The sequence below is a fragment of the Ictidomys tridecemlineatus genome, chromosome 6, assembly GCF_052094955.1.
Source record: "Ictidomys tridecemlineatus isolate mIctTri1 chromosome 6, mIctTri1.hap1, whole genome shotgun sequence".
NCBI lineage: Eukaryota > Metazoa > Chordata > Mammalia > Rodentia > Sciuridae > Ictidomys > Ictidomys tridecemlineatus.
This window is the reverse complement of record NC_135482.1, coordinates 191522674-191642981: the sequence shown is the minus strand read 5'-3', so window position 1 is coordinate 191642981 and position 120308 is coordinate 191522674. Positions and strand designations below refer to the sequence as shown.

General features: G+C 37.4%; 1 protein-coding gene, 1 long non-coding RNA gene and 1 pseudogene across 6 annotated transcripts; 1 reads left to right on the top strand and 2 right to left on the bottom strand.

Annotated features, from left to right (window-relative positions):
• Positions 1 to 5047: 5047 nt before the first annotated feature.
• On the bottom strand, positions 5048 to 72796 carry Tpp2 (tripeptidyl peptidase 2). Of its 5 annotated transcripts, XM_005317006.5 has the most exons (30): positions 72516 to 72795; positions 65516 to 65644; positions 57641 to 57736; positions 55523 to 55627; positions 54089 to 54213; positions 50922 to 51085; positions 48311 to 48465; positions 47571 to 47647; positions 45513 to 45640; positions 44983 to 45082; positions 41795 to 41943; positions 39870 to 39985; positions 38918 to 39086; positions 37838 to 37995; positions 36890 to 36966; positions 34702 to 34808; positions 32584 to 32738; positions 31416 to 31532; positions 31081 to 31181; positions 29456 to 29552; positions 28379 to 28516; positions 26898 to 27142; positions 26575 to 26653; positions 24767 to 24805; positions 19913 to 20064; positions 16206 to 16302; positions 15016 to 15146; positions 9855 to 10062; positions 7762 to 7881; positions 5048 to 6010 (listed from the first exon to the last, which is right to left on the bottom strand). In XM_005317006.5, the coding sequence occupies exons 1-30, from the start codon at positions 72678 to 72680 to the stop codon at positions 5921 to 5923; spliced, it is 3789 nt and encodes a 1262-aa protein (XP_005317063.2). In that variant the 5' UTR covers positions 72681 to 72795; the 3' UTR covers positions 5048 to 5920. The 5 variants fall into 5 exon arrangements, with proteins under 5 accessions (XP_005317063.2, XP_005317064.2, XP_040137639.2 ...); XM_005317007.4 differs by lacking the exon at positions 24767 to 24805; XM_040281705.2 differs by lacking the exons at positions 5048 to 6010; positions 7762 to 7881 and having other exon boundaries at positions 9940 to 10062; positions 15005 to 15146; positions 72516 to 72796.
• On the top strand, positions 72774 to 91901 carry LOC144365212 (uncharacterized). Its single transcript, XR_013423513.1, has 2 exons — positions 72774 to 83703; positions 87409 to 91901. It is a non-coding gene; the product is annotated as an uncharacterized LOC144365212 (long non-coding RNA).
• LOC101957768 (ribonuclease P protein subunit p38-like) lies at positions 84300 to 87286 on the bottom strand (annotated as a pseudogene).
• Positions 91902 to 120308: the final 28407 nt, after the last annotated feature.

The following is a 120308-nucleotide window of genomic DNA, read 5'->3' as shown; positions in this document are numbered from 1 at the left end:
TTTGTACAAATCCCCTCCCTTTGTGTCTATTACCTGTGACAATTTCAAGGTAAACTTCTTGATTGTCTTGTTTCTTTGTAACTTTATGATCAAAGTTCTTAAATATTAGGAAAGAATGGAATTTTCAGTCTGATAAAAGCTATAGAAAAATTTTTAAAAATAACATACTTAAGAAATTGAGCTTATCCTTTGAGATAGGGAAGAATTTAAAACTCTCAGCTACCACTGTTTCTTTCTAACTTTACACTGGAGATTTTAGCTAATGTGGTAAAAGAAAGAAAATTAACAAAACAGAAGAACTAAAAACTGCACTATTCACAGATGATGATGACTGTGCTGTGCCAGGCTAGCAAACTTTCTGTAAAGGGCCAGATCATACATATTTTAGACTGAGCAGGCTACTCACTGTTTCTGGAGACTGTTCCTGGCTTTTGGGCGTTTACAATCATTTATTAAAAGGTTAAGAACTATTCTTGGCCTGTGAAAACAGGCTGTGAGTTCGATCTGGCCTGCAGGTCATAGTTTGCTGACTCCTGGAACTGTAGGCAATCTACAGTGGAATTACTGGAATTTGAGTTTAGCAAGCCTGTCAAATGTCAACAGGCAAATCTCAACATCACTTATAAATTCTAGCCACAAACAGAAAACAAAATTTCAATAAAGACACAACTTATAATGCAATGTCAAATACATAGAAATAAATATATACCCAAAATATATGAGAACACAATTTATAGCAATGTTTTAAAAGCTTAATGATATCTAATGAAGAAACAAACCAAGTTTGTAATTGGCAAACATTTCAAAGCTGTCAATTTTTTTTCCAAATTTATCAACATGTTATGCAGTCATTACCAAAATCCCAATATGCATGCTTGTTTGCACAGCTGATTCTAATTAAAATGAAAAGGTCAAAAGGAGTAGACACACTCCTGAGGAAGAACCTGGAAGATTTACTTTGAGGTCAAGAACTATTCTAAAGATGTGATGATTGAGAAAGCAGTCAGTATTGGTTGCTAAGACTACTACATGTTTATTTCTAAAAGAACTTTAAAGACACTTATAATTTTTTTTTTAAATTTAAGGGTAAAATACATATTCTACATATAATTTCAAATATTTGCCTGTGTTCTCCTTGATTGATGTTGTCAATTAAGAACATGAGTCTCCAAGGAATACCATGGTGATATTTTAAAATATTCCTTAATTTCTGCAGATAGATTAAAATTTCTTCTCTTTCAAAATAACTAGTATTAAATCAACTAATATCAAGAGCTCTCTGATAAAAATCTCATTTGCAAGATTTTAAAATTAATACTTAAAATAATGAGAGAAAAAATTTTTTATATTCTTTGTTTTTTAAATTTTATTTTATTTTTTTAAATACACAACAGCAGAATGCATTACAATTCTTATTACACATATAGAGCACAATTTTTCATCTTTTTATATAAAGTATGTTCATGTCAATTCATGTCTTTATACATGTACTTTTTTTGCATTACAAATCTTATTACACATATATACCATGATTTTTCATATCTCTGTATATAAAGTATGTTGATAACCAATTCGTGTCTTCATACATGTACTTTGGATAATGATGTCCATCAACGTTCCACCATCCTTGCTAATCCCCTGCCCTCTCCCTTTCCCTCCCACCCCTCTTCCCTATCTAGAATTCACCTATTCCTCCCGTGCTCCCCCTCCCTACCCCACTATGAATCAGCCTCCCTTATATCAGAGAAAACATTCTGCATTTGTTTTTTGGGGATTGGCTAACTTCACTTAGAATTATCTTCTCCAATGCCTCCCATTAACCTGCAAATGCCATGATTTTATTTTGTATTTCCTATTTCCACCAAGTAGATAAACAAAGTTAATTCTTGGCTGAGGCAATAGCCTTAATTTCCTTCTCTCAAAAGGGAAGAAAAATGCCTTTTGCAATGATCTCTCCTAGAATATAGAAATCATAAGATCAGGCCCCCAAAGCAAATGAACAGTTGTAGGAAAAGACAGATGTCTTCACAGCTGGACAATGTTTGGCAAGCAGGGTTTGCTCACCTAGATTCCTGATGATCCACCCAGTGGCTGCTGCCGCTGTCCAATGAGCGAGGGTGGGAAAGGTTAAGTCAATCTGGACATCATTTGTTCATGTGAGTTTCAGTAACCAAGTCAGTTAATATTAACATAGGCATGTTGGTAAACGGAAAACAGAGTTCAGACGTTGACCCACGTGTGTGGTCAACTGATTTTGACAAAGGTGCCAAGATAATTTAATTGGAAAGTATAGATTTTAAAACCAGTGGTATTAGAATGATCATAAACACACACAACACTCCTGAACCTTCTTTCACTGCATACACAAAAATTAAATTGAAAGAGATCATAAACCTCAATTCAAGAGCTACAGCTATGCCAACTGTAAAACTTCCAGAAGGAATCAAGGTAAATCTTCATTACCTTGGGTTAACCAAAGATTATCCTAGCTGTGATACCAGAAATACAAATCATAAATGAAAAAAATTGTGATCTTAACCTTATCAAAATTAAAAATCTTTACTCTTCAAAAGACACCACTAAGAAACACACTGGGCTGGATGCAGTGGTACACACCTGTAGGCTGAGGCAGGAGGACTGCAAGTTCAAGGTCAGCCTTAGTAACAGTGAGGCCTAAAGAAACTTAGTGAGACCCTGTCTCAAAAGATAAAAAGGGCTGGGATGTGGCTCAGGAGCATAGTGCCCTTGAGTTCAATTCCTAGTACCAAAGGGGGAAAAAAACCAACATTGGGCAAAAATGTTTATGAAGCATTTCTGGAAAAGGGGTTGTATCCAAAACATACAAAAAACTCCCATAACTCAATAATGGGACAATCCAACTGAAAAAATAAGGGTTGTGGTGGTGGACTAGAACAGAAACTCCACCAAAGAAGATACACAAATGTCTATTATTTGTAATAGAAATGCAAATTAAATCCACAATGAGATACTAGAACTCAACCAAACACTAGAATGACTCAAGAAGCTGAAAAATATCAAGTATCTGTGAGAGTGTGTAAAACTTTCACATTTGAAAGTGGGGATGCAAGGTGGCATAGCCACTTTGGAAAACAGTTTGCTGGTTTCTTCCAATGTTTGAAAGGAAATATACCATTCAACAGCAGTTTTTTTTCTAGATGTGGGTAAACAAAATGTGTTTACATCGTACAATGCAGAACTACTCAGCAACATAAATAACCCTATAGCTGGTGTTCTGCAGAAAAGACAAAGCTCCCCAACACCTCTTGATCCACTGTCCCTGGGGACCAGAGTGCATGTGCAGAGACCTGCCTACAGATGCCCAGGTGTCCTTCCTATTAGAACGACACACCTTCCTTTCCTGGAGTTCCTAGGAAGGGATGCGTCTGCTTCCTTTGTCAATTTAGTGTCCTTTACTACCGATGTTGGTTTTCTGTCTTGTTTTATTATGTTCAGACTCATGGTTCTGAGCTCATTTATTTCCTACTCTTGAAGAAACCCCCTCCCTGCAAGTTGTTTTTGGATGGGCTAGTGGTGAAAGGGTCCCTCTTATCGATCTCACTACACTCAGGCTTCTTGGATCCTAGAGGTGAAGAAGATACATATATTCCTAATGCTGTTGGGCTGTGAGTGCAGAGAATGAAAACTACACAAGACTGTTAATTCAGATTAAATAATTTTTGAGCCGGAGCTCACACACCAAATCCAACACTGTAGTTTCCTGGTCAGGCGTAGCTTGTCATTGCCTGAGCCAGGTTAGACAGCAAGGCTAGCACTTTCAGCAATGCACCCTGGACTTCTTGGGGTGGGATAAAGTGAGAAAGAGGTGTCTTGAGATTTGTGGTGTCCCAGAGGAGGATCATGCTGGACTGTTCTGGGGTAAAGATGCAGGTAATATTAGGACTGAGAAATCACATGACAGCAAAATCACCAGTAATGATCGGGAGCTGCTTATCAGTGGAAATGGGTCACGGAACTAGTATTGAGCACACACTCTGTAATGTTTCTTTAAAAAGTTATCTTCACCCACCTCTTTGTTTTTAGTGGGTATGGGCAAACGCTGGCTACTCTGACCAGAAGCAGACTGAAAAGCACCATCTTACCTCTTGCAGGCTTTCTTACATTATTCTTAATCTAATCACATAGAAAGAAACAGGAATGATTTTTGCTGACATGTTCTTCTAGAGCTCACTCAGGTTCTACTGTCCCCAAGGCAGCACAGTAAGATCTGGACAGAACCCAGCAGCTGCCCCTGGCTGTAACATTTGTGAAGGAATGTGCAGTCCAATAAAACCCTCATTACAAAAACAGGAGGCCCCAGGGCCATGACCAACTGATGTAGGAACCTGCCCGAGGTGGTCAAAGAACAGGTTCTGAAAAGTGTTAATCAGTCAGTTGGCAGTGTGAGCTTGAGAAGTAGTCACCGTACTCTTTCCAGATTTTCATTCTCTTACAGGACTCAACCTACACTATATGGGGATTTCAATGTGTGCAGATGAAAGTACTTGTCAAACCATGAGAGAACATGTCCAAGTGGCAGTTCACAAAGGAACTTTTGACTGTGGACACTGTGTGCAAAAATGTTTTTTGTGTATATTTGTGTTTTCTTATAAAGGCTCTAATGCTTTCATCAGATAAAAAGCAGTTCTGAGTGACTTAGACTAGATTAGTTGGTAGGTCTTTTACAACAGTAAAATTCTATAGGAACAAGATGAAAAAAACCACACATACACACAAACAATTTGCTATTCAATGAGTGATTACAGATGTTTTAATATTATCTGTTTCTGTCTATTTCATGGAGGCAGGATAAAAGAAGCAAGAATAGTAACCAGGAAAAAAAAAAGAAAATAAAAAGCTGAACATACACAAAAGCCATTCACACAATAAGAACTGGAAATATATTCAAATAATTGCAAGCCTATAAGAAATGGTATAAAATAAATTAGTTGTTTATTTTTTGTCTGTAGATTTAATATATATTATTTGTTTTAACCCCCAATTTGATTTATGAAAAATTAAGACCAACTTTAGGAAGCTTCAATATTCACTTTTATTATTTATTAAAAAAAATTAAGGTATCAGAGTGCATATGGTGTACTGTGATTCTGGTTTTGCACATTTATTCATGTGTTTTACATTATTTCAACTTTAATAAACATACCACGTGTGTATCTTTACAATACCTGATAAAGAGTCAGCTGTCTGGCACTTATACACGCATTATTAATTCATTCTGATACTGTGTACTTCAAGGATGTAAAAAATGACTTGCCTATCATAACCACAAGTTGAAAATTTATTGAAACAGTTATGTTCTAGCAAATGCTACACATTTGTGAAGGTTTTATTTTTTCCCCTTAATTGAATGTAAACATTTGCAAAAAAAAAAAAAAAAAAAAAACCCAAAACAAAACAAAACAAAAACCTGGAAATGAGGTTTCGTTAATTTTTAGTCCAATAAATAATTTTAGCTACGCTCAATGTAGCTTTTTTTAAGGCCTTTATACAATTGAAAAAAATTAAAGTTGAGCGTGTTAAAACCCTGTTCATTTATAAAATAAAAAATAGAATTTTACAGGTTTGCGTTAAAAGTTGCTGTTCTGAACCTATCATGCATGTAAGAAGCTGTGACCCAAATCAAAGTGCTCGGGGTTGGCAGCAAGGTTTATCCTCTCCTGCCAGCCATCTGAGGCATTAAGAAAACACCATGATGTCAGAGTCTACATTTACATGTATTAAGCCACACGCCAGTGAATTCTCTGATAAATACACATTGTTTTAATGATCAGTATTGATAGTGGATGAAAACATGCATTAGACTAAAAATGCCACAAATTTGTTCTTATATCCATTCACTATAAAACTTTCCTTTTTAAAATTTAAAGTCTTGGTTCTTATTTTAGAATACACAATAATCAGGAGGATACATGATGGGGAGCCAGTTTTCAGTAAAAGATGCACAATGGGTCCATCCAAGTAACTTCATCAGCTACAATAAAACACAATTAATATATTACTAAGAGATGACAGATTTCCAAGCTCAATATTTAGGGTGAATTATCCATCAACTATTTAGTAACAGTAAAATAACAGCAGACAGAATCTTCCTTCTTTCCATCAACCAACCCTAAGTCCACCACCCATTGACCTTCTTTCTTCCCTAGTACCCAGCTTTCTTATCAATCAACCAACTTTCCACCAACCGGCCCTCCCTCCCACGTGACCATGACTGCTACAACCTTCCTTCTTTCCTCTTATCAACCTTGCCATAGTCCCTTCTGTCCAGCCTAACTTCCTTACCTTGCTACTATCACCCTAACCTCCTTTCACTCATTTGTTCTGGGTGCCTGCTGTTAGGTAGGACACTGTTCTAGGCACCGAGAAGATAGCTAACTAAACCAACTCTCCACCTTCAGGAAACAGGATCCATCAGGAAAAACTAATAAGCAAGTGTGAAGTTATTGATCTGGTATACAATGAAAACAAATGATACACCACAGGGTACAACGGGGAAGCTGGATGGGCAAGTATGGATCTCTGAGGAGGTGGCGTGTAAGATGAACTTTCCATACAGACACTACAGGCAGTGTTCAGGGCCTTCAGTGGGAAGGGTGTGGTTGTTTGCAGCCACTGTGGAGAGTTTGGTGTGGCAGAAACAGTGAAGAGGAAGTGTGGTGTGGCCGTGGTTGGAGAAAGGTAGACAAGAACCCATGGGCTACAGGGAGGGGTTGGATTTATTCTAATGAAGACATCTTTCTGGCTGTTGGGTGCAGAACAGACAGTAGTGGGGCAGAGTCGAGGGGAGACACATTAGGAAATAATGCCCAATGTCAATCTCTGGAAGCGCCACTGGCTTTCACATTTGTATAATATAGCTCACAAGTTATATTCTATGATGAAAACCACACTAGACATAATAACAACCAGCTCCAGAAAAAGCTCTCTTACCCAAGTAGAACCTACTTTAAACTGTATTACAATTTGGACTCACTGGCTAATGCACGCTTGTATACAGAAAAAGTTCCAAGGGTAAACATAATCTACAGCTCACTGTGTCAAACAATTCTGTAGAAACCTACTGATCCATTTTACATCCAAATTTAGCTTTATATACAAATATAAGTGCCCTACACTAGATCCTGAGCTGCATCTGGCGCCACCAAAACTCCCTGCTGTCATATATCATTCAGGCATAAAACAATTATGCATTCAAAGACAATTGCAGGAATAATTTCTGCAAAATTCCGTAAGTTTTTTATATTAACTTGTATAGAAAGCTCAACTATAGAATTTCTCTTATACAACGTGATACATGGTAAAATAATTAACAAAAGTGGCCTAGGATCTCAAGTGAAGAAAATCAAATACAAGCTCTGAGTTCAATCATTTTAGGACTGTGGTATTAAAAGAAAGTTAAAGGAGTCAAAAGTTTAGTTAAAAGAAAGTTTTCTTCATAAAGGAAAACTCTGTCTTCTAATTATATAAAATAATGCATTTTTTTCTTGTTGAAAAGATCTGGAGCTAATACAAGTTTTTCCCCCGGCCCCACAGAAGTGAAGAATGTTTTTAAAATTTAAATAGTTTACTGAGGTCTCTTATACACATTACATTAATTAAAGTAATAACTGGTCATGATAACATCAGTATTGCTATGTCACTGCCATAAGCCCTTTAAAAGTCTCTCGTCACTGTGCAATACTGAAGTGACACTTAAAAAAAGACAATTTTAACATCACTTACTTGAATACAATTTTTCCAGTTTTCTTTTGTTGGTTTTTCTTCCACAAGTTTAGTTGCAAATTTAAGGCCTCTCCCATACATTTTATTTACTAATGCATGCTTGTATGCAAATGTCAAAACCTATGACATAGAACAAGATAAAGGTTATCTATGAAATGGTTACATTTTAAAGCATGTAACTTTAATAATAGAAGAATTAAGGCTTTAACAGAAGTGTAAGTAAAATGAATGTGTTACATCAAACACATTTTAAAAAACTTTAAAAAACAAATAGTGTCTTTGAAAGGACTGAGTAATTCCACAGATGAGGTAATTTATTTTGGGGAAGAAAAACAGTAATATGAGAGGTCACTAGCTGTTGAAATCTACTTTAAAATACCTCTTCATGTAAAAGAAACCAGAGTTAACACAAATAATTGCAAAAACAAAAATTAGGGCAGGTATACAAAAAAAATGTAGAGACTCACTATAAATCACTAAAATTGTAAATGAGGACAAGTTCAAAAAAGTTATCAAATTATACACACAGGTCCCTTTTGTACAAGTTTTGTACCTTTAATTATTACATTTGTCAAATCTACTTGTAATAATTTATTTACATTTTGGACTCCATTTTAGAATGTAGAGAAATGTCCTCAAAGAAAGGACTCCTGTCACACTGATTTGTATTCTGGAGCCAAGCAAGTGTTCAACAACCGAGCCGCAAATGTAGTGAACAGACTAGCCAAGGAGTGCATAGGCAGCATTATCCCTAAGGGTCTTATTGTTAGGTCCACCAAGTGTTCACAGGCTCTGCTACATTCCCTAACAGACAGGGCCCAGGTTCTTGTCCATTTTAGCTTCCAGCTGTCTTGGCACACAGCAGAACTTCAATGACTGTTAATAACAATAGGAAAATTGTTGGGGACCTTCCATCTACTTAATACCATTCATAACACCCTAGGGTAGGTACTGTCCCTGTCCTCATTCAATAGATAAAAAAGCGAGGTATCAAAATTAGTAATTTGCCTAAATTCACAAACTAAAAAATGGTAGAGAGGCAGAAGTCTAACTCCAGGGATGGAGTTTAAGATCTAAATTCCTAACTTCTGTGCAATTTTGACTCCTTTAGTTTCCTGAATGAGACTGAGTACCCTTCTATAAATCTGTTCTGTACTGTGGAAGGAAATCCGAAGCGTATAGAAAGAATTTTTTCCTACTTTCAGGGTTCTTTGGTGCAAGTTACCATAGTTAACTCTGAGATCAAGCTGCTGACAACTAAAATAAAGAGATGGTCTGTGCTGGGTGAGGAAAATTCTGCTGCTTTACTTTGTGCCTTCATCGCTACAGCAAGGAAGACTGACAGAAACTTATAGTTGTATAATCTCTTCTCTCCCCTCTCTGCAGTACTGGGGTGCTCTACCTCTGTGCAACATCCCCAGTCCTTTTGATTTTTTTGAGATAGAGTCTTGCTAAATTGCTGAGGCTGGCCTCAAACTTTGGTTCCTCCTGCCTCAACCTCTTGAGTAGCTGGGATTAAAGGAGTGTATTGCATCTGGCTTAGTAATAATAGTATAATTCCGACAATAATCTCTATTGTCGGAATTATAGCAGAGAGCTGAAGGGGACTGAAAACATTTTAATAAATAAAATCTAAAAAAGTTCATCAATGTTACATGTTTTCAAAAAAGGGTTCAGAACAGAGTAGCTTCCAATTAAAATAATTATTTAGAAGTTAGGGGGTTTTGAGGAAAATAATATCTAAGCAATCAGTATAACCGCCCCTCAATACACACATGAGCGCATCAACAGGTGAGGAGGCCTGAAGATGTTTCTAGAAGACTTCTCGGATTTACCTTCATACATAACTGGTTTAACTAAAAGACTATTACATGTATTTTCAAATTGCTTTGAGGATCATCATGGTTAAACAGACCCTCTGTAGACGTACAGTAATGGTAAATGTTTTCAAAACAGGCATGACAAACATGAGGCACAGGGTCATGGAGTCCTCCTGAGAGCCGAGCTGAGAGCTTCCTTTCATTCTTCCCTTCCTTTTTTGGCAGCAGTGAGGCTGAAGAGAGTTTGTGTTAAAACAAGGAGCAGAAGGTTACCTTATTGTCAAAAAGGTCAGTCCATTTTGTAGTTTCCCAAAATGTCTCTGACAGAGACTCCAAAGCACACTCTCCTTCGTCTTCCTTTCCTTCTGCGTCACCAGCCGCTGCCCCATCGTGAGCCTGCGTGTGAAGAAGGTGGTCCGCCAGGGCACATCCTTTCCTACAAAGGGCATCTACCAGGGTGGACTTCTGTTTGTCCATATCACTGAATAGTAATTAAAAAAATATTTCACAGATTAGCAAAATTTGTTATCATGACCACATTACCTAAAATTAAATTGCATGCAGTCTTTTACCTAAGATTTACAATGCAGAAATATTTTAGACTCACATATGTACATATTTGTATTTTACATCAAATATGATTCCTTATATCAATAAACATTAAATGAGCCATTGTCACACACAGAGATTAAGTGAATCAGGAAGTTGTGCTTGGTCAAAACAGAATGCCATGAGCAACAGAGCTGAAAGGGCAATCAGCTCATAACTGATTCTCAGCTACAGAACCCTAGGCCAATTCTCTGTAGTCTCCAGATTTCTTACAAAAAGCCTTTTTTCTTTTCTTCTTTTTTTTTTTTTTTTGTGGTAAGAGGCAAGCACTCTACCAACTGAGCTATATCCTGAGTCTTCTAGATTTCTTACAAATAGCCATTATTATATCTTCACTTGTGGATATGGACAGGAAGACAGGTTCTTCTAGGCATAAATTTTTATGTACAAATAGAGCAAACATAATGTTTACTCTGAATATGCCAGTAACCATCCTAGCATTTAACATATTAATTCATTTAATTCAATTCTGTGAGTAAGATATTCATTATCCCCATTTTGTGAAGGAGAAAACTGAAACCCTAAGAGATTGGGAATTTACCCACAGACCTGTAGTGAGGAAGTGGCCAATGTGGAATTCAGGCTAGCAGTCTGCCTCTGCAACATGCGCTCAGTCCCTAGAGTGAACTGCTTTGCTCTGGTGCAGGAACAGTATGCACAGGTGCCTGGGACATACTGACACTCAACAACTATCAAGTCAAACAGGTACCACCTTCCTTCAAGGAAAAGCAAATCTCTAGAATGCTTGCTGATTTCTGGCATTCTGTCTGACTCATGTCAGATACAAATGAAGACCATGAGGACTGAGAGTGCTGGGCAAATGTCCAGGAGGCATGAAGCTGTGGATGCCCTAGAAGTAAGACTGCTCTAAAGGAACCAGGGTGAAGCGTGTGACACGTGGAAACACCGGGACTAATCAATAAGAATTAGTAGGAAAGGCAATTCCAAGCCCAACAGCTCGGGGGCTCCGGGGCTCATCCATTAACCTTGCACACCGAGTCCTGTTAATTCAAGAGGCAACATGGTAGGGCATGGGAAGACTAAGTACCATGAAAACGTTGCTGCTAAAACATTGCCCAAGATAGGTGCATTCTGGGGTCCAAAGTCCATCTGGTTCTGTGAGGTCTTACCTAAGAAGCCATTACAATTTTAACGCAGTTGCACAGTAGATAAAATTTGTCTATAAGATGCTTAACAGTTCAGCACTAAGGGTTTCAGAGCTTTAAAGAACCACATTCACTCACTTTTTGTGGAAACATGTCTGAAAGCTGCTTGGTCACTCTGGACTTAAGAACAACAGGATTTATGAGTTGACTTTGGTGGCATCTACACGGCTTCTCATTTACTGAGTGACCCTCTTTCTCCCACCTTTCAGATGCCCTCTCTGCAGTCTTTCATTTATGTTTTATGACAACCTGGGAGTCAGGCACAACAATTAGTTCCCTTTGTGAGAAGAAGGGGCACTGAGGAACAGAGCTGGATGGCATGGCGGGCTTCGTCACTCTCACCGTGACTGGCCCCTCCTGACTGCTCAGAAAAGGGCTGGAAGGATGCAGAAGGCAAGCTGGGGGCAACCTGGGTGCTCTGAACTAGCCAAACCTGGAATAAGTCACCTGCAAGGTGCCTTTCTATTTCAGTATCCTCTGACTCAGTCGTCTAATTTCCACACATCTGGAATATTCTATTCCTATACTCTTGTCCCTTAGTAACAAATTGCTCAGACAGAATGCTCCTATTAATTCCTGGGGCTTTCCCCACTCAGGAAAGGCAGCTTTCTCTTCTGTACCTTAAAATGCTGATTATATTTCATCTTTACATTCTATCTGGAAGTTTCATCTGCTGTATTAGATTATAAGTTTTCTTAAAGTAATGTACCTTGTTCATTTTTTAAGTTCTCCCCAGTGAAGTCTTACATACAGTATTTGCTCAATAAACATCTTTTGAATCAGATTTAGTTAAGTATCCATGAACTGGTCTCACTACATTTTGGAAGCAACTTAAGTAAATCCTAAATTTAACTTTAATGATTAAGTAAGTGGTTTAAATGTAACTAAAAGTTGGTATCAGATGGCATACAAAAAGCCAGTATCATTTTGAGGATTGTAAAATGGCCATTATATTATTTTTCATGAGTGACTGAAATGAAAACAATTTTGCATGAAAATGAGAAATCAATGATTAATAAGTCTGCTGCTACCTAATAGGTAATACCCCAAAGGAAAAAATAACCATTTCCTGATAGCATCTCCTCGAAAGCAACTTATCTTAAACACCGCCCCTTCAAGTTTTCAAATAAAAGTATTCTACTCTAAGTCAACCTGTTCAGAGTCCAAAGAAAGGTCCCAGGAAATGGACAAACTGATTCAATGTTGTCAGAATCTTAAAGCCAGCTTAATTCAGCATTTTAGTAAATTTTGGCTGTCAAAGTTTATTTCAAAGCCCTGACAAGTATGCTGTTTAACAGCAAGCACTCTGTGATTATCACTATATCCGTCAACAGTTGTCAAGAGTTCAGGGTTCAGCACTCTCCAAAGGGCAGAAGCTGAAGAAAACACTTGAGATGAAAACAGTGGGGAAGAATACATTTCTGGCTCACTGTAACTTGGAACTGAGTTTCCTCCATGGATAAAATTTAAAAAACACAGGCAAAATATCAGGAGAGAAAAATGGACCTTAATATTTACTGAAATATCAATATGAGCCAGAGGTGTTGTTTCACATACACTTGAATGTGGGGAAATCATATTATTTTCACAAAGTAACTGATGCTAGATAGCAGGCGTAGGAGACAGCTGACATCAGGGGCCATGATGAGGTTGATCGGGGAAGATGCAGAATGGGCCTTGACCCCTGGGGTTCTGGGAAGGCAGGTGTAACGTGATCAAGGCAGACTCCTGCAGTGGGGTGGAACACTGACTGGTGTGAAGCAAGGAGAACTGCAGTGTAGGCCGGTCGTGCACAGCCAGGGGCCATGCGGGCACAGGAGCCAGTGCTGAGGCCAGGCTAGGTCCTGCCGTGCCTGAGTGCAGCTTGCAGGGAAGGGAGGACAGGGTGCAGTGCCGGGCTGGAAGATCAGCCCTGGGGAAGGGAGTCTCATCCTGGAGGCAGAAAGGAAGGTGGCGAGGGTAGGTGCAGCAGGGAGTGGAAAAGGAGCCACGTGCGTGCCACAAGACAGGGCAGGTACGTGTGGAGAAATGAAAGGCACGACGGGTCGCAAACGCTGGCTTTCCCACTTCCAGAATGGCTCCTTGGCCAGGTCCTCTTAACCTCCCTGAGCACCACTTTCTCCCCTATGAGACTGGGATGAAAATGTCCTACTTCACAGGTTGTTTGGAAGACTCACTACAAATGAGGTAATACATTTCAAAGCCCCAAACAGTCCAGTACATGTTGGCACTTGAAAAACAGTTAATTATTGAAATAATTAATAATATTTACAAAAGGGCAAGTTTATAAAAATTTCTTATTTGGAAAATATGAGAGGGCAGTAACAATGGCCAAATGGCCAGTGTTTTTTTTAATAAATTTTATTCCACTTGAAAATTACTGCTTATGAGACATGATTCATAAGATCTTATAATGTCAATATGAACAAGGTGGCAAGAATTCAAGCAATTTCTAATTCCAAATACTTTAGAAAAAAGTACTGAATAAAGCAAATTAAATTTTTAAGGAAAATCATTTAAGGTAGCTGAAGCAATTTAGGTTATTACTTATAATAACTAAAGGAATGAGGATATTTTTACCCTTGCAAGTTAATGACACCCAATGTTGAAAATAAATCAGTGACAGGAAAACCAGATGCAGGTGAACTACAATGTGATAGAATTCACAGAAGGGTGGGCCAGGCATGGTGGTACATGCCTGTAATCCCAGTGACTCAGGAGGCTGAGGCCGGAGGATTACAAGTTGCAGGCCAGCGTCAGCAACCGAGAAAGACCCTGTCTCAGAAAAGGGACAAGGATGAAGGTCAGCGGCAGAGCACTTGCAAAGTTCTGGGCTCAATCCTTAGCACCACCAAAAAAAAAAAAAAAAAGAAGAAAGTTCACAGAAGGGTATAAGAGACCAAACACAGAACATAGCCTGGTTCAGACCACTGGACCATCACACCTCTCACATACACACCTGGGTGGAAAGAACTACACCAACCACCAGTAAACCCAGTTAAGCTCCAATATCTGCATACAGCCTTAGGTCTTACAAAGACTAAACTATAAACTCCCCCCCCCCCCCCACCATTCTCCCAGGTAAAGAGAGCTACAGAAAACTAAGGTTGCTAAATAACAGGTTTAACCTAATTTTTAAGATAATTTGTTCTATGAGGCATTACAAACTACAATTTACATTTTTCCTTACTTTTTTTTTTTTTTGGTGGTGCTGGGGATTGAACCCAGGCCTTGTGACTGTGAGGCAAGCACTCTAGTAACTGAGCTATGTCCCCAGACCCCTAAAATTTACACTTTTAATGCTAAGGGTCAATAAATCATTTAAAAATTAATTTCTAGGTGCTATGCTTTGGTCCTCTCAATTTGTCCAGGTCACATAAACCCCCAAGGGGAGAGACTACTTGGTCACAGCTACTCAAACCACTCCACCCTGACATACTTAATGGTACAGAAAGCAAAATGCTTTTCTGGCTGAGTCTTAAAAGGACTGAAGAAAATTATTACAACATTTCTAAGGAGGGAGTATCCAAGTATTGATAACCTTGATTATAGGCAAAACCAGACATCAGAAAATAATATCCTCAATAACATTAGTCCCTAATTTTTATACAAATAACTAAGAAATGAGATGCAAGAAAGATTATTTACTGGTTAGGTACTTTTTTATAGTAGCCGCATCAGGCCTGGGGTCAGTCTTCATTGCAATATAAACTGCTAGTGCCGTCTGATCTATATGAGAAATTACAGCATTTGCAGCTTCAACAATTTCATTAAGTCTCTTCATTCGTTCCTGGGGAGAAAAAAAAAAAGAAAATGAAAACTGGGTATATTGCTCAGTACAATAAAGCATTTGATTTTTGTTGTCTCGACCATGAGAGCCGTGTCTGCAGTGAGATCATCTAAATCTACATGCAGCCCAGAGGCTCTGTCCTATTTCCTGATGAAGACTCTGGTAGTTGCCAACATCTCTGGAAAACTTGAGTGCAGACATAAATATACCTAACTTACACTTCCTGCTATAGATCAACAGTGAGAGTAAACCATACATGAAGTTTGTAAAAAAAAATTTTTTTTTGGTTTGTCTTTTTACAAAGGACACCTATTTTCTGCATGTCATAAGATTTCAGAGATGTGATTGGCTATGTTGTTCCACACATGAAAGCAGAAGTAAAAAAAAAATAAAGAAGAAAAGCACTATCTGATGAAATAAACTGTTTTCTAATCAATCATAAAATAGATGAGAGTAACAAGATTATTATAATCATAGCGTCCAACTGTGATCACCAGAGTGCTCAGCAGTTGGCTTTTCGCCTACTCAAGTCTTTTAAGAGCTCTCTTTTAAACACACTCTAGGTGACCTGCCACCTTTCCTGATTTCTAACTGATTATGACCAGCAATTCCCTCCTGCCATGGTCCACCTTACAACTGTCTGGAACTGTGGCTAATCCTTACGAATGAGAATCACTAATGAAGTTAACACGAAGCAGGAACTTTTGCACCACACGTGTTCAGATTTCTATCTGGCCAGGAACTTGCCCCTTGGGTTAAGGTCACAAGTCAACCCATAGGCTATCTTCTCTACTACCCCTTCTCACTTACCACAAGACTACTAGGTCACACCACATACACACTACATTCTACCCAGCATTGCTGCCAGTCAACTCCCAGCAGGCTAGGTCCTATAACCACTTTAATGAAAACAGAGTAACGGGACACTTGATTTGAGTAAATATGTTTTAGTTGGCAAGAACAGACTACAAAGATAAGGATTAACCTTTATTTGAAGTACAAAACTTATCTAATATTACAGACAAAATAAGATTTATTAAAAAAAAGAAAATGTCCAACCTTTTCAGCATCCAATTGATGAAGCCGTGCAACATACAGGGGAAGGTAAGAAGGATAGGTTTCTTTCAATTCATTATAAATGTCACTAGAATCCAGCCTATGGAGGTAAGAGAGAGAAACATTCACTATTTTCTTCTAAAAAGAACATTTATCTTCTGTATTTTTTTTGGGGGGGGGTAGCAGGGATTCAACTCAGGGGTACTTGACCACTGACCCACATCCCCAGCCCTATTTTGTATTTTATTTAGAGACAGGGTCTCAATGAGTTGCTTAGTGCCTTGCCATTGCAGAGGCTGGCTATGAACTTGCAATCCTCCTGCCTCAGCCTCCCAAGCCACTGGGATTATAGGTGTGCAGCACCATGCCTAGTTTATCATCTCTATTGTTTAACATTGTTTGAAAGTTCCAGTCAAAAAAGACATCAATTTGAAACACAGATGTCATTGACAAAGATGGTCACTATTTGCAGGTACAAATGCTTACCTAGAATACCAAGAACAGTAAACTGAAAGTTATTTCATATAAGAGTTCTTTTAGTTGTTCAGATGAAAATAAACACCAACAGCTTTCTTACATACCAGCTATAAACAGATTTGTTAAAAATGAGGAAAACCACATGCCTATTAAAAAGGAGAAAACAGCACATTCACAAAATAGCAAGAAAGATTAAAGGTCTAGAAATGCCTAAGATCTATATGAAGAAAATTCTAGACTTTTCCAAAAATTCTAAAGTATCAAATAAAGAGACATAAAGCAATGTTTTCCTGTGGTTTTGATGTGCCTTTCCCTGAGGACTAAGGACGGTGACCATCTTTTCATGTGCTTATTGGCTTTTTATAATCTTCATTATAGAAATGTCTGTTGAGACTCTGACTATTTATAAAACTGGGCCATCTTGGAGAGGATTATGCTCAGTGGCAGAGCACTTGCCTCACACATGTGAGGCACTGGGTTCAATCCTTAGCACCACATAAACTGAATAAAAGTATTGTGTCCATCTAGAACTGAAAAAAAAAAAAAAAAAAACAAAAACCCCAAACTGGGCCATCCAACTCAGGATTACCGACTTGTAATTTTTTATATATTCTGATAGAAGCTCCTCAGAGATTAAAAAAAAATTATATATATTTAAAATCATATATATATTTATATATATATATTAACTCGCTCTTCTCACTGTCCTGATGCTATGCCTTCAGACAAAAATGTTTTTAAAAATCCATGATGTTTCTTTCTTTTTTTTTTTTTAAGAGAGTGAGAGAGGAGAGAGAGAGAGAGAGAGAATTTTTAATATTTATTTTTTAGTTCTCGGCGGACACAACATCTTTGTTGGTCTGTGGTGCTGAGGATCAAACCCGGGCTGCACGCATGCCAGGCGAGCGTGCTACCGCCTGAGCCACATCCCCAGCCCATTCCACGATGTTTCTAAGATTTACCATGATGTCTTCATTCAGAAACTTCAGTTCTTTGTCACATTTTTAAGTAAATTTGTGTAGAAGGTCCACCTTAATTCTTTGTCTGCAGAGCTATCTAACTGACCCTGTACCTTTGTTAAAACATCAGTTCTTCCTCACTGAACGGTTTTGACATTGGTACCCTTGTCAAAATACAAGTGGCAGGAAAATGACATATTTTTCTGCATGACAATCCTACTTTTGGAGCTGGGCACTCTTGGTGGAGGGAGGGGGGGAGGGAGCCTGGCGTTTCCTTGGCTTCCTGGCCAGATGTGGTATCACAGCGCCCTGAGCACTGGGGTCCAGTGTTCTCATCACACTTCCCAACTAGGATGAGGTAACAAGACTATACAGAGAGCCAAACTGTGAACACCAGAATGCTCAGCAGTTGGCTTTTCTCTTATTCAAGTCTTTCATAGCAGAAGGGAATCCCTACTTCTAGAATGCATTCTGCTAGAACCTAGCCTCAGCAACAGGTGGCTGGAAAGACATGAGAAATGATGTCCTGGTTCCTCCTGAAAACAAAGTGCTCCCTCTCATGGGAGCTGGGTGAGAGGGAGCCTGTGGCCACACTGGCACCAGTTTGAAGTTAAATTTCTGTTTCACTGAATTGAGAGTGAAGAGTGAGCAGCGGTCTTTGCTGGAACACCACAGACTTTCACTTTTCTTACCATTTTTGAAGATATTTCTGAGCATGTTTCTTCACGTGCTGTGCACCCTTAGGATAATTTTTAGAGTGTTGTTCTTTAAAAAAAATAATTTTTCACTAGTTTTACTGGGGAGCAGAATTATTGGGGTTCTCAGGCTATCATCACTATACAAGTCAATCTCTGCAATTTCACTTTTGAGAAATTTACGTTGTACTCATCCTCCAATAAGTCAGAGTAAGACTTTGACTCCTGGTTGAGATACAATCTAGCTTTAAATGGGAAGGTATATTTGCATGTGGACCCACACATAACAGTTCGATCCTTGGGAATTATTTTTACATTATAAAGACTTCTGTTCCCTCCAAGACTTCATAACTGCAAGCATGCATATATAATCAGCTAAAGGGACTCCCACAGAAAACCAGTGATGAAAGAAACACTGCATACAAGTGGAAAAAGAAACTCATTCAACTACATAGAATAAAATATTGTGGAAAAAGTAAGCCTAGGGGCTGGGGTTGTGGCTCAGTGGTAGAGCGCTCGCCTAGCACATGCGAGGCTGAGTTTGATTCTCAGCACCACATAAAAATAAAAATAAAATAAAGGCACTGTGTCCAACTACAACTAAAAAAAGAAAAAAGAAAGAAAAAGTAAGTCAAAACTCAAAGTTGTTGTAAAATCTGTGACAAATACAGAAAAATATTAATTTCTTTTATATTAAATTTAAACTGACAAGAAAAATCTAATGTCCCAATAAAAGACTGGGCAAAGAACATATTTATAATTGATAGAAGCTATACAAATAACAAATAACTTGCAAAAAGCTCAATTTTAGTGACTAAAGAAGTGTAATTACATAATTTAAGACAGCAATAATGGCCTCTTTTTGGCATCCTGTAGTAGTAGTGTACATACATATATATATATATACACATACACACAGATGAAATAGAAATTATATTTGCACTAGAAGGCAATTTAGCAAAACAGATCAATATGACTTAAAAATTAATGTCTATGACTAAAAAATTACACTATGCTACCTGATGGAAGTTAAAGAAATCTTTATAAAAATGGTCAGCATAGTGAAGAGTTTTACATACATATATGCTAAATGTTTAAATAGATTACACTGTATCCATAGGACCATCAACTATACAGTAATTAAAAATGGTTCTTTAATGGGCTACTAAATCACACAGGAAATGCTCATACCCCCCCACCCCCAATAACCGGAAAGCTAGGACACGTTATCATTCACACTGCTAAATGTAAAAATATAGAGAAAAATAATAAAAGGACAATGATTATCTTTGTATGGTTGGAAAAAATTTTCTTTCTTTTCCTTTGTATACCTATCCACCAATAAAATTATCTTCAAGAGCAAATTAAAGTGATTGAAATATTTTTTTGTCACAAAAGATTATTATAAAAATGAATATATGTGTGTGTGTATATATATATATATGAAACATTTAGAAGAAATTGTAATCCTACTATCCATTATTAGCAGTTTTGGATAGAATGTGGATATCTACACAATATTGTAGTTGGGAAAACAAAACTAAATATCTGGAGGAATAAAACCCACTCAAAAACTTACTTTGTCATCCACTGAATTTTTAGATCCCGTAATGCTTCAGTAAACTCTTCTTTTAAATCTTTCTCTTTTTCTGAATCTTTTTCTTTGTCTTTGCTGCCATTCTTAGTCTTTGTTGGTGGGGGTATTAGGTAGTAATGAACAGGAATTACATCCTATGAATGTAGAGAGAGAATTTTAGATTAATATGCTTAATTTTTTGTACCATAAAATCATCTTCAATAACTGAATATCATGTAATATATATATCATGTTGTGTCTGAATTGCACTACCTTATATTCCAGATTCTAAGGGTCATAATACATCAAAAGTGTCCACCTGTAATCACAATACCCCCCCAACTTTAAAGTACTAATACTTTTAATAGTACCTTTAAAAATAAAGGAGATAAGAACAAACTTTTATCCAGTTGAGTGTATTTGGTATTTTTAGCTTTATAACTTATATTTGACAGAGTAATGAGTTTGTTGACCTTTCACATTTTAAATTTAAGCAGGAGAGGGAATAAGTTCAAGATATAAAGAGATAAGATCCTCATTTCTAAGTAAATCTACTCCTTTGTTTAACCAACAGGACTTGGTGAGCTCCTTCCATGTGTCAGACAATGCTCTAACATGTGAAAAAAAGTGCAGACAAGGCCCTTTCCTGTCCTTACAGACACACATTCTAACTGTCGAAGTGAGAAATACATGTACAAGAAAGTAAGTGATTTCTGATAGTTTGAAGTCACTAACAATAAAAGAACTCAGAGTGATGGTTAGGTGAGGTGAGGGAACCAGTGTAGACAGAATGGCAATGGAAACCTAAATGGATCTAAAGTGAGCACATGAATGAGTATAAATAAACCTAAATAATCTAACTGAAGAGAGAATGAGACATACCCAATTCAGTAATTAGGTTTTGAAGGCAGAAGGTTTAGCAGCAGATACAGTAAACAGGATTTGATGAAATATAGTTAAACAAATAGATGTTAAGTACTTCGCAGAGCCTAGCGCAATAGTTTTATGCAAAATAGTTGATTTAAGACACAACTAAAGAATTCTGCTTTTAAATGACTTGATCCTATGTGGATTAAATTTTTTCGTTTTTTTTTTAATACCTCCCCATAATATTTGGAGAATGGATCACAGAAGGCAAAAGAAGAGGCAGGGAAACAAACCTAGGAATTGTGACATGGCGTTAGAATGAAGGACAGGCTGTGGAAATAGAAGAAAATGAACAGAGAAATTGTTTGAAGGAATCACCAACAGTGCTTGCTGACATTGCTGAAAACTACGGGGATGAGTAAGACCACCAGGACAGGAGATGGGGAAAGAGAAGCCCAGGGCTTGTCCCAAAGCATTCTACTATCTAGAGGTGCTGTGATTGAGAAAGCAAGCAAAAGCAATCTGGGGTCAGGGACACCTTGAGGAAAAACCACCATGAAGACAGGAGCAACCAAGTGATGGCAGAGCTGGGGTGGTGCCCGACAGGGAAGAAGGTGAGCTGACACCTGGCAGCAAGGAGCCTGTGGCCACCTTGGGAAGAGCCATGCAGTGGGATAAAGGCCAAGGAAGGAAGAGAATAGGGAGGGAGCAAGTCTATACATGTTCTGAGAAATTTTACTCTGTAGAGAACATAGAAATGGAGCATAAAAACATTTGTTTCATAGCAGGAAGGCTTTTCTTATGAAAAGTAATGCACTGTGTGGCAAATGAAATCACATATTACCACACTAGGTTTGTTTTGGTTATCTTTAAATCATTATTTATAAAGTTAGTTTCTCAAATGCTATCTTCATGTTCATATTAAAAATAATGTTGAATTAAAGCATGTGTTCCATTTAGTTAAGTTTCTAAAAGCAGAAAAAATTATGTTATCAAAAAGACTTTTACTGCCGTCATTATAGTATTTAAGAAAAAAAATTCACATACATTGAGACAAAGATAGCAGTACAAGGCCCTATTCCTCCAAACAGAGTTTTTCAGTGTATATACTATATAAATATGTTCACTTTAACAAAGTTCTCAGTGGAATTCAATTTTGGGTATAAAATGCTATAACAGTAAATCTGAAGAATACTGCTGTAATTTTAATAGTGTTTCAACACAAAACAATAACTATTATCTCATAATTCATTTATAGCACAGAAAACCACTTTGACATGAGATTCTGAACACATCTACAGCCATTTGGGACCCCTGTGCTTCTGAGGCCAGGGATAGGGCCTGAATAAGGGCTTTATCTGAAGTGTGAAACTGGAAAAAACAAACAAACAAAAAGCTATTGCTTAGCTTTTTTAGGACCTTGCCATAGTTCTTGAGGTTGACTCTCCTGAGTGGGTGTGGCCTTGGGCAAAGCCTAGGTAAAGTGTTGCTAATAGTCTACCACCAAGTACCTACTGAAACACTGCCTTGGCACTGTCTGCTACACAGACACCAGGCATCCAGGAATTAAAGACAGAAGAGGCTTCCAGTCTTCACTTCCTGTTAAGGCAGTTCGCTTTATCGTCCAGTATGTTAGAGTGAGAATGCTGCTTGCCAGGCAGCCCCCACTCATTCTAACAGTTTCCCAGATTAGGAAGAACTGTGACATCTCTGGATAGGAAAACCATGTAGTATTTATTGTAAGGCAATTTCTACTCTGGAACTCAGAGGTAAGGAATTTTCTATTATTGTTTTAATACTGAAGAAGGAAAATAGAACTAATTAAAAGTGAGAAATCCACTAAAATAATTTATAATAAAAAATTAACAAAGACCTATAAAAAGCAGAAAGAAATTCCATATTAGAAAGCTTAATCTATTAGGAAAAATATAAAAGAAAAGTTTATAATGAATTATCTTAAGCAAAAAGCAAGCCTTTATAATCAGTACCATTATAAATGCTAGTAGAATTCTATAAAATACTTCAGAACAAGAATTTATTATCAAAATTATAAGTCTGATAGTTTTAATTCATTTATTATCAAAAGAAAATGAGGCTGCCTTTCATTTGTGATATCAAAATCGTTTTATTCTTTTTTTATAATAAGTATCTTTTCAACTTGCTTCTCAAGGCTCAATGTAAGGTCAATTTAATAGAAATAGTTTTGTACCTTAAATCTTGATTTGGATTTAAAAAGACAGCCAAGAAGCATCATCAGAGCAGAAAAGCTCTGAAGAGTATTCCATAGTAGAACATTTAATGGTAAATAATAATTTTTTTATTCCACTTATGCACAAAGGATTTCAGTAGTGTTCAAACTGACACAAAGTCAAACTCACCTGTCAAACTACTCTTTTAGCAGCATAACATTGCCATTTATATTCTGATTCAAAAATGCAAATTCTCTAGTTCTTAAATTATTATCAACTGTAAATTCAAAAATTCAAAGCTTTATACAAACTAAAATAACTAAAGATTAATGCTATATATGATCTTTTAAAAGTAACTAAATTCTTTCACATTGTATATCCATACACAATTTTCTTTGTAATGTGCCTACACTGCTTATTTTAAAGTTAGAGCCTACACTTGCACTGAAGACAGGAAGGAACAGGCAGAAGTCACTATAGTGCCCAAGTTCCACATACGAAGCCTTACTAGCCATCTAGCAATGACAATCTGATTCATTCAACTCTTTCCTACCTTGCACATCTTAACACAAACAAAACCCACCAGAATGCCTCCAAAGTCAACCAAAATATATAAGAGGAAAGAAAGAAAAAACAAACAAACAAAAACCTAATTGGGCATGACCTTGATGATATGCATCTTCTATCTTCAATGACTCCTAGAATACTTTCTCCCCATTCTTGAAAGCAATGACTTTCAAACTATCTTCATGACAAACCAAAGATGCAAACATCAATATATAAAATGAAATACAGTTTTTACATGCTGCCTTCATTACTTCAAATAAATTTACCTGACCCCCAAATGGGTCAAAATGTCCACTTCAGACATATTGGTCTTTATTCTTCTATCTGGGAAGATAATTTCTGGGGTGTACTGTGTTTGAACAAAGCATTTATTGTTGTACAACAGTATGAACATTTTAATAAAGGAATTTTACCTATTATAAAATGGTGATCCCCAGTTCCATAGCACTAGAAATTAAGAAACATAGTTATCTTTTGTCTATGTTTTAAAACACTACTGACTCTCCACTGCAGTTACTTCCTGCTGAAGCAAAAGCTAAATGGTGCCAGTGGAGCTTCACTAAATGTGAATCCCTTTAAATTTTCTTTGTTGAGTTACATTTGGCTCTAGCTGTTAACAGGTTCCCTTATGTGCTATGGGGAAGTCAAGCAGACCACTGGAAGGCAAAATCTGTTCATATTTAGTATATGCTTTAATTTTTTTGTCAGCAGTTCTTATTTCTGGTCCTGTGATCTCCATTGATGTCTTTTGTCTCTATCCTTCCAGAACAGGATAGATTCAAGAGCCAGGAATAAACTTCACTTCAGAAAGCTGGAATATTTTATTAATCATATCAATCCAGTTTAAAAGTGATTTTAATTTTGTATATAAGTGCTTTGGCGTCTATGGCTAAATTTTTAGGATGATCTCTTTATAAGATTTTAGATAAACAAAATTCCAAATTTTATTACTTGATATCATATCTGTGGCAATAAATGAATAACAATTAAAATTTTTTGATACACAGGAACAATAGGAGTCTTCCAGCAATTTACAATTGGAAAAAGCCTTTAGAAAAGCAGTATGTCAACACTGCTTGTAGGTACAGTGAAGAGCGCTGTACTGCAGAATGTAAAGAAAGGAAACTAAGGGTGAGATTTAAAAAAAAAAAAAGATTTATAATAGTGACAGAAAGTTTAACTAATATGTAAATAAGGTTTTAAGACATTGTTTTTAAGAACTGACAATCAGTACCTTTTTAAATTTTCCTTGTCGTTTGGCTGCAGACTGCCCCTGGGAGTTAGAACGACATTCTGTAAGAAAACATGCACAATCTACACAGGATGGAGACACCACCTCTGTCTAATTTTCTTCTGACTTGCATTCCACCTGCATGTGTCTGTGATCCAAATGGCATGCTTTCATACAAAGCAACATTGCCACTTCAAATATAAGTATGCTACTCTAAGAACAAATGTTTTTCAGCTTTTTATCTAAAGTATTTAGTGACCAAAGTTCATTGCTTAAGATTAAACACAAATTCAGCTGACAGTCTGCAGGGTCTGATTCTAAAGGGTGTCATCATAATAATGTAAGCCTATGCATTCTAATAAAAAGCATCATTCAGGGTTATCATGAAAGTCAAACAGAAGTAAAACAAACAGTTACTTCCCATCTGCCAAAAACATCAGGAAAGCAAAACTACTGAAGAAAGATTCAATAAATAATGCAATGGAAATTATAATGCACTAAACAGCTTAGGTTACTGCTCTAAGAAAGTCTACCTTACTGACTACAGTTAACTAACCATGGTTCATGCCACCCGGCTGTAATTTCACAATTGCTTCTGAAACTGCAGTCAGGAAGTACTAACAATTTATGATATTTCAATTCTTTCCTGTTATGCTTGTCACACAAAGTGGACTCTTCACAAGAGTCATCTGTCATCTGGGTGAAAAGTTCAGAGCTGCAGCCTCATATCTGAAGCAGCTATGCTTCCAAGGAAATGAAATCTACAAAAAAGACTATAAGGATTTCTTAAATGCCAATATCAACTACTGACTTACTTCAAATTATACTAAAGGATAACTTAGAAATGAGACCCAAGAAACATTGGGACAAACAATTTTTCTAAGTACAAAATTCCTAAATTATGCTTCAATGGCAGTGAATAAATGACCTTGTTTCAACAGTGGCAAAAAATAAATTAGACTTTAAGATGTATAAAATTTCATTTTGATAACATTAATAAATCCCAGCATCAAGTGGTAGACTTACTTAGCTTTGTAAGAATTAATGCTAAGCTGTAAGAATGCAAAGCTGTTAAGAATGATAACTTTAATGAATATTGAGCTAAAATGACTCTATGACAAAAGGTGACGGATGTAACTACCATTCTCATAGTGAATTTGTAATGAAAACACAGATGGAAAAAACTGACAAATACCTATAAAGTTGTAATATTTGTTTCTAAACTATGACAACCAGAAACAGGTTTCTAAGAGAAAGCATAATTTTGAGACAATAAAAGGCAATGCTAAAAGACATTTATTTGCCTACATTAATTATGTAAGATTTCAATAAGAGAAAGGTTTGCTCAAGTGTGAAAAATGTTGTTCATTTGTAATAAATGTTCTAATTGGCTTTTAGAAGCAACCCAAGACAATGTGATTTACTCTAATTTCTATAATATTAGTGAAAATTCTACAGCATGCTTCAATTTTAAAGATTTCATTTATTTAAGCCAAGTTTGATTTGAATCTACAGGTTTCATAAGAAACTCAAGTACATCTGCCACTGAGGCAGGATGGATTCAGGGCCACAGCACACAGGCTTGTGGAAAAGACTAAATATTTAGAAAATATGACACATTTTAAAAGACAGGCAAATATTAATCCTGGTTCACTAGTTACTTGAGGAAAAATACTTTAAAACTGCTTCCCCTCTACCCACTGCCCATGGATATTTTCTTTTATCCAAACTGAAATGTGGAATTAATTCCCATCTTTAGAGAAATGGAAATTTTGAAACAGATAGTTTCAGTGTAAATAACTAATACTTACAGCTTTTTTGCCAAGTTCAGTCTTTGACAATGTTAGTGATCCTGCAAGGTAGCATCCAGGTCCCGCCCCTTTAGGTATTCTAATGGGAGAATTAAAGAGGGAAAAAAGCAACAAAGAACAAAGTTTCACAAAGATAATTAGGGGAAAAAACATCAAAACAAATCTGTGCTGAAAAAATTCCCCATAGCTAAGATTTCAAAGAAATAAATTCAGTTTAAAGTGACAACGTTCTATAAAAATTTAGCCTAATACAATGAACTCAAATTGGAAAGACCACAGTTCAGGTGTTCACAGACCACAGTATCAGCAAAGTCATCACTTACTTGTCATCAGGTAAGGAAGTAACAAAGAATGGTTGGTTATATTTGGGTGGTAATGTCAAGTTGCTTGATTTCTTCTTTCCTAGAAGTGCAAGGCTATGATTTTCATGAATATCTAAGCTCAAGGTATTAGATAACCTATGAGAAACAATAAATGGAAGGTCTTTAAGACGCTCCAGGTCACTGATTTGTTCATGACGAATCTGTAGTCGAATTGTATAATCTCCTTTCTCCAATTTCAAAGAATACTAAAAAAGAAAAACAAAACTAAACTAAACATTTGGGAAAAGTTAAATTTAATCAAGTAAAAAGAAATGACAATAAGAGGATAAGAGAGGGACACACAAGTGAACAAGATACATGCACAAACTAAGTGCCTCATGTGCCAATGAGCAGACAGATCAGGACACTGAGCTGCCGCCCCTGGTCACACAGGTAGTGAAGCACAGGAAGTTTTCAGGTCAGACTCCTAGGCCCTTACTCTTCCCACAACAGAATAGTGCCATATTCTTGGCTAAACCGGTGTCCATTCTAGACTGATAAAAGTAATGATTTTTCTCTCTCTCTCTTTTTTTTTTTTTAGTTCATAGGTCCTCAAAGACACATACAAACTACAAAAAAAAAAAAAAAGAAGTGCTGTATAATATCTAAAACAAATACACATGGTGCATTGCCTACATATGACTTCTGGTAATGTTTACACTGTAACTCAAATGTCACACCCCTTTACAGCAAACAAGAAAGAGGAAGCCAGCAGAGATCAAGGAATACACAGTGATAATGTTCATGGAGAATGGATGTTGTATTTTGCATCTGCACTTTCTTCTGAGAAGATCTGAAAAGTAACCAAAGTAATGGCACTGCAGTGATTCAGTCTGCACCAAGATGAGACTACTGCTTGCTTTGAGGAAAACAAATTTCAATCAGGGATAAGATTTCTATAAATTATAATTATAAGCACTTAATATACAGTTGTCAAATTAAGAAGTAGATTTGAAAGTGGTAACAAACTGAAGCCACCAGGACACTGCTTAATGTTCCCTTTAGCTCATTAGACCTGGGACTACTTCGAGGTGCTCACGTACCTAGGATGATTTGCCTTCCACTTTCACATAGGCAATGGCAGTGTGTAGGAAAGAGAAATACTACAAACAGCTACACTAGGCTAGGGGTGTAGCTCAGTAGAAAAGCATGTACTTAGGATGCACAAGACCCCAGCACCTTAAACAACAACAACAACAAACTACACTGCTCAGGGCCCACAGGCTCTAACCCCACACAATCAGCTTTAACTACATGGCAGAAGAGCTGTCAATCTGTTCCTGAACAACTACAATAGACAAGAAAGTTCCTGTAGTTTGTAAAAGTACTAAACTGCAAGACCATGGCATCTTAAAAATGCACAAATATTACAATAACAAGAAATTAGGGTTTCATGGGATAGTTTCTGTTAGTTTAACAAATCATCACTGCCAATTTTATACCTGATGTGGATAGGCATCACCTGAGCCCATCTGTCTTTTGTTCTGGTCAAAAATAATCCAAAGTTGGCTGTCAAATTCTGATTCATATAACAATTCACAAAGAAGTGGGCAGCTTGGAGTTACTTCTCCACTCTTAGGCTATAAAAAAAAAAAGGCTAATTATACAATGTGGTTTATACATATAATTTCTTTCCCTTTTTTGGGGGGTACTGGGGATTGAACTCAGGGGCACTTGACCACTGAGCCATATCCCCAGCCCTATTTTGCATTTTATTTAGAAACAGGGTCTCATTGAGTTGCTTAGTGTCTCGTTTTTGCCGAGGCTGGCTTTGAACTCACGATCCTCCTGCCTCAGCCTCCTGAACTGCTGTTTACATATGATTTCTAATATAGATTTTGAATACTGGTGTCAAAATAAGACTTTTTCATTAAGAAGTATTCAGAATGCTTTCTTCTAAAACTTATGAAAATGCAGAACATCTAGTATTTTGACACTAATTAAAGACACTTTTCTTTACAAATGTTAAAAAATACAAACATAGCTATTATGTTCTCTTATTATTGTTAACCAAGCAATAAATATTATTCAAGACCTCTAATTACTTTATAAAAATTGAAATCTGACAATTTATTGACATCTATTATTTCCCTAACACCAAAACCAAATTCATATTCATCAATGACTGTTTTACTGAAATCTCACTGTAAAAACTCTGATCCAGTGTTTACACTGGTTTCAAGTACTGTCGCACTCAGTCCTCCTGGGAGCCATTCTGAGCTTTTACTCCTCTGAAGCCCCCTTCGGCAAGCTATCATGCCTGGCACCATGATCCAAAGGACTATGCCACATCCAAGGCATCTAATCACTCTGGGTCAGATGGCATTAAGGAACAGGAATTACTAAAAGGTCACTACTAAATTATGCTTTGTGACTTCCATCAGAATGGTACTTAGATGAGTAGAAACCGTAATTTCCTAAGCATAATCCCAAACTAACCAGGGTTAATAACTTGACTCTCTGATTCATGAAACACAACATTTCATCATGTGGATATACTTTACCAGGCAAACACTTACTTGATGAAAGTTATATGTCAGGACCATCTCATAAAGTTGACGATTGTTTGGCAAAACATCTCTTGCTCCTAAAGGTTTTGTTTTTGCACTCACTGGGCTACAATAAAGCAATCACACATTTGATTTGATTCAAGAGTTCATTTAAGAAGACAAAATGGTAAGCAACAAAATTTATAACATATTACAAAAGTTACAATGAGTATGCCTAAAAATTGCTTTTTTCAGTATACCTCATAATATTTTAATCATTAACACATATGGTTCTTTATTGCCTGAGTCACAGCAACACAGTTTAAATTCTGCAATAAATATTACAAAGACAATATTTTCAGTATAAAAATATTATTAAATATTGCAAATAGCTCTTAGCCCAACTAAATCTCACCACTAGGGTGGACAATCACTAATAGTGCTGAAGGACAGGCTTTGATTTTGCATCCGGTTCAAACTCCTGGTAGTGCTGTACTGCCATGGCAGGGGCATAATATGCCCTTGTCCATATAGGGAATAGCATTTAATTTTTTTAATATCCTCTAATGCAAGTCACTGTTCAAATTTTTACAAAAAAAGCACTGAGATTAGGAGAATCACTTTTTAAAATAGTTAAAAATGTCAAATTTATTAATGTTATTATCCCATTTTTACAACGTTAGCAGAGATAGCCTGTGGATAGCACAATACAGATGATTCTATTTGTTCATTTTATAATTTGTAAGACACATACACACATATAAAGTGCTCTCTCTCTCTGGGTCACTGAGCCACATCCCCAGACCTATTTTGTATTTTCCTTAGAGACAGGGTCTCACTGAGTTGCTTAGCGCTTGCCTCACCACTGCTGAGGCTGGCTTTGAACTTGAGATTTTTCTTTCTCAGCCTCCCAAGGTACTGGAATTACAGGCGTGCACCACTGCACCAGGCCTCTCTCTCTTTTTTGATTATAACATTCACAGGACTTTCTAATTACCAGATTCTGGCCTATAGTGAGTCCTAGATACTAAAAGCAAAGGCTTTGTGTCACTGATACTTAGTTCAAATTTTTGAGATTTAGGGGTAAAACTTCCAAGAAGATACAAGCTAGACATACCCTCAACTACTATTCCCTACGAGGTTCTCTTAATGCATTTACTACCACGCGGTATGCTGCTATGGGACAAGGTCAGATTAAACAATAAAAAACAAGTACTTTCCTTAACACAGCAAGAGTGAGCATGTAGCTCAGCTGCCTGTTTTCTAGGGGAGCTGCTGAGGCACCGAGTCCAAAAAGACCTGCCAGCATTATGAGTTCTGGAAGTGACTGGCTAAGGATGCACATATTAAAATCAGAGATTATGTTAACTTGTTGCTTTCTGTCAAGAAATGAAAAGGCTAATGTCCATGATCCTAACTTGTCCTGAAAGGATCACCTATCCTCTGTCCTGAGCTTTGCCAGCCAAGTGGGACAGTGAGGACAGAAACTGCTGCTGGGCTGCCTTGCAGAGACACATGAAGACTCCTAAGCTGCAAAGTCAAACTGGATTCTCATCTCCAGTGTTCACATAGCTTAAGAAAAACGACTTTTCAAAGAATGTAAGAGATTCCCCACCCACCACCAACATTTGTAGCCCCTAAACACTGAGTGATACCGTAGTGTTTGGACCCAATTCTTCAAAGTTATGCAGGGAGCCAGATCTTCGTATTTTAAGGACGACTGAACATCAAAACGGTTGATTCCTTCTGATGCGTGCTACAAAGGATATTTAACAAATTAATTTCCCAAACTTTAACTGAAAATAAAAATTACTTTATGTCTAATATAAATGTATCTAATGTAAAATTTATAAACACCTATGAACAAAGACTATTATTTTCAGAACCACAGATAATTTCTCCAATAAGGTTTAAATATAACCAATTGAATTAGTTTTCAATAACACAAATAAATGACATTTAAAAATGATGAAAATATCATAGAACTTACAATGTTCAACTGAGGAGCAGTGCAAACTATTCCATGGAAAGAAATGGTATAATCAATATTGACATCACTTAGGCTTGCCCACCAACGAGCAATACAAAATTCAATTGCTTTCCCACCCTGCAGATAAAAATAAGAATAAATTATAATATATAGATCCCTATTTCCTCTAATTACAAAATATAAAAATTAGCTGTTTTTTTAAGCAATTATTTTCTTATTTATAACAAAACTCAAAGGACTTTTGTCATTTGTGCTAGGTGTTGTTAGGCACTGTACATGAAGACTTAGATGATTACTGGTACTTAAATACACAACTATTTATCATAATCTTACACTTCTTATCAAAACATTTGAGGCATCTTTTGAAAGTATATACAGTAAAATAATGCTGAAAAAGTGGAATAAAAATTAGGATCAAAAGAAACCTAAGAGAGGATAAGAGAAAGGATAAAACTTTATAAGGCATATTCAATAGGCACAGCTGAATTTTAGTCTAAGAGCCTCCTGCAAACTAAAAGAAAATCAAAATTATGGTGACACCTTTCTCCCTGTTAAATAATAAAAGCAAAAGCGGAAGAAAAACTGTTCCTAGCCCTGTTTTAAATTAGGTTTTTTAGAAATCAAGTGCATTAGAAAGTTTAAAGAGAGCAACCATGTAACACTGATGCAGTGCAAGGACACGGACACACACTCAGACTCAGAGCACAAGTGTGTGGAAGAATAGGGTAAGTCCACCTGCCTCACTTCTTACACTACAGCCAAGGGTAGAGACCTGTCCTGGTGAGGCAATCTGAACGCCAAGCCCCTCAGATTCTTAAGGCATTAATAAAATAAGTGACCTGGAGAAAAGTGTTCCATAAGGAAATAATTATATAGAGGAAACAATTAAAACCAAGGTCCAAATTATGAAGTGTCAGAATCTACAAGATCAGCACTTTTCTTTGACTAGATTATTCAAGAGTTAAAAAAGGATGAATATTTTTGTCCAATACTTAGGTTTAAGTACCCTAATTAGACTTCATTAGACTTCATACTTCATTTAATTTGTATGAACAAAATATAGAATCCCAATGTGCTCTTGGTAGAAAATATTAAGTCAAATTCAAATAGTTAGTCTTAGCCCCCACCAAAAAGGAAAGTGAGATTTCAATCTGTTAATCACACTTACTAGGACAGGAAAAGCTTCTGTCAGAGTTCCTTTTTCTGGAAGGGAGCAAAACTTATAGAATTCATGACTTCGATATGCTCTTTGCTTCACAAGCTGCACTGCATGAAGAACAAACTTGGCTGACACCTCAGAAGAACATGAACACACAGTAACTTCTAGAATAAGAAGGAAAGAAGCAAAGCTTTAAACTAGTCAAGATTTAAAATATAGTTTTAACAATGACCTTTTGTTTAGGTAGTAACATATAAAGAATAAAATGATATACTGAAATGAAACCTGTGTACCTCCTTAAAAACACAGAAACAGAATATTAATAAAGCCAGAGGGCAGAAGATAATCTGCAGAAAAGAGATAAACGGGTATTAAACTAAGCTGCCTCTTGCTGCAAGCGCCAGGTGACACAAGCAGCCCACAGGTGCATAACAATTATCCTTATCAGGTACCTACCTCTCTCTTAAAAATCCTTCTTTTTGCTGGTGTTAGCTGAAAACCAATCAATACCTCATATAGTAAAGAAGATTATAATTTTTAAAACCTCTACTATTTATCCTGGCCTAAATTCCATTAGCATCTATTCATTAAACTTATTTGGTAATTTTTCCTAGTCTCTCCTGTCTCTCTTGATCTGTCTCCATCTGGTCTACTTCTACTTGCTTAGCTTGACCAGAAGGCAGTGCTGGAAATGAGCCTAAACCATGTGAGGCAAGACCAGCAGCTCATCAAAAGAATATTCTCTATTCTAATTCAAGGGAAATGGAGCAAGGTTCAGTTCTCTGTGGTTCCCAAGGACAAGTGGGCACACAGCTCTTGGAACCTAATCAGTTACTGAGAGTACAAAATCTAGCGTTATGACAATATTTCTAATTATTTGAAATAGTAACCATTGTAATACACTTCTACTCTAACATTGTAAAATGCTCTGAAATACTTGCATTCTAGATAATTCAATAACTTTTTAAAACAAAAAAAAGTATTTTCAATACCAACCTACACAAATCATAACCAGGGCAGTATACCCACTGTCATTTTCCACTAAATAAATATTAAATTCAATATTCAGTATTAATTAATATTTTTTTACTCTTTAATATCATTGGCCTTGAACTGTACAACTCTGAGAAGGCCTATATGATGCTACTACAGAGATGTTCAATTTAGCACCTCTAACCCTGAGCCCCAGAAGAACTGTCAAGGATATAAATATCAACATGGACAAGCTATGTCTCAGATGCTTCACAAGCTCTTGAATCTTTTAATTTACACATAATTAGCTAAAAGAGAAGTTTGGTTAATTAAGCAACCTGCCCCAAGTAAGCATTAAGGTAAGACAGAGTCTGGATCTGAAGCCCAAACTTGTCAGTCTCCAAAGCTTCACTGCTCCATGCTGCCTTCCTCTGATCCAGGTTCTCTTAATCACCAAGTAAGTCAGAAGTTTGGACTGGAGGCTCACAAGGACTCTCCTTGGGGAAAGGCCTCTAGAAGCAATCCTTCTCTATGTAGCTCACTACCTCACCCTCTGAAAAGTACCTGGAACACAGATTATGCATAAAAGTATGTGTGGGGAATGAGTCTAGTACACCTCCTGACTATCGTCTGTGGTGGACAAAGAGGAAGAAAGCAACACTCCAACAGGGGTGCAGTTCAACAGGATATACTGGACCCTGTTTCAATCCGGCACTCTAACTTGCAGTTTTTGTTATTTATTATTTTGCCTTTACCACATTATATGTAATAAGAAAAGTCTTGCATTTCCAGTGATATCAAGAGGGAGGGAGACAGACAAACTGCATTTAGACAAATGACCAGAAGATAGTACAAGGAACCACAGAGACAACAAACTCTTTTCAATGAGGTCTCACACATGTATTTCATGATTTCATTTTAAGCAAATGCTCAAAAGAGATATATACAAGCACAAAATGCTTTTTTAAGCCAAATATAAACCATTTTTAATAAGGATACTTATTGGCCTAGAGACAAGATAACCTGTGTAAAATGCTGAACAGTGTGTCCACATCCTAGAGGTATTCAGTAATGCTGGCTATTAATTTAAATTGGGTTCACATATTTATAACACATAATCATCCAAAATAAGAGGTCCAGACAAATTTTACTTACCAGCCCATGTTGCACCCTCAGGAACCTCAATGAAATGCCTTCTAATCTGACCAGGTTTAAAATGTACATCTGTAAAGGCTAGATCATAATGTGAAGACTCATTTACTCTGAAAATTAACAAAAAAATTATTAAATGTGATATTGTCATAAAATAGTTATGTTTGTAACATGCCCACTAACACTCTAGATCTTATACAATACATGCAAGAGTAGTTCACCAGAAATGAACACTGGGACTTGTTATTTCTTAGGTATAGGTGGACACAATCTCTTTATTTTTTTATTTTATTTTATTTTTGAGAGAGAGGGGGGGGGGAGGGAGGGAGGGGAGAGAGAAAGAATTTTTTTAATATTTATTTTTTAGTTTTCTTTCGGCGGACACAACATCTTTGTTTGTATGTGGTGCTGAGGATCAAACCTGGGCCGCACGCATGCCAAGAGATCGCGCTACCGCTTGAGCCACATCCCCAGCGCCTCATGCATGCTAGGTAAGTGCTCTATCTCTGAGCTACAACGCAGCCCTTATTTTATAATTTGTAAGATACACACACACATTTAAAAAGCTCATACGCCTTTTTTTTTTCTTAAAGGAATTCTACAATATTCACAAAATTTTCTAATTTCTAGATTAAGGACTATAGTGAATCCTAGATATTAAAATAAAAGGTAGTGTATATTTTTGTGGCACTGATAAGTGTCTTGCAGCTATGATAAAAACTGGTGTTAAGCCCCTCATGTAGCTTCAAAAATGCCCCCATACTGTAAAAATAGTAAAGACAAACCATTTCCATGAGAAATTAAATTAAAAAAATTAAAAGTCAAATGTATAACTACCTTCTACAGAAAGTGTATGTAGAATCAAACTCTTATCAGTAGGACAAACATTTAATGAGTGTTTACATAAGGTAGCTAGAAATGGAACAATGAGTAAAATATGGTCCTTTGATCTAGTTGAATTAGTGGGGAGGGAGATATTTTACACAGTAGGGACATGTCAGGGAAAACTGATGAAGAATTTTTGGTTCATTCAAAGGGAACCTGCAGAATCTTCCTGAAAGAGAAAACGTTATCAGCTGATTGTTGAAGGTCTTACACAGAGCCTTGTTGAAATTTCCATTGCACTTCTAGGCAATGTATGACACAAAATTTAACTTCTTTCCCACATACATGCCATTTTAAAATTGATTTTCTTAATTTCATCCTCTATGCCTCATAGGGCCGAGATCCACCTGAGTAACTAACTCAACAGAAACTGGTAATTTAGAACTGCCACTTATTTTCAGTATTCAAAATCCAATCTCAAACAGTTTATCTACTAATCGGTTTGCTTTGCACATCCTGTTTAATAGGGTCTACATAGGATGAAGTAAGATATAGTCTCTGACTTCAGAGGGCTCACAGTCAAACAGCATAAATTAAATAAGTAAATTTTGTCCTGAGCCTTGTAAAGCGCCATGATGTAGAAAGACTGGACTACTTTTATTCAGATGCCCAGAAATGAGCCTGGTCAGTTAAAGGCTCCAGTGCAGCAAAGGCTTCAGTCGAGCAAATGCTCTCATTAACTGTAGAAATCTGGAGAGTCTGGGTGGAAAGCTGCTCAGAACCTGCACCTTGGTGTATGGCATGATAGGAAGCACTGGGTTGGGGCTAGAGCTGTGAGGAGTCATCACTTGCTATTTTAAGGAATCTAAACTTGATACTTGGAGCTGCCAGTGATGTATTTTAAGCAGGAGTAACATGATCAAATGTGAACTCCTTGGTTCCAGGGTGGACAGAGAGGAAAGGGTTAAGAGTCTGGAAGCACAAAGTGACTAGAAAGGAGGAAGAGCCAGGAAAGCAAGGAGGGTGGTGTGGAGAAGGATGAAACAGCTCTTCCAAGGGTCGCAGAGGGCTTGGGGAAGCGGAAGGCTATGCTACTCTTTCCCGTGGAGCTTGGCAGCAGCCCCTACACCAGTATATTCAGTGAAGGGGGTGGGGAGGAGGCCAGATGCCATCCATGGTTCTCACAGCCAACAGGGACCAGCACGGCTGACTACATGCCACCGACAAAAGGGAGGAAGACTCGAACTAAGACTAAGCTCTGGTTACCTGGTTCTGTGGCCTAGTAATCCAAAAAGTCCACAGTATCCCACACATAGCTATTAACAACTTAGATGTAAAAATAAGTTGTGAACAACCTCTTACTTACTTTGCTGCTATAACCGCAGTGATGGGAACTCTGAACAGAGGCCCTGCATTGGGGGAGGCTATGTCATAGCCGCAAACCTTGAAAGAAACACAGTTTCAATATCTATAAATATACTTGTAGAACAGGGAGTTTAAAGGGATAATCTAGTCATAGAATGAATTAATCTTAAAACTGAAAGGTCCCACACATAAGTGGAACAGGTTTCCTGACACTAGGTCACATAATATTATTAGCAAAAAGCCCTAACAAATGCATATGTAAAAACCTTTAAATAATTGAGCATAATAGGGAAATGAGACATCAAATTTAAAAAATTGCTTTTTAATGACTCAACTGCAAACTAGCTCAAACTAGCATCACAGACAACATTGGAGGTAGTTACTGTTTACATACAACTACCATGTATCTAACAGATGCTTTCTCCACCTGAGTATGCAACTCAGGTTCAACCCAATCAACCAAGTGATGAATTAGAAGGAAACCTAACTGAAAGGCTTTACTGCTCTGCTTGTTTCTCTTCACACAAGGACACATTATATTCTTACTGTACCCCACTGCTTAAATGAATACAGGCAGACCAGATGAGCTACAAACTCTGGCAAGTAGAAAGGCTGAGTTGTTTCTTAACAAGAAAGCAACATCTTAGAAATATACTTGGAATTGTTTACCTTTTTACTCTTAAACATGTTATCCACCTGCTTTTTATTTTTGTTGTTTTGTTTTTTTGTTACTGGGGATTGAACCTGGGGCACTCGACCACTGAACTACAATCTTAGCCCTTTTTATTTTTGAGACAGGGTCTTGCTAAGTTGTCCAGGCTGGCCTTGGACTTGTGATCCTCCTGCCTCAGCCTCTCATTTTTACTGGGAATATAGGACTGCACCACTGCACTTGGCCTCTCAAAACATTTTAAAGAGTAAAGAAATGAAAATGAAGATATGCCAATACCTCTGTATAATGCAATCCTTCTCGTAAGCCTCTGGGGTCCACACGTATGTTTATGTGTCTACACTGATTCATGAGTTCCAAATGGCTGGGACACTGAACCCAAGATGAGTTTGAAGTTAAAGCTAAATGAAGCTGAAGGGATATTTTTTCAGAGTTTTCTGGCATTAAAAAGACCAAAAATTAAAATCAGCATTTCCCCCCTTTCATTTCAAAAAGTTCTATCTCTTGTCAAGAAATTTCAACAACTTAGTCTGTTCTAAAATGTACTAGACATTGCACCCAAAGCACAATTTAAACAAAACTGTCATAAGTCTTCCTTGCATTTTAGTGTACTCTTGAGGATCTCATTCATAATTCTCACCAGACACTGCTATGCCTTAAAATACAGAATTTTAGTGGACATGTTACATCATTGTGTGCAGGTAACAGAACTTGAGTGAAATAAAGACTGTAAAATATACAGTGATGAGTTTCCCTGACACCTGCTGTTCCCCTCAGCTGCTACTATTTCTCACTCTCACCTGAAAGCTCTGGCTTATAACCAAGTAGTAAGTGGGAAAAGAAAGACAATGTTATTTTATTATCAATTTAATAAAACATAGGTCACTTGCAGTCCTGTCCTGCTGTTTTCCTTGGTGGTTGAGATGCTAACTGAATTACCATGGTACTGGGGTCCTTAATTGCTCTAGTTTCCCTTAAGTTTATTAACTTTTTATACTTATTTTTTTTTGCATTACGATTCTTAATTCACCATTATACAATAACTTATTACATCTAATTATATATGAGGTATGTTGACACCAAATTCAAATCTTCATACATGTATTTTGTATAATGATGAGGGTCTCCTTTCACCATTCATGCTATTCCCCTTCTCCCTCCCTTTCCGTCCCACCCCTATTCTCTATCTAGAGTAATCTTCCTCCATTGCTACTCCCTCACGTTTATTAGTTTTAAATAATCATCTTGTCAGTTCTTACTTCTCTTCAGACCATCGGCCACATAGCATCCCCCTGTCAAGCAGCATTTGTCTGAACCATCAACATGAACACTTCAGCTCACTGCCAGCCTCCTACTTACCTGTGTTCTCTGGAAATACAGGCTCAATGCCAACACCATGATCTGAAGGTGCAGCCACCTGAACAGGATCTCGGAGGTAGATGCCACGGTTATTTCCAACAGTAACAGTAAAACCTAGTCTATTAGCAAATGATGTATTCTGAACGAGGTAGTCATAGGCTTTGTCAACCTAATTAAAAGAATATAACTGGTAAGATAAAATGGATGAAGAAAATATTTTATTACAAATTACCAATTAACTTGACGTTAGTTATAACAAACTATTATAAACAAAAAGTCAGTTTCTATATTCACTGTATACTACTCAATACTCCCTCCAACTCAGATGCCAATTCTACATTTTTACCACTAGATGAACATTCCATTTCACTCTGTTCACGTTGTTAATGAATGCTGGAATTGATCCACCGGCCATTATGACTGACAAATTTTTGCTTCTACTTCTGTTTTGAATTTCCAGCCTCTATACGTCTGTTTCTCTTAGTATAACGAATCTGTCCTAACTATAAAATTTGGTTTTGGTTGTTTTTTTGCCCTACTATAGCCACATAATCTGAAATTTATTTTTATTTTTTTAAAGAGAGAGAGAAATTTTTTTTTGTAAATGGACACAACACAATGCCTTTATTTTTTTTTTAATGTGGTGCTGAGAATCGAACCTGGGTTGCACCTGTGCTAGGCGAGCGCTCTATTGCTGAGCCACAATCCCAGCCCCATAATCTGGAATTTAGACACAGTGAATCATGTTACAATAGAAGATACTATTATTATTATTTTTTAATGAGGTAACTTTTTTCCCTCATTGCTTTATTCATTTATTTTTTATGTGGTGCTGAGGATTGAACCCAGGCCTCACATGTGCTAGGCAAGTGCTCTACCAACGAGCCACAACCCCAGCCCTCTACATTATTATTTTAAGGGTGCTTTAAGTTTCTCGTACAGACAACAATACCTGAATAATACCATGTCCTTGGGCAAATACTTCTATGTTGTCAGCCTTCACTGCAGTGTTTTCTAAAGCTCTTCTGACTGAATGAACTGTATAGTCAACATTATTAGCTTTTAGACCTAAAATTAAAAAAAAAAAAACAAAAGAAAACTGTGTTAGTGAGCCTGCTACTGGAAACTTTCTTTCTCCAATCAGTGTAACAAGTAGTCTCTGGTTTTTCATGTCTTGAATTTCAACACTTATTTTAAAATCTCTTCTTAAAAACTGAACTCAATAGTCTGACTCAATTGCTTGCATTGCAGACTTCACTCAAAAATCAATGCATACTGATTGGCAGGCTGCACAAAGGTGACATCAATGCACAAAGCAGACACCCAATAGCATCTGAATGATATTTTCTTTTTTTAAAATATTTTTTTAGTTGTAGATGGACACAATGCCTTTATTTATTTTTATGTGGTACTGAGGAACAAACTCAAGTGTCTCACACATGCAAGGCAAGCGCTCTACCACTGAGCTTTGGCCCCTGCTCCTGAATGACATTTTCTTCAAGGTACTATTGGTCAAACACCATGGTTATTGGCAGCAGATTTCAATTCACATGCATCAGGGAACTAAGGCAAAAGGCAGCTGAGGTTTTGTAACAGACCAACTAAATGAGAATCTTTAAGGACTGGATCCAGAGATTGTGATTTATTATAAGCTTTCCAGGGGATTCTAGCATGAAGCCAGGTTTGAAACTATGGGAAGGTTATAAAAGGCCTTTATACTGTTACTGATAAAAAGATGACTGCTGAACCATTTTTGTCCTCTCCAGAGCTCATGAAATACATAAAAATGTACTGTAATAAGCCATAAGAGCAACTCAAGGACATAATCAATTTTGTTCATGAGAATCCAAAAAAAAAAAAAAAATGATAGAGCACTAGCAGAGGAATAGGTAGATGACCTGGATCTTACAGAATGCACAGGAATTTGGCACAGCTTGTAATCCCCACTGTTAGAGAGGCAGAGGCAGGAGGAGCCCAAGTTCAAGGCCAGCCTGGGTTAAAGACCTTGACTCACAATAAAATTAAAAAGGGCTGGGTATGTAGCTCAGGGATACAGCACTCACCTAGCATGCATGAGGCAATGGGTTCAACCTCTAGCACCCTCACCCCAACCTGCATAGGCATTTGCAGGTCTGAAAAGGATTTAGGGGCAGAGATATGCTCAAAGATAGGTGACGCTGAATAGGACTAGAAATGAGGTAGAGATGTCAGTGACCATCCAGAGAATTCTGACTCAAACTGGCAAATGATGTGGCACTGATAGGTGTTTTAAAATCAGTGATTAAAAAACTATTGGCTTTTGTTGTTATCTCTCGGCATCAGCAGAGAGGAGTTGACCAGACACATGGGCAGAAGACGACAGCTGTGGTAGTTGGAAAAGGGGTGAATGAAGAAGGCAGGGAGACCAACCTTGAACAGAGGAGCACTTCTGAGGAGGGAGCTTCACTGCAGCTTGTCCACCCTGAGTCCCAGGCCACCCTGATGGTGCCCTCTTTAACACTGCATATCATCCTAGATATACCTCTGTTCCATTTAATTCTTCTCTATATCATTTATCACATTCCAATGTGTAATACAAGCACTTTTAAAATTTTGTTCAAAGTCTGTCTCCCCCAATTATAACATAAACTTGAAATAGGCAAGGTATTTTACATGTTCTGTTCATTAACTTAGCCTCTGATAAGCAAAGAGCCAATAAATATGTTTGCCAAATGAATGAATAAGCAAATGGTCATTATTACATAAATCATTTTCTACTCAAAACTTTACTTTGTGTCCAGGACATTACCAAATAAACCATGTTTTCTCACCATGAGAACTGCAGAAAACATGCAGTCAGCAGTAGGAGAAGAGGGAGGTCACAGGCAATATCCTCACCTGAGAGTATCAGGGCAATGCCCCCACATGCGTTGGGGGAAGACATCGACGTCCCGTTCATTAGCTGAGTCCCCCTCAACGTCCAGTTAGGGACAGAAGCAATGGCTCCTCCTGGTGCACTGATACTCACGCCAAGGGCCCCGTCGGCACTAAACAGAAAGCCATTGAGGTTTGTTCATAATGGTGAAACTGGGATATATATGGGCATTCTTGAGAAGGCCACTGGTCAAATCCATTATAGTCCAACACCATGGACTACTTGTAGTCATTACATATAATGACAAAGATATCATCATGGGGAATCATGGGGTGGGGGGGACCTAGCACAGCTATTTCCCCGTCAGGTAGCAGTTATTTTTTCCTCACAAGTGGACAGAAATCTGCCTGTGTGTATATGTATCTGGGTTTATGTGTGACAGGTCAAAGATATCAGGTACATTTAGAGAGAAAAAATAAATGTTCAGACTCCTTGGTGAAGTTTTCCACTGTTTATAATCTAATTCAGTATTGTATAATAGAAAAATAAAGTGGGTCATATATGTAATTTGAAATTTTCTAAGAGCCACCATTTTAAAAAAACTAACAGGAGACTGATGAAATTACTTTTAATAACATTTTATTTAACAGAACGTATCCAAAATATCATTTCAAAATGTAGTTGATAGAAAAGAATAAAAATGAGTTAGCTTACTTTTTTTTTTTTGCACTAAGACAACTTCAGACCAACCTCACAAGACTGGTGGCTGACAGACCGGACAGCTCAAGTTTAAAAGGACTACCTAGTTGAGGCCTTCGATAATAAGACTAAGGAGCTAAAAGCCCTTGGAGTTTATGATCACACTTACGCTGTCATCCAACACAGTTCTATTCTATTCCCCCCCAGAGGCCATTCTTCCACTATGATTCTCCCCCAATCAATTGAGCTTTTGCTTCTGGCTAGAAATATTACGGCAATTTGGTCTTACATTTTTACAGAGCTGAAGACAATGCACATATATCACTTCCAAAATGCATCAGTGGCACCTTTTTAGTGAATATCTTTACATGAATATTATTGGGTAAATATCTGTTGACCCATAAAGATGCTCACACCATATTCCTGAGTGACAAAAATACATGAACAGCATAATTTCCCATTTATGGTCAGAAGAATGACTAAAAGAATGTTTACCAAACGTCACACATACATATATACCACTCACAGATAATGAGATTTAGTATGATTTTTACTTCCTTACTTGCACTATGTTATCTACCAATATTCACAATGAGCAATGGATATTTTATAATTGAAAAAATAACAAGTTGAAAGAGTCATGAATTTTAACTGAGTACTTTCAATTGCTCATTTTTTACCTTTTCACTAGTCTGTAAACTGGCTGGCAAACCTGAAAGTATTTTCTAAGTATTTAAAACAGTATTCTAAAAATGAGTTTAATGAATGTTTCTTTAAAATTAACAAAAACGACAACAAAAATAAGTGATATTTTCCTCCTAAACTATTATACAAAAAAGAAACTCAAGCCCTTTTATGTAGACATTATGGGGTAGTCTGTCTTGGAGAGGCCACACCTGCAAACACCAAGAAATCAAAAAAATATATGGTATGTGTAATGCTCAATACTGAAGGAGAGGAAGTGGTTTTCAAAGAGCACTATGGAATATATTCTGTTTATGATCATTAATCCATGTTTTATACTTTATACCTGTTTAATAATTAAACCAAGTATTTGTAATAATATTTCATGTGTATACAGGTAAGCATGCAACAAACTCTCTTAGAACAAATGATTTGTGAACTGATATCTGCTTTAATCTAAGCTTCCCTTACAATTTATGAGCTGTGTTGTTTTATTAAAATATATTCTTTATACATTTTTTGTTTTGTAGTTTGGTGCTGTGGACTGAACCCAGGGCCTTACACATGTTAAACTTGTACTCTATCACTGAGCTGCAACCCCCTACCCCTAACACTTGAAATAATTCTTTAAATGTTCTATGGTAAATAAGATTGGCAAAGGTTGGAATAAACAATTCTCTAATATTTTGTTTTTATATTGACCCTAACACATTTTAATAATTTGATACTTTAGTTAACTGAACAAAGAACACATAAACCTTTGCTAACTTTTGACTCTTAGTCATTCTTATTCAGTGACATTAGTTGGGCTACTGAGGGCAGTCTACGATCATGGTAGGAAATAAAGCGTTCCAATCCATAGAGATTGCCAGTCTGACTATTTTCCATGATAATCTATAATAAAGTAATGGAATAAGTTTACATTTTAAAGAAGAAATTACCTAGAGAAGATTAGGAAGATATGTGCAATTCAAAGAATTAACTTTATCATATTTGCTCTGATTCTAACCAATTTTTGAATCTTATCTTTCAGTATTCTTTATTATCTAATTTATACTCCAAACACGTCCAACTAATAGTTACTTCCTCCCAAACCACTTAGTTTCGTATGATAAATTATTTTTATAGTACAACCTGCTTATCTTTGGGTTCAAGCTGTCCTCACCATACAGAACTCCCTTCTCTCTCAATGTTCTATCGATCCTTTAAAGGTTGACTCCAATACTACCTCCTCCATGAAGGGTTCAGGTGACTGCTCCCACCTCTGTGGTCCCATTTCCTACAATAACATTCTGAATGTGGATAACAACCTTCATGCCTTGCCTATTTAGTGCTGATCTGAACTCAAAAGTCTATTCTTCTAAATTAACTCCAAAGAGGCAAAGATATGAATTAAAATAGGCTTTATTTTTCGGAGAGTGCCTGTACTAACTGATGTAATAAGGGATTATAAAAATTAGGACTCAACATACCTCGAGAAAGATAATCAGTTCCCGGAATTAGACTAATATAGTTCAGAGGGTGTCAGCGAACCTAAACACCTGATAAACCTAAACACTGATAAATGTCATTTATTAATCAGAACTTGCTCACTTATGGATCTTATCCAAGAGGTTCAAAGGTTATAACTTCAAGAGCATGAACACAGGTACACAGGCTCTGTAACTGCAATGCTTTAACAAACATTTAGGGCTTCTGTTACACCAAAGTTCAAATATCAAAATTATTTAAAACGAGGCCATCACCACTTATTATCTAAAACTCTGCCTCCCAGCCACATAAAATATAACCAAGTACATGTAATGGTCCCATGTACTGCCTCACGCACCTTGGGCCTCTTGAAGACCATGTGTACTGATTTGCAGGTAATTTCTCTCTCAGGGAATACTCCGCAACCATCATATCAGGGGAAACATAAGCACCAACACCTATGAGATGAATTTTTATCATTAACAAAAGGAATCAAAATTCACTCAATGGATCTTAATTTTCCCAATGAAATCCACTGTTCACATGGATAAACTGCTTAATACCTATACCAATTTTCTCATGAAACAGAAGAGAAAATTTAACAGGGAAACGTACCATGTAGCACACATTATTCCAAGCCCTCTGCTAACTTAGAATGTTATTATGCCATCTTTTCCTAATAATGTACCAAAAGATGTATATCTGTTTTTCTATTAGACAAATTATTCCAGGCTTCCTTAAATTGTAATAAATTCTAGACAAGCTGTTTTCCTGAGGACACATTTAGTCTACAGTGTTTTGCACAGAGGAGAGATATAATTAACATTTGATCACCATTTTGGTCTGCTTGTTTTTAAACATTTCTATTTTCTAAAGCAGGAAACTAACCTATCACACTTGACGTGGTGCCACCTGGACAACCGACGGTGGAAAGGCATGGACCGTTATTTCCAGCACTGGAAACGTAAATGATATTGTGCTTCCACACTGCTTCATTAATTACTTCACAGATTCTCCTGAAAAAGAATATTCCTTTAAATAACACTGTCCCATTTCTTATTTATATAAACAACAAATTACAAATAGGATTCAAACTGTAGAAGTTAAACAGTAAGTATAAGGAAGGGGTATGCATTCAAATCACTCAGTCGACCTTCTTAAACTAAAAATACACAGCCTCTACTGCCTAAGTGTATAGAGCACCAAAATGGTATTTAAATATATGGTTACATAAATGTTGGCAGGTCTACTTTTGGTGGAATATGATATAGTGATTTTAAATGAGGTACTCATTGGTTTTTAGCATAGGTAAGGAGTTATGAGACCAGTAAGTACAGGAAAAATGCGAGATGCAAAACTTTATATGGAAATAATACACTACAAAGTACTACAATATTAGCAGTGTCTGGAGAGTAGAGAAGTAAATTGTTCCATTTCTACCCCCACTTGAAAGTATTTAGAGACAGTCTTCAAGATATTCCTATGCATATTTTCACCAGGAATTATGTAACCCAAAAAGCTAGTATATTTAGTGGCAAAGATAAAGTGGAAATAAGGTACAACTGGTGACTGTGACTGTAAGATGTGAGAAATCTGATCAGAGATCTTTACAGACAACAAGAAAACTTTACCAGCATTTATTAAAGAGAAAGAAGTTAGCCAGGTGCAGTGATGCATTCCTATAATCCCAGTGGCTTGGGAGGCTGAGGCAGTAGGATCACAAGTTCAAAGCCAACCTCAGCGATTTAGGAAGTCCCTAAGCAACTCAGCAAGACCCTGTCTCTAATATAAAAAAGGGCTGGGGATATGGCTCAGCGGTTAAGTGCGTTTGGGTTCAGTCCCCAGTACCAAAAAAAAAAAGGAGGTGGAGAAGTTAGATCATGAAAAAGAAAATGGAGTTAATATAAAAAAGGTATAGGGTAAAGATTCACCAAAGTCCCAAGTATGAATATCTGAGCAAGGAAGAATATTGGGGAAAGATAACTTTAAAAGAATAAATGTCCAAGGAGAGGAGAATACACTTGTAGAAAAAAAAAGATACTGAGGAGAGAGAAGGGAGAAGAGGAGAAGGAACAGGATTGTGCGGAAGAAGAAACAAGAGGATGGGGTGCACACTGCAGGGCAGTCAAGTGTCCTCTCACAAGAAACACAGCAAAATAATTTCAAAACAACAAACTACAGGGTCTAACTTGGTAAAAATTCCCATTTTGAAAGATTTCAAATATAAAGTTTTATAAACCAGATAAGTGGTGTATTTTAGTGGCTCGGTGGTTGGAGACGGGGAGAGATGACTGGTAAATAAGTACTCTAAATACACTAATTTAAATAGATACTACTGTGAAGAAAAAAAACCACAGAAACATCAGGTCAATGCCATAGCACTGGATTTGGAGCAATATGACACTGATGACACAGCAAGGGAGGAGGTGAGTGGGTTGAGGAAACACACTTCACGTGCATGTGTCCAACCACCAGCGAGTTCTGCAAATTAGCTGCAGGGCCACTGAAGGGAACAGCAAGGTTTTGGCAAGCCTAGGGGTTGGTCAGGCAAGGCTGAGGAAGGCTCCAGGGTGACTGTAAAACAGTAATTATAACAATGGACAGTCTGAGGGTCTAATCTGGCTGGCAAGGAAAGTAAGGATGCCATGGAGCCATCAGTGAAAAATACCAGAGGGCTTGGTAGCCTGAAAGTCTCAGGAGAACAATTATGGTGGCTGGCTACCCCAGCCACAAGGGAGTGCTCAGTATTGAGATTTCAGGTGTGGTGCAGTGACTGGTACTGAATCATAGAGAAGACACAGGAATTGGGGCCTGAGGGCTAGGCCACATGGTTTTCATCTCACCACAGGGCTGCTGTTGTCCACTGTGATGTTCAATTCATATGTTTAAAATATTTCATGTATGCCAGCTGAGGTTCTATAGTAACAACTGTCAGGGAATACTCACCCAGAATTTGGCCAGTGAGTTGCTTCTCCATAGCTGTAGTTGACAAGATCACACTTATGATTTATGACTTCTATCATCTATTAAAGATTAAGAGCCTAGTTTAGGCAGCTGAACTAATTTAGTTTCTAATTTACAAACAGTAGAAAATATAAAAGCACGTAATTATATAGTTTCTTGACCAATCATTCTCCAATTTATAAGTTATTTCCATACATAATAATGAATAAAAACCAAAGGGCAGGAGGAGACAAAAACACTGTAGTAGTCAGTAAAAAATAAAACCAGTGTTTCTAGAATGGAATGGGACTGGAGGAGGACAGCAGCAAGCCTAGTCCTTACTAGGTTTAAAGTCACTAAAGTTACATGTCAAAATGAAATATGGAGTATTAAAAATTTTTAATTCCTTTTAGGCTAATGGAGCAAGCTGGCTAAGATGACATTTTCTTTAAAAGTATCACAAAATTGCTTGCTGGAGAATTTACTAGAAATGTTAAGTATAAAATAGATATTTTCTTCCACAAAGGTTTTAAACCAAAGACTTTTTTCATAATAAATTTTATTAAAAATAAATTTTATTAAAAATAATTTTAAAAGTAGAAAATATTTTTGCTTTTAAAAATAACATCCTGTACACAAAATGCAGTTCAATGTATTCTTGGTAAACCAGAAGCACTTTTTAAAAACCCTAAAAATATCCAAGATTAATCATTAATCTAAATCAACAATTCATAAACACTCACAGCTCTTATGAGACCTGTGCCTGTTTCCATTGTGCTTAATCTTGTATCACCAATTTTTATTGATAGAATTTGAGCACCAGGAGCTACTCCATTCCGTTCAGGTTCTTCTGGAAAATGCCCGGCAGCTATACTAGCTACATGTGTGCCATGAGCTCCTAGAAGCAACAAGGAAGGAAATGACAAAATATTTTCCCATATGAGAATTTTAACCATTCGTTTCAATCTACATATTATTAGTCATTTCAGTCACTATATATTGGTTATATACTCTTAAGACATTTGAAAAAGTGTTTCACCAAAGAGGATATCCAAATGGCAAATAAGAAGGAAAAATGTTCAAATTCATTAGTTATCTGGAAACTGCAAATTAAAGCCACAATGATATGCCTCTATGTAATTTTTCAGGATGGCTAAATTTCTAAGGGCTGACAGTAGAAGTGTGGGCTGGATAGAAGTGCAAGCTGAGCAGGCACCTTCCTGCCCCTATCTACACACCTGACAGAAATGCACACACATGTACAACAAGACATTCACAAAGCATTCATGGCAGCAATATTTGTATAATTCAAAAACCAAAACAACTTTCAGGTCCATTAATAGTAAATGGACATATGGTATCATCAATTCACAGAACTGACAATTAACTGCAATAAATATGAACTTCTATGTACTGAGATGAAGCTCACAAAATAAGGTTGAACTAAAATTCCATACAAAAGGATTTATATTGTTTATAAATAGAAAAAGGTTGAACCATATGAAATTGCCACTATTTTATCATGTCTAACTTATAAAAGACAACATAATATGGCCCAAAGTAATGTGGCAGTGGAAATGAGGATAGTAGTTAAATTTGGGGTAGGGGTAAGGACACCGAGTAGCAAGATACAATATTTTATTTTCGATGTGGGTGGTAGTTACACAGGATCATCTACTTTGTGATAATTCAAGGAGTATACAATTTGTGATTTGTATGCTTTCCTGTACATGTTACATATCAATAAAGTAAAACAAAAACCTAAGTGAGAAGTTTCTTAGGAGACATGAAGAAAAACATGCAACTACTGTCAGAAAACCAACATAAGTACAATGATAACAGCAAGTGGCCCTGGGCCTGTTTATATTAGGGACAGATGAGAGGTGGAACTCCAGAAGCGACCCGAACAAGACCCTTCCAGGTGGGTTGGCCACTATGCTGAGACGACTTTGTTCTAACCAACTGCTGTCAATTCTACTTCCTTACTTTTTTCTAACCTTGCTGCCTGCACACAATAGTCACAGTGGTTATAGTAAAGAAGACTGACCATGCCACAAACTGCAGAGGATGAGGAGCACCTGGAGGTCTGCTGAGGTAGTCCCAGAGGAAAATTGGGAGCTTTTAAAGTTCAACATATATTTAGCACATCCAGCCCGTTCTCCTTGAGATGGGTCCAAAATAAACAAAACCCTATTTCTACACAGAAACTTATTCACAAACGTTGAAACAACCTCAATGTCCATCAATAAGTGAATAAATAAACAGTGAGGTACATTCACATGATAAAATATGAGGAGCACACTACAATCACAGCAGTGACCAACCTCAAAATCACTGTGCTGAGTGAAAGAGGCAGGCAAAAAAAATCATATTTCTTATTCCACTTATTTAAAATTTTGGAAAATACAAAGTAATCTAGAGTGACAGAAAGCAGATCAGTGGCTTTGGGGATGTGGGCAGAGACTGGATCACAAAGGAAGACAGCTGGCTGCTGGAGGCAATACTATCTTGGTGGTAGCTGATCAGGTGTACACATATCAAAACTTATCAAATTGTAGATGCATGTGCAGTTTACTGTACTTCAGCTATACCTCAATGGACCTGGGGGTGAAAGAGCTAGTCACCTTCTTTCATTCTCTTTTCTCCCTCCCCCAAAGTAACCATTTTGAAGCTAGTGTGCATAATCTTTGCATCTGTTTTTATTCTTTCACCAAAGAAATACACATATACATAAACATTGCATAGTACTTATTTGGTATGTTTTTAAGTTTTACTAAGTGTTTTATTATCAATATAGTTTTTCATTAAAACTAATTTGATTGCTAGGTAATATTCCATAATATGAATAATATAATTTTTAAAAACCTACTGTTTTTATCCCTCGAGGCAAGAGCAAAAAGTTTTATATAAAGGATAGAACATAGAAGGGGGGGAGGGAGAGGGAGGGGGTCACCAAAAAAAGGGGCAAAATCCTACTTTTTGTTAATGGATATTTAGGTGGGTTCCAACCATTTTGAAATTACACAGAAAGCTGTGGTGAGGATCACTCTAAATGATTCTCCATACTCATGAGTGAATTTTTTAAAGGTGAATATATTTGGAAATGACATTACTATTTATAAGAATCATGCTGATGAATTTTGTGACATTGGTCTATATGCTTATAGTCTCAGAATGGACATGATTATGACTTTAAAAAACAACACAAATCAAACCACAGCTATGATTCTAAACCTAATCCTTTAGTGGTAATCTCTAGATTAAATCCTCTAGAAAGTTGCTTTGAGCTACAGAAATTTATTGTCTTGCTACTCCATAAATTTATCTCTCATTAGTAAATCTGAAACAGAATACCTCCACTGGTCACAATGGAGAGCAGGTTTCCATCATCATAAATATTAACAGAGTAATTCAACATCTCAGCTGTGCCAAAAGAGCCATATTCTTGGGCTTCTTTGTAGTTTCTCAATACAGTAGATTTGCTCAAGTCCCCATCTTCATTTGAATCAATGCAGGCTCTGTTAATTGAAAGAAAAAGCAGGTTTCAAAACACATCATTTTCTCACCTTTCTAAAGAAGATCACACACTACAGTGTCCTCTGTTTTCTTCTTACTACCTTCCTACTCCCACCATCACAAACACAGCAATCCTTTGCTTCACAGAGGCAGCAGGAAGGGTCAGGTCAAAGAGTGCCCAGGATGCTTAAGCCTATGCACAAAGGCCTCAGAATGCTGTCTGTCACAGACACTAGGCAGAAACCCATCAGGCCACTAAAGAAATAAGAAATGAGAACTAGAGCTCGGGCTGGAGCTTTAAGATAGGATGGTTCAGATACACGACCTAGGTAGGCCTTAATTCCTGCTACTTCTGTTAGTATTTAGTCTGTGAGCTGGATAGCTTATGCAGGATCCTTGAAGCTAGATGAACTATACTGAGTGCAGTCTCATTCAGACTTTGGGCAAACTTTTTTTTTTATAAAGAGCATTTTCTACATAATTTTACTCTACTTGTTCTTTCCTCGTTTTGTTAGCTATTTAAACATACATGTACACACACATGTATATGTATGAAGCATCAAACAAAAATAAACAAGTAAAAGGATGATCAGTAGAGAAAGGAGAATGGGGGAGGGAAGGAGGAGGAGAATGGGGGGGGGTGTCACCCAGGACTGAAATGGAATAAATCAAATTCCATGCATGTATGATTTTGTCAAATGAACCCAACTAGTATGTGTAACTATAATGTTCTAATAAAACTTCATATATATTTCAAATACTTTGGAAGACAATCTGATTAAAATTACATATATTAATTATTAAAAGTCATAAATGATACACAACATTTAACTATCAATATTATGTTTTTGGTCCTTAGACCTTAAGACATGTTTGTTTATATAAGAACTGTGTTTTTTCAAGTTAAGCAAGTCAGTCAAAATTGCTAAAGTGAACATTGAAATCCCTCTAGTTTTGCACATGGATCATTTACCATAAATATCGAAGCACATGCATCATTAACAAACTAAGCATTTAGGAGGAAGGATCCTTCAAAATCTGTTTTTACACATATACCAACAGTGATATCCCAAAATGATTTACAACATTTCAAAAGAACTGAACACCTATGAGGAAAATGAAGCAAGAAGAAAACAAGTAGCACATCAAACAGAATTGAGGTGAACATTTAAAATGTGTATCACCAAATCATTTATGTTAGAAAGCGCAAAACATGTGTCTCCAAAATGTATGTATTTGGCCAGCATCCCTCCAGGAAGGCATCTAATAAGTGTTCCCATCTTTCCCTCTCAGTCTTCTGATCACCACAGTCTATCTCCCGAATGTGTCCATTTCTCTATTTCCACTGTTTCTTCCTTACCTATGCTGCCTGATGAGTTGATGGCCTATCTGTAGCTACAGTGATTTCTTCAAGTCTGATCATCTGATTCCTGCTTTAAACCATTCTACATCTTCCAATGGCTCTTATCATAATGTTGAAACTCCACAAAGGCCTCACTATCAAACCTCTACTTACCTCCCTATGTCCTCCTCCTACTACTCACTCCGTGGCCATACCAAGTTTCTACACTTCCTCCAGTGACCTCTATTCTTTTCTTCCACCGTCAAAGCTCTTTTCTATTCTCTACTTAATTAATTGTGCTGATAATTCGTTTCAACTTAAGATGTTCCTTCTGGGAAATTCTTGATGTTTCTTAGCTTGGTTCCATGTTTAAAACACATCCTTCCAGAGAGTCTAAAATTCATGGAATAGCTTCTATACTACAAAGAAGGCACTCAATAAACACTTGACAAATAATGAAAGAATTAATGAGTCAACAACATCCCACAGCAAATGCAATGACACTTTCTAGGTCAGCTTCTTATAATGAGCATCAGCGTGGAGTGACTCAACAATACAAGTATCTGCCTAAGTAACTCCATAGAGCACAAATATGAGTGTTACAAGAGTACAACTTTATGAAGGTCTGGTTGGCTGAATTCAAGGAGCTGCTGTTGGAATCCAGAGAAAAGGAACATGGAATGAGGTTCACAGAGCATACGAGTGAGAGTGAGGAGAGGCTGAGATTAAATATATTACTTGACATTTTCCACACATTTCTTTGTCAATTATGGAAAGAATCCACAGTTTTCATCAAGAATTACAAAGGAAATGTGACATAATGAGGTCAAACACCACCCAAAAGAAACTGATTAATAACCTTTTCTTTATGCAATTCTCTGTAAACAGTTTCTCTCCACCTGTTTTGCTCCTTTTTGAATGAAATCAAGTTTGACACTATACATTCTGACAAATGCTCAAAGAAAAGAGTATCATTATTTATCTCTGCTAAGTGCAGAGATAGGGGTTCATAATTAGAAGTGGGTAGGAAGGGGCAGACTTGACATTCTTAACAAAAACAAAGTACTTAAAGAATAGGTCACTTTACCTCCCCTCAGAAACAGGTGACATTTCTGAAATGAGAAATGAGAACATTTACAGATAGTAGCTAAATTGTAAATTCATGCTAGGTATTGTGAGATCTTCAAGAGTCTCCTCAAAAATGTCTGAAATCAAAGTACTACAGGATATACTATATCATATTTAAAAAAAAAAAGGTTAAATTGTTTCTGGTAGCACCAGAAAGCTATTTTTCACTGATTATAATAAAATTTTCTAAAATATTCCACTAGGATTTTAGATTTTATCAGTTCTATTGTCTGACTAAATATCATTTCCAACACAAATATTCTAAAAGAAGTATCATGCATAGTTGTTAGCCAACGGCTACAAGTGAATCATTTTATCAGATTGCTGGAAGAATAAGGAAACTTTCTGGAAATACACTGGTACCCTGGGCTCTACTATTTAAGAGTTCAAAAGGTTTGTCCAAAATCTGGGTCTCAAATAGATTCACTGATTGATAATGTGACATAGACCAAAACTTTGTATAGCTCTAAGAGTTTAATGTTCTTCAGAAAGAGAGAGAGACCCTTTCAAGTGAAGATCTATACAAAAAACTCACCTCCAAGCTTCACCATCATGCCATACCAGGCAGTCATACACAGGGCCAGGATCACTATATTTTTTCTCAAAAGAATTTAGCAATTCCACTTGACTTTGAAGCTCTTCCTTGATTAGTTTGTTCACCTAATTAATTACAAAATCAATTAATATTTAGTATATTTTGTGCTTCTGAAAGTTACATCAACATATGACCAAAGACACAGTGTTAACCAATAGTAAAATCATTTTGCTTTGGAAAACTCTAGTTCAATTACATGTTAAATGTATATAAAAGGAAAAAGTTAAATTTGTATATATAGGTATATAGGACATTAGTTCCCTTTTTGTTAAACTGGGGATTGAACCCAGGGGCATTTTAACACTGAGCTACATCCTCAGTACTTTATTTTCTATTTGAGACAGGGTCTCACTAAGTTGCTCAGACCATCACTAAATTATTGAGGGGAGCCTTGAACTTATGATCCTCCTGCCTTAGCCTCATGCGTGGCTGGGATTTTAGGTGTCATTGCCATGCCCAACCTTAGGCCATTAGTTTTGAACCCTAACTGTCCTTTAATTAGTGGTTCTAGGAAGCTTTAATAACGCCTATCTCCCTCACAAGGCTTGAATTAAATTTTCTATGACACAAGTACAGTCAGTTTTAAAAGCTCTTCGTGTGATTCTAATAGCCATCAGAGCTGGGAACCATTTTTGGTTAAGAAAAGTACATGCATGTATTAAAAGAATAATTCAGAAGGATAAACATCAAACTGTGGTGATCATGCCTGTGAGGTGAGAATATGAAGGCTTTTCATTGATTACATTGATTCAAAAACACTTAAATGGGCAAGACATAGAACAATGATTATTCTCACATACTTATTAGGGGAATATAAATTGCTACAATCACTTTATGACCTACCAAAAGGCATATACAACAATAGCATTATTCTTAATAATAAAAAACAAAGCAAGAAACAATATTAAAAATGGACAAACTGTGGTTCATTCTTGGAAGAAAACATCTGGAGTAAAGAAAAAGAACTGCAGCACCCAGAGCCTGGATGCACATCACACCACTGTGCAAAGGATGAGCTCACAGAAGACCACATGCTGCCAGCTTCCACCTCACCAAACTACCCTGTGGTACCACCAGTCAGGGAACAGCTGGCTCTGGGAAGAGGGGTGGATTTCCTGGTGCAGCTTATAGGAGAGAATCCAAAAGACACACTTAGCACTTACTTTCTTTTACCTACATATATTATGTGTTAAGTTTTGAAACACTGATACATATGTAAATTGACTTCAGCTTCAACAATTATGGAAAAATATAAAATTGACCTGAGGAGAACGTTATGAAAAAGGAAAATCTGCGAGAGCATTCTACTTATTCCCCAAGCACCCGGTTATATGGTTGTGTGGCAACATCTAGATACAAGTGACTAGCACCAACTTGGGAAGAGCCGTTGTTGGCAACATCAAATTCTTCCTGTTTTCTACAGGCTTCTGCAAGGGCCACTCTGTGAACAGGATCCCAGATTTTTTCCTTCCGTTCCTTCTGCAATGACAAAAAAGTGACCTTACGATTCAACTGACAAATACTCAGTTAAACCTCAATGATAAGTTTATATACATAGACTTTGATGTCAGCAGATGTGATGCTCGACCATTCTCATGTGAGGGTTTAAAAAAATCACTTCTAAGGAAGTTGATGAAGTAACAGATCAATTATTAATAAGTGGTTAGTTAATTCATTGGAATCAGAATTTAAGAGAACAAGTTTACCAAGACATGTATTTTTAATATTCATATTCTCCAATTTAAATCCTCACCTTCTCTAACAATACCTAATACCATGTTCATAACCTGAATTTTCATCTAAAAGAGCAAAACATGGTATCCTGGGCCCACACAAAATTGGGGAATGCAGTGAAGCAAGAGCAAGCAGAGGACCAGAGGAAGGCTGTAACTGTGTTTCAGACATGTGTTCCTCCTCAATTTCCTTCCTCTCTAGGTTCTTTTCATCTGCTTTGACCGGATATGGTTCTGTGTTATTGAAACTGGCCTTAAATCTCCAGTTTCTTTAACCCACAGTGTCTCCTGACAGAAGTCTGCTAGTTTATGAAACCTTTCCAGAAAAATAGGCAATTCAGCTAAGCTAAAGGAAAGGTCTACTTCAACTTAAGCTCTCCATTTGTATGACAATTTGTACCTATACAACACAGTTAATTTTAATACACTGCACACAACTGCCATAGTGTCTGTGTACTTCAGCCTGAAACTTTAAAATAGTACTCAGTTAGAGTTACATGTATAAGAGTAACTTCTGGTTCATGGACCCCAGGGGAAGCAAACAACACTGTGATCAGATCATGGGGCCACAAATCTTATCCATCAAGATCAGTTTCAAGAACTCTCTTTAAAAAAAAAAAAAAAAAAAAAAATATATATATATATATATATATATATATATATATATATATAGTTGTACACAATACCTTTATTTTGTTTGTTTATTTTTATGTGGTGCTGAGGATCGAACCCAGGGCCTCGCACATGCTAGGCAAGCATTCTACCGCTGGAGCCACAACCCCAGCCCAAGAACTCTATCTTTTTTACCATTGAAACATTGGATGTGTATCAGTACTAGTGTCACAGCAGACTTCTAAAGTGGTACTGATCAATTCAGTATCCATTAGCCACATGTTGCTATTTAAACTTAAAACATTACATAAAATTACAGTTCCAATTCCATAGTCCCACTAGCCACATTCAAATTCTCAGTAGGCTTGGTGGCTAGTGGCTCCCCTAATGGACACGACAGATAACCAACACTTCAAACACTCTCATCATTACAAAAAGTTCTATGGAATAGCACTATTTTAAAGCAGGCTCCTTACCACTCTTACTTATGACTCTTCTACCTCTAATGACCGAGTTGTGTTTTTTACATTGGTATTTCAGTAGTGTTAGGTCGACTGATTCTTTTCTTAATACTGAATACTAATAAACTAGGAACAAAAAGGTCAGCCAAGGGCTGGGGTTGTATATGGTACCTCTACCACATGCAAGGCACTGGGTTACATCCTTAGCACCACATAAAAATAAATAAATAAAATAAAAAATAAATGTATGTAAAAAAGAAAAAAGAAGTTCAGTCAAACAGCAAGGAAAAAATGAGCAAATTATAAAAACTACAGGAACAAGAATAAATAAGGAGGCCTGAACTTTAAATGAGTTGTCTTTAACCTTTATCAAGTAAAAATCCTTTCAAAAATTCAATGAAAGCTCTATGCCATCTTCCAGAAAAACACAAATAAAGTATGAGTGTAATTTCAGTGTGTACAGATTCCCCAACCTTATCCACGCATTCAGGATTAAAAACCATGTCTTTAAATGGATAACATTCCAATGAACAGAATTGATTTTAAGCAGTCATTTTTTAAAAAGCTTCCAAACACCCCAAATAATTAAGAGTTAAGGAGATTTTATGACAATTTTATTTTCCCCCAAGAGGAATAAAATCTGAAAAAGGAAATATCGGAGTCACTGATACTAAGTTGTACATCACCTGTATCCTTTCCTTGAGAGCCTTTGGATAGAAGTCATAGCCATTTTTAATGCCAATATGATATTTGCCTGAAGGATTTGTCCAGCTTGCAGGAATCTATAGAAAAAAGAAAATTGTTCCTTCAGTCAATGCCTCCCAATGCCAATGATTCACCACTGGGGAGAGTATTTTACATCAACTCCAATAGCTCATGTTGAATTAGCAGGCCCATGTATTCGAGGACTATTTTCAATATTCTAAGTAGTCACTTAATATCACTGACTTTTTTTTCATCTGTAAATAAGATGATTCAACTACACTTCCAAATTGCTTCCAAAATATACTGTCTCATTAAACCACAAAAATTATTATTAGTTCTTTTTCCTTTTCTTTCTTTTTTTTTGTGTGCAGATACTGTAGATTGAACTTAGGGCTTCAGACATGTGGGCAAATGCTCTTCATCTAGTCCTATTTATTTTGAGACAGGGGTCTCACTAAGTTGCTCAGGGTTGGCCTTAGCAACTGTGATCCTCCTGCCTTAGCCTCCCCAAGTAGCTGAGATTACAGGGATAGGCCATATTTTTTCTTTTTAGTTATAGATGAACAAACAGTATCTTTATTTATTTCTGTGTGGTGTTGAACCCAGTGCCTCACATACGCAAAGCAGGTGCTTTACCACTGAGCTACGGCCTCAGCCCCATGATTAGTTCTTAAACATAGCCAACACTTCATCTCCTCCTTCAATAGGCTAGTGCCCCAGATAATGGAGAGGGGAAGCAATTTAACAACCTTTTCTACACTTAAAATTCCTTTTAAGAAAAAGAACTTCACTCTCCTCTACAACGCCACAGGGATAATGCAAAGATATTGAACAAGAGCTCTTCCAGTCCTTATGAAAATGCTCTATCAAACCATGTTAATTACATATAAAATCTTTCCAACTATCTCACAGTATTTAAAAATAACACTTGAAGCTTTAATTAATAGAATGATATAAATAGTATGCCCAGTTTCCAAATGGAGCACGCAAAGCAACAAAGAGAAATTAAATTACCCACCCAAATAACAGAAGTGTCAAAAACTGGAACCTAGTTCCGTTGTAGAGACCAAAAAATTCAGTACAAAGGACATAGGATTTAAAAATCAGATCAATATGGCTGTGAATCTAAACTTTACCAATAACAAGGGGCAACTGCAAGACTATTTCTTCTTCTGGACAAGGAAGAAAACAATCCCTATTTTAGTATTCTTAAGAATAACAAAGTACACTAAGCATCAACCCATCTGAAATGTCAACATGTGGGTATATATTTATGCTCTCTGTAGCACAGGACTCCAACTATCAAGCATTGAAGTGTGCAGATTATAAGATGAGCTATCAACCCCTTGGAATTGGCCGACTCATCAATCCTCAGTTGTGCATTTTCTTCACCCAAGTATCTTCTGGGCAGAAAACTTTTGGGTGAACTTTTCCCACAACTAAATACAGGAAAACATCATTAAAGGCCTATATGTCATTAATGATTTCTCAATCAACTAGTTATCTAGATAATGTAAAAGTTCAAATATGCTAGCTATAAACTAGTACTTATTATTCAAAACTTATCAGTTTTCTTTTGATAATAGGGATTCTTAACTTTACTATTCTTGCAACAGCCCACGGAATTACAAAAACAATAATATAGTGTGACGACAGCATAGTTAATCATAACAGAACCACAAGCAGCCACTACACCACTATAGGGACGTCATGACCCTCAGCTAATGTCAGCTTCTTTCTAGGAAAAGACTACTAAAAGCTGTGAAATGCTCAAGGAGTAAACAGAAATCGCTAATAAAAACACTGAAAAATAAAAAGGTGTTAAAACATATTTAATCAGAATTATCTAAAAGATGTAATACAATCAAAATAATCCAATAAAATAATTTATATTTAATTCTCAAATATACCAAAATCTGTAGGATCCATGGAATCAGATCACAACTATATATTTTCCTTAGTGAAGGCAGATTAGATAGTTATAAAAATTACACATGAAAAAAAACAGAATAAGGTATAATTATGGTTACGCTATTTAATCATAACTAAGGTAGAGTAAAGCTAACTGTAGCCTATGAGACAATTATGCAATACATTATTTTACACATTTGAGTATTGTATATAATTGAAGTTATTTTTGGTCTCTAAGAATCAAACTTTCCATTTTGACCGTTTTAAGCTGATCTTTAAAATGGTTCAAATTCCACAACCACCACAGTGCAATAAGGCTGATTTTCATGTGACATATATAAAAATCTCATTATTCTCTCAAAGAGAGAGGGCCTAACAAAGAGAACATTTTTCTTAATGAGTCAAGTGTCATTATGAGTGTTGCCATACTATTAGTAAGATCCAACATCCTTTTAGTTTTGTTGTTGTTGTTTGTTTGTATTTGCTTTTTGCCTCAAAACTACTTCAGCCTCATGGCACATGCCAGTGTACATACACCAGTTCCTTGGCTGCTGCTGCATTTAAACACTGTACTATTTCTGGCCACATCATTTAGTACACCTGGATTTATCTTTAAATTTTAAAAAAATATATAAGTCTAAATCTTAATGATTTAAAAAACTTCAACTTAAATGTAGTAAAATAAAAAGAAAAGAAAAACAAAACAAAACATTGCTTCCTTCCAAAATTAGAATGGGAGGGGGCAACCACCCAAAACCCAAAAAGAGAACAGAAAACGAGGATTCAGAAGGTCAACAACACATTTTAAAGTTTGCACAGTAAAAAGGAGGAACTGAAACTCAGTGGGGGAAATCATGGAATATCTGATTTTGGAACACTGGGTCTATGGAAAAAAGGAAATTGGACTTCTATTTCAAACTAAGCATAAAATCAATTCCAGTTGAATTCCAGAACAAATGAGAGAAAAACTGAAACTTTTTAGAAATATAAAAGAATATCTTCATGATCATGGGGTCAAGAACTCAGAGAGATTAATAAAACCTTAATCAGCTAGGTGCAGTGGTATACACCTGTAATCCCAGCTACTCAGAAGACTAAGGCAAGAGGAATTGCAAATTTGAGGCCAGTCTCAGTAACTTAGCAAGACCTGTCTCAAAGTAAGTGCCAGGACTGTAACTCAGTGGTAGAGCACCTGCCTAGTTAGCATCATGAGGCGGCCCTAGGTTCAATCCTCAGCACCTCAAACATATACACACCCTAATCAAAAGGTCAAAGATATTCAATTACATTTAAAAACTTCTAGGCAACAAGATTCATTATGTGGAAAGTAAAAAACATGTACAGAACAGGAGAAGACCCCTGCAACACAGGCGAGTGAAGGGCAGGTGAGCCCACAAAGTCAGTAAGAAAGCAACAGACAACTCAGCAAAATAAACAAAGAAGCAAAGGACCCTTAATAAGTACTCCACAGAGAAAAAAATCAAAATTCCAAACACATGAAAAGGCACTCAATTTCATTAGTAAACAGAGAAATGCAAATTAAGACCACAATATGATATACCTAGATTCCCAACACATTTTCAAAAATTAAAGTCTGATTACACTAAGTTTTAGAAAGGCAGTAGAAATACTTGGAAGAACTGTTTGGCATGACCCATTAGAGCTGGATTTCCATGAGTCAGCAATTTCACTTCTAGGCATGCACCGGAGATAGGTACAAGAATCGCTTATGAGGGCTGGGGCTGTAGCTAGTGGCAGAGTGCTTGCCTAGCACATGTGAGGTACTGGGTTCAATCCTTAGCACTGCATAAAAATAAACAGATAAAATAAAGGCATTCTGTTCATCTATAACAACAACATGTTAAGGACAGTCCCAAACTGTAAATAACAACCATTCACCACAGCAGAATGGCTAGAATGTGCTATATATAAACCATAGCATACTACATAGCTTGGCTACTAAACAAATTACTGTGACATGCAACAACATAGAGAAATCTCATGAATCTTAAAGAATATCAAATTTTGCAAAACACCACCAAGGGAAGAAGATGTAAAATATTACAGAAATGAGGATGTTCATGTGAAGCTCAAAAACAGATAAACTAAACAATGTATGTATTCACACACCCATAGTAAAATTACAAAGGAAAGCAAAGAAGTAATTATCACAAAAACTGAAATGGTTGTGATATGGGAGAAGGCAGGAATTTTATGAGATATGGCAGTATTTGTTGTCTTGACTTGTATGCTGGATATAACATGTTTGCTTTAATCACTCATAAAACCGTACTTATGCATTTCACACACTTTATGGATGCACATTTTACAACAAAGGCTTAAGATTCTATTCACTTTTTGCTTCTACCTGCTCATAGGAGGATCACCAGCTCTAAGTAATAGACCACTAGCTTCTCGCTAGTAAAAACGATATGAATATCGTTTTTAGAGAAAGAGACTACTGAAATGTTCAAAGCACTAAGTGGTCATTCATCTTAAACTGGGAGAGGACTAAAAGACTGTCAGCAGTTTATGGGCTATTTGGAAGAGAAATAGAATACAGACATTTATTTTAAAACATGACTAAGTCAAAGAAACTTGAAGGTCATACTGTAGTGTTGCTTTCTGAAAATTGTGTACTAAAGAACTGGAGAGAGCTAACTAGCCAGAGTACCAGTGCCTAATAACTGCTTTCTTTGCTGACTACTGCAAAACATCTAACACCTGTGTGTGGGTACATTTTCTGTGTGAATGGAGAATGAAGCTGGAACCAGGAAGACAGGCATAACGTTTGTGTAAAGAGCAATTTGGTCTCCCACTGCCTCACTCCACATCCTGTCCAAACTTCACCAATCAATAAACTCTTCCTATGTGAGCCAGAAAGAAGTTGGGACATACAAAGCAAAGGAGAGAGAAGAAACACTGGAAATAGTCTACATATGGTACACTCAGGCCATTATGCATGGCAGAGATTTACCAAATACTAAAGCCAATCCCAAAAAACCAAAGGCCAAATGTCCTCTCTGATATGTATATGCTAATCCACAACAAAGGAGGGTGGGGAGAAGAAGAATAGAAAGAAGTCCATTGGATTAGACAAAGGAAACAAGGAAAGGGAGGGGGAGGGGAATAGGAAGGACAGTAGAATTAACTGGACATAATTTTTCTAGCCTTGTATATTTGAATACATAAGCAGGGTAAATCTGCATCATGTACAACCACAAGAATAGGATCCTAATTAGAATAAATTATACTCCATGTTTGTATAACATGCCAATGTATGTATGTTTGTATAACATACATTCTAGCGATGTGTAAAACTAAAAAGAATAAAAAACAAAACAAAAACCAAAAAACAAAAAAGCTTATTTGTCCCTCTTCCTACTCAACTTCAGGCCAAACAGGCTAAGGTTCTCTTTCAGGTAACTAGTATGGGGGGGTACACTAATATTTTGAGGTCCTCAAAAACAGCATCATTATCTTACAATGAAACTCAACACCAAAAGACTCTACACAAGCAAGAGAGCTTCCACACCTTGTGAAACCCTCCTAAAGAAGAGAGTCAGGAATGAATAGACAGACACCCAAGGGAAATATCCAAAGTAGAAAGCAAAGAACAAAGGAGAAAAGGAAGGTGAGGTGGTGCAGGAGGAGGAAGAGATGGCAGAGGTGAACAAGAAAGAAAGGAAAGGAGGAGGGGTTAGAAGCAGAGGAGGAAGCTAAGAAAAGAAAATGGGAAAAAGAGGACGGTAAGTAGAAAGAGGAAGAAAAGATATCAAAATAATAAAAAATAAACCAGCAAAAAGAAGATCAGTAGGGAAGAGAGGAGATATAGGGGAAGGGAGGCAGGAGAGAAGGGGAGGAATGGGGATTGAAATCAAATTCCATGAATGTATGATTTTTTTCAAAATGGACCCAGCTACTATGTATAACTATAATACTAATATTCTAGAAAAATTTTTTTTGTAGGAGGAGGAGGAGGAGAAAAGAAACAAGTTGAAAAAAATTATATTGTCAAAGATAAAAAGTTGCAAACATGATACAAAAACATGCCTAACATGCCTGAAAGAATATGAAGGGACTTCAGAGTTAGAAGATAATGTTGAGAAAATTTTGGAACTCTCTCACAAAGAGAAAAAGAGAAGAAAAAGCAATAGGGACTGGAGATGTGGCTCAAGCAGTAGCTCGCTCGACTGGCATGTGTGTGGCTTGGATTCGATCCTCAGCACCACATACAAACAAAGATGTTGTGTCCGCCGATAACTAAAAATAAATATTAAATCAATCTCTCTCTCTCTCTGAAAAAAAAACAACAACAATAAAGAGAGAACAACACAAAATTAGAGGACCCATTCAAGTGGTCCAATGTCCATATCCTAGGTCCTACTTAATAGGAATTTCAGAAATAAGAATACAATAATGCAATAATTGCTTGGAAATAAAAGGCCTGAGAGTTAAGTCTTTTTCCTCTGCATGTTAATTTTACAGATAAAGTCTAAAATTAGAAAAAAATATTAAAAAATATAAAAGTATTTGCATGTTATCTAAAACACTGAAAAGAATATACTGTATTGAAAATTAAGCCTGGTGGGAGATGGAACTTATTAGAAACCTTGTAGATACTTGTCTTTATTTTTTTTTCTAGGTACTGGGATTGAACTGGGGGGGTGGGGTGGGGACGGATTTGACCACTGAGCCACATACCCAGCCTTATTTTGTATTTTTTTTTAGAGACAAGGTCTCACTGAGTTGCTTAGCACCTCACTTTTGCGGAGGCTGGCTGTGAACTTGTGATCCTCCTGCCTCAGCCTCTTGAGCAGTTAGGATTACAGGTGTGTACACCACCACGCCCAGTGATATTTGTCTTTTTATACTATGCAGACACTGAACACAGTTAAAATTTTAAACCACATTATACTGATGGGCTGAGAATATATAGCAGTAGAGCTAAAGAAAATATGTCATCAAGTTGAGGGAAAAACCAAAACTTCAGGCATCAATCCTAATTGTATTTATCTTATTTAATATGGTTTTATAAGTACAAACAACTCTAGCTTTGAGTGCTAGTAACTCAGTTCAGGTGGCTTATTTAAAGCATGTGTTACTATATTTCTTTAAGATTCTAAATCTGTAAGTCTTATTAATATTTTAGAGTAACATATTTCACTCCAAACTAATTCTACTTCTTGGTTTGAAAACCAGAATTCTGAATCACAGTCAAATTCTTGTCATCCTCCTTACTCATTAGCTGATATACCTCATATTACAGGTATTTGCCACTGTGCTCAGTACTTTTTCTACCTTTCTATTCAAAATTTAAAACAGAACTTGTCAACCTATTGAAAAAAAAAATCCCAACAACAAAACAATGGCTTCTTCCAAAATTGTCCTAATCATCCCCACTTCCTGGCAGCATGCTCCTATGAAATCCCCTCCCCTAAGACGTGCTATGGATTTATAACACATTTTTGTTTAAATTATAGTTATATCCAATAAACAGAATGAAGTGAAGTGATGAGCTATCTATCACTTCTAAGATGACTTTACAAAGATCATGGCTTTCATCTTGGGCACTCTCTGGTTCATTCACCCTGAGGGAATCCAGTTACCATGCTGTCAAGCAGCACTATGGAAAGAACCAAGGACAGCCTGTGTAACTCTGGCTAGGCCTGGCTAAGCCTGTCCCTCTAAGTAGACAGTCTGGGCCAACAGTTTGCAATCTTGAGATCCTCACTGGAGACACCCAGGTAAGTCAAACCCAGATTCCGGACTCATAGAAAATGATGTCATCAACTGTCTATCATTTCAAACTATGAGATTTTGGGAGTAATTTGTTATGCAGCAACTCCCCGACCACCAAATGTAATCTAAAAACATTACACACTTTGAGGCAACAGTACAAAAACAAAAGTTTAAATAACATTCAATAAGATAAAAGCGCTGACCTTAAGTACTCTTCCTGAAAGACCAATAATTTCACCATCTTTTGGCTCTACTTCTGTAGCAGTGTTCACATCACCACTTCCTGTTGTATCAATGATATCAATGATTTTTGGTTTTCCGTCTGTAGTAACCTGAAAATCAAGACAATTATAATATGAATTAGATATTAGGTTTTTATCCTTAAAGAAGCACAAATGTGTGTGAATGTGCAAAACTTCTTACAAATATCTGCATTCATTTTATGTATGTATGTACATGCGTGTGCATGAGCGTGTGTTGTATGTCAGGGAATAGACCCTGGGCCTAAAGCACACTAGCAAAGCGATCTACCATTGTGTTGCATCCCCAAGAGAACTGTATTGTTTTAAGTCAAAAGCCTAACGAATATTAACCAGCAAATCTTATCATGAAAACAGAGAATCGATCAAGTGGTTTCATATATTCATAAACATTTACAAAATATTTAGGTGTACAAAAATTCCTTACCTGACAGATCACTTACTAAAGAAATCATCAATAAATAAAAAAGAAAAATATGGAGAGTTATACAGGGAAGGGAGACAGGTGGTGTGGGCTTTTAATTTTACCTCAGCTGATCAAGGAAGGCTCAGCTGATCAGGTAACATTTGAGAAAGGATTTGACGGAGGCGAACTTTTGGGTGGATATGTGCAAAACCTTAAGGAACAAACGTTCAGGACTATTTCATTACCGTCATAGAGCATTGCAGTCTAACAAATGCCAAGCCCCCACATCTGTTTTTCTCTAGGCTTTGCCATTTCAGGAATCATCACACATCCAGCTGCTCATGCCAGAAACTCAGAAGTCCTTCACCTGATTCTCTAGTTTATGCTTCACCTGAGGCTATCAGGATTCCAGTTAATTCTTCCTCTAATACAGAATTCAAATTCCTCTTCTATGATTCTCACTACCATTGTTCTGATCCTCCAAACCATTAGCAGCTCTTGTCTTTCTAATGTAGTTTACTCCTTAGAGGTCCCTCAGATTCCACTGTTGGCCCCAAGGAAAGCAATATTAAAAAAGCTTATGAGGTCTCTCCTTTAAATCCTTCCCTGCACCCACAAAGCACTCAATAGGAGAAGCCCTGCTCCACCTGACTTCTGCCATTCCCAGTCACTGCCATCTCTAACCATGCTCACCTCCTTTCAATTAGAATGTATCAAACTTTTTCCTTTCTGTACACAAGGGTCAGTATTTTGTACAAAAGTCTGCCTGGAATTCTTTCTTCATTGTCTCACAGTATGCTATCTTATACTTCGGTTTTCTAGTAAAGTGTCACCCCTTCAGAAAGGATTCCCCAGTGACCTCTTTTAAATGGTTGCCTTCCCAAACTCGATTATTCTTTCATACTATACCCTGTTTCCATCACAGAACATAATTCAATTCGTAAAGACACAGATGATTCCTTATCAATTTCTTCTATCAGAATATATGCTCCCCATAACAGCAAGGATTATGTCTGTTTTACTTACCAACATATACCCAACACATAACAGTGCTTGCTGGGTACTCAAGAAATATTTATTTCATTACTGAAAGATCCAACACCAATTACTCAGCATTACATGTTAATTTGGGGAAGGTATGGTTTCTTGCCAGCAACAAATTATCATTTAAGCCATAATATGATTGCTAGAGAAAATAGTACAATATTTTCATACTGTTTTCATGGGGAAAATCACTACCAGGCTCTTTCTGGGCTAGTTTTACAAAGTGTATTTGTTGCCTTCAGGATATATGTACTAAGTTACCAGCAGGATTCAGGCACAGAAATACAAAGCCTGGAAAAAGTGGACCACTACCCTCAAGAAAGAGGAAGGTAACAAATGTCAACAGTATAACAGAGTATAAAGGCTTCAGACTTGCTTTCCACTTGGAGAATTCATACTCTTAAGACAAGCTTCATGTCCACTTTTGAATCTTTCTGACCAATGCATCCCTCCCCAACACTACATATTTCCATACCCCAAGGAAGGAGAGGGAAACTTACTAATTGGAGGAAACAACACACTTTTTTTCTTTACCATGCTGGCTGGCGGACCGCAAATCTTATTTCCATCATGTTGCCATAGAACTGAGAGCCTGGAACCTTGAAGAAGCCTAAAAGGCCTCCAGGGTACAAATGTTATTTTTATAAATGGTAATTCTTTAGCAGGATGTTATTTCTTTTAGCTGTCTGTACTACTAACAAAAATTCTGATAATCAGAAGCCTCAATTTCATAACCAGAAAAAAAAAATGATCACTGTGGAAATCATACCAAGCTCTAACAAAATTATACCAAAATTTAAATCTCTTATTGATTTTGAAAGAATGAAATAAGTATCTTAAATAACAAAGTAACAAAGAAAATCTACCAAATTAAAAATGAAAATACTACCACATAATTAAAACTAAATAGATCATGTATTAACAACAACAACAAAAAAACCCAATTTATACAAAGATGTATTCCAAATAAATACATAATTTGGAAAATACTCCATAACCTATCTTCACCTTCATTCAAGGAGGAAACATCATTGACCTGAAGTCAAGAATAACAAAAGATTACTAATAAGTCAGACAGAGATCCTTCTAATTAGAAACCTAATTACCAGTATAAAGCACAGGAAAAAGCTTAATGAGATATGATGGCTTATTTACCATCTACTATTTCCACAAGCTTTCCTTATAAAGATCTTTCTCTCTTTCACTCTCATACACATTATATACACAAAATCTCATAAAAATTTCTCATATATCCAATTTTTCTATCCAGGTATTTTTCTTAGTTTAACATTATTGGCGACCATGCCATTGAAGACTCAACAACAACAACAGTAACAACAACAACAAAAAAAAGAACAACAGAATTCAGGGTTAGAAAGAAGATAGTTTTAAAAACCAAACTAGGTAGAATTTTGCAAAAGAGCTTTGGGAGAAGAAGGAAACTGAACTGCTAGAACTAGAACTACATCCTTTATCTTTGAGGAGGGAGAGGTGTCACATGGGAAAGCACTGAAAGCCTGCACAGAGTAATTATGGGTACAGCCAAGATAATAAGCCCTGTGTCCTGGGGTGGGAGACAGAGAGATGCTTACTGAGATATACTGGCTAGACAACAGAAGCTGCCCACAGGTTTTCCCAAAGCGTCAAGGATCTAAATTACTTTATGTATCCACCGTTACCATCTTGGTGGAGGACTGATGAGAGTTGGAAGCCATTCGCTAAACACTTGCAGAGCAGACTAGAAGAAAAAGGGGGAAGTTTGCAAACTAAACCAGACGAACAAAGTCAATGTGTTTGAAATTTCAGGGGAGATATTGAAATGTTCTTTTAAGCAAGAGAAGATTTCATACGCAAAGATTATTTAGTGAATTTTATTTTGAGAACAAAATGAATAAGACAGCCTTTGCTTATAGAATGTTTACTATCAGTTGAGAAAACAGGTAAGTCAAGATAATTATAAGACTATTAATAATAGAGGTAAATATATAAAAGTATACAAAAATAAAACCCAACTTGAGGAATGATGAAAAGCTAACTGGAAAAAAAGTAATAAAATTAAGAACCGCCAGGTGCACTGGTGCATGCCTGTAATCCAAGCAGCTGGAGAGGCTGAGGAAAGAGGATCATGAGTTCAAAGCCAGCCTCCGCAAAAGCAAGGTGCTAAGCAACTCAGTGAGACCTTGTCTCTAAATAAAATACAAAATAGGGCTGGGGATGTGACTCAGGTGAGTTCAATCCCCAGTACCAGAAAAAAAAAAAAAAAAAAAAAAGGAACCAATGACCTATATATGTGGTTATTTACTTATTATACTCTATTATATTTGAGTGAGCATAAAATAGATTTTTATTGAACTACTTGTATTCTCCTTCCCCAAATTCTTCCCCCCAACTCAAGAAGACATTGGACTTTCTTATTATACAAAGATATTCCTTTTTTTCCATTCATCAAAAATATTTAGCATTATAAGCAGATTTTATACAAAATAAATTTTGATATATGCTTTCAAAGAATCTTAACTAGTAAACATATATATGAGCAGAAACAGTAAATTACTTTTAAGTCCTATTGGTGGTATGAACAGATTGTTATGAGGGCAAAGAAGGCAAAAAATGGAACTCTGTTAGCAGGGTTTGGGGCTTATTCATATTTGAAGCCATAGGCCCTAACATAAAAGCTAGTTCATATATGGTAGGGAGGCTGAACTAAATCAGTGAGTTTCCCAAAAGTAACGGGATCCAGACCTCAGACCTCATTGAGTCTTAAAAGGATTAAGCGGGAGTTGACAGTGATTGTAGAAGGCCTCCTGGCAGAATACACTTCATGCAAAGGCATGTGCTGGGAAAACACCTGCAACATCTGGATGTAGAGACAATGGAGTGCTCAAGAAGGAAACAAGGGGAACAGTGGGGGCTGGAGGGGCTATGAACAGAAGAAATGGTGGGGACTGAGACTACAAAGGAGGCTGCTAGAGGTGGACCATACAAGGTCTTATGTACAAAGTTCAAATCCTTGGAATTTTATTCAAAAGCAATTAGAATTCCAGATTTTTTAAAAATAAAGTTTGCTTTTTAACAAAAACAGCTTATCTATGTGAAGAATGGATCAAAGAGAAGCTAAACTGGTGGCTGCCTCCTGTGTATTTTCTAGTCCTGCCTATGAAATCTGCCTGTTTACCTTTATTGCCTGTTCTTCTCCCCATCTCTGTTATTAGCCAGAGTCTACAAAATGTTTAACCCAACCTTAGGCATCTGGCAAGTGCTTAAATATTTGCTGAGGAAATATTTAACCATTTACTTATCACTCCTTTCATGCTGTTCATGCTCCACTTTTAACACTGCTGGATAGCTATCATAAAAGAGAACTTGGTCCAAGGAAGTCACACAGCAATGCCAATTCACGTGTTACTCCATATTTTCAACTGTGCCTCTAGTCCATTACTCAGATCCCATTTGGTTCTCCAAATAGCCAATTTGGCTTTCTCTTCCTTCCTTTATTTCTATTCACCTTCTCACCTTAATGATGAATACATATATCTACAAAATAAATTTGTCAAAGGTAAAAGTCTTTTAAAAATCCACTCATGTTTGCCAGACATCTTACTGAATCTCTTTTAAATGGCCCTATTTAAGTCAATACCTCATACTCTTGTTCGAAGAGTTATGTTTTCAATTTGATTTCGATATTATTTGAATATTTGTTATTATATGCAATAATATACATTCGACCTTCAAATAGTTGGTAAGTAAAGACTCAGCATAAAGTCCTTCTGCTAAATATATTTACTTAAAAAAGTTAGCATTGATTTTATGCTTCTCTTGAGAGCTTTAAAAAGTCACATGTAATTAATCTTTTCAATTTTCATAGCAACAGTATGGGCTGAGCACTATTTTTACTTTACAGAGTATAATTAATTTGATAAGCAGATCTGGAAATTCTACAAAGAAATATCCACAGCAATATTGCTCCAAACTTTTCTCATCCTCTTATGCTGACAATAATAAAAAAAAAAAAAAGTGAACCACTTAACCCAGCTGTTTTCCTCCCACATATCCCTACAAAACGTAAATATCACAACAGAATGGGAAGCACTACTACTCTGTAACAAAGCCTCAATGAACCGAGAGTTTTCCTGTTTTAAGTCTTAGGAATTATTAACATAATAACTACTACACAAATACAGTTGCCTGGAGGAAAGGCAACACCTCTTCCTCTTCTAATTTATAGAAGCTGCCACATTAAGGTGTGTTGCACTTCAGAGCAGCAATGCAGAATTAACACCAGGAAGCAAGATTTCCAGAGAGTGGCCAGACTGCTACCCACACCCACCTTGCTCCAAGTTATTAAATTCCAAAATGCTACCTCAATTATCAGAAAGCACAATAAAGAATCTGAAAGGGGAGGAATATGGAGGGAAGGGGGAGAGAAAAAGAATTATTAAACATCACTGTTTAGTGTAGAAAGAGAGCTAAGATTTACAGATGAAGAACAAGGAAGTGATCAGCATACAGTAGGGTTAATTAGGGAAGACTCTGACTTGAATAATGATTATATGCTGTTTATTAGTAGATTTCAGTAAAAGGCTAAATTTACAAAAGCCAAAGTTTCAAGACAGATGGTGTTTAGAACTGAGACATCTTTTAAAATTACCTTTCAGTATCTTTCTATGATCTAAAGATATTTGACTAAGGTAAAACTAAATAATTTTAAAACAGTAATCAAGTATGTTCTCGTATGTTTTGAGGTTTTTAAAAATAGAAGTGCCTCGAAAGTGCACCCAAACCAAACGAAATTGGCTTCTCTTTATGTAAAACGAAGACCAAGCCACAAGAATAGATGACCCTAAACAAACACATTGCAGACAGCTTAAAAATTGAATAAGCATAACTATTAGAGGAAATGATTCCGGAAGTGGACTCGGTTATCTTCTGGAAACCCAGTTTTGGCGTTTAAAGATAAACTATTCTTCCTAAAACCAAATCTTCCAAACCACAGCATAAAAATGAAGTTCTGATAGCCCTATCTTTCCCCCACCCCTGGCCCCCAATAACAAAAACCGTACAATTCTTGTTTAACAATATCAGCTGCTGGGTGTCCAAGACAAGAGGGTCCGCAGAGACCGCGACGAGATGGGAAGGAACCCGGAGGTGGCCGGCCTGGCGGTGCCCAAGCAAAAAGGGGCTTTCCCGGGCCACGACGTGGACCCGGGCTCCCAGGACCAACCGCGCCAGGCAGCCTGCTTTTGTCTGGGCCGGGAACTCGGCCCAGCCCGGGCCCTCGCCCACCCCGCGCCCGCGGTGCCTGGGCGCCGCCGGTCCCCTGCGTGGACACCGGTGCCCCCGCGCCCGGCTCTGCCCTCTGCCTCCTCCCGGCGCCCAGCTCCCGGCGCTGCCCACCCCGGCCCGGGCTCGGCCATAGAGCGGGGCTCCGGCCTGGGAGGCTGTGTCCCGCCCGCGTCTCTCGCCCTCGCACCGGGCCCCCGGGGGCTGCCTCACCTGCATGCCCGGGGCCCCGGGGTCGACCCCCGTGTCCAGGACGGCGATGAGCACCCCCCGCCCGTCATACTCCGGGTAGCGGCACAGGAAGGAGGTGGCCCCGGTCTCTTTCTTCGGCAGGAGACCGTGAAACGGGAAAGGCTCCTCGGTCGCGGCGGTGGCCATGGACGCAGGCTGGAGGACAGACGAGGAAGAGGCAAACTGCCAGGCTGCGCGCGGACGAGCAACGCGAGGACACCCGGGCGGCCGCGGGGCAGCGGCGGGGGCGAGGAGCGGGGCCTTTCCGCCGCCAGCCAATCCCGGCCCGCCAGAGCGGGGCGGCCAATCAGGCGCTGCTACGTAAGCTAACGGCGCCGCGCTCCGGAGCCGGGCCGGAGTGTTGCCCGGGCTGCAGCGGAGGGGGCGGAGTCTGGGCGCTCTGCTGGAGGGTTCGGTTCTCGAACTCGCCTTTGTGGAGTCCCGCCGCTGGCACGTTTAGGAGCGCCGCCCTTTAAGCAGAAGGTTCTGGATCGAAACGCTCCGCAAGAAGGCGGGAGAGGCAGGGCCGCGTGGCAGGAGGAGCGGGAGCCCGGCTACGCGGCCGACGGTGGTTTCCGAACTTGAGGTTGTGGAGAAAACTTTCCGTGCGGTCACTGCAGGGCCCCCGCCTGGGGCCACCCGAGCAGCCGGGCCCGCGATATCGGCCAAGTCCCAAACACGCGTTTTTTGAAAGAGAGGTCTTAGATTTCGTGGTCAAGGTGTTGTGTTCCCAGGCTCGTGCCGCTTTCGTGGGGCGTTGGGGTGGGACGAATAGGGTGGGGATAGGCAGTAGTTTCAGTCAACAGGAAGTGGGCTGCTGGCCGCTCTTGGGCTGTGTGGCCTGAACCGGGAGCCTGACAGGGGCCCCTCCTATCCTCCTCGCTTACAGTTGGCATCCGGGACGTCTGAGAAAGTTTTGTTTTTTGGTTTTTTAAATTGAAGTCCTTAATTGTTCCTTAAGGTTCTTCTCTTAATTATCGCGCCATAATTTACAGTTTTTCAGATTCAGACTCACTGTAGTGGTAATCATTTACTGCTGCAGTAGTAGTCCTTTAATGATCTGTGTGTTTGTGTGCATTTCAGGGTAATTGAAGCTTTCTGTGTGCCAAAAAGCCGATTGGCAATTGGCAGCTGAGACTTATCTTCTCAGATAGGACACCACCCCCCCTCCCAACTGAACCCAGGGATGCACTGAGCTACTTCCCAGCCCTTCCCTCCCTTTTGAGACAGGGTCTTATTTAGTTGCCCAGGCTGCCCTTGAAATTGGGATCCTGCTACCTTAGCCTCCCCAGTCGCTGGCATTATAGACCTGTGTCACCTGCCTGGCTCAGAGCAGTGTTTTTATTACATTTAGTGAAATCTCGAATGACAAAGGAAAGAAGTTGGACTGAAATAGAGTTAAAATTATTAAAATTAATGTCGTATTGTTCCAGTAGTTTTGCATTGTGGTATGATTATATATGTGCTGCTTTTTGCGTTACATAACGGACTAGTTGTAAGTCTGGTAAACTACCATAATTTCAAAATAGTGAAGTGAGCATAAATGAGATATCTATAACAACCACACAGATGAACTGATTTTTCCTGGTGACTCGAGTGACAGTTACTGCTACTATTGTTATGGTTATTGTCTACACTTATAAAGGAAACAATTATGAGTTTGGTGAAAAGGAAGGATTTTTTTTTTCCTACGCAGGTTTTTCTTTCTTTTTTTTTAGTTGTAGATGGACACAATACCTTGGTTTTATTTATTTATTTTGGGTGCTGAGGATGGAGCCCAGTGCCTCGCAAGTGCTAGGCAAGTCCTCTACCACTGAAGTACAACCCAAGCCCCAGCCCCTTACACAAATTTTGAGCCCCTCAGATTCTGTGCATGGACTCCAGGATAAGAATGCCTGGTAAAGAGAATTCCTTTGTATGCCAGTTTCGGAAGCCCAGAATTCAGGAGACTTTCCATGAATTCTCAAAAATTATTCTAATGGCTGTGCAGTGGTTTTGGCCAATTCCTTGAACTTCATTCATTCCAAAGAGTTAGAGATGCATATTCTCTCTGATTGAGAGGAAAAGAAGAAAAGTTAATGTTCTTCTTATTTCCAATTATGTTTACATTACCTGTAGAAAATAGATTACTTGAGCAGGATGGAAAAAAAGAATGAAAAACTCTAGAAAGAGACATTCAACCTATAACATCAGTGAAATGACTCATGATTTGAAATGAACTGAAGTTTAGTCCCTTCATTTTACAGATGAGGAAACAAAGCTGAACAGTTGAACTGACTACCATGAGTTACAAAACCAGTTATTTGAAAAGGTAGTTTCCTAGTCTTATCTCCAGTATTTTCTTCCACGCCATGTTGTACCATCTGAAAGCATGACTCTCCACTCATTGAATGGATAAGGAATGTTCATTATGAAACCTAAGTGGCAGAATTTTTATTATATTCCTGTAATAGTCTTCAAGTTATTATTTTTTATAAGTATCCCATAAAGATGTTTTATAAAAACTATCCGTTGTACAATTGTAAGTTGACATAACTTTGTCATCATAAGATTAAGAAAGTATAATGGACATAAATACTGGCGTTCTTTAAGGAAACTTTATATTACTCATTTAAATATAACCGGTTGAGTATAACTCTTTGATGTCAACCATTGTGTTTTTTATAAAATACATTTAAAGTCATACACTTTATATCACTTTTTCTTCTTGAAAGTTTATTTCCATTCTATACAGAATTTTAATGTGATTTCCATTTATAATGGACATATTGGGCATATTGATCATTTATCATTTCTGGACAAAAATACATCTAATATTTAATTTTTAGAAATTTTCTGAGATCAAAGTTTTAACATTTTTCTTGATTAAATTAGATTTTGATTCCAAAGTTCATCTTCACAACATGAATAAATATTCAGCTTTGATTAAAAGTTACAGATGGTAGAGTATCTGCCTAGTTTGTGTATGCCATGCATTCATTCCCAACACAACAAAAGAAAAAAATTATAGAACAAAACAATATTTTTTAAATGCAGCTTTTGAAAAGATGCATGATGTGAATAAGACATACTTTGATTAATGACAAGTCTGTTGTAGTTACAAGGATAGGGTTTCCATGGCTGTTTCTCTTGTAAAATTGAAACCATCCACAGATAACCTTTTAGCAACACCAGGATATGGAAGTATTATGTAACTTGCCTCAAAGGTGACATGAACAAGATTCACAAGCGCAGCCACTCCCGTTCTTATGAGCCACTCATGATAAATGTCATCTTTTGCTATAACCTTTGCCTAAATTGGAGAAAAGGTGGATTTAATGAGACAAATGAAAAGTTTAAGATAACACAGCAAAGCACTATATGCCATTATGCTTTGGTGTTTATTTCCTGGCAGCTGTCCCTCATAGATTCTGGGATAATTTTGAAAAACTGGAGCCTTTTACTAATTGTGATCTTAAAACTTATTCTTGATATAAAAGTACATAGAACTGGGTATTGGACTTTGATTAAAAGTTTTACAGACAATATTTTTTAAAATTATCTTTATTTGATGCTTCAAAGGCTATTACACCTGTAGGCAGTACAGAATAAGATGATTTAGGAATTGTGTCTTTTTTTCTAAAATATGGGAGATCCAGCCATAAAATGAGACAAGCAAAAGATTTACAGATCTGTCCTTCCACCATACGCACACTGGCAGGTAAGTTTAGAAAAGAGTAGATAGGATGTTTAATTTATTGTATTGAAATTATTTGTGAGTTTGTACCACAATTTAAAAACCACTATTTTATTTTTTTGAAAGACTTGTTTATTCATAGTTGATGGCTTTGAAGAAGATCTCTCAGTTGGCCAAAGAGGATGAGGAGGTCTGCCACTCTTACTTCACCCTCCAGAGATAACAAGGAAATGGTGCAGAGGCTCTATATCTGGCTAGTTTTTTTCTAAATCTTGATGTTTTAGTGATTCCATCTTTGTGTTTATATTTTATTATGTCTAAGTTTCTGCTCATCTGTACCAATCTGGGTCTGTCTGTGAGTTTCAATGTCTTTGTGAAGTCTCAACTCACTACCTACTAACTTCTTAACTCTGTTTTGTGTATCTTCATAATACTTAAGCTTGAGTATTAAATTATGTGTCTCTCCTCTCTAGATGCTAACTTCTAAAGGATAGATACCTAAAAATATGGTAGGCCCTCGACAGATATTTGAACAAACCTGTGATTAGTGGATCCACTTAGTTGCTCATTTTGGTCTCTACATTTGTGTCTCATACTTTCTGTCTTGGTTGTGCCTTAAGGTTTCTGTCCTGATCCAGATGTCTAAATTCATCACGGTGTGAGACACCAATTCATAGAGGTCGGGTCATGGGCATCCCAGTGACTGGGGTGTAGTGCACCTTGGTGTCTCATGTGTAGTCCCAAGTTCTTCTGGCTCTGTCAGAACTCCATTCTGGGGTTTGCTCTGCCTCTTGTCATCTCTCAGGTTTAGTCCATTGGGCTCTGTCTATCTCAGCCTTCAGAGTCTCACCAGCAAATGCATGTGACTGAGCAGGATGATACTTTTATCACCTGACAGAGGTAGCAAACTGTGATGCAAGTCTGACCTTGAGCAAAAAGGATAGGGAAAGAAGATTGAGTAGTAGTGTCCCAAATAAGACCTTTAAGACCTTAAAGCTTGGAATAGCTTTAACTCAATACAGAGTCATTTATTCTTAATCTTCAAGCTAAGGTGTTATATCCTTATGCATGTTTACATGTTTTTCTCCTTTGATTGAATGACATTCTCAGCTAAGAAGAATTTTTAAATGTTGAGTAGGTTTGTGCTTCTTAACAATTTGACAGTTCGTTGAATATGGGAAAGAAACAATGAAAATATAGATAAGTAAAACAAGGCTCAGACATGGGAGGAGAAGGAAGGAGAGAAAGGGACAAAACAGTTAATAGACCAAGGTGTTAGTCACCCTATGTAAAGTCAAGTAACAGGCCGGGTGCACAAAAACTCACATAGCATTGTCCAAAACAGGAAGTGATGAATCAGATGACAATGCCCCCCCCCCTTCACATCACTTGTCCCACTTGAGGCTGCAAGTCAATATATAGGTATAGTGAAAGGCAATATTGCTGCACCATATCATTTAGAGAATACTTTTAAATCATTCTGTAGGCTCTTTCTTCATGCTCTTGTTTCCTTTGCTGTAAAGAAGCTTTTTAGTTTGATACCATCCCATTTATTGATTCTTGATTTTATATGCATTTTAGGAATCTTGTTCAGGAAGTCAGTTCCTAAACTGACATGATGGAGAGTTGGACCTATATTTTCTTCTAGTAGGCTCAAGGTCTCTGGTCTAATGCCCATGTCCTTGATCCACTTGGAGTTGAGTTTTGTGTGGGTGAGAGAGAGGGATTAAATTTCATTCTGTTATATATGGATTTCCAGTTTTCCCAGTACCATTTGTTGAAGAGGCCATCTTTTCTCTAATGTATGTTCATGGCACTTTTGTCTAGTATGAGATAACTGTATTTATGTGGGTTTGTCTCTGTGCCTTTTATTCTGTTCCATTGGCTTTTATGTCTATTTTGATACCAATATTATGTTGCTTTTGTTACTATAGCTGCATAGTTTTATTTATTTATTTGGTACCAGGAATTGAACTCAGAGGTGCTTAACCACTGAGTCATATTTCCAGCCCCCTTCCCCCTTTTTTTTCTTTTTACATTTTATTTAGAGACAGGGTTTCACTAAGTTGCTGAGACTGGCTTTGAATTCATAATCCTCTTACCTCAGCCTCCCCAGATGCTGTGATGATAGGTGTGCACCACCACGCCCAGCATCTGTAGTATAATTTAAGGTCTGGTATCATTATGCTTCAGAGTGTGAAGAGAGAGCCTACAGAATGAGAGAAAACTATTTGCCACCTGCACCTCAGATAAAGTGTTAATCTCTAGGAAATATAACACCAAAACAAACAAACAAACAAAATCAAACAAATAGCCCAATTAATAAATGGGCAAAGGAACTGAATAGACACTTCACAAAAGAAATACAAATAGCAAACAAATATATGAAAAAAATGTTCAAAATCTCTAGTAACTAGAGAAGTGCAAATTAAAACTATGCTGGGATTTCAGAATGGCAACAATAAAGAATACAAGCAACAATAAATGTTGGCAAGAATATGGGGAAAAGGTACATTCATACATTGCTGGTGGGACTGCAAATTGCTGCAACCATTATGGAAAGCGGTATTATATTCCTCAGAAAACTTGGAATGGAACCACCATTTGACCAAGCTATCTCACTCCTTGGTTTATACCCAAAGGATTTAAAGTCATCATACTACAGTGACAGAGCTATATTGATATTTATAGCAGCTCAACTTATAGTAGCTAAGTTATAGAACCAACCTAGGTGCCCTTAGCAGATGAATGGATAAAGAAAATGTGGTATATAAATGCAATGTAATGTTACTCAGCCATAAAAAAGAATTGACTATGACTTTTGCCAGTAAATGGATGGATCTAGAGACTGGCATACTAAGTGAAATAAGCCAATCTCAAAAAACCAAAGATTTGAATGTTCTGATATGCAGATGCTAACATACAACAAGATGTGAGTGAGTGAGGGAAGAAAAGAAGTTCAATGGATTAGACAAAGGGAATGAATGCAAAGGGGGAATAGGAATACGACAGTGGAATGAATCAGACATAAATTTCCTGTGTTCGTATATGAATATACCACAGTGAATCTCAATCTCAGGTACAACCATAAGAATGGGATCCTAATGAGAATTGTTATAGTCAATATATGTATAATTATAAAAATACATACACTCTACTGTCATGTATCTCCAAAATTAAAAAAAATTAAAAATGAGAATTAAATCAAATTCCCTAAACTGTAGGGGTCATATAAGCATTCAGCATATTCCAGCTGTTGCAGTCCTCAAGATTTACAGCAAGGACTCTCACAGGTAGTTCCCAGCCTCTGACTGATTGCAATAGGAATACTGGAGAGTGTCAATTTCTGGGAGACAGAGAATTTCTCTGATGGCTGTCTTAAATTCCAGAACTCTCCAGTGGATTTGCCAAGCCTTCCCTACTGCATGGTTGTTTGGGACACTACTACTTAGTCTTCTTTCCCTCTCCTTTTTGTTCAAGGTCCGACTTGCATCACAGCTTGCTACCTCTGTCAGACTTTTGCAAACCTTTGACTATTTCCTCTTGTATAACTTCTTCCCCAACAGAGAATCTTTGCTTGTCTAATTCTGTCTTGATATCTGCTTTGTGGAGGAGCCAGAGTAAAATTCTGTACATAAAATATACACACATTCCCATATGTATGTATAAATGTATACAGTATACCTAAGAAGTCTCAATGCACTGTAGTCTAAAGCAAAGCTTCCCGATCGGATTTATCCTCTCAGTCCCGGGGAATCTTCAGAGTTTGACTATGGACCTTCCAGATTGATTGCCAGAGGCACTAAGGAGCTCACTCATTTTCTTCAGTGTGCCATACAAATATTCTCATTTTCTATGAGTATCGTGATGTAGGAAAGGCTGGAAAACCTTGATTTCAGGGATATCCATCTCTGGAGACATCAAAATGAAGACTACTAGTAAATTCTTAGTATGTGTCAGCACATTTTAATTGCCCATTTCCTATGTGGCAATCATTTACTCCAAAGCCAGATAGGAATTAGATATCATTGCTACCATTAAGAAATTTATTTGCTACATTCTCTCACTTTTGAGCAAAATAGCTTGTTCTAGTAGCTGATAATAGCTAATTTCACGGAGGTCCCCACTTACTATCCCTGTTTCTGAGCCAATAATTGGTCTTCGGAATACAGTAGTCTCCCCTTCTCTATGGTTTCACTTTTCATAGTTCCAGTTACCTACAGTCAGCTGCAGCCCAAAAATAATAAGTGGAGAAATCTAGAAATTAACAACTCTTCAGTTTTAAATTGCACATCTTTTTGATGAAACCAGATGGAATCTCTTGTCATTTTGATTCATCATGCCTGGACTATGAATCATCTCTTCATCCAGTGTATCTAGACTGCACATCTTACCTTCATAACAGTTACTTGATAGCAGTCTTGGTTATCAGTGCATTATCTAGAGTTAGGTACTATCTATGGTTTTAGGCACTACTATATTTGTAAACAAGTATACTGACTTGAGGTATAACTAGCTGATACAGTCTATGAGCTGAGAGGGCTTACAAATGGGAAGTCAGACAACTGAACAATTATAAGGAAAGTGGAGAGAAATTCTGGAAAATTAAAATTGTAGAGGTCACAGACTGATAGGGCAAGGCAGTGGTCAATAGCCACCCATTGTCTATCCACTTGAGGATATCAGTGTTGGGAAATAGGAGACCTGGTTTTGGGAGACCAGGAACCTGAACTTCAGTCCTGGCTGTTTGGGCTTATGATTTTAGACAAAAAAATTCTCTGGGCCTCAATTTGTGTGGAAAGGTAATAATGGAGAGCCCTTTTTTCTTTTTATTTAGTGTTGAACATTTTTTTAAGTTTTTAAAGTTTTACGTTTGTGATATACTAAGATATAGGATTTCTGATTCTTAAAGAAGTTATCCTTTGATGTTTGGTTATTGGCTTAGAGGTTGTAGAAATCTATTATTTTGTTCTTAAGCACTTTATGAATTCATTCTTGGTCCTTGATTGGTAAAATAGTTCCATCATCTTCTTAGCAATGTTTCTTGAGGATATTCAGAGCAGTCTGACCAACCTGATGGTTCTCATGAAATTGTAAATCCTCAATTCTATTAATCCCACTGAGTTCTGCTATTTGAAAACAAAGTTTTCCTTCTCAAACAGTTTCTCTGCCATCTGGTGACATAAGAGAGAACATTGAGGATACTAGAAAAATTTTAACATCGGGATAGTGAGCAGCTTTGCCAGTGGCTCTAAGACTCCAGATTGGACAAGCTGGAACAACTGTTAGTCCAAAGTGAACCTATTGTGATGTTAGCCACCACCTAGACAGCCTCCTTCTGGGCTGTCTAACAGACCCTCCTTCTGGGGTGTCTAGCAGATCCACCAATGGAGGCAGCATGTCATAAGCAATCAGCTGCTAGATGTGCAGGTGGGTCCTACAGCCATGTGGCTCAGGGCTCAGGCTCCCCACTTCTGGATAGAGGACTGAGTGCTGCAGGAGCTGGAACAGCATCCTCAGCTTGCTTGCATCAGTGACCCCCTGGTGACAGTTTCCCATGGTGTAAATTTCTTTGTAGTCAAAAAAGAGAAGAATCTTGAATCAATTTTGTCCTTGATCTTAGACAAAAGATTGGGAAGCAATTAAATCAATTTCAAAATGGTGTACTTTATTGTCAGTTAATCTAAGAGAATTTTAAAGATGTGCCCCAGGACAGAGAAGGGACAGTGTTCTTTCAGCATAGTAGGGCCAGGGTCATACAAGAAATAGAGCCAATGTTACATATGTAGGAGAAGTATGTGTTTTTCATGCAGAAAAAATTAGATGCCTTTGGAAAGAAATGAATACTTGGAGTGGTCAAATGTATTTAATTTTAAAGACTGTATTTAATGGAGGTAAACAAGTCATAGACCACAGTGAAAGTCTTGCACCATTCATTCTCTCTTTGGATCCAAAGCTGCTCTTTATCCCCTCCCCTCACAACCTGCTGTCCCTGGGATGGAAGGTTTACCTCTTTGCGGAACCAGTAGAAAGTGGGCAGAAAAATAATTTTATTTCCAGAGGTTATTAGTGCCTGGAGATTTAAAGACATTAAAAAAGAATGTAGCAGGTGATTATCTGATTATTTGTTTAAGGCAGATGGTATGCCCCAGGACAAGCAGGAGGAGGGCTTAGTACTAGGCTTCTCTCTGTGTGCAGCCCAGACATTATGAGCACAAGACCCTCTCTGTGGCCTTCTCCAGTGGCTTCACTGCCTCCCCAGTAAATAATTGCTTCAAACTTCTGCTCAATCAAGATAGTCCAGGCTATGCCATGACAGCACAGAAGCCAAGTTTCTGTGATATAAATGACATTTCTCACTTGTGCTACATTTTTACTCTAGGGGCACATGGGATGCTGCTCCCGCTTATTTTTGCTCTTAGATCCAGGTTGAAAGAGGAGGCACTACCCATTGTAGTTGGTCACCGTGGCAGGGGAAACAAGAATGTGGGGAAGCATGCACTAGCTGTTAGAGTTTCAATTATTTCTGCTCTTATTCTGTTGACCAAAGCAAGTCCTTTGGCCAAGTCCAAGTTTAAGGGAGCAGAAAAACGAGATTATGGTGATAGTTTCCCATGGTGTAAATTTCTTTGAAAGTCAGAAGGAAGAAAAAGTCTTGAATCAATTTATTCTTGATCTTAGATAAAAGATTGAGAAGCAATTTAATCAATTTCAAAGTGGTGTTACTCTATTGTTAGTTAATATAAGAGAATTTTAAAGATGTTCTCCAGGACAGAGAAGGGGCCATGTGCAAAGGAATGGTCAATCTTCTTGTGCTCAGATGACTTATAGATAAATTATTTTATTTCTTCCAGGATGGAACCTGGGAAATCCAAGATCAAGTTGTGGGCAAACTCAGTGTCCTGTGAGGGGCTACTTTGTGGTTCACACATGGCCATCTTTTTTCACTGAGTAAAATAAGGGGGGAGGGCAAGGGAAGTCTCTGAGGCCTCTTTTCCAAGGCACTAATTTCTTTCCTGAGGACTCCCATCTCATCATGACCTAGTTCCCTTACACCTTCAAAAACCATCTCTGGGGACTGGGATTCAACATGTGAACTTTGGGTAGATACATATATAGAGTCTGTGGCAAGAACAATAAGCAGGATATTTGAACAGCCCTGATTACTACCACACCCTCACTGATGTTCTGTTTGTTTTCGCTCTAGTGAAACATTGATAATGTCATATCTACAACAGGAAGTGTATCTCCTTCTGTGGTCAGTATCCTTGTCTGAACTGCAAGTCAGACAGTGAGGGGCAAATACTCACAAATTGCCTTATAGTGAAACAGTACAGCAAATAAGGCAGGTTGTCTGAGAGTCAGAGCTTTCTAGCTGTGTACCTAGGACCTAAGTGCATCGTGAATTACATTGAGCTGTACACCGTGTCCTTCCTGGGTAAAGATTAGTGCTCCATAATGCTCACTAACTTCTCATGCTGCCTCCTACTCAGAGTAAGTTCTCAAAGTTAATCTTTGTATGTTTGCTTAACTTATTTTAACTTTCCAGTTTTCATGCCACTTGGTTATTACCAATTCTGTTGTTTTAGTGTTCTTATATGTGAGATGAGAAATGTGTTAGGAAAACAGAACAGCATTATTCTTGCTAGTGCAATACAGGAAGACAGGAATGCCCAACAGACATCTCAATTTGAAGAATGTAAAAATTTTTAGACTCCTTTAAATTGTGTATTCTTCCAGAAAGATCTTATGTATATAAAAATATGCATACTTATCTATCTATCTACCTGTCTATCTATAATATGCACATATTTATATCTTTCCTATTCCCTTTTCACACAAATGGTAGTATAGTATATTGAAAAAGCATAGTATGCTCTCTCTATTCTGTATTTTTGACTTTTCAATACTTCCTGATTAATATTAGTACACAGAATTATTATTCTTTGTTTTTTAATCATGATACTATTAATATGTTTGGATATATCATTGTCTTTTCAATATATATGTATATTTCACTTTATTTGTTTCAAGGCTTCTTTACGAGGTGTCCTTTTATAGATTGCTTGAAATGAAAAGTTTATACAAGATTATTTTGAAGTAGTATTTTTACTTTGGGGTGGTTTCCTTATCTTATTAGGGTTGGGAATCAGTTTCTTTATTTTAAGAAGCTGTAATGCTACAGAGACCTGCTGACCTTTAAGTTTTCTCTTGTGCTTTGAGAGGTCTTCAAATGAAGTTTCCAAAGTCTCTTTATCTTGGCTTCCCAAAGATTCAGTCTCTAAATTGTCTCAGGAATCTTCAATTCTGTTTTGAAGCCAAGGTACAATTAAACTGGTCACTCTGGGAATGATAGCTCTTACTTTGTCCACAAAGTCAGTGGTGTTTTTTTTTTGAACCCCACTGCTAGCACACATTTTAAGCCAATGACACCGTGGAGTGTCTCACTGAGACTGGGAATCTGACAGGCAAGAACAATTCTGTTTACACTTAACTGAATCAAGTGTGAGGCGATGATGGCAGGCTTGACAGACTTGACCGACTTACACACCAGAACCAAGAGCAGTTTCCGCCTTTCCAAGGCTCTGGTGACTTCATTAACACTGACGGCAAGCTGCTTCCTGACTCGCACAGGCATCCACCCTGACACTTGCTGGTTAGCTTCTGCCTTTTTGTCCTTCAAATTCTAACTAGTATCAACATCTAGGCTTCATCTTTCTACCCTGTGCTTCTTTATAAAAGGTGTTTTTTTCCCATTTTTTTATTATCTTCAATTTTTCAAAGTCCAGTAGATTTGAACTTCTGCTCAAGTGTCTGTAATATGAAGTGTATGTCCTCCCTCTCCAGAGTGTTCCAACAGACAGCATAGGGGTTTTTGTTCAATGATGTCTTTAAGACTAGAGGTCTTGTCTTGTGAATGGGTGGCTTATGTGTGTTCCATTCCCCACCTTAGAAAAATTCAATCTATGGTCTCTCCTTAAAGGAAGAAAGGCTGTAAGCCACCTATGTTTAGACAGTAGGTGATTGACTAGGCATAGTCTCCTGGCTAGAGGAAAATAGAAAGATGCAGAGAGGTATATGCTTTATGGTGGAGGCTTGGAGTGATTTTCCTGGAAGCTAAATTTCCAGGGTTTCGTGAGGCCTTAGAACCTCTGTTTTTCCAGGTCTACTCTATGGCTCTATGAAGAAAAGCCCAGGGCACAGAGCCTCAGCTTTTGGACTGAAATGTGACTCCTTGTATCCTAATATAAAACACTCTAACTTGAATTTCTTTGGAATTTTTTCTGACTTAAAAGAGTTTTAACACAAATGGTGCATATCTGTATTTTAGCAGCTGAGGAGGCTGAGTCGGGAGGATCTCAAGTTTGAAGTCAACCTCAGCAATTTAGTGAGGCTTCCTCAAAATAAAAAAAAAAAAATAAGAACAGGACTGGGAATATAACTCTGTAGTAAAGTGCATCTGGATTCAATTCCCAGTACAAAAACAAACAAAATAACTCTAACAGGGCATTTTGTCAGCTTTCCCTTACTATAACAAATACCTGAGAGTAATTTTTTTTTCAGTATTGGGGATTTAATCCCAAGGTGCTTAACCTGAGCCACATCCCCTGAGCCACATATTTTATTTTGAGACAGGGTCTGGATAATTTGCTTAGGGCCTCACTAAGTTGCTGAGACTTGCCTTGAATTTGTAAACCTCCTGCCTCAGCCTGCTGAGCTGTTGGGATTATAGGCATGAATTTATAGACAGAAAAAGTTTATAAAGAGCAAATTTATAAAGAGAAAAGGTTTAGTTTGGCTCATGGGTTCAAGATTTCAAACCCTGATTATTGGTGGGACACACTGCTTTAGTTGTTATGGTGGCACATCATAGCAGGAGCATTTGGCAGAGTCACACTAGTTACTTCATGGCCTGGAAGCAAAGGAAGACAGGGCTGGGGTCCCGCCATCCCCTGCAGATCCCCATGACCTCAGGACTCCCACTAGGCCCTGCCTCCTAAAGGTGCCATACCTCCCAGTAACACCACACAAGGTAAAGGGGATCCAGCCTTTTGGGGAAGTTAAGATCTCAACTGTAGCACTGCATTTATTCTGTTTCACCCCAATTTCTGACGTGTGTTAATCAACAAAACCATACTCTCTCCGAGTTTTCTAATAATAAATTCCTATGTTGATGATGAACATTAAATAGTACAATGAAGGAATTGTTCAAGGTGTAGTTCCTGCCCTATGTGGCTTCACTGCACAAAGCACCCCAGAGAGCACTGGGTGTCTCCATGGGCTCAGGCCAGCACCTGCCTGTCTGAAGTCATTTCTAGCACCTGTGTTGGATTTCATAATTCCTAATCATCTCCCACACTTGGGGTGCCAGAAAAACCAGTTAGGTTTAGGTTTCCAGTCATAAGTTGATTCAAATGATGACCCCCAAGCACCCTGAATTGAGCAAGAGAGGCAGAGAATATGGTAGGAAGGCAGGCAGTCACAAGTTAAAGGATCTTGTCTTCTGTGTTTCGTTCTGCTTCTAATTAACTAATTGACCTTTAACAAGATCTCTGTTTCCTCAACTATAAATTTGAGGGTTTTATAAGAGACAAGTGAGAAGCAGTGGCAAAACATCATTACTATTATTATAAGGAGACTATGTGGTAGAGATGCAATAAACCAAACCAGTCATTATCAGCATTCCACTACCTCAAGACTTAAAAATACAGACAAACTGGTGATTTTTTAAAAAGTACTATTAAGTTTGCAAGAAATATTTTTTTTGTTAAATCAGTTTAGACATAGTAAAGAGAACTTATAAAGTTGTTTCCTTGAGGTAGATAAGATATATACCCAGTGTACATATTAAAATCAGGAAGCTGTTATCACTTAAAAACTGGGCAAAAAGTTTCCTCAGCCAGTGTCTCAAATCTTGTCCAAAGATCTTAATCACCCAAGTGTTCTTATAATAATACAGTGTTCTTCCAGACCTACTGACTCTGAATCTCTCATGGAGGTCTACAATATATATTTTAAATAAAAGCCCAGTGTTTCTTACCATCAGGGAAGCTTGGGAAATGCTAAGCTCAACCATACTATGTGCTGAACTCATTCCTAAGATTGCTTTTTAGTAGAGAAAATTAAAACTGGAAAGTTTCTTTAAGATCTTCTTATTCCATTGGGTAGTGTGCCAGTTATCAATTTATTGCCTTTCAGCTTCAAATCCATCCTTCTCTGCTCTGCCGTGTGATACAGACTCTGGACCCTGGGAACATGGCTCCCTTCCCAGCTGGCACAATTTTAAGATCTGCCAATTTTCTGCCATCGGTTGTCTCCAATTAACCTCCTCCAATCTTTCCCAGAAGCCCAGGATTAGACTCCACCTACCCCAAAACTGGAAAATGAATGTTTCTTAAAAGATTTTCTTTGGGTTTCAGGACAGTGCTCTGCTGATTGTCCACCTGTTCCCCTGCTTCAGTGTCCTCTACTAGCTCCTCCTTTTCTTCTGCCCTCTGATGTCTGCTTGCTATAGAACTCAGTCTACCTACACTTAGCTCCCTAGATGATGATATTTTATTGCATGGCCTTAAGTGACATTGACTTCCTGAAGATTCCAAAATTGGAACCTCCAGTTGGACCTCCTGAAACTCCAGCTGCTTGTCTGGTATCTCCACTCGCATATACTGGATGGAAATCTTAAACTTTCCGTGCTACAAACTTAACTGTGCAACTTCTCCAGTCTGCTCTTCTTTCAGCACTTGTCAGTTAACAGAAATGTTATGTTTCTAGTTGTTCAAGGCCAAAAATTTTGTCTCCTCACTCTCTGGTCCTACATTAAATCTATCAGCAAAATGTGTTGGCTCAGTCTTCAAAATACCCAGAATCTGATTGCTTCTCATCACCTCCACAGCAGCCTTCTTCATCCAGGCCAGTTGGTGTGTTGTCTGAGTTGGAGAGGATCCTCCTTTGTCAGGACCGGCGAGGTCGACCTTTAGTTCAAGTGACCTCCTAGATCTCAGTGCTTCACAGCCCTCCATCTTTTCTGGCACAGTAATCATTGCATTGTTCCTTGACATCGTATGTTCAGGCCCTGGCTTGTGGATCAGCTGTAGACAAGTACATGACCACTGACCATGTGGCCAAGAGAAAAAAGGGGCATGTTGGATGATATGATGGCTTTGAAAGCTTCACCTGGACTCAAAATATGTTCCTTCTGCTTCCACTTCCATAATCAAAGCATGGGCATGCTGAGTTCAACATGACGGGAATGCAGAGTTGATTCTTGCTCTTCATAGAAGTTATGATCTGTAAGGTCACAACAAACACTAGATCAGCAAATACTAAACCCTAGCTCCAAAGTTAGGGAGTACAGGATCAGTTTGCTATATGTCTGTGGTCACAATGTTTTTATTAGCTAAAACACTATTTGCCAACATCTTTGTAAAACAAGTCAGTCTCATGGTTTTTATTTTAAATATATGACAGCAGAATGCATTGAAATTCTTATTACACATATAGAGCACCACTTATTTCTGGTTGTATACAAAGTATATTCATACCAATTTGTGTTTCATACAAATCTCATGTTTTTTAAAAAAACTTTCTTTCACACAACACTTTTTAAAAAAATTCTCAGTAGATATTCTTGATATCTCTATTTTTATATTGGGGAAATAGAAATGAAAGCAACCATTATCCTGGGATGTATCCAATGGCAGCTTTTTGTTCCTCAGGACTAAGGAAGACACCGAGAAATTAAAAGTTGTTTGGAAGAATCCAGATGTGGTTGCTTTGTATATTGCAATAGGTAGAAGGGATGAGGTGAAGTGTGAAGGCCCCTCACATCCTCCATCTTTCCTTAGTCTATGTCCTGGAACCTGGGCAGAGAAAACGCGGTCCACATTTCCTGCTTCTCGGGATGGTTGATGGACAGGCAGCAAGGGAGAATGACATGCAGGAGGAACGATGGTGGGCTGCCCAGTCATGTTGTCCTGATCAGCCCTACTGGGCACTTTGGAGGCCAACACTCTGGATGGCAGCTCCATAGGCCAATCCTTGCCAACCCAGGTGCTTCCAGCATGTCACTCTGTGTGAGTGGCCTCTCCAGGACCGCTAGCTAACTTTAAGTCTTCCTCTGTCTCCTGATCTGCAGACTTGCCCCACCCACAGGCTGAACAATTGTCCTGCTCTATGGCCTTTTGCAACAAGCAAGCCAGCCAGCCAGGGCTAGCTGAGAAGCGTTGACCGTTGTCCTCACACTGGGTAACATGATTTTTTTTTTTTTTTTTTTGCTTTGTGCCTCAAAACAATACTGTATACTGTGTCTTTTAACCAACAGTTATTTCATTGATCTGCCATTTTGGCCTCTTTTTCATATCTTATCACACACTGTACATGTTAACTTTATTACTTTCTGGATTGGTTTTACATACAAATTAACAAATTCCCTCATCTTTTTTTCTGGGACTGCCCTATTGTTGATTCATTAACATTGACTTCATGGCCAACAGCACTAACACTTGTGCCTGAATGAAGCTTATCTAATGAGAGTATTTTCTCTACAAGGTGCATTATCATCTTGTGTTTGAGAACACCAGACAGCACTTTAGCACATAATGAGGAGTGTGGGCATTTTAACATCAAAATTACCTATAAAAAAGCACACAAAAATGCAAACCTCCCCCCCCCCAAAAAAAATCCACATCAGTGACCACAATTCCCAAAGGACACCTGTTAATCTTATGAAAGCTGAGACAAGATGATAGTGTTCCCTTGGTTGACCTCATTGAGAAACTTGTCTATTGGGCAACTTGAATTTTTCTTTACCTGGAGTAATGATTTGAAGTTACAAGTAAATTTTAAGGAGTGGGTAAACTTGCAAATATGGAACCCATGAATAACGAGAGTCACTTGTATCCTCTTCCCTTGGGACAACCATGAGATTTTCATGAACAATAGTGGGATTTACTGCACCTCCTGGCTGACCTCCCTGAGTTAGTCTTTGCCCACTTTTCTATCATCACACAGAAGCCAGAATGATCCTGTTGCAAAGCAATTCAAATTCTGTTGCTTACCTGCTGAGACTTTCTGAAAGCTGCTCACATTGTTCAAATAAAGATGACGTGCTTAGGAGCGTTTGAGTGTGCCTCTGCCCCTTCCCCTACTACTGACCACTAGCATCTAACTTTACTCTGCTGCAGCCCTAGCACAGCCACTGTGCTGCACTGACTAAGTGTATTCCTTGGGGCCTGGAATGTTCTCCTCCAGGGTTCCCACTACTTTCTTCCTCACTTCCTTCATCCCCTGCTCAAATATCTTAAGTATGTCCTTCCTTTCCAAATTACTTAAAATTGACTTCATTTTGTATTCTATTCTCTCTTGTATTGCCTTTTGACACTTGCATTTTTAAAAATTCTTTCTCGTGCTTGTTCATTTTACACACTTGTTGCTGCAAGCTCCTTCGTGAAGGTGCCCAGCACAAATAAGCAAATCATTGACTACTGGAGGAAGAGATAAGGGCTCAGGTCACCAAAGTTCATTCTATAGAACAAAGTTTGAGTTAAAATAAATAGATACAATGTAGAAATTGTAAGTAAGATTTTCATTTGTTCCCTTATTAAATAGTGGAGAAATAGTAATTACTGGAGTTAGGTATATTCACTTGGAGAAAGGATGACTGAATCCAGTTTTGAAGATAGGAAAGTTTGTGCTCTGGTAGAAAGTAGAAATTGTTTCATATGTCAAAGAGAGGTGAATTTTGCAATGGCAGTAGTTTCAGAGCTGGAGGAGTGTGCAGTACCACACTTGTTTGACTTTTAGAGCTTACCAAGACTGAATGAATCCATATTGTCATCATTACTCTCCTCTAGCAGGGAATCTAGGGCCATAGGAAATGCCCTACCCTAAATAAAATGCTGCACATAAAGCACTAAGATAGTACTTGGTATATAGTAAGTGCTCAATAAACAGTTATTAATAATAAGATTGGAAAGGAAGCTCAGATCCTCAATTTTCTCTGTCATCACTGCAGTTGTGCAGCATCCTAAACATCTCCTTTAGAGTTTTTGGAGTATCAGATCATTCAACAAATGTTCATAGGCCATCTACTGTATGCCAAATGATCCTATAGACACAGCAGGGAGCAAGAATGTCCCTTTTCTTAAGAAACTCCTAGTTTCATGGATGGTGTCATACCATGTGAGGAATTTGGGGGCAGGAACTAAATATACTGCTCAGCCAGGCTGATTAGTTTCCTTTCTTTTGTCTCAACCATGAGGATGACCATTATAAAGAGACTAAGACCAAACTTCCTTCTCCAACCTTTGGATCCCAGACTGGTTGTTTGCTCCACGGAATTTCTGGCTGAAAAACTCCTGCATGCATCTACTGTACAGGCATCATAGTCTGAATTAAATTCTATCCTTTTCATTTTTTCCACACTCTCTAATTTTATTTGGATCATCTAGTTATTAGTAATTCTTGGCCTACAAACCAGTACAAAGAAAGAATGGGCAGAATGCACAGAAAGGTGATATGATGGACTGGAATATCCCAAATCCAGGGATGCCCAATCCAGGATGGCCTGTTGCCGACTGGGGTCGTACTTTGGTTAAATTAACTTAATTTGTTTAAAAAAAGTGATTACTGTGCCTCCCTCACAATATAAACCCGGTGTGTAATAGATGCTCAATAAATGTCAGTTCCACCTACTCATGTACTTGAGATTGGAAGGGGTTACTGGAGTGGAAAACCATGCAGTCTGCTTATAATTCAGTGAACAGTTAGGCTAGTTAAGAAAGACTTTGGAAAGAATAAGTAAAGTGGCATACAGACTGATAAGAATTTCAATTTAATTCAAAAAACAAAATTTTGAGCAGCAGTTCAAAATGACCCTTTAAGATATTTTTTTTGATCCCTAAAAGAAAACTGATATGTGGAAAGAAATGGTAGGAAAATTAATGTGTCCACACTTATATTTGCAAATTGGTTAACAATGTAAAGCAGAAGTTCAGCCATACATCACAGTAATCCAGTGACAAATTGGATTCTGCTGCAGGGTAGAAACTTAAATGCCTCTTCTGGAATATTTAATCAACTGGCAAGATGCTTAGGACAAAAGTCAATCAGCAAATCTCACCAGTGAAATTAATTGGAAGATTTTTTACATGAAGGAAAGTTAAGTAGTTCTACTCAGTGAGAAATACAGCTGCTACTAAAACATTTTATGGGGAAGCATGCCGTCATGATGTCAAACTTTTAAAATACATGTTCAGTTTTACATTATAATTTCACTGTAGTTACCATCGATAGAAATATACATTTGTTGGTTCTTTCATCCATATAAACTTTGATCCAACATCTATTTTGTTTGTGCGTGTGCACGTACGTGTGTCTGATCAAATTCTAGAAAACGTAGATCAAAACCAGTTTCTTTGGTCAGCATTGGCTTTGCAATAGTGCCACCTTCTGGCTGGAGATCACCTTCACAAGCCAGCCCTTGTCCACACTTGTCCTTTGGTGCTTGTTCAATTGATTTTGTTGGGGAATGAATGTTTGAATTAGACATGGTAAACCAGTTCCTGCAGGCTACCCTTGAAGATGCTGGTTGGAGTGTGCTAAAAGACACACACAAAAAAATCACACAAATAAAAGACAACATAAAGAAAATAGAACTCAGAGAAAAACAGGTAAAAATACAGTCAATAGCAGGGATTAGCATGTTTGCTTGCTTATGTACAGATCTCCTTTAGAAAGGTACAACACAACTGAATAAGATGAAGAAAGGGTCAGATGAAATGATCATCCCCAAAGACGTAGGGATTTTCTGTAGTTTTGAACAGAGGGAACTCAGTGTCTCATGACTGTTCTGGGAAGAACAACTGTGGCAGCACAGGGTAAAGGCAGCCTCTTGAAACCAGGAGTTGGGAGAGGTAGTGCCACACTCTACAGATCATGCCAACACCATGGGCCTCATTAGAGTGAAGGGAGAGGAACATAAAACATGAACATAGACATTTTACATTTATTATCTAATAATTCTTGCAATAACCATGCCTTACAATGAGTCTAACCACCTTTGTAAATATGAGATCCTAGAAGCTCAAAAAAGTAAGTGTCTTGGTAATGTTTGTAGAATGCATAAGTGACAGCCCTGTTTCTGACTTCATGTGTATTTTATTTGACTATTTTTTAATTTTCAGAAAAAGGGAAACATGAGCTAATGTTCATTCTTCTAGCATTTACTTTGTGCTACACATTACACTAAGTGTTTTTCATATATGGCTGCATTTACTTTATAAAATAGTATTGCATAATCACAGTGCTTTTCCCGACTTGGAGCTCAAATGTTCTACTATTAATAGCATATTATTATTGTCACTTGTCTCATCCAAGAACAAAGTCTTACTTTCTTTTCTTTCCCTTTCTCTCTTGCTTATATCCCAGCACCATGAGATGTAATTCTAATGTGTAGTGCATACATTTATCTGCACAGATGTGCAAAATGTGTGCTGCTGTTATGCCTGCCTTCATTCTAACTGATGTGTGGGTGATTTTTTTTTGTTACTGGGGATTGAACTTGGGATCACTGATCCACACCCCAGCTCTATTTTGTATTTTATTTACAGACAGGGTCTCACTGAGTTGCTTAGCACCCAGGTTTTGCTGAGGCTGGTTTTGAACTCGTGATCCTCCTGAACTGCTAGGATTACAAGCATGTACCACTGTGCCCAGCCATGTGCATGATTTGCTTGTCTCATTTTACTTCTTTATTCATGCAACACTGTTTTAAAAATCCTTATGTGTTGTTCTGTGTGCACGAGTGGATTACTTCCAACAGTTGGCTAATGCTGCATTAGGTGCCTGTGCCTCAGTTTACCATGCCACTCCCCAGGGGTGGCAGAGCAGTGCCCACCCTAATGCAAGCCTTTCAAAGACCTGAGGGTGGGAATTCCTGTGAGATACATATCTGGGATTTTTCACCAGGCAATTGAGCAGCAGCATAAGTGTTCTGATGGAAGCAAACCCACTGTTCCCTAGAATGGCTGCCCGGAATCGGGCCAGGGCCCTGCAGCAGCCTAAGCTTCCCTAAATACTCATCTCAGCCACAGTGGGATTATCCAGCTTTCTAATTTCTTTTTGTCCTATTAATCTAAAATAAAACCTTGTCATTGCTTTAATTTGATATTTTGATAACCAGATCATTCGAACCTTTTAAAGGCATTGGCCTCTAATGCTTCCTATTGAGGTCTTTTGACTGGTTCTTAAGGATCTGTGGGAGAGTCACAGATGTTCTCTTAGTCCCATTTCTAGATATGCAGAGAATGACTTGGCAAGGTTAAGTGACTCCTTGGAGGTCATCAGAGCAAGCTGTGAAGCAGACATTTGAACACAATACTATTCCTCTGCAAAGCTGGGCATTAGGGACAGCATATTGTCTATTCATCTTGACCTTGTATTTCTTAACCTTGGTCATTAGATAAGAAAACTGTGGGGTTTCGATTGTTAATTAACTCTTCAGCCAATGAAAAGATGATTACCCAAAGCAAAAGCAAATGGGCTGGGGATGTAATTCAGTGGTTAGCTCTCCTGGGTTGAATAATTGCTACCAAAATAAAAAAAAAATCAAAAGCAAAAGAATGAAGTTGTGTTTCCTTCGTTTAATGCATTCTTCCCCTCGCATACATTCCTCCTAAAAATGAGTTTGTTTTTAATAAACCAAAACCAAAAGAAGATTAATTCCCCATATTTCTATCAACTTGTGATAAACTCTGTGTCATGTCATGCTTGTTTTCCTGAATTGCCTTGAAAACATGCGTAAGTGTGTAAGGTATCTACAATGTGCAAAACCCCCTCCTAGAAACCTCGAGAAACAGGCAGGACCACGATTTTATAGATCTCTTTGATTTCCATCTAGAGGACACTTTAAAGGCAAGAACCAAATCCTTAAATTGCTTATGATCTTTGCACTTAATACCTATCTTGATGAGGTTCTTTACGTAATTCTTGTGGCAGACTGCAGACACATAGGCTATTGTTTATTCTCAAATTTAAGTTCACATTTATTCATCAAAATAAGTTTCTTATCTCTGTAAGAAGGGCCAATGATAATTTAAAATGAATTTGTAGTTAAAAATGTATATAAAGCAGGCAGGCAAGAGGTTTAATATCATCTCGTATGTTTTTCAGAGCTTTATTGCTACATTTAAAGATTTCCACGTGAGTTCACTAACACTTTAGCAATAACTAGCATTACTAATGTAGATATTATCTAAAATGGTTAAAAGTTGGAAAATTTACTGATTAAAGAATAATGTATTAGTTTGAACTTTTTAGATGATGGTTCCCAGAGGCTGAGGGGAAGGGATATGGGAGAAGAAGTTGGTGAAGTACACAGGATTTCAGTTAGACAGGAAGAATAAGTTCATATCATACTTCATGGTGACTAGTTAATAAACATGTTTTCTATAATGAAATTGCAAGGAGTAGATTTTAGGTGTGCTTATCACAGAAAAAAATATGTGAAATAATACACATGTTAAATAGCATGGTTTAACCATTCCACAATGTATGTGTATGTATATGTGTATATATATATATATGTGTGTGTATATATATATGTGTGTGTATATATATATATATATATATATATATATATATATATATCAAACTATAGTATATATTGCCACAGTCCGGCTGGGCAAAATAACCGGGAGGTGGCAAGCAACTTATGAAGGTTGAAGCGGGAACTGAGCGGAAACTCAAGGTAGTGGGCACCCAAGGTAGCGGGAGCTGCTTTATTGTGGAACAGCAGAGGTATATATACCTAACTGATTACACACAGCTTGACTCAATTAGCATCATCTAGATACAGCAGTCAGCCAATAAGGAATCCCCACCAACTTAATGACTTGGTGGCGTTGCCTCACAAACTACTCCTCCTGGCAAACTGCCAGGTGCCATCTTGACTTGATTTGCGGTCCCCAACTCTCTCTCTCTCTCTCTCTCTCTCTCTCTCTCTCTCTCTCTCTCTATATATATATATATATATATATATATATATATATATATATATATATATATATATATGATTTGTGTGTATGTTTATTTAAAAACCTTTTCAAAAATATAAATAACCCCCAAGATAGTCAAAGCTATATAATCCAACAAGAAAACAGAATCTGAGAGGCTTTATAATTTTAAAGAAAATTTAAATGCCAGTTTGAGAAGTGTTATTCTTAGTAAATATTATAGTGGTGATAGTTTCTAGTTGTATTTTTTACATTTACCCATTGATGTGTCCTGGATTCTTCTTTCATTGAAATACATTGATTATGCTGTTAGAAATCATTAATTTGGCATTTATTTAAATGTTAAAAATAAAAATTTGAAAACAAACAAAGCATAGAAGACACAGAGACAAACCCACAAAAATACAGTTATTTCATACTAGACAAAGCTGCCATAAATATACATTGGAGAAAAAAATAGCCTCTTCAACAAATGGTGCTGGGGAAACTGAAAACCCATATGTAGCAAAATGAAGTTAAATCCCTATCTCACCACGCACAAAACTCAACTCAAAGTGGATCAAGGACTTAGACACTGTAGAACAGAGACACTGTGCCCACTAGAAGAAGGAGTAGGCTGAAATCTCTATCATGTAGGCATAGGAACTGAATTCCTCAATGTGACTCCTAAAGTTTAAGAAGTAAAATCAAGAATCAATAAATGGGATGGTGTCAAACTAAAAAGCTTCTTCACAGCAAAGGAAACAATCAAGAATGTGTAGAGAGAGCCTATAGAATTGGAGAAGTATTTGCCACCTGAACCTCAGGTACAGTGTTAATCTCCAGAATATATAAAGAACTTTAAAAAACTTAACAATAACCCAATCAATAAATGGGAAAAGAAACAAAACAGACACTTCACAGAAGAAGAAATACAAATGATCAACAAATATATGAAAAATTGTTCAACATCTTTAGAAATTAGAGAAATGCAATGTAAAACTACAGTGTAATTTCATCTCACTCCATTCAGAATGGCAATAATCAAGGATACAAATAGCAATAACTATTGGTTAGGATGTGGGGAAAAGATACACTCATATATTGCTGGTGGGACTTCAAATTGGTGCAATCACTCTGGAAAGCAGTAAGAAGATTCCTCAGAAAACTTGGGATGGAACCACCATTTGACCCAGTTTTCTCACTCCTCGGCATATATCCAAAAGACTTAAAATCAACATACTTTAGTGATGTGGCCACATGAATGTTTATAGCAGCTCAATTCACAATAGCTAAGCTATGGAACCAACCTAGGTGCTCTTCAACAGATAAATGGATAAATAAAATGTGGTGTATATACACAATGTGATATTATTCAGCCTTAAAGAAAAATGAAATTATGGCATTTGCCAGTAAATGGATGTAACTGGAGACTATCATGCTAAGTGAAATAAGATAATCCCCCAAAACCAAAGGCTGAATGTTCTCTCTGATATGCAGATGCTAACACACAATAAGATGAGGTGGAGAATAGAAGTTCAGAGGATTAGATAAGGTGAATTAAGGGCAGGGAGGAAGGTTGGATATAGGAAAAACAGTAGAATTAATTGGACATAACTTTCCTATTCTTATATATGAGTGCACAACCAGTACAACTCCACATCATGTACAAGCACGGAAATGGGAGGTTATACTCCATGTATGTATGATATGTCAAAATACCTTCTATGGCCAGATATAACTATATAGAACAAATACATTAATTGCAAAAAAAAAAAAAAACAAATGAGGCTATTATAAAAGTTAGGAATTGTATTTTATTTCCAATTTCAGGTATCTAAAATAACAGTGACCCCACAATGTTTTCTAGAACTCCCCTTGCAGACATTTGTGATCAGTTCATGGCTGACTTGGTATCAGAGAGCCAGGAGCCTTCTTCTTACTCTGAACCTGGGTCTGCCTCCTTAAGGTTTCTACTGCATGACAGATGGGGCTCTAGACTTTATATTCATGTTCCAAGAAGAAGAAAGAAGATAGAACAAAAAGAATGTGTCTGTCAGTGTAGTAAATATCTTACAAACCTCTGCTACCACTTACATCTTACTGACCTTCTTTCTCTACAAGGGAGCCTGGGAAGAGGTGTTTAGTTGGCCTCATGAAACAACATAAAGGTTTTTTTTTTTCATCAAGGGAAAATGAATATTGAATAGGCAACTAGCAGCATCTGACACAAATCTTAATCATCTTTTTCTTTCAGTATAGGATCACCCACTAAGAATATATGTTTAAATATCTTAAATAACATCACAAGTAATAATGAATATAAAGTCTTAGATATTAAAAAGTTTTAAACCTATAAGCAACAATATCACACTATCTGATCTTAAAAACAACTGAAAAACTGTAATAAACAAAACTGCATGATACTGCAGTAAAAACAAACATAAACCAGTGGAAGAGAGAGGCCAGAAATAAATCCACACATTTATTATCAACTGACCTTTGACAAAGTTGCCAAAAATTCACAATGATAAAAGAATCATCTCTTCAACAGTGCTGAGAAATTGGATATCTACATACAGAAGGATGAAATTGAGCCCTTATCTCACACCATATACAAAAAATCAACTCAAAATGAATTCAAGACTTTAAGACCAGAAACTCTAAAGCTAGTAGGATAAAATACAGAGAGAAAAACTTCATGACATAGGTATTGACAGAGATTTTTTTTTTGGATATGACCCTGAAAGCACAGGAAACAAAAGCAAAAATGAACCAAAGGAATTTCATGAAACTAAAAGGATTCTGCACAGCAAATGAAACAATGGAGTAAAGAGACAAGATACAAATGGGAGGAAATGCTTGCAAACCTTACTCTGATAAGGGGTTAATAGCCAACATATATAAAGAATTCAACTCAGCAGCAAGAAAACAAATAGCCTGAGCAAAAGACCTAACTAAACACTTCTTCAAGAAGGCTTACAAATGGCCAGTAGAGGGTTTTTTTTTTTTTTTTCTCAGGATCACTAGGCAATGCTGAGCTGACGTGGATCTGGGGCCAACAGTTTGGGCCTCTCAGAACACACACCGAGCCCGGATCGGCTGCATTCAAGCTCTGGTTTGCCTGCTTCTCGTAACTTAGCACTAACGATCCCGCTGAAATAACTGGTTGGCTCTTCTAAACTTACAGAGGTAAAAGCCAACCGAGCCTTCATAGGCAGTGGCCACAGGATTGAAACGGGGCTTGGGAGAGACAGTCAGGACCCACCCGTTGCATTGGTCACCTGGCAAAGGGAAGGAACGGTCACCATTTGCATGGGATACAACCATGGCAGAGAACTGACGTCACGGACAGAGGAGATAACTTCATTGAAACCAGGGGCGATGTGTGTAATCCCCTAGCCATCCCTCTCCACACAGTGGGGAAACCTTAAGGGCCCCTCCCAGCTCTCCTGTAAGCGCCCCTCCCAGCTCTCCCGTGAGCGCGATAGCCAGACCGAGGGAATCAGGAGTGGTGCAGGACTCGTGGCGCGGAACTCCCGGCTACCGCTCCCACCAGTGCTGACAACTGAGGTCTCTTGCACCAGCTACCGGGGAGCGTGGCTACCAGAGGGCAAGCAAATTCGCTGGGGGTTCTCAGCCCCAGGCTCTACAAATTTAGGTTCTGAGGGAGGCAAACAGGAAGAGAGTGCCCAGGCGTTCATGAAAACAGGGCTCCCAGGAGCAGCAGACCTGGCATGTAGCCAGTATTTTGGTGAGCGTCACAGGTGAGCGGGGCCTGGCTCGAGGAAACACAAGAGAAGGCCCTAGACACTCAGGATTGGAGACCTGCCCAGTCTAGGAGGAAGAGCTGCTACACAGTGATTGGTTCCCACCTATTGAGAGGAGAAGCTTGGCCCAATGGGCACAGCTCCACCTACTGGAAGATAAGTTAATCGAACTCTATGACTGCATTTATTATTATTATTATTTTTTTTTTTGATTTGGGTTTTTTTCTTTCATATTCATTTTTTGTTGTTGTTCTTTAACTTTTTAAAAATGTTTTTTAAATTTTTTAATTTTATTATTATTTTTAAATTTTCATTTTCATTTTTTATTATCATTTTCTTTTAAAAAATTTTTTTTCTTTCTTTCTTTATTTTCTATTTTTTTCTTTTGTCTTTTCATTTCTTTTCAATTTTCTTATTCCCCCTTCCTTGAATTCTACCTACCTACTCTCATTCTCTTTAGTGACTTCTTCCCTTCCCTTCTAATATCTTTCCTCCCAAGCATCAAATAAATTTATAAGAGTAAACAGTAACTCAGCAGTCAAACAGAACAAGAAGTAACATGAGCAGCATGAAGAGGCAAGGAAGAATAGGAGTACAAACAATGAAGGACAGCCTAAATATTCAGGAGGACCTAGTGTCACGAGAAAAATGGTCATATAAAGAACTCTAGGAATACCTTAGACAGATGGAATGGAACCTTAAAGAGGATATGAGACAGCAAATCCAAATAGTGAAAGAACACATTGAAAATGAATTACATAAACAGATAAAAGAAGAAATTAAGCATCTTTACCAGGAGAGAGATTACAAAAAAAATCAAACAATAATTCTAGAAATGAAGGAAACGATAAACCAAATTAAAAACTCAATTGAGAGTATCACTAATAGAGTGGAGCAAGTAGAAGCCAGAATGTCAGATAATGAAGACAAAATATATCATCTTGAAAAGAGTCTAGTCAACTCAGAAAGGCTGGTAAAAAATCACGAGAAAAACATCCAAGAGATATGGGATAACATAAAAAAACCAAACTTATGAGTCATCGGGATAGAGGAAGGTACATAGATTCAAACCAAGGGAATGAGTAACCTGCTGAATGAAATAATTACAGAAAACTTTCCAGAAATAAAAAATGAAATGGATATACAAATTGTAGATGCATACAGGATACCGAGCACACAAAATCACAGTAGAACAATGCCAAGACACATTGTTATGAAGATAGCCAATATACAGAAAAAAGAGAAAATATTAAAAGCTACAAGAGAAGTGAGGCAGATTACATTCAGTGGTAAACCAATAAGGTCAACAACAGATTTTTCATCACAGATGCTGAAAGCGAGAAGATCCTGGAACAACGTATTTCAAATACTGAAAGATAATGGATGCCAACCAAGAATTCTGTGTCCAGCAAAATTAAGCTTCAGGTACGACAATGAAATAAAAATCTTTCATGATAAACAAAAGCTAAAAGAATTTGCAGCCAGAAAACCAGCATTGCAAAGCGTCTTGAGGAAAACACTACACGGGGAAGAAATGAAAAACAATAACCAAAACCATCAGTGGGAAGTGCCTCGGTAATGACAGAGGGTGGGAGGAAAGCTAATCATGGAGAAACAAACTAAATTTAAAAAAAAGATAAAGAATCAAACATGGCTGGCAGTACAAACCATATATCAATAGTAACTCTAAATGTTAATGGCTTAAACTCTCCAATAAAACAACATAGACTGGTAACATGGATTAAAAAAACAAATCCAACAATACGTTGCCTCCAGGAGACACATCTGATTGGAAAAGACATACACAGGCTGAAGGTAAAAGGTTGGGAAAAAATATACCACGCACAGGGTCCTCGTAAGCAAGCAGGGGTGTCCATTCTCATATCAAATAAAATCGACTTCAAGACTAAGTTAATCAAAAGGGATAAGGAAGGACATTATATACTGTTAAAAGGAACCATTCACCAACAAGACATAACAAATATCAATATTTATGCACCAAATAATGGTGCTTCGACGTTCATAAAACAAATTCTCCTCAAGTTCAAGAATCAAATAGGCTACAACACAATAATTATGGGTGACTTCAACACACCTCTCTCACCATTGGACAGATCCTCCAAACAAAAGTTGAATAAAGAAACTATAGAACTCAATATCACAATCAATAACCTAGACTTAACTGACATATATAGAATATATCAACCATCATCAAGTGGATATACTTTTTTTCTCAGCAGCACATGGATCCTTCTCAAAAATAGACCATATATTATGCCATAGGGCAACTCTCAGTAAATATAAAGGGGTGGAGATAATACCATGCATTTTATCTGATCATAATGGAATGAAACTGGAATTCAATGATAAAAGAAGGAGGGAAAAATCCTACATCACAGGGAAAATGTACAATATGTTACTGAATGATCAATGGGTTACAGAAGACATAAAGGAGGAAATCAAAAATGCTTAGAGATAAATGAAAATACATACACAACATATCGGAATCTATGGAACACAATGAAAGCAGTTTTAAGAGGGAAATTCATCGCCTGGAGGTCATTCCTCAAAAAAAGGAAAAACCAACAAATAAATGAGCTCACACTTCATCTCAAAGCCCTAGAAAAGGAAGAGCAAAACAACAGCAAATGTAGCAGAAGGCAAGAAATAATTAAAATCAGAGTGGAAATCAATGAAATTGAAACAAAAGAAACTATTGAAAAAATTAACAAAACTAAAAGTTGGTTCTTTGAAAAAATAAATAAGATCGACAGACCCTTAGTCATGCTAACGAAGAGAAGAGAGAGAACTCAAATTACTAACATAAGGGATGAAAAAGGCAATATCACAACAGATGCTACAGAAATACAGAAGACAATTAGAAATTATTTTGAAAACCTATTTTCCAATAAAATAGAAGATAGTGAAGACATCGATAAATTTCTAAAGTCATATGATTTGCCCAGACTGAATCAGGAGGATACACACAATTTAAACAGACCAATTTCAATGGATGAAATAGAAGAAGCAATCAAAAGACTACCAACCAAGAAAAGCGCAGGACCAGATGGGTACACAGCAGAGTTTTACAAAACCTTTAAAGAAGAATTAATACCAATACTTTTCAAGTTATTTCAGGAAATAGAAAAAGAGGGAGCTCTTCCAAATTCATTCTATGAGGCCAACATCACCCTGATTCCAAAACCAGACAAAGACACCTCAAAGAAAGAAAACTACAGACCAATATCTCTGATGAACCTAGATGCAAAAATCCTCAATAAAATTCTGGCAAATCGGATACAAAGGCACATCAAAAAAATTGTGCACCATGATCAAGTAGGATTCATCCCTGGGATGCAAGGATGGTTCAATATATGGAAATCAATAAATGTTATTCACCACATCAATAGATTTAAAGATAAGAACCATATGATCATCTCGATAGACACAGAAAAAGCATTCGACAAAGTACAGCATTCCTTTATGTTCAAAACATTAGAAAAACTAGGGATAACAGGAACTTTCCTTGACATTGTAAAAGCTATCTATGCTAAGCCTCAGGTTAGCATCATTCTGAATGGAAAAAAATTGAAGGCATTCCCTCTAAAATCTGGAACAAGCCAGGGATACCCTCTATCACCACTTCTATTCAGTATAGTTCTCGAAACACTGGCCAGAGCAATTAGACAGACAAAAGAAATTAAAGGCATAAAAATAGGAAAAGAACTTAAATTATCACTATTTGCAGATGACGGATGACATGATTCTGTACCTAGAAGACCCAAAAGGGTCTACAAAAAAACTACTAGAACTAATAAATGAATTCAGCAAAGTGGCAGGATATAAAATCAACACGCATAAATCAAAGGCATTTCTGTATATCAGCGACAAAACTTCTGAAACAGAAATGAGGAAAAACACTCCATTCACAATATCCTCAAAAAAATAAAATAAAATACTTGGGAATCAACCTAACAAAAGAGGTGAAAGATTTATACAATGAAAACTACAGAACCCTAAAAAGAGAAGTAGAAGAAGATCTTAGAAGATGGAAAAATATACCCTGTTCATGGACAGGCAGAACTAACATCATCAAAATGGCAATATTACCAAAAGCTCTCTATAGGTTTAATGCAATGCCAATCAAAATCCCAAAGGCATTTCTTGTAGAAATAGATAAAGCAATCATGAAATTCATATGGAAAAATAAAAGACCCAGAATAGCAAAAGCAATTCTAAGCAGGAAGTGTGAATCAGGCGGTATAGGGATACCAGATTTCAAACTATATTGCAGAGCAATAGTAACAAAAACAGCATGGTACTGGTACCAAAACAGGCAGGTGGACCAATGGTATAGAATAGAGGACACAGAGACTAATCCACAAAGCTACAACTATCTTATATTTGATAAAGGAGCTAAAAGCATGCAATGGAGGAAGGATAGCATCTTCAACAAATGGTGTTGGGAAAACTGGAAATCCATATGCAACAAAATGAAACTGAATCCCCTCCTCTCGCCATCCACAAAAGTTAACTCAAAGTGGATCAAGGAGCTAGATATCAAATCAGAGACTCTGCATGTGATAGAAGAAAAAGTTGGCTCTGATCTACATATTGTGGGGTCGGGCTCCAAATTCCTTAATAGGACACCCATAGCACAAGAGTTAATAACAAGAATCAACAAATGGGACTTACTTAAACTGAAAAGTTTTTTCTCAGCAAGAGAAACAATAAGAGAGGTAAATAGGGAGCCTACATCCTGAAAACAAATTTTACTCCTCACTTCAGATAGAGCCCTAATATCCAGAGTATACAAAGAACTCAAAAAATTAGACAATAAGATAACAAATAACCCAATCAACAAATGGGCCAAGGACCTGAACAGTCACTTCTCAGAGGAGGACATACAATCAATCAATAAGTACATGAAAAAATGCTCACCATCTCTAGCAGTCAGAGAAATGCAAATCAAAACCACCCTAAGATACCATCTCACTCCAGTAAGATTGGCAGCCACTATGAAGTCAAACAACAACAAGTGCTGGCGAGGATGTGGGGAAAAGGGTACACTTGTACACTGCTGGTGGGACTGCAAACTGGTGCGGCCAATTTAGAAAGTAGTACGGAGATTCCTGGGAAAGCTGGGAATGGAACCATCATTTGACCTAGCTATTGCCCTTCTCGGACTATTCCCTGAAGACCTTAAAAGAGCGTACTACAGGGATACTGCCACATCGATGTTCATAGCAGCACAATCCACAATTGCCAGACTGTGGAACCAACCCAGACGCCCTTCAATAGATGAATGGATTAAAAAATGTGGCATTTATACACCATGGAGTATTATGCAGCACTAAAAAATGACAAAATCTTGGAATTTGCAGGGAAATGGATGGCACTCGAGCAGATTATGCTTAGTGAAGCTAGCCAATCCCTAAAAAACAAATACCAAATGTCTTCTTTGATATAATGAGAACAACTAAGAATAGAGCAGGGAGGAAGAGCAGGAAGAAAAGATTAACATTAAACAGAGACATGAGGTGGGAGGGAAAGGGAGAGAAATGGGAAATTGCATGGAAATGGAGGGAGACCCTCATTGTTATACAAAATTACATATAAGAGGTTGTGAGGGGAATGGGAAAATAAACAAGGAGAGAAATGAATTATAGTAGATGGGGTAGAGAGAGAAGATGGGAGGGTAGTGCAGGGAGGATAGTAGAGGGTAGGAAAGGTAGCAGAATACAACAGTCACTAATATGGCATTATGTAAAAATGTGGATGTGTAACTGATGTGATTCTGCAATCTGTGTTTGGGGTAAAAATGGGAGTTCATAACCCACTTGAATCTAATGTATGAAATATGATATGTCAAGAGCTTTGTAATGTTTTGAACAACCAATAAAAAAAGAAAAAAAAACAAATGGCCACTAGAAATTTATATATATATATACACATACACACACTCAATGTCACTAACTACTAAGGAGATACTATGAGATAACTCCTTACATCAAAATTAACATGTATTGGTAAGGATATAGAAAAAGGGAGCCCTCATACACTTTTGGTGAAAGTATAAATTAGTATAGACATCATAGAAAATGGTATGGAGGTTTCTAAAAAATTCAGAATAGAATGATCATATGATGGATCTAGCAATTCCACGTCAGAGTACACTTCCGGGGAAATGAAATCACTCTGTTGAAGAGATATTTTTAACTGCTATGCTCTCTGCAGCATTATTATAAGAGCCAAGAGATGGAAACAATGTAAATGTCCATGAATGGATAAATGGAAAAAGAAAAGGTTGTGTATATACACAATGGAATACTTTTCACCTTAAAAGCAAAGCTGATCCTTTCATTTGAGACAACATGCATGAACCAGAATGACATTATGCCAAGTGAAATAATCCAAGAACAAAAAACCAAATAACACATGCTCTTGCTTATTTGTGACATTTGATACAGTTGAACTCATGTAAACAGAGTGGAGGATGGTAGTTGAAGTGTGTAGGTGAGTTGGCAGATATCGGTCAAAGGATGTAAAATTTCACTTACATATAAGGAATAACTTCTGGAGATCCACTATGCAGTGTGATAACAATAGTTAATAATTATTAATTGTACACTTGAAAATAGCTAGGAGAGGAGATTTTAAATGCTCTTGCCACATGAAGGTAAGTATGTGAGGTGATAGGTGGGAATTAGCATGATTTAATTATTCCACAATGTATGTATATATCTAAATATATTGTACACCACAAATGTATACATGTTTTATTTGTCAGTTAAAAATAAGTTAATTTAAAAATCCTAGAAGGAATTTCTCATACTCAGGGACCAGTTTTCAGTTTTGTAGAAGCTGTCTCACTGGGTTAGGTTGGAGTCAATTCTCACTTGGTTATTTATTCTTTAATCCAACAAATATTTAGCATCTATTATATTTAGGCATTCTGCTAGGAGATTTTGGAGTGTGGATGATAATTGCCATATTTATGTCGTACTTTATATTTTTTAAAGGACTTTGATTGACGTCTTCTCATTTAAATCTCATAAAACACCAAGAGATAGGACACAGATAGGATTTCCTCATATTATAAATGGGGACATTGCAGAACGGGAGATTAAATCATTAAGGGCAATTCATAACAACATTGTGGGTCAGATCAAGATCACCAACTGGGAAATTCCATCTCCTGGAAATTTTTCCCTCCTCTGGTTTTAGAAATTGGGCTCTATTGCTAATCAGGAGATGGAGACAGCAAGCACTTGCATTCTCTCTCTCTCACTTTCTGTCTCTCTTTCTCTGTGTGTCTCTGTCTGTCTGTCTGTCTCTCTCAACATAGTTTATACAGAGGCCAGGAACTTCCCAGGTGGATCTTTTGGGCCAGTAGGGCACTTGTGTAGCTTTCATAGAAGCATTTGAACATAGATATTTGAGTTCATCTAAATGAAGTATGAAGTTAAAATTTGGGAAAACTGCCAGGAGGATTTTCACAAAAGTTCATCCCTTTTATTTCTGTTAAAATAATGCATTGTATTCAATATAACTATTAAGTTTCAACAGCCACGATTACAGCTATATTCAGGTACAGAATATGGCCAGTTCCTGAAGTGCTCCATTCACTTTTTCCCTTAGAAAAGAAGCTTATTGGCATAAGGAAGTGTCTTTGTTATAGGAAACCCTTGCATTCACTCCAGTGCACAAACTTCTCAATAGGAAAGAAAGCAGAGGCTCAAAAACAAAAATTTAGTTTTTTGTGGATGTGAATATTAAGAAAATTTTTATGACTTTATCTTTTATTTCTTTAAAAATCTGATGATAAGCAAAGCTCCTAACTTGTATATACATGTTTGTATATTCACTTGTACAAACCATTCATGTCATTCTGGATGTCCTTTAGTCCCAAAACTAAAAGTAGTTTTGACAAACCAGATCTGGTGGTGGCTCATGAATATAGATTTCTTTCAAAGAACAAGGACTAATCTGTGCTCAAAGCAAAGAAGAACCTGTAGATGTCTCTAGTTCATCTTCTATATTTGGACCTATGAGATCATTAGTCAGCTATATTATTTATCTCCTACACAAAAGTATTTCAAGGTCTGTGGGAGTTTTCTCAAGTTAAGGTTAATCAATCTTTATTACTCTCAATTTATAGTTTCCCAGATGGTTAAGTTGGTGAAGTCTTTTTTTTTTAAATTTAAGAAATGAAAGTTCCTTATTTGCCCTCCTTTAATCATTTTGAAGACCTGAATTCATGTGGCTATTAAAAATGAATAATAGGGAGACTTTCCTTTGAAAGTCTGTTATAGTCTTTGAAACCACAGCATAGAATATCATGATAAAGTAAGAATATTTATTTTTCAAATACATCATTTACATAGGAGGAGGGGTTTTGTAGTATGCCCAAATTTACCATAAAACAAAGGAATATCCAACATACTCATATTTCTACTTAGTGTGCAATATATAATTACATTTTGTCCTGAAAATGAATTACTGTATTAAGCTAATTCCTCAGCTTCCATGTATCTCTGGCTTATTGTTACAAATGCTCCTTAGCACTAAATTGGATTCCTTTTCTGTAATTGCAAATGTAATTTCCCTACCTTGCATTGTTATCCTCAGATATTATCCTCACTGATACTTTGGTGCACTAATTTCCGTCAATGGACAATTCAACATTCAAATTCAGTGCAAAGAAAAATAAATATTCCCACTTTATCTTGGTATTCTATGCAATGTGATACAGGTTTCCTTCCCTATGTTCCTCTGCTGCCTCTCTGCTGGGCTTCCAGGGCACTGTCTCTGTTATCAGCCAAAGGTGACAGCAGAAACATATAAATTTTGATACCTATGTGTGTACTCTAATTCCATTTTGCAGCAAGGCACAAGGTTTGCCTTAACTTGTTTTCTCTGTTAAACTGCTTAACTTTTCCCAAAATCCACTACTAGTTTCATTTGAATTCATTCTGTCAATCAACACATATTCCCAAAATAATGCATTTTAAATCCTCTTTATTTAAAATACAAATAAAGAATTCTGGTTAAAAAAGGCTTTTAATCTACCATCTCAAGAGACTCCATGGTAGAATCTAATGCGACAGAGAAATTCAGGTAGAGTCTGTAGCATCAGTTTTCTAATAGGAAGAATTTTGACATCCTCACATTGAGAAACATACCTCATACAGGTTATGCATTCTTTTTTTGAGAGAGAGAGAGAGAGAGAGAGAGAGAGAGAGAGAGAGAGAGAGAGAGAGAGAGAGAGAATTTTTAACTATTTATTTTTTAGATTTCGGCAGACATAACATTTTTGTTTGTATGTGGTGCTGAGGATCGAACCCGGGCCGCACGAATGCCAGGTAAGCGCGCTATCGCTTGAGCCACATCCCAGCCCCAGGTTATGCATTCTTAATCTGAAAAGGTAAAATCCAAAATGCTCCCAAATCAAAAACTTTTTGGGTGTTACATTGATTTTTGGATTAGGTATGCTTAATTGGTAAAATCTATGCAACATCAAAATTTGAAAAACTCCAAAATCTAAAACTCTTCCAGTTTCAAGCATTTCAGATAAGGTTTACACAACCTGCATAATACAATGATTCTTCTGCAGAATTGTCAAAAAAAAAAAAAAAGGAATGGATAACATTGCTCATGAATATCATTCTAAGGTGAAGATGGGAGGAGATCCTTTCTTGAGATAGAATAAACAGCTGAGGAGTATGTTATTTATAGGTGCATTTGTTTTCCTTTTAAAAAATCAGACAAGGCAGGGGGCTGGGTATGCAGTTCAGCAGTCGAGCACTTACTTAGCATGCTTGAAGCCCTGGATTTGAACCCAGTGCTGAAAAAGCAAATCACTAAAATTAGACACTCAGAAGCTTATAAGTTGGGTAAATTACTGAGAGTTAGGTGCTGAGAGATGGGGGAGAAGGGGATGGAGCAACTGTGTTTTCTTTTTTATATTTAATGAGCTAGTGCTGCAGCAGGAGATACTATCATTGGAATTTCACTGAGCAGAGTGGGGCACATAGCTCTCAGCAACTGACTGTCCCTTGAATTACAAGGTGAGCATGTGAAAAGATTTGCTTGTATAACTTTTGCACATGATTCTTATTAGAATTTCATCCATAGTTCTAGAGTCTGCTCCATTTCCTACAGTTCTTAATTGTGGAGGGATGGTCCTCCTTCTCCCTTAAATTTGACCAGTGGACCAAATTCCTCAAGATGAACCTCCTTAGTTGAGAGTGAAAGAGCACAGCCATGCTGGGAGGAGGACTTCATGGCAGATGGGAGGCTCTTTTCTTTGCAGGCAGGTGAAGCTATGAGTTGTAGTAATATAGCTGCTGTGTGTTGTGAAACATCTTTGATAGAGTAGACGTGAGTTTTCAGAGCAAAGTGCCTTGAGAAGACTAGGTACTCTACATTGGTGATTCATGGTTTTGAGGATTCCATCTTTGTAGCCCACCATTCTGGCTGAAGAAATGGAAATTCAGAGAAATCAGGCAAGCCCTGTATTTCCAAATATAATATACCTAAAGAAACAAGCTCATCATAAATTTCCTACCAGATTGCAATTTCCCAATTGTTTATGCTGAATTCTGTTGTGCATACATATGTGACGACTGCTCAGACGATTCCCTGTGACACCCCCTCAACTGGGAAGGCATCTGTGTAGTCTCAGTTGGGAAAGCCTGCTAAAAATGTCTTTACTTTGGCATTAAATTAGCTTATTGAAAGAATGTACACTTCAAAGTAGAAGTTTTTTACTTTTTTTAAGTGAAGTTTTTTACATTTATAATCTATTTCTAGATGATCCAGAGACTTTGCATTTAACTTGAATGCTAAGGTGAGGACAGCTTCTGCTAGCTAAGAATAGTTCCTGTCTTAATTAGGAAGTGATCAGAAAGAAGAGTTTCTTAAGGGAACATTTGGAAAGATTTATTCCTGTGATAAAAATCATGAGTCAAATTATATTCCATGCTTGTATAATTATGTTAGAATGAACCCCAATATTGTGTATAACCAAAATGAACTAATAAAAACAAATGAAAAAATCAAGAGGACACATGGATATATTATTTTAGCAAAAACAACAAAACAAAAACACCTTTTACTATAAACCAAAAATATGCTGACAAAATTTACAACAAAAGGAGAATTTTTGTAATTGTTTTTTAAACAATAAGATGAAAATTCACTTCTAAGCAGTAATGATTCAAGCTTTTCATTACATCCTAATGCAATAATTCAATTATTTGGTTATAAGATGCTTCGTGTCTATGATAAGGGCACATTAACAGGTCACTTTTTAATGCCTTAGTGATAATTTGATAATTTAATGAGGATTTACTCCTGTTATCTGTAACAGCAATGCTGGAGTTTAGTGCTGTATGAGGGTCTACACCATGTGACAAGAAGAGTTTTGTGAATATGGTGACATCATAGGCCAAAATAATACCAGCCTTGGAAAAATAGAAATCTTCATAGTAGAAGGTCACTTCTAAGATAGCACTAGTGGTCCTCCAGTTTTGTTTTCTGTCATGAGAAAACTTATGACTTTTAAGTTGACATAGAACTGGATTCACCTTTCATAATTCAGTAGGTGATTTCATGCCATTTTGGGGGAAGTTTCTGCCAGATTGGGGAAGTTATGATTTCCCCCAACAAGGCAGGAATATACCTTCAATACCATGATTAATGTCATTTATTAGAGTTGGGATGTGGGGATCATGTATGGCAGTTAAGAAAGGGTATAGTGCAGGAAGTAGAATGTTATTGGTGGTGGTGGTGAGGAAAGAAGGCATCCAGACTGGGGAAGCAGGAGCTGTAGTCTAGGGGAAGAAACTGGGAGAGGTTCACTCTGGCTCATCAAGTTGCATTAGAACACTAACAACTTTTGCAACTCATGTGTCTTGGACCATTCCTGATTTCCCCAGCCATCCAGGAACTGTCATAATTATGGGGAGACACTACAAGACATGCCACTGTTTGTTGAAGTCTGTGTAACAAGGCTCTGTGTTGCTTAGGGAATGTATTCAATTAAAGAGGTAATGGCTTTCTATTGATTAATTGAGAGCTGTTGGATTCAGAGTAGTCTAAGAATGCATTGACCTTCCAATACTGTGTCAGAGAAGACACAAAGTGGAATCTGATGACAGACTGGAACAGGGTTGCAAATACCACAGGGGTCTTTATTTGAGTTCTGAACCCTACTTTCCCCAGTATGTGAGCTTCATTTTTGCTTATTTCATTCACTTCCTGAACACAATGGAGCACCTGGCCATTGAGTTCCTGCCTTTTTATGCGTTATGATATCAGTAAATGAAAAACTGTCCTTTTCTCTCTCCAATATCAAGTCAAAGTCTTTTGGATTTTAATGCTGGAGAGGAGTTAATTTGGATTTCTTGGTCAGTCAAAGATCCTGAGGAAATCCCATTGAACCAGCTTGGTTTATGAACCCATCTGGATATCAATCAACTTTATATAAATCAGAGGTTAAGCTACCAGTAAGAACATGGAGCTGCCACTCCAGCCATGTGATGGGGGAGCCAACTCCCAGGAAGATGTGCTGGGAAGAAGCATCATAGGCCCTATGTGCAGGAGTAGGACCACTCCATCCAGTCTATTGTCTTTTAAAAATTATTGCTATCTGACTTTCCACAAATTCTCAATCCTATTATTTGTTTCTCTAGTTTTTACTAAAAGTCTTGGTGAATAAAGTATGATAAAAACAATTTTTGCTAAATTAAATAAGATTTACTTTCATGTTAATCATGATGAGAATATGTTTTAACAAATTTCAAATACTTAGTTGAGAATTAGAGATGAATGTTCTGAATTTCCTTTCAACTTCTGTGGCAATATTTTATTTTAAGGAGTCATTTCACTGCTCCTTATATTTGCTTTATGTACACCAGTAAGGTTTAGAGGTGAAGGAGTCCATTAATGTGCGATCTTTTTGAAGTATAATGAGATGGTGTACAAAACACAGAGTGGCTACTTTTGTGTTGGGCCAGTTGGTATACCAGGGTGATTGCCACTGTTAATTAGCAACCCTCAATGAATTAGACAATGCCACACCCACATGAAGTTGACTTTAAGAAGAAAGGAATAACAGGGCAGAGCTATGTTATTAGGAGGGGAGGCACGGGTATCCCTTCCCTTTCTAATCCCAGATGTTCTGGAGTCTGTTGGACATACAACATGGCACTGGGGCCCAGCAGACAGACCATCCTCTCAGTGGAGCTGCTTTCCTGTGGGGCAAGAGTGAAAGTGGCCATACCAGAGGGTGATGCAGAAGCTGTATGGGCCCAGCAGTCTGGATTTGGTACCAACTGATGAAAAAGTTTTCTGCTTTGAACCTGGTGACTGTGGGGGGAATCTGAGGGAATGAAGCCACCAGGTCTGTGGGAAAAGCCTCCCTGTTGGGAGTCAAGCATGCCCATGCTGTTTGTTACAGTTAGCTCATTGTTGGGTCAGCCCAGAGTGTACCTCTCAGTCATTCTGGAGGGGCTAGTTGATAGAGGGTACAATGAAGAAAGGCCAATTTAAAAGGAATCCATTTACCCTTCACTTCCCTCCCTTCTTGAGCTTTCTTCATGTTTCAAGAGACTATTGTCCATGGGTTGCTGGCCCTGGCAGACATGGGTAGAGGCAGGAAAAGAAGTTGAAGTATCCATTTCCATAGCTTCTCTTCCTCTGGATCCGACAGAGGGCTTCATCCCTCTTCCAAAGATTATCATTGGCTGCCACTCTTCTGTTACAGCTGTTTTGTCTGGTTTCTAGCACCGTCTTGCTGACCTCACCCGCTTAACCCACACCCAAGTGCTGATGACTGCTGAAGGGGCTGACCCCTGGAGCAGCAGGCGGCCACAGTGATCCACCTCAATGGAAATGTGGCGGCACATTGCTCCATCCTCCGTGATTCTATGGCTTCCCACCCCCCACAGTCACTATTTAAGATGTATTAGGAATCTCATTAAAAGGCTCAGAAAGATTGAACTAAAGACCATCTGTTTGATAGTTTGATATTGAACTGTTTGAGTTGGACACCTACACTTACAACCACTGTGCCATACCTCTTAAATGTTCCATGAAACTAGGCCAAAATTCTGTACAAATAATAAAAACAAGGACATACCTAACTTGTCAATACCTTGGGACATTGTCAATATTGTGCAGAGCGAAAAGAATGTTCTGGAAAGTTAGGAACAAATAACCATATTTGGTAAATTCTAAGCTACTGTTTTTAAAATGTTAAATTTTTCTTTAAACTCATTTTGAGCTTCATTCCTAGAAAGTCTTGAGCCCTTGCTTCTGACTGTCTCGGCTTCATCCTTATACCTAGTCAATATCCTATGATATCTACTACCATGTCTGGATTTCTTGCACCTTCTTCATAAGCACCCATCCTTATTTGTATAAATTCATCCCTTTTCCCTTCCTCGGCCCTGTTCTTCTCACCACTTTGGACTTTCTGGTGTCATGATACTGCCAGTTGGACAAGTCCTTCCTCTAGTGTTTGAGTGAAAGGAGGCACCTCATGGGGCAGATGTAGCTCTTTTGGAATTGGGGTTGGTTGGTGGATGATGTCTTTGTGCAAATTAGGATATGGCTGCACACTCTGGAATTGTGACCCTTGTGCCAGGCAGCCCTGGTTTAGATCAGCTATTTAACCCACCTGGGTTTCTCTGCTGCTCTACTCACTGCAGTATTGGTTTATTTCCAGAACCCAGAACCTTAGTGAGCTTAGGTATAGGTAAGGTAGCAAAATGCCCCTTGGAGCAAAGATTCCACTAGCCCAGGAATCTGCCACTGTTCTTAAAATTCTCTTCTTTCCTATTTGTTTGTATATGTTAATTATAAATTTATTTGTATGATGGAAATGCTGGAAACAAGCTAGCTATCTGGCTGTTGGAGGTTAGACAACTAAACCACTTGATGTCATCATAAAAGAATAATTTGAATTTTTGGAAAGTTTTCGATGATAAATTAGAAACTATTCTCCAAATTCCACATTCACTGTGATTGCTCTTATTAAAAATGAGTGTATATACAAGGATTTGAAGAAAATATTAAAAATTGTTATTAGTTGTTATATTTATAATTGTGGATGATATTTTCTTTCAATTTATTTTTTAAAGAAATATTTTTAGCTGTAGATGGACACAATACCTTTACTTTGTTTATTTAGTTTTTTATGTGGTGCTGGGGATCGAACCCCGTGTCATAAGGGATTCTCTATCACTGAGCCACAACCCCAGGCCCCAATTTCTTTTCTCATAATTTTGGAGAACAGTAGAAAAATCTAATGTTATGCTTTGTTTGCCATTAAACAATAAATTCTTTTCTTTAAATTCACCTTCTTATTTTAAAGAAAAGCTGTTAATTTATGAATTTATCACTTTGAGATAGTAGGTTTAACCATTATGTAATAGCAAAAATAATGACTAACTGATGGTAGTTCATAACTGAATCAATTGTAGAATTCCATAAAATATTGTTGTAGAAGAGTGTTGCAGGCTTAAGATGGGTAATTCTGTTTCTCTTATTAAAGGGAATATTTTGCAACCTGCAGAAAGTTTTCAACTAAGAATAGAGATGAGAAATGAATTTGTACATTTGTGTACAAGTCCATATATGTAGTATAATCATTATCTAAACAGTAAGTTCTCTGCCTGTTTTCTTTTTCTGTTTTTAAGATCTTTGAAATAGGGCTGGGGATGTGGATCAGTGGTAGAGCACTCTCCTCCAACTATAACTAAAGAAATAAAAAAGTTTAAAAAAAGATCTTTGCAATAATTTAAAAAAATGTCTCACAGTATATTCCCCGAGACTCTCTAAGGAGATCTGTGAGGTCAAGATTACTTTCCTAATAATATAAGATGCTGTATGCTTTTTTCTATATACTACTTATCTATTAGGAGGATGCAACTTTTCAGGAAAACAACTGACAATTTGTTACCAATTATAAAATTTCAGTTTTCAAGAGAAAATTAGAACCTGAAGAACCTGGTGTCTGTCCGTGTGAGCTTCACAGTTTCCCAGTGCTTACTGGGCTTGGGGTGATGTTAGCAAATGTGATTTAAAAATATTTTTAAATAAAATTACTCTGCATTTGGAAGACTTACATAATTCAGAGAACCAATATGACCAATGCATGATATTTTAAAATCATACATGAATAAAAAATCTATTTGAAGAACTAGATAGATCAGTGAATTATTGTATTACAGAGCACAAATGTTGTCAACATGACTTTAGATTTCACATTGCAACTCATATTTATGAAACTATCACTTGTTGATTTTTGGTATGACCTAAAATACTATGAAAATACTTCTGACTTTCTAAATACTTATCTCTGAGCATCTGAATGTTCTTTATTTACTTCAACCAAAAAACACATGATAGATTGAACACAGAAGATGATAAAAAATCTAGCTTTCTTTTATTAAGACAAATGTTAGAAACATGTACAAAAGTATAAAAAATACTATTCATCTCATTATTTTTACTTTTGAAAATATGGTTATTTTCATAAAATTTGTTATGTTAATGATATAAATAAATAACATTTTAAGTATCTGCTTTAATTTTTTTTTAAAAAATATTATTTTTTAGCTTTAGTTGGACACAATATCTTTATTTTATTTTTATGTGATACTGAGGATAGAACCCAGTGCCCCACGCATGCCAGGTGAGCGTGCTACCACTTGAGCCATATCCCCAGCCCCTATCTGCTTTAATTTTAATGAAGTAAATGTCAACAGATAAAGCATACATATATACACAAAAGCTCTATGTGTAATTCTTGATGCTTTTCAGAAATTGAAATGACCCTGAGACCAAAAAGTATTGAAGCCAACAAAGTTAACAAAAATTAACAAAGTTAATTTATTTTATTTTTCATGTTTGATTTATTAAAGACACACTTTTCTTATGAGTCTCAGAAAATATTCCTTAAATATTTAAGTTTGTCTTTTGAAGTACTGTATTTGAGAGAATCATATTTTTACCTGTGGAATTATAATTTAAAATACCCAAGGGAATTTATTAAGTATATAAGTAGTGTCGATTAAGGAAAGTAATTTTGTATTTATACATTAATTGACCATTAAAGAATCCACTATAACTTTGTTTATATTCTTAGAAATTACTAAATTAAATTTATAAATTTAGTAAGATTTGTAATCTGAATGGTAAACTCTGTATATTTTTACAAGTTACAAATTAAAATTTTTATAAATCACATGCTGTTTACAACACAAGTATAGTAATCCTTTCTTTGCACAACAGAAATTTCAATATTAGGAAGTAGTTTTAAAACTCCTTAAGTAGAATTAGCAAGGTGCAGATGTCCAGGAAAATGGGACCCAGGACAGACATGTTTTACAAGGACCTGAGGAAAATCAGAGGTTTCTTTAGGAAGAACTCAGAGGCATTCCTGGGGATGTGGGCGTCACAGGGCACTTGCAGGTGTAGGGAAATTCTATGGAGGAAGTAAACCCAATGGAGCCGAGGCTGTTGAAGATAACCTTCACCAATATTAACAAGCGTACTTGGTATTTTTGCTTACAGACTCACATCCCTGCCACATGGGCACTGTTACAGTGACCATACCTCAGTTCTGTTTCACTCATGGCTCACTGTGCCTATTCTGACACACCACCCCACAGTCTCACCTGGAAGGCTCCAGTCCTATGGAAGGTTTTACCTTTCCCAAATTTACTGTGCCCTTCCGTTTGCCTGTTTGTACGTACTACTCTAGTGAAAGTTGGAAGTTCTGGTTTAATACTAAAAGTTTCTGAATCCTACACTGATCATAGTTTGCTCTTATTTAGACTTCTGCATAACAGACTGCTCCACACCTCATGAGGGTATTATGTACATAAAAGTCACTTGCCAAGGTTTTCTAGAAAAGGCCTGTAGTGGATTTGAATTCCTCAAAGATAGGTCTGAGTACCACCCCTGGAACCTGTGAATTGGACCTTGTTTAAACGCAAGGCCTTCATGGATGCAATGGGTTGGGATCTTAGAATGAGGTCCTCCAGGCTTGGGATGGGCCTTGCATTCAATGGTAGGTGTCTTTCTAAGAGAGTGAGATTTGGTGAGTCACAGAGGGAAGGCCATGCGAGGAAAAGGCAGACTGAGGTCATGAACTACAAGCCAAGGAACATCAAGGACCACCAGGGCCTTTGGAGGGAGCATGACCCTGTGGCCACCTGGACCTTAGCCTTCTAACCCCCAGAACCGTGAAAGAGTAAATTTGTGTTATTTTAAGCCACCAACTCTCTGGGAATTCGTAACAGCAACCCCAGGAAAGCCCCTAATGTATAGCCTTTAACTGACTAGAGATGGACTCTTATCTGTAATTGTATGTGTCTTTATAACAGGGTATTGTTTCCAGAATTATACAGACCTATCATCATTACGGCTATATTTAGACGGCATAGTCTCATGACTAAAGTGATCTTCTTTATAAACAAGTCTCTCATAAGGTTCTAATATTTAGCAAAGCCAGAATACATATTATATATCTTTGATCTTTGTAAATATTTCACAGGAGTAAATTCAAATGAACTATATACTTATTATAAATAAGTAAGCTTATTTATAAAGTTTACTCATATTCTATTGGTTTTCCCTTCCAAATGGCTTATAGCCCTTCAGTGTCAGGACTACATATTTTGACTTATCAATTAACTTTGCTCCTGCATTGCATGACATCATATAGATAGTCCTGATAATAGTAGATTCCATTTATGGAGTACATAGTAGTTATATGATGTGCTTAATATATGACATTTCTAAATCCTTCAGCAATGTTGCAAGGGAAATATTAACCCATATTTTATAAAAGAGGAATCTGAGGTTCAGGGAAGTTAAGTGATAGCTAGCATAGGCAGAATTATAATTGAAATTTGCTGTCTCCTACTTAAAAGTCTCAAGCCTTTCATCTGACCTTATTAATTTATTTTTTAAAGAAAGTTTTGTAATGTAAATTGAAATTAAAATTTTTTTTCAGAGAAACAAGACCTTCTACATGCTCAATTATGATGGATGTGCCTTTACAATAATATATACAGCCATCAAATATTCATGTTTGAATTTCAACCTGATTTACTTCAAAAATATACTCCTCAGTTGGGTGTGCAGAATTTGGGAACATAAACACCTCTTTACTGGAAACCAGGTGAGTTTTCCTTGGATTGGTAGAATTTCAGGTGGGGATGGGTAGGGTTTAAGGTCATGAAAGGGACCCAGGAGTTTGGGGAACAAAACACTTTGGAGTTTTGGACTATACTCACTATATAGTCCTTTGCAGAACCCCACAGGCAACCCGGGGTTCCAGCTCCCTTACAGTGCCTGGGCCTCCAGGAGGAGCTCGTGGCCCTGAGATTTCCCCTGCTGCAGTTGTTGATGTCTACTGTGAGCAGCTGATTCTGATGGGGGCGGTTCTCTCCTCTGGCTTACTGCTGAGCAGAATAAAATCTCACTTCTTTTTCCCAACAAATGACACAAGCACAGAGACCCATAGGTCAGCTGAATGGGTGAAACCACTAGTACCTACGGAGAAATATGGGGCAGAAATAAAAAGGAAAAACAGTGAAACAAGCTAATATATCTCCCAAGAGCAGCTGCCTCTGATTTTCTCAATCCAGGGAACAAGCACTTACTGATCTTTCCTTTGCTTGGATCCATTCCTGCTCTTAGGCACTCCAACCCTCTCTTCCTTATCTTCTTTCAGAATGAATGAATGTCTCACTCTCACATAAAAGAAATCTCCAGCTCACATTATTCCTTCTGTCTCTGGACTCTTGAAGTTAAATGCCATCCTTTTAATTTTGGACCAGTTTTTACTAGCCTCTTGGGGGCAGCAGTCCCTCAGTACTGAATGACATTGTCCTACATGGGATGATGCTAAATTTCAAGAGAAAGGGTGGTGGTTTGTTTTGTGTTCTCTAGGGAGGTAGTTGTGATGTCACCATCCTAGCTGTATACTTCAATCCGTTCAGAGAGTGAACCCATGAAATCAAAGCCAGATGTCTTTAACAAAGGACAAATTTGCTTGTTCAATGAAAGGAACAATTGACAAATTGGCTCACAGCTTAATTTAGTTTACTTCCGAGTTTTCTGAAAATCTATAGTGTAAAGTTCATTTTTTCTCATTAAATCATCCAAAGAATTGGACTGCTTTTTAACTGTTTTATGTGTTTTTTTAAATGCCTGACTGTGACCTCCATGAAGTCAAAGGTTATAAAATGTATTTGTTTAACTAGCCAAGTACTTTGAATGTATTTATGTAGGTACTTAATGGTATGAAAGCCAT

Coding starts and splice junctions, on each gene's coding strand:
- Tpp2 (XM_005317006.5), bottom strand. CDS start 72,680: ATGGCCACCGCCGCGACCGAGGAGCCTTTCCCGTTTCACGGTCTCCTG. Junction 55,628..57,640: donor CTCTCAAGGAAAGGATACAG/GTGATGTACAAC, acceptor TTGTCATTGCAG/AAGGAACGGAAGGAAAAAAT. Junction 51,086..54,088: donor CATGATGGTGAAGCTTGGAG/GTGAGTTTTTTG, acceptor TTCAATTAACAG/AGCCTGCATTGATTCAAATG.